The sequence below is a fragment of the Anomaloglossus baeobatrachus genome, chromosome 5, assembly GCF_048569485.1.
Source record: "Anomaloglossus baeobatrachus isolate aAnoBae1 chromosome 5, aAnoBae1.hap1, whole genome shotgun sequence".
Classification (NCBI taxonomy): Eukaryota; Metazoa; Chordata; class Amphibia; order Anura; family Aromobatidae; genus Anomaloglossus; species Anomaloglossus baeobatrachus.
Window position 1 is genome coordinate 529974923 of NC_134357.1, and position 144179 is coordinate 530119101.

At 47.4% G+C, this 144179-nt stretch overlaps 2 protein-coding genes across 2 annotated transcripts; both read left to right on the forward strand.

Annotated features, from left to right (window-relative positions):
* The first annotated feature begins 6685 nt into the window (after positions 1-6685).
* On the forward strand, positions 6686-92336 carry LOC142312160 (uncharacterized). Its single transcript, XM_075351062.1, has 8 exons — positions 6686-7410; positions 7804-7953; positions 8083-8262; positions 8345-8468; positions 8550-8647; positions 8844-8922; positions 23131-24112; positions 91154-92336. The coding sequence occupies exons 1-8, from the start codon at positions 7351-7353 to the stop codon at positions 92121-92123; spliced, it is 2643 nt and encodes an 880-aa protein (XP_075207177.1). The 5' UTR covers positions 6686-7350; the 3' UTR covers positions 92124-92336.
* LOC142312148 (gastrula zinc finger protein XlCGF53.1-like) lies at positions 61676-91090 on the forward strand. The gene is made up of 7 exons (XM_075351050.1): positions 61676-61718; positions 79421-79552; positions 79682-79861; positions 79936-80059; positions 80143-80240; positions 80437-80527; positions 90841-91090. Exons 2-7 carry the CDS (start codon positions 79481-79483, stop codon positions 90981-90983), a joined length of 708 nt encoding a protein of 235 aa, XP_075207165.1. The 5' UTR covers positions 61676-61718; positions 79421-79480; the 3' UTR covers positions 90984-91090.
* Positions 92337-144179: the final 51843 nt, after the last annotated feature.

Below are 144179 nucleotides of genomic sequence, written 5' to 3' on the forward strand. Positions count from 1 at the left end.
TGCCATGACTAAGCTAGGGCTTAGTAGCAGTTGTGGGCTGTTATTAACTTCTTATTACGCTAATTGTAATTGCCACTCCACAAGGGAAACGGGAAGAGCCGGACCCAGCGCCAGAATTGGCGCATCTTATAAATGCGCCACTTCTGGGGTGGCTGTAAGCTGCTATTGTTAGGCTGGAAAGCACCATATAACAATGGCACTTCCCACCCTAATAATAGGAGCCTCCAGTTGTCTGCTGTACCTTGGCTGGTTTTAGACAAATGGGGGGGACCCCACGTCATTTAGAAAAAATAAATAAATTAATAAATAAATAATTTAAAAATAAAAAGCATGGGATCCCCTCTACTTTTCATAACCAGCCAAGGTACAGCACACAGCTGAGGGTTGCAGCCTGCAGCTCTTGCGGTTCCTATACTGGATATGAAAAATGGGGGGACCTCCCGTCATTTTTTTACCCCCAAAAAATAAAAAGAAAACCCAGCTGGCCAAGCTAGCTAGCCCTCTATCAAGCTATTCTGTTATTTCTTTCTATCTATTCTTTCTTATCATCCCTTCTATATGTTCTTTCTATCTGGGTTTTTTTCTATCTATCCATCTATTCTAACTATCATCAATTATCCTATTCTATCATATTTTGTTTCTCCTTTAAAAAACAAATTTACAAAAATGCAGCAAAAATGCATCATCGTTACAGGCGGGGTTTTTTTTACATTTCCAGGCTCCCTGTGACAAGGTGCAGTTTTGGTTGCAGGTTGTGTGCAGAAAAAAATCTGCAGTGTGTGCATATAGCCTAACATAGTGAAGGGTGTGGTGCTCGATGGAAGGTATATTTCTCCCATCAAGTGCCTCTTCCACGCAGGGCCGGCGTCAGCACGCGGCATACCTGGGCAAATGCCGGGGCCCTGGAGAGCCGGGGGGGCCCACTCGGCCTCGTCAGTTCTGGTGCCCCTTGGCAGGGGCCCCCTCGCCTTAGTTCTGCTGCCCCCGGGCCGAGTTCCACAGTCCTCCGCAGGAATCTGCAGCGCCGTCCCTTTAAGGCGCGCAGACTTCCTGGTTTGAACTTCATCTGTGGGCGGAGCTACCGACCGGCCTGCTCAGTCCCACAGATGAAGGAGTTGCAGTGCCAGCCAGCGACCCCCAGCACAGCTCTTCTCTCCGGCGCTGTGTGGGCCCCCTCTCCGGCGCTGTGTGGGCCCCCTCTCCACCGCTGTGTGGGCCCCCTCTCCGGCGCTGTGTGGGCCCCCTCTCCGGCGCTGTGTGGGCCCCCTCTCCGGCGCTGTGTGGGCCCCCTCTCCACCGTGACCTGAGAGGTATGTGCCCTCCCCGCCCCCGATTTATGGGCCCTGGGGAGCTGTATGGGCTTCTCCCCCCTTAGGTGTATGCCCTGCCCCCCGGTGCTGTATGTGCTGGCCCCTGGAGCTGTGTGTGTGGGCCCCACAGAGCTACGTGTGTGTCTGTATGTATGTAGCAGAGCTATGTGTGTATGTATGTAGCAGAGCTATGTGTGTATGTATGTAGCAGAGCTATGTCTGTATGTATGTAGCAGAGCTATATGTGTATGTATGTAGCAGATTCATGTATGTATGTAGCAGAGCTATGTGTGTATGTATGTAGCAGATTCATGTATGTATGTAGCAGAGCTATGTGTGTATGTATGTAGCAGATTCATGTATGTATGTAGCAGAGCTATGTATGTAGCAGAGCTATGTGTGTATGTATGTAGCAGAGCTATGTGTGTATGTATGTAGCAGAGCTATGTGTGTATGTATGTAGCAGATTCATGTATGTATGTAGCAGAGCTATGTGTATGTATGTAGCAGAGCTATGTATGTAGCAGAGCTATGTGTGTATGTATGCAGCAGAGCTATGTGTGTATGTATGTAGCAGAGCTATGTGTGTATGTATGTAGCAGAGCTATGTGTGTATGTATGTAGCAGATTCATGTATGTATGTAGCAGAGCTATGTATGTAGCAGAGCTATGTATGTAGCAGAGCTATGTGTGTATGTATGTAGCTGAGCTTTGTGTGTATGTATGTAGCAGATTCATGTATGTATGTAGCAGAGCTATATGTATGTATGTAGCAGAGCTATGTATGTAGCAGAGCTATGTATGTAGCAGAGCTATGTGTGTATGTATGTAGCAGAGCTATGTGTGTATGTATGTAGCAGAGCTATGTGTGTATGTATGTAGCAGAGCTATGTGTGTATGTATGTAGCAGAGCTATGTGTGTATGTATGTAGCAGAGCTATGTGTGTATGTATGTAGCAGAGCTATGTGTGTATGTATGTAGCAGAGCTATGTGTGTATGTATGTAGCAGAGCTATGTGTGTATGTATCCAGCAGAGCTGTGTATGTATGTAGCAGAGCTATGTGTGTATGTATCCAGCAGAGCTGTGTGTATGTAGCAGAGCTATGTGTGTATGTATCCAGCAGAGCTGTGTATGTATGTAGCAGAGCTATGTGTGTATGTATGTAGCAGAGCTATGTGTGTATGTATCCAGCACAGCTGTGTGTGTCTGTATGTATGTATATAGCAGAGTTGTGTTGTGTGTGTCTGTATGCATGTATGATGTGTATCTATGTATGTCAGTGTATATGACTGTATAGATATGTCAGTTCTATATGTATTTTTGTGAGTTTGTCTTTAAATATGTATATGTATGTGTACGTATGTGTGTGTCTGCGTGTGGATGGGGCCCACCGGGACTCTTCCGCCCAGGGCCCACAAAAACCTGGAGCCGGCCCTGCTTCCACGTATGAGAAGCCGGAAAGGAGCTCAAACTTGGCCTGGACCTTCTCAGCTAGTCTGGCTTTTTGGGGCAAAGCCGGAGTTGCACAGCTGCAGCATTAGGGCAGTATAAATAGGCAGCCAGAATTTCTCACTGGGGTGTGGGTTTGGGCTGGAAAAATTAAGTAGGTTTTGTGTGAATAACCTACCTGAACGGACTGTCACACCTGGGACCTATGATGCTGTTTGACAAGCTGAACTTTTGCTTCATATATCTTTCCGAATATAAGACTGTTTTTGTTTTTCTATTTGTTACCAGTGTGAATAAAACACTGTGTTTTGGAATGATACCTCTTTACTGCATGCCTGCCATTGCCTACCAGAGCTGATTCCCTACATTTGGTTGCCTGAAGCAGGCAAACACAGTAAGGCCAGAGCAATTTTTTCATGCGCTTCTGGCTCAGTGCAATGCATGTCATGGGTAAAGGGATTATCGCAAAACCTTTCCGAGGATATTTGAGGAGATGGAGGCTGTAGTGAAAGCGCTCATTGAGGTTGCCCAGCAGCAACAGATATTTAACCAGCAACAGTAGTAGACCAACCAGCTGCTGGTACAGCACATGGCAGCGTTACAGACAGAAGGAACTCCTCAGTTGGTGTATGATGCCCGGAAATCGGTCCATTTGGCAATTCCCAAAATGGAACCATCAGACTATATCGAGACCTACCTGGCCGTGTTTGAGAGAGTGGCTGAGAGGGAGAGTTTACCCTGGGATCAATGGAAGTAAGTCAACTTATTACACACATTTTGGGTATCGTCAGTCCCTGTGAGCTAAAAGAGTCTATACGTCTGGCACCCTGCTGGATCCCAGTGATTAACATTTGTGTTGTGTTGAGGTAGAGGGCACCCCAGCTGTGGCCCTACTGGACTTGGGGAGCCTCGTGACCCTGGTGCGGCTTAACCTGGTACCACCTACCGAGTTCACCTGCCGGAAATTTGGTGTATTGTGCATTCACGGGGACTTAAGGACTATCTCACCGCACTAGTGAAGATAAACGCACCCACCGGGAAACTATACCATGAGTTGGGAGAAATTACGAAACTGCACTATGAATTGATGGTTGGCAGGAACTTCACTTAATCGTTGCCCTATGGCCAAAAGTTATGCCACCTGACGAACATGAGTCAGTGCTGGTAAGGGCCACGGAATATTCTACCAAAGGGCAAAGTGCTGCAAGATCCTTGTGGCCCCAAGAAGAAGGTGCCAGCTTTAACTTCTACTCCGGTGAAAAAGAGGGATACATCTCCCATGTAAATGATGGCAGGGAAATGGACTTGCTGCCGAACCTGACTTGTCAGACAATTTTGGTATGGCACAACTATGAGACCCTACTTAGTCCAGGGCCAGGGAAAATGTGGTAATTGTTGATGTGGAATCTCAACAACCCAGGGGAGATACTGTGCCGCCCCCGTGCCAGCATCCGGGCTGTTCGGATCCGGAGTGTGGCTCGAGGGATTCTACCGGACCCGGGGGTCGCTCGGACACTTCAAATAAAAGGGGACATATTTGTACGGGATTTGCCGTAAACAGTCTGTGAAGTGGTGAAGTGTGGCACAACCGCTGCTGTTGTGGGGGGCACTCAGGGGCGATGGGATGGCAGCTGGATGTTAACCCCTCTGTGGGTAGGGATGGATGCCCTGGGGCCCAGTGTCTCTGTGCTGAGGGTGGTGATTGCAGGGGCCGGCGCACCCGGTCAGACCGGGGAATGTTAGTTTACTCACGATTGAATGAATCACACAAGTCCAATGGTAAACCAAGGTGCTGGTGGCCGGCCGCCGCGGCCGGGTGTATTCTGGTCCCACACCCAGGCTGATGGTCTGTGTCACTTTCCTCTGCACTGTGTTTTTGGTGTGATGGTCTTCCCGGTGTGAAACACGGGAGTCCGCTCCCGGTACTTTGGTTGGGAGCCGTGCCCACTGACGCTGACCCTTGGGATCTACCGGGCCCTGGCGGATGCCCTATCCTCCTCAGTGGGTGGTTGTCTGCTTTTGGGACTTTGGTTGTGACAGGACCTATAATCCTGCCCTCAATTAATTAATTAGCTAGGCCGTTGGTTCCGGTCCTGGCTTCAGGGTCCGAATACCCCCTCTGTGCACGGTTTCCGGGTCGGTTCCCCGGTGTCGGTACCAACGGGCTCCTACCCTGTCCCAATCCACCTCGGATCTCTGGCAACCGTCTTCCCGTCTCCTGACAGACATGGACCATCGTCTGCCACCTAGCCAGTACGCCGGGGCTCCAACCCCGACACCTTTCCTTTCTGACTCCGCACCTCTACTAGTCTCACTCCTCTCCACTTGAACTACAACTTTCAACTCCAACTTCTACTTCAACTCCTGTTTTTCCTGCCCCGGGTTCTCCAGACCCCTGGGTGGGCGTTCTCCATCCGCCTGGTCCCACCCACTGGTGTGCCTGTCCTTCCCTGGGGGGGAGACTAGGGTTTTGTCGGCTGGTGTAACCCTGTGTGGGAAGGTGTTGTGCGGGGGCCTATTCTGTGTGACTACCTGGCGGCGCCAGGGCGTCACAATACCATATTTCTGCGCTTGGAAGTGACTCACAACCTTGTGTATCAAGTTAACAAAATATAAGGTAAAATGGTACAACAATTGGTGGTGCCCCAGGCTTATCGCAGGCTAGTAATAGACCTGGCTCATCAACATGTCCTTGGCAGACACTTGAGCCATAAGAAAACCGTGGGCCAAATTCTGCAGGGTTTTTACTGGCCAGGGGTCTCCAAGAAGTAAAACGGTATTGTGACTCCTGTCCAGTGTCTCAGGTGACCAGTCACCAGGCACATTTTCAAAGCACTTTGGTACCTCTGCCAATTATAGAGGTACCATTCGAAAGAGTGGACATGGATCTGGTGGGTCTGGTAAATAAGTCCGCAAGGGGTCACCAGCATATCCTAGTAGTTCTCAATTATGACACTCGGTATCCAAAGACTGTTCCTTTGTGTCATACGTTGGCTTAATTATAGCTAAAGAACTCATAGGCATTTTCTCTCGGGTGGAGGATTCCTAAAGGGATCTTAAGAGACCAGGGTACCCCCTTTATATCCAAATCATGAAGGAACTCTGCAAGTTGAGTTGTTAAATGTTAAACATTTGTGCACGTTGGTATATCATCCCCAAACAGACAGCCTAATAAAATGGTTCAACAAAACCTTAAACATAAACATGCTAAAAAGGGTTGTACCAAGGATGGGAAGGACTGGGATGTATTGCTGCCATATTTATTGTTTGCAGTGTGAGAGGTGCCTCATACATCTCGCCCCTTAAGGTATTCTATGGCAGACATCCCCAGGGGTTGTAAATCGTAGCCAAAGAGGCATGGAAGCACCAGACCAACCCCCATAACAGTGTAATAGAACACGTTGCAAAAATGCAGTGAAGAATGGATACAGTTCTGCCACTTGTACGGGAGCAGACGGAGGTGGCACAGCTGGCTCAGCTTCTGGTCTATAATCGGGCGGAGATGGATAAGAAGCTTTAACACTGGGGACCGGGTGCTGGTACTTGTGCCCACCATAGACCACAAATTCCTCGCGAGGTGGCAGTGACCCTACGAGATAATAGAGAAGATGGAGCCAGTAAACTACAGGGTACACTAATGGGGCAAAAAACCCCCCAAAAAACAGAACAGGGTTATCATGTCAATTTGCTAAAACCCTGGAAGGATAGGGGCAGCTTTGGTGGGGATAATCCACTGCCTGCATTTCCTGTGGGGAAGATTCCGTTACCTCCAGTGGTTTTGGGAGGAACCTCTGCTGTAGTAAAAATTGCGGAAACCTTCTCCCCTAAAAAGGTTTGCGGTCAGGGAGTTCATTAGTCAAAATACAAGCCCTCACAGAGGCGGTGAGATCAATGCAACAGCTAGGGGTCATTAAGGAATCCCAAAGTGAGTGGGCTAGCCAAATAGTCCTAATACCTATGCAAGATAGAATGTTACGGTTCTGTAATGACGTCCGGAAACTTAAAGAGATCCTGTCACTAGGTTTTTCCACATACACTGCTGCCACATCTAGCCACATCTAGGAAGCACTTATAGACAGAATTATACAATACTGGATACAAGACCCGATGCCGATCTGTACACCATAAAAAAAGAACTTTTATTATATTTACCTGCAGGTTGGTCCGGTCCTATTGGCGTTGCTGATCTTGATCTGGTGCCTCCTCTCTTTTGGCGATCACCATCCTCTTTCCCTGCTTTGTGTGGATGTTGTGTCCTACGTCATCCACACTGTAATCCATTGCACTCCTGCGCACGTGCATTTGTCTCTGACATGCTGAGGGCAGAGCAAAGTGCTGTAATGTACAGGCATGGGGAAAGGTCAGAGAACTGTTTGTTACCATTGTGAATAAAACACTGAGTTTTGGACTGAGAAAATGTGTGTGCCTCTATCCTGCGTCCCTGCCATTGCCTACCAGAGCGGATTCCCTACAAGCTATACGGGAATAGAAAATGAAGATGTCGTTTTCATCATGAAGTAGTTATTTCTCAAATCACGTGTAATGAATATCTCCTGCAGAATTGCTGATGCAGATTCCAGTGTCCGTAAATGACAAGAATTAGCGTTATGGAAGAGTCTATGGGTAACTTATTCAGCTGCAGAATACAAGTAAGAAACTGCTTGTGTGTGTGGTCTAAAAATATACATAGGTTTTATTAGTAGATACAAAGAAACAAAACAAAACACTGGAAATAGTAAAAAAATATTAATAATCCCCCACTACTCCTGTGCCACCACTGATGAATTACCCACCAGTCTCTGTATTTTCTGTCCAGATATTATCTCTATGGCCAATCAGTAGCTGAAACAGTAAATAAAATAGCCATTGAGTGGCACCAGCTGACTTTGTCACCAATTCAGCTAATGTTTCAGTGTATACGATTTAAGAATATGACAACTACACATTATATCTCTTCATATGTTTCTCATTATTATCTCCACCAATTGTATTATTACATTGGATTCTTAATGATGTTACATCATTATCTTCTTTCCATTCAGGTTTCTACAATATTGGATTCTCTCTGTGGAGATCTTCTATATAAGAGAGTTCTCCTGATTTATCCATCAAGGATGGATGTGAACAGGGACAAGATGGCGGAGAGAATATTACACCTCACCCTAGAGATCCTCTTCCGGCTTACTGGAGAGGTGAGAGATTCTGATGACGTCACATTACATCATTCTTATCTATGGGAATAACAGATGGACAGAACTGAAGAGGTGAGGACTCTGGAAATGTCTGTAGTGAGATTTATTAATGTGTCTCTCCATAACCAGGATTACACAGTAGTGAAGAAGACCTCTAGTGAGCGCTGTCAGGACCCTGTGTCTGAGGGATGGGGAAGACCCCTGAGCCCAATCACGGGGCCTCCACCTCATCCCCTGACACATGAGGACATCAATGACCAGAAGATCCTAGAACTCACCTACAAGATGATTGAGCTGCTGACTGGAGAGGTGACACTGCTGGGAATGCTGGGACATTATACAGTAATGCTATGAAGGGATCAGGGGATGACGGTATCATTGTATGTGTCAGGTTCCTATAAGGTGGCAGGATGTCACCATCTATTTCTCCACGGAGGAGTGGGAGTATTTAGAAGGACACAAAGATCTGTACAAGGACGTCATGATGGAGGTTGCCCAGCCCCTCTCATCACCAGGTAATAGACAGGACTAAATACACACGTCCTATAATTATGTGTATGTAAAGAATTAATTCAGTCCCTGTATGTTTCCTCCAGTTCTATCCAGTGAGAGGACAACACCAGAGAGATGTCCCCGTCCTCTTCTTCCACAGGACTGTAAACAAGAAAATCCGAATGTTCCTCAGGATCATCAGGTAGATGGAAAGAAGGTGTCATGAAATCTCCCCTATGATGTGTAGACGGCTGTGAAGGTCTTGTGTTCAGTCTTGTTTTAGCACCAGTATAATATCTGTTATACTTGTGTAATGAGAACAGTGGAGATGGCAGGATTAGAACTGATCATAGATGTGACTTCTCCATCTGTCGTTGACTTTACAATATTTCTTTCAGGCTGAAGATCTGACCCATATGACCTATGTGAGCGGTGATGAGTGGTGTAAAGAGGAGATTCCTACAGATAACTGCCCAGGTGAGTAGTGACCACTAAATGCAGACAAGTTGCAGATTCTTTTTAATCACCGGCTGTGTCTGATTTATCTGCGGTGTAGTCTGGGCACTAGTGATGAGCGAGTATGCTTGTTACTACTCAGTACTCGCACGAGTATCACTGTACTCGGGCTACTCGGCGGGGACCGAGTAATCTCGCGATACTCGTGCTGTACTCGTGGTCTTCATCCCTGCATGTTGGCGCTCATTTGAGAGCCAGCCCTCATGCAGGGATTGGCTTGCAGACCACTGCAATGCCACAGCCCTGTTAGTTGTGGAATTGCAGTGATTGGCCGGCCTGCACAGCGTGACCGAGCCTTTATACCGGCGGGTGCGCTGTGCTCTGCTCACAGCCATCCAGACAGTCAGTGCAGGGAGAGTGTTGCTGCTTCAGGGAAAGGTTTGCGGCCCTTTATAGTTATTTCCGTAGCAGGGCTGCAAACAGTGTGACCAGAAGTCCTTCTCAGGACTATTATAGTTGTATACAGGCAGGCAGGGTATAGCCAGGTCGGAGTACAGTAGCAGAGTCCTTCTCAGGACTATTGTTGCTGTATACAGGCAGGGTATAGCCAGGTCGGAATACAGGCTAGTGACCAGAAGAGTCCTTGTCAGGACAATTGTAGCAGTATACAGGCAGGCAGGCAGGGTATATAGCCATTCCTAGTGGTGACCATATACCAGCCTTTATCATATCTGGGGCTGGTGTACACAGTCTAAAACAGTCCTGATAGTGTCAGACTTCTCAGTAATTGTCGCTCCTAAAAACCTGTTAGGTTCTTAGTGCGTCCGTGCTTGCATTTAAAAACCGCACGTGTGTGCCTGTCGGTGGCAGCGTACAGGTGCACGTTTTGCACAAACTATTATATAACGCAAAAGTCTAGTGTATAATACACGTCAGTCAGCAGTGTCTGATAGTGTCAGACTTCTCAGTAATTGTCGCTCCTAAAAACCTGTTAGGATCTTAGTGCGTCCGTGCTTGCATTTAAAAACCGCACGTGTGTGCCTGTCGGTGGCAGCGTACAGGTGCACTTGTGTGCGTTTTGCACAAACTTGGATATAACGCACAAGTCTAGTGAATACATGTCAGCACAGCATTGCAAAATGCGCAAGGGCGTTGGCAACGAACAAGGAAGTGGACGTGATGGTGGTGCAGGCAGAGGCCGAGGTCGTGGGCAAGCTCTAATTTCGCCACAACAAAGGGCCACATCTACTCGCTCGCACGTCCTGTCCCAAATTCTTGGGGACCGCAGCAGTACACCGCTCTTGAACCAAGACCAGTGTCAACAGGTTGTTAGTTGGATAGCGGATAATGCTTCCAGTCAGATTGGCACCACCACAAACACTCTGTCTTCCACACGGTCAAGTGTCAGTAGCCGAGATACTGCACCGCACATTTCAGAACCTGATCCTCCTTCCTACCACCAGGCAGAGTACACGTCCTCGGACATTACTGATCCCACACTTGGACACTCGGAAGAGCTGTTCACGTTTCCATTCGCACATTCTGGCCTCTCGCCAGCTCATGTTGAAGTGGGTCATGAGGAGATCGTATGTACAGATGCCCAAATATTTGAGCAGCCACGTTCTCACGAAGTTGGCAACGTGTCTCAACAAGGGGTGGACGATGATGAGACACAATTGTCAGGAAGTCAGGAGGAGGAGCAGGGTGCGGAAGAGGAAGACGACGTGGTGAATGGTCCAGTAACTGACCCAACCTAGCAGGAGGATATGCAGAGCGAGGACAGCAGTGCACAGGGGGAGGGAGGCGTAGCATCCCAACAGGCAGTAAGAAGCAGGGTGGTGGCTCCAGGCAGAAGTCAGGCAACCGTTCCCCGGAACAACAACACGACACAAGGTGCCTGTACAAATGTTAGGTCTTCCCGAGTCTGGCAGTTTTTTAAGTTGGCTCCAGATGATTCTAAAAAGGCCATTTGCAACACCTGCCGTGCCAGCATCAGCAGGGGTACCAAAACTAGCAGCCTGACCACCACCAGCATGATCAGGCACATGTCAGCCAAGCACCCGACTTTGTGGGAAGTACAACAGAGTCGAGGAGCAGTGCTTGCTGATGTCACTGCTACGTCTTCGCTTGTTGTGCATGCGAGCCAATCCCCTGTCCATGCTGCCTGCGAACAAGCCTCCTCCGGTCCTGCACCTGCAGTTGCCTACGCAGAAATAACACCATCATCAAGCACGTCCTTGTCCCAGCGCAGCGTTCAGTTATCCATTCAGCAAACCTTTGAACGCAGGCGCAAATACACTGCCAACGCCCCACATGCCACAGTTCTAAATGCTAACATTTCGCGACTGCTTGCGCTGGAAATGTTGCCTTTTAAGATGGTGGAGACAGAAGCATTCCGCGACCTGATGGCGGCAGCTGTCCCACGTTACTCGGTCCCCAGCCGCCACTATTTCTCCCGGTGTGCCGTCCCCGCATTGCATAACCACATGTCACAAAACATCACACGTGCCCTGAACAACGCTGTTTCACCCAAAGTCCACCTAACCACAGACACGTGGACAAGTGCTTGTGGGCAAGGCCGCTACATCTCGTTGACGGCACACTGGGTTAATATTGTGGAAGCTGGGGCCCAGTCTGAGCGAGGGACGGAACACGTCCTTTCCACACCAAGGTTTGCAGGCCCTACCTCAGTCAGGGTTACACCCACACTCTACAGCTCCGGAATGTCATGCTCTTCAGCCTCCTCCTCCTGCGCATCCTCATCCACTTTACCCTCCACACCAGTCCCAAGCTGGAAGCACTGCAGCACTGCCTCGGCGAAGCGGCAACAGGCTGTGCTGAAGCTAATCTGCATAGGTGACAAACCCCACAATGCAGAAGAGGTGTGGACAGCTCTGAAACAGCAGGCAGATCACTGGCTCACACCTCTGAACCTAAAGCCAGGAAAGGTCGTGTGTGACAATGGCCGGAACCTGGTGGCGGCTTTGAGGCGAGGCGAGCTGACACATGTTCCATGCGTGGCCCATGTGCTCAACCTCGTGGTTCAGCGGTTTCTAAAGTCATACCCAGAGCTGTCTGATCTGCTGGTAAAAGTTCGCCGCCTGTCTGCACATTTTCGAAAGTCACCTACTGCTTCAGCCGGCCTTGCCGGCTTTCAGCGCCGTTTGCATCTTCCGGCTCACAGACTGGTGTGTGATGTCCCCACGCGTTGGAATTCAACTCTTCACATGTTGGTCAGGATATGTGAGCAGAAGAGGGCAGTTGTTGAGTACCTGCATCACCTAAGCCGTCGGGAAATGGGTCAAACTCCACACATAACACCTGAGGAGTGGAGATGGATGTCCGACCTATGTACCATCCTCCAAAACTTTGAGGACTCCACCAAGATGGTGAGTGGTGATGACGCCATTATTAGCGTCACCATACTGCTTCTCTGCCTTCTAAAACGGTCTCTGCTCAAAAACAAACATGATGCATTGCAGGCAGAGCGCGATGAGTTGGAGCAAGAAACAGTAGTGGGTGTGGGTGATAACACACAGCCCAGCCTCGTCTCATCACAACGTGCAGTGGAGGACTATGACGAGGAGGAGGATGAAGACATGGAGCAACTCTCCGGCCAAATTGAGGATATGACATGCACACCAGTCATATCCTCGGTTCAGCGTGGCTGGCCAGAGGACAGGGTAGATGAGGAGGAGGAGGAGGACAGCATGTTCAGTCATCGTGTTGGTCAGGATACTGAAGTACTGGCTGTTAAGAGTCTGGCGCACATGGCTGACTTTATGGTAAGCTGCCTGTCTCGTGACCCTCGCGTTAAGAACATCTTGGCCGACAATCATTACTGGTTGGTAACACTGTTAGACCCACGCTACAAGGAGAACTTTATGTCTCTTATTCCCGAGGCGGAGAGGTCAGCCAAAATGCAGCAGTTCCGGAAGGCCATAGTCACGGAAGTAGGCAAAGCATTCCCCTCACAAAACGCTAGCGGCATAGGTCAGGAATCAGTGGACAACCAAGGCGTACAGCCGAGTCCAATCCGCCAGAGGTAGGGGAACAGTCTTTAAGATGTGGGACAGTTTTCTCAGCCCCTCACGTACCACAGCCCCTGAGGTGCGGGGTAGTGCCACAAGAAATCCTAAGTTTGCCCAGATGCTCAAGGAGTACCTTGCAGATCGAACAACTGTACTCCGACATTCCTCTGTACCTTACAATTATTGGGTATCCAAGGTGGACATGTGGCATGAATTGGCTCTCTACGCCTTGGAAGTCCTGGCCTGCCCTGCCGCTAGCGTTTTGTCAGAGCGTATTTTTAGTGCCGCAGGTGGAATCTTTACAGATAAACGCACCCGCCTGTCAACTGAAAATGCTAACAGGCTGACTCTGATCAAGATGAACAAGGGTTGGATTGGGCCAGACTTCACCACACCACCAGCAAATGAGAGCGGAATTTAAAGTTTGTAACGGGAATTTGCCATGTACCTCCACTCACCCATGGGTACACACTTCTGGACTTTGGATAATCGCTGGACTGCTCCTCCTTCTCCTCATGCGCCACCATGATGACCGTTAAAATAGTTAGGCCTTTGTTTCAGGTATACCCCCAGTGGTAAATTTTTTCGCCCATTCTTTCAGAATGGACATTACAACGACAGGAGACCCGCTCCTTTGCAATGGGAACAATGTTTTGAGGCCCTCATGCACGTCTCTATCCAGGGACAATGTGGAGCCTCCCAATTTTTGGCTGCCCTGCCTAAGGGCTATACAACAATAGACCCATTTCCTTACAATGGGCACTTCAGGTTTACAGGCCCTCATGCACGTCTCTATCCAGGGACAACGTGGAGCCTCCCAATTTTTGGCTGCCCTGCCAAAGGGCTATACTACAATAGACCCACTTCCTTACAATGGGCACTTCAGGTTTACAGGCCCTCATGCACGTCTCTATCCAGGGACAACGTGGAGCCTCCCAATTTTTGGCTGCCCTGCCAAAGGGCTATACTACAATAGACCCACTTCCTTACAATGGGCACTTCAGGTTTACAGGCCCTCATGCACGTCTCTATCCAGGGACAACGTGGAGACTCCCAATTTTTGGCTGCCCTGCCAAAGGGCTATACTACAATAGACCCACTTCCTTACAATGGGCACTTCAGGTTTACAGGCCCTCATGCACGTCTCTATCCAGGGACAACGTTGAGCCTCCCAATTTTTGGCTGCCCTGCCAAAGGGCTATACTACAATAGACCCACTTCCTTACAATGGGCACTTCAGGTTTACAGGCCCTCATGCACGTCTCTATCCAGGGACAATGTGGAGCCTCCCAATTTTTGGCTGCCCTGCCAAAGGGCTATACTACAATAGACCCACTTCCTCAAAATGGGCACATTAGACTCAAGAGGCCTTCATGTACGTCTCTTCTCAGGGACATCGGAGTGCCACACAATGTTTTCACGTAAAATCTTTCATGTAATTTCCAAAAGTAACATACACCAGCTCTATCTCACTATTGGGTATGTGCCCTTAACATTTCCACCATGAAAATTCATTTTGGTGTCATTTTGGAAGGTTTTCTGGTGAGTCCGTAAAAATGGCGTAAAACGCGGACAAAATTGTTCACAGCTGTGACTTTTGAGTGATAAATGCTTCAAGGGATCTTCCCCATGCTGTTGCCATGTCATTTGAGCACTCTTCTGAGACTTTTGTGACATTTGTAGGGTTTCTACATGCTGCCGGGGGTGATTTCATAAAAATACTCGGATCTCCCATAGGATAACATTGGGCTCGGTGCTCGGGCCGAGTACACGAGTATCTTGGGATGCTCGGCCCGAGCCTCGAGCACCCGAGCTTTTTAGTACTCGCTCATCACTACTGGGCACATCTCAATCAAGCAGTCACCATTTCTTTTTCGCTCCTAATTGGGAGACCCAGACAGTGGGTGTATAGCTACTGCCTCTGGAGGCCGCACAAAGAACTACACTTAAAAGTGTAAGGCCCCTCCCCTTCTGGCTATACACCCTCCCGTAGGAGTACGGATTCCCCAGTTTTAGCTTTGTGCGCAGGAGGTCAGACACGCACGCATAGCTCCATTGTTTTTAGTCAGCAGCAGCTGCTGACTATGTCGGATGGAAGAAAAGAGGGCCCATACAGGGCTCCCAGCATGCTCCCTTCTCACCCCACTGTATGTCGGAGGTGTTTGTAAGGTTGAGGTACCCATTGCGGGTACGGCGGCAGGAGCCCACATGCTGATTCCTTCCCCATCCCTTTTTACAGGGCTCTGGGTGAAGTGGGATTTACTGGTCTCCAGGCACTGAGACCGTGCTCCATCTACAGCCCCTGGAGAAGATGCTGGATGGAGCGGAGTACATCAGGGACATGGCCCTGCTTCCTCAAGGTACTCTGTGTCCCCGTGCATTTGGCGCTCACACCGCAGCATGCTGGGTGTTGTAGTGCGCCGGGGACATCAGCGCTGCGGCGCTTGTGCCATGGCCTCATTCAGCTTCGCTGAAGCAGGCACACTTCTGGGAATCGGTCGCGCCGGCCGCTGGGACTGCGGCGCGGCTGGCACTTGTGGTGCGCCGGGGACTTCAGCGCGGGCCGCGCTTTTACGGCGGCCGCGCTGATAACTCGAGTCCCCGGCTTTTGCGGCCTGCTTCCGTTCGTTCCCGCCCCCAGACCTGCCAGTCAGGAGAGGGGCGGGACGCTGGTCAGTGCATCAGCGCCGAGGGCTGGAGTCGTTTTTACATACTCCAGCCCTCACAATCGGCACAGAGGGGACACTGTTTCCCGCACTTTTGTTTAGGAACTCCCACGGACCGCCCCTCTCCACAGACGCCGGCAGCCATTCCTGCTGACACGCTGAGCTGCAGAGGGGAGCCGGGGAGACCCAGACAAGGAATTCTGCGCCTCTTACCCGCTATTCAGCGGGCGGTAAGCAGCCCTCAGGGCTCACCCCCTCTTGTGCCAGTAGTATTCTTAGTATTTTGTTTCTACAAATACTTTGTATTGCATAGCGCTGGTCGCCCTTTGGCTATAGACTCTCTCACATTGCAGAGAGCCAGCAGCATGTCGTCCGTAAAACGCAAGGGTGCCAAGGCACAGACATTATATGCTTCCTGCACCGCATGTGGGACTTTTCTACCGGCAGGCTCCACGGACCCCCATTGTGTGCAGTGCTCGGCCCCTGCGGCGCTTGCACAGTCGGGACCTCTGCTGGACGTGACCCAGGGTGTACCACCTGTGAATGCTGTCCAGGTGACAGGAACTGAGTTTGCAGCTTTTGCTGACAGAATGTCTCTCACTATGTCACAAATTCTTGACACATTGCGAGCTAGGCCTGTACTTCAGGCCACGGACACTGTGCAATCATTGCCCCCTGGTCCCCCTCAGCTGAGTTACCTCCAAGCTCCGGGACGGGCACATACACCTCAGGGTGAAGACTCTGACTCGGACGATGGCCCCGGGCAGCCTAAGCGGGCTCGCTATGACGGGCCTTCACATTCATCTCAATGGTCAGGATCCCAGCGAGATGAATCTATGGGTGATGAGGCGGACGTAACTGATCAGGATTCTGATCCTGGGACCGCTCTCAATCTAGATACACCAGATGGTGACGCCATAGTTAATGATCTTATATTTAACATCAATAAGATGTTAAATATTTCCCCACCAGCTCCTCTTGTAGAGGAGTCAGCTTCGCAGCACGAGAGAATCCATTTCAGATACCCTAAGCGTACATTAAGCACTTTTCTGGACCACGCTGACTTTAGAGACGCAATCCAGAAACCCCACGCTTATCCTGAAAGGCGTTTTTCTAAACGGCTTAAAGATACACGCTATCCTTTTCCCCCTGAGGTGGTCAAGGGTTGGACCCAGTGTCCAAAAGTGGATCCTCCAATTTCCAGGCTTGCAGCTAGATCCTTGGTTGCAGTTGAAGATGGAGCGGCACTTAAAGATGCCACTGACAGGCAGATGGAGCTCTGGCTGAAATCCATCTATGAAGCGATTGGAGCGTCATTAGCGCCATCTTTTGCGGCCGTATGGGCACTCCAAGCTATCTCAGCCGGGCTTGCGCAAGTCGACTCAGTCACACGTGCATTTGCCCCGCAGGTAGCACCATTGACCTCGCAAATGGCGGCATTCGCGTCGTACGCGATTAATGCTGTTCTTGACGCTACAAGCCGCACGGCAGTGGCGTCAGCCAACTCCGTTGTTTTGCGTAGGGCCCTGTGGTTGAGACATTGGAAAGCAGATTCTCATTCCAAGAAGTGCTTAACCAATTTGCCTTTTTCTCGTGACCGATTGTTTGGAGAGCGTTTGGATGAAATCATCAAACACTCCAAGGGTAAGGACTCATCCTTACCGCAACACAGACAAAACAAACCCCAACAGAGGAAGGGTCAGTCTGGTTATCGGTCCTTTCGAGGACCGGGCAGGTCCCAATTCGCCTCGTCAAAAAAGACTCAAAAAGACCAGAGACGCTCAGATTCTTGGAGGTCTCAGTCACGCCCAAAAAGGACAGCCGGAGGAACCGTTGCCAAGACGGCGTCCTCCTGACTTGCAGTCTCCGATTCCCACACCCGCGGTCGGTGGGAGGCTTTCCCACTTTGGCGACATTTGGCTGTCACGCGTCAAAGACCGTTGGGTGAGGGATATTCTGTCTCACGGGTACAGGATAGAGTTCAGTTCTCGTCCGCCAACTCGTTTCTTCAGAACTTCTCCACCACCAGACCGAGCCGATGCTCTGTTGCAGGCGGTGGCCGCTCTAAAGGCGGAAGGAGTGGTGACCTCCGTCCCTCTTCAGGAACAAGGTCACGGTTTTTACTCCAATCTGTTTGTGGTCCCAAAAAAGGACGGATCGTATCGACCCGTCCTGGATCTAAAGTTGCTCAACAGACACGTAAAAGTCAGGAGGTTCCGGATGGAATCCCTACGCTCCGTCATAGCCTCAATGTCTCAAGGAGATTTTCTAGCATCAATAGATATCAAAGATGCGTATCTCCACGTGCCGATTGCACCAGAGCATCAGCGTTTCCTACGCTTCGTCATACACGACGAACACCTGCAGTTCGTAGCGTTACCTTTCGGTCTGGCAACAGCCCCCCGGGTCTTCACCAAAGTCATGGCAGCAGTAGTAGCTGTTCTGCACTCGCAGGGTCACTCGGTCATCCCGTATCTAGACGACCTGCTTATAAAGGCACCCTCTCAAGAGGCATGCCAGCACAGTCTGAAGGTGGCACTAGACACTCTCCAGAGTTTCGGGTGGATTATCAACTTTCCAAAGTCTCATCTAACCCCGACCCAATCTCTGACTTATCTTGGCATGGAGTTTCATACTCTCTCAGCGATAGTGAAGCTTCCACTGGACAAGCAGTGCTCGCTACGGACTGGAGTGCAATCTCTCCTTCAGAGCCAGTCGCACTCACTGAGGCGCCTCATGCATTTCCTAGGAAAGATGGTAGCAGCAATGGAGGCAGTCCCGTTCGCGCAGTTTCATCTGCGCCCTCTACAATGGGACATTCTACGCCAATGGGATGGGAAATCGACGTCCCTCGACAGGACTGTCTCCCTCTCTCAGATTGCCAAGGACTCTCTGCGTTGGTGGCTTCTCCCCACCTCATTGTCACAGGGAAAGTCGTTCCTTCCCCCGTCCTGGGCAGTGGTCACGACGGATGCGAGCCTATCAGGGTGGGGAGCGGTGTTTCTCCACCACAGGGCTCAGGGGACGTGGACTCAGGAAGAGTCCACCCTGCAGATCAATGTTCTGGAAATCAGAGCAATCTATCTTGCCCTGCGGGCCTTCCAACAATGGCTGGAAGGCAAGCAGATTCGGATTCAGTCGGACAATTCCACGGCGGTGGCGTACATCAACCACCAAGGGGGAACACGCAGTCGCCAAGCTTTTCAAGAAGTCCAGCGGATTTTGACGTGGGTGGAAAGCAGAGCGTCCACCATATCCGCAGTTCACATCCCAGGCGTGGAAAACTGGGAAGCAGACTTTCTCAGTCGCCAGGGCATGGACGCAGGAGAATGGTCCCTTCACCCGGACGTGTTTCAGCAGATCTGTTGCCGCTGGGGGACGCCGGACGTCGATCTGATGGCGTCACGGCACAACAACAAGGTCCCACTTTTCATGGCACGGTCTCACGATCACCGAGCACTGGCGGCAGACGCCTTGGTTCAGGATTGGTCGCAATTCCGACTCCCCTATGTGTTCCCACCTCTAGCATTGTTACCCAGAGTTCTCCGGAAAATCAGGTCCGACTGCCATCGAGCCATACTCGTCGCTCCAGATTGGCCAAGAAGGGCGTGGTACCCGGATCTGTGGCATCTCACGGTAGGCCAACCGTGGACACTACCAGACCGTCCAGATTTGCTGTCTCAAGGGCCGTTTTTCCATCTGAATTCTGCGGCCCTGAACCTGACTGTGTGGCCATTGAGTCCTGGATCCTAGCGGCCTCAGGTTTATCTCATGAAGTTGTTGCCACAATGAGACAGGCTAGAAAACCATCCTCAGCTAAGATCTATCACAGGACGTGGAAGATATTCTTAGCGTGGTGCTTGGCTCAAGGGTTTTCTCCCTGGCCATTTGCATTGCCAGTTTTTCTTTCCTTCCTGCAGTCTGGGTTGGAAAAAGGTTTGTCGCTTAGCTCTCTTAAGGGTCAAGTCTCCGCGCTATCCGTATTCTTTCAGAAGCGCTTGGCACGGCTTTCTAAAGTACGCACGTTTCTCCAAGGAGTTTGTCATATCGTTCCTCCTTACAGACGGCCATTGGAACCCTGGGATCTGAACAAGGTTCTCATTGCTCTCCAGAAGCCGCCTTTCGAGCCTTTGAAAGAGGTTTCCCTTTCTCGGCTTTCACAAAAGGTAGTTTTTCTTGTGGCGGTCACGTCTCTTCGAAGAGTGTCCGAGCTAGCGGCGTTATCTTGCAAATCTCCCTTCCTGGTGTTTCACCAAGACAAGGTAGTACTGCGTCCAATTCCAGAGTTTTCTCCCAAGGTGGTTTCTTCCTTTCATCTCAATCAGGATATCACTTTGCCATCTTTGTGTCCGCATCCAGTTCACCAATTTGAAAAGGGTTTACATCTGTTGGACCTGGTGAGAGCACTCAGGATTTACATTTCTCGCACGGCGTCTCTACGCCGTTCTGATGCGCTCTTTGTCCTAGTCGCTGGTCAGCATAAGGGATCGCAAGCTTCCAAATCCACCCTGGCGCGGTGGATCAAGGAACCAATTCTTCACACATACCGTTCTGCTGGGCTTCCGATTCCATCTGGACTGAAGGCCCATTCTACCGGAGCCGTGGGTGCGTCCTGGGCATTGCGGCATCAGGCTACGGCTCAGCAAGTGTGCCAGGCGGCTACCTGGTCGAGTCTGCACACGTTTACCAAACACTATCAAGTGCATACCTACGCTTCGGCAGATGCCAGCCTAGGTAGACAGGTCCTTCAGGCGGCGGTGGCCCACCTGTAGGAAGAGGCTGTCTGACAGCCCGTTCATGTGGTATCTTTTTACCCACCCAGGGACTGCTTTTGGACGTCCCACTGTCTGGGTCTCCCAATTAGGAGCGAAAAAGAAGAAGGGAATTTTGTTTACTTACCGTAAATTCCTTTTCTTCTAGCTCCAATTGGGAGACCCAGCACCCGCCCTATTTGTTCTTAGGGTTTCGTTTTTCGGGTGCACATGTTGTTCATGTTGTTTCTTAAGTTCTCCGATCTTGTTATCGGATTGAATTTGTTTTTGAAACTGTTATTGGCTTTCCTCCTTCTTGCTTTGGTACTAAAACTGAGGAATCCGTACTCCTACGGGAGGGTGTATAGCCAGAAGGGGAGGGGCCTTACACTTTTAAGTGTAGTTCTTTGTGCGGCCTCCAGAGGCAGTAGCTATACACCCACTGTCTGGGTCTCCCAATTGGAGCTAGAAGAAAAGGAATTTACGGTAAGTAAACAAAATTCCCTTCTTTTCTGCTAAACCAAAACTGTCCCCATTACTTTGGGCATTGGAGTTAGATCTGTTCCAGCCAGAGTTTACAGCCCGGAGAACGCACCCTACTCTCTGGAATTAGAAGATGCTGACCCTTACCTTTCCAGATCTCTATACTGCAAAGCTAAATGACAGCGTATGTAGAATGTGCTGACAAATCAGAAAATCATGCGAATATCCTTAATAGGACAATTCAACTTGACTTCTATAAAAAAAAAAATGAAATGACAAAACAATATTTTGCCTCTTAGTAACAAATGCGATTGTCACGGGCGGAGGAGGGGATGCTGCGCTCACCCACTGCTCGGGTCCGGCTACTGCTGCTGCTCGGTGGTGGCTCGAGCGGTGGGCCGGATCCCGGGGACTCGAGCGGCGTTCCTCACCCGTGAGTGAAAGGGGGTGGTTTGGGTTTAGGGATATTGTCCGTGACGCCACCCACGGTTGTGGTGAGGTTGTGACACCACCGCTGCTCTGGATGGGGATCCCGGGAGCGATGACAGGGAGCAGCTTGGATGTTGGTTCTCCCCTCCGTGGGTAGGGGGTTTGGTTGTCCCGGAGCCCGGTGAGGGGTAGGGATGGATGGCAGGCAGGTTACGGGGCCTGGTGAGGTGCAGGGTCGCGGGGGCAGCGCTGTACCGCACGACACGGTGGTACTCACTCAGCCAGTAATTCACACAGAGTCTCTGGTCAAACAAACGGCTGGATGGACGGGTCCCACAGGCGGCTGCGGTGTCTTTCCTCCCGGCAGGTTGATGGTGACTGCCTTTCCCTGCACCTGTGTAGTGTGTACGGTTCCAATGGGTTCCCACCGGTAACCCGCTCCCCAGCTTGGATGGGTGCTGAAGGAGCCCCTTTTGCCCGCAGGCTCTGGCCCTGGGAATTGTAGCCTTGGCGGTGACTGTGTTTCCCTCTATCGGTTGGACTGTTGCCTTCAATCGGGACTTGGCTGCTGGGAAACCCCGGAGGTTCCCTTCGCTAACGGATTTGACAATTTCAACGGCGACTCCTAGCCTTGTCGGGGTCTGTAAGCCCTGCTGGATGGTGCTGGCTTCTCTTTGCTCACCGGTCCGGTACCGCCGGGCCACCGCTCGCTCCTTACGGTTGGCTCCAATAGTCCTCTCCTGCAGACGGTCACCACCGTCTGCCAACCTTGCTGTACCGTCCGGGCCACACACCCGGACGCTGTCAGTCTGCTCCTTTACCACTTCGCTTCCCTAACTGATCTGAAACGAACTGCACTCTTTTCCCGCCTCCAGGACTCCTGGAGGGAGGCAACAAGGATTTGTGTTTGACTTAGGTGTGCCTGACCGGGGTGTGGGGTGTGTTGGTGTAGTACTTGTGACGTCCTGGCTTGTCCAGGGCGCCACACGATAACCGGTAACCAAAATTCACGAATTTCACAGCTGATTTGCTGCTTATGATTTATTCTTCGAATATTTAATATATTTTATGTTATTCTTAAAGTCAGGGATGATCTGACCTGTGAATAACCATAAACTGAAACATTCTCTCATGTGACGTAGATAAAAGAACATTAGCAGAATTTACCATTATTTCCAATATTTAAGCTACATCCAAGATCTGATCCCCAGAATTGAATCTCTTCTGAAAGTCGGTTAATTAAATGTTTTTATAGGGAACTAATTTTGCCTTTATAGATTTGACTTGATAATAAATATCAATGAAAGAGAAATGTTCCCCCAAAAGGAAAAGCCAGGGTGAAGACTGAATAGAACATCTTAAATGGTGAAAAATACCTTATGCCATTGTTTTGAGTTTTTTTAATTTTGATTTTATGGCTTTAATTTTAGAGTACAAATGGCTTGAGACATAATTCTCCAAATCAGTCTGATTACGGTGATACTCAAACATTGATCGATTTAATTTTTGTTTCTAATTAAGTGATGAAAAAAAATCTGAATTTTGGAAAAAAATGTTTTTTTTCTTCCTTTATGTTGCTAGTTTTCAAAACCCATGTATAGATTTGGAAACTTTTTATTTGTATCATTCTGACCTACTTAACATCTTTTGATGACTTCTTATTCCAGTATTTCTGAGGCAGAACAAAGAAGGCCGACATCATGCTCTACACGTTTCTACTCTGAGGTCTATTGTTAGATTGTCAACTGTTTTTGGCTCAGTAAATAATTTGATTTTTCTGTATAACTTGCAATTTCTATGGATATTTTAGAACTGTTATACAAATATTTTAAGGATATTTTCTTAAAAAATAATAATTTTTATTCTTAGCAGATAACTGTACAAGGAGATCAGAGGGACAACCGACATCTGCAATTTTTAAATCCAATGACCTTGATATCACACAAGATATAACTGAAGTGTATGTCACTATTCCTGATATTCCATCATCCCTTCACAGCAAAGATATATTATCTGATCCTTTTAATCAGGTCCTATCTTCCTCGCAGACTATTAAGAGAAATAAAAGCTCCAAAAGAGTAATTGAAAATCAAACTGCTCTTACAGGAAATAAGCCATTTTCAAGTGCAGAATATAGAAAATGTTTTTCCCTTAAAATACCTCTTGTTACTCATAAAAAAAATCACACAAAGGAGAAACGTTTTTCTTGTGTACAGTGTGGAAAATATTTTAACCAGAAATCAGAGCTTGTTACACATGAAAGAGTTCACACAGGGGAGAAACCATATTCATGTTCAGATTGTGGGAAATGTTTTAATCAGAAATCCACTTTAGTTACACATCAGAAAACCCACACAGGGGAGAAACCATTTTCATGCTTAGAATGTGGGAAATGTTTCGCAGAGAAATCTGGTCTTGTCATTCACCTTAGAACTCACACAGGGGAGAAGCCTTTTTCTTGTTCAGAATGTGGGAAATGTTTTGCAGGGAAATCATGTCTTGTTAGACACCAGAAAATTCACACAGGGGAGAAGCCATATTCATGTTCAGATTGTGGGAAATGTTTTAATCAGAAATGCACTTTAGTTACACATCAGAAAACCCACACAGGGGAGAAACTATTTTCATGCTCAGAATGTGGGAAATGTTTTGCAGATAAATCTGGTCTTGTTATTCACCTGAGAGCTCACACAGGGGAGAAGCCTTTTTCTTGTTCAGAATGTGGGAAATGTTTTGCAGGGAAATCATGTCTTGTTAGACACCAGAAACTTCACACAGGGGATAAGCCTTTTTCATGTTCAGAATGTAGGAAATGCTTTACACGTAAATCATTTCTTGTTGTGCATCAAAGAATTCACACACGGGAGAAGCCGGGCTCTCAGGATGGGGATTCATCTTGTTGTTCAGAGTCAGAGTTGCAAATTAAAGTTATTTAGATAAGTGCTTGTCTTAGTCAGTTTATATTGCATAGTAGCACAAGTTAGGTAATGGACAACCCCTTTAAGGCTGGTGTTTCATACACCAGTCTTCATAACCAAGGTGCAGCAATAAGGTCCTAGACAAAGCTTTTCTTGCAAAACACGTGTTGAGTGAGGCAGGATTCTGGCTACATATAGTCTCCTGGTGCAGGATTATAAACATATTGGGCATTGTATATTTTATTTTTTTCATTGTTTTTTTGATTCACTGCTGGATCGCTTTATATTTTTTTAGGGTTATATTGGTGCTTTAAAAAAAGGGGTTTTTTTAATCACTGCTACCATACAACCATATATTTCTATATACTATTCTTTCCAATTACTAAAAGTTTTATAGCTTTATATTCCATTGTGTTTTAGTTATATTTTTTGTGCCTTAAATAAGGTTGACCTCAGTGAGGTTTGTCCAAAACACACACATAATATTCATTTTCTAAAAAAAATTAAAGAATAAAAATGTAATAATTTATTGAGGATTTATGATTATATTAGGTATCCTGTCTTTTTTTTTTTTTTTGTTCCTTGCTCCATGTTCTTGTAATACATACACACATTTTAATGTGCATTGTTTTAATTACATATTAATAAAATAATGCTTGTAATTTATGGGCTTGCATTTTTTGTTTTTTTTGTGTTCTTTTTTATTTCAATAAGTTTTTATTAAGATTTTGCATAATACAGGTTATACACCGCAACAAACATGCGGACAGTTGAAAAATGTGTCCTATAACAGCAAGACAATAAAATTCAAAGTAAAGACAGATAACAGCTGAAAATTCTGCATAGCATGGTTAGGGCATACAATTTGCAACATAGGAAGCAAGGGTAGGGATGATAGGTAATAAAATAACAGGTCCACCAATCAGGACTGGAAGGACGAGAATTTGGACACCACCCAGGGGAACCAACGATTCCTTATTTTATTTTTGGTAAACAGATCTGAGGTCAGAAGAAGCTCGTATTGGTAATGTTTATTGACTTTTTGGACAATTTCCAATTTAGAGGGGATATTTATTTCTCTCCAGTGGTCTGCCAGACACGTGCTGCTATTAGAATGTGTGATACAATTGGTCTCAAATCGCCAGGGCATATATGTAAACCGATCCCCAAAACCAATAGCGGACCGCTCAAACTTCCAGCCAGGCCTGTAACTGAAGTAATGATGTTATACACTTCTTCCCAAAAAGGCCGGATGAGCGGGCAATCCCACCACACGTGCCCTAGGGAACCAACACCCGAGCAGCCCTTCCAGCAGGATTGGGGATAGGAACCCCGGAATTTGGAAATCTTCAGCGGGATGTAGTACCAGTCAAAGGGAACTTTCTTAAGCTGCTCAAGGTGATTGATACAGGAGGAATATTTCTGTAGGTCACCAGAAGCGGACCACCATTGGTCTGGGCTTGAGGAGAAAGAAAGAGCCCCTTCCCAGCTCCTCATATACGCTTGTTTAGGACCATTACCGGGGGAATGAAACACTTTCTATACTACCAAGAGGCCGTGTTTTTGAGAGGAGGAGGAACTAAAAAAACGCTGTATTGGCGAGCAAACAGCATTATGACAGGATAAGGGAAATACACATGAATTTAAAAAATGCAGAATTTGCAGATACTGGTAGAAGTTATTTCTGTGAAGGCCAAATTCATCCATTAGGACAGAGAAAGGTTTCAACTCCTGAATTAAGAGGATATCTTTCATGACCATAATACCATTCCTCACCCAATTGCCTAATGTGAGGCCATCCACATGAAGCTCCAAGGCTCTAATAGAGATACTCAAATTTAGGCAACTGATGAGTAGAGACCAGATCAGACCAGTAAGAAAATGCCACTTTCATTGTCTGCAGGGGAAGAGAGGGGGCAAAGGAACTAAGTACTCGCGCCTCCAGTATAACTCTCAAAGTCCCACGCGGGGCTAAGTATTTCTCCACAAGCACCCATTTGTGAGTACTAGAATCATCATTCCACTCCCTTAATGCCTCTAGAACCGCTGCTTTATGGTACAAATAAAAATTCAGGACCCCCAGACCACCATGTGAAAACTATAAAATAAGGTAGACATACCAACCCTAGGTTTCTTTCCTGCCCAAATAAATCTGCTCACAACTGCCTGCAGGAGAGAGAGAATCCTCTTGGGGAACCTCAAGGGAAGATGGCGGAATAAATAGATAATTTTTGGTAGGAACATCATCTTAACTATCTGAATGCGCGCCATCAAGGAAAGAGTAAATGTATCTGATTGTCTATGTCCTTTCGAATGGAATCAAGCAGAGTATTAAAATTCTGTTTGACAATATTGGAAAGTTTACAAATCCTTAGCCCTAGGTACGAAAAGACGTCCTGGGCCCAAGTATACAGGACGAGTGAGGAGATTCTATCTCTAACAGATGGTGGAACATTAACTGAGAAGAGAACCGATTTTCCTTCGTTTAGCTTGTAATATGAAATCTTAAAAAATTCAAAGAGAGCGTTTTTGATCCCTATCAATGATCTTTCACTATCAGTGCAAGAGAGTATTACATCGTCTGCATATAGACCGATATTATGTTCTACAGGGCCTATTTTAACCCCAGAGATTTCCGTTTTGAGCCTAATGGACTCCGCCAGGGGCTCCATGACTAAAGCAAAAATTATAGGAGAAAGGGGGCAACCCTGGCGGGTCCGATTAGTCAGCTCAAATCTATCAGAATAGAAGCCCGCTGCACAGACCGACTCATTTGTTTTTTTGTATAAGGCCATAATAGCATTCTTTATATTACCAGAGAAAACAAATGTGTCCCAAATGGCGTCCACATAGCCCCAGTGTACCCTGTCAAATGTTTTTTCCGCATCTAGAGACAGGAATACACCGGGGGTACCACTGGACTCAAGAAAATCCATCAACTCAATCACTCTTCTAGTGCTATCTCTAGCTTGCCTCCCTGGGACAAATCCCAGTTGGTCAGGGGAGACCAGGGCCGGCAAAACTGAGAGGAGTCTATTAGCCCAGACTTTTGCATATAACTTCACATCACAATTCAAAAGAGAGATAGGTCTGAAGTTACCAGGAGAGGTTGGAGGCTTCCCCGGCTTAGGAATAGTAGTGATTGTCGAAGCCAAGCTTTCAGATTGGATATCAGAGGAGTCCCTCCATAGTGAGAACGTTCTAACCAAAAATGGAGCCAAGATGTGCGCAAACTGTCGGTAGTAAGAATTAGAAAAACCATCTGGCCCGGGGGCAGAAAGTCTCTTAGAGGAGTTAATAACCCAAACTACTTCCTCCTCAGTAAGGGGGGCATTAAGAGCAGCCAGAGCCATGGGGGAAAGTTTGGGCAAATTTAGTTTAGCAAGGAAAGAAGAAATTTCACCCTTTGTGGGCAGGTGTGTTTTAGCATCTGACTTGAGATTATATAGTTGGGAATAGTATTCTTTAAACTCACTAGCTATATGAGTAGGGTTTAAAACTTTGGACCCGTCGTGCTTAATCAAAAAGGGAATGGCCATCCGAGCCTCCCTTTTCTTCACTCGACTTGCTAGGACCCTACCGGCTCTATCACCCAAGCTATAGAATTTGGATTTAAGTTTTTTTAGTTTTTTTTCATAGGAATACAGCATAAATGATCTCAGCTGATCTCTCAGACCTCTAATAGAGTCAAGGAAAATGTCAGATGGGTGGGCCTTGTTTGCGCTTTCCAGGAGTTGGAGTTTAGACAAAATATCATTAAATGCTTTTAACCTTTTTCTTTTCTCCATTGCTGCAATTTTGATGAGGACACCTCCAGCAAAGGCCTTATGGGCCGCCCAAACAGATTCATCTGAGACCATTTAATTATCATTAATGGCAAAAAAATCTGTTAATTGCCGAGCGATTTAATTGCTGATATCTTGGTTAGTGAGGATATATTCATTCAGTTTCCATTTGGAAGGAGACCGGGTAGGACCCTAGTCTGAAATTGTTAACATAACGGGCGCGTGGTCTGACCACGTAATGGGGCCAATGTTGATCTGGTCACAACTCAACAGTAATGAATCATCTACTAAGATATAATCTATTATACAGTCATGGCCAAAAGTTTTGAGAATTACACCAAAATTATATTTTCACATGATCTGTTGCCCTCTGATTTTTATTTGTGTTTGTCTGTGTTTACATCACATACAGAAATATAATTGCAATCATATTATGAGTACCAAAAGGTTATATTGACAGTTAGAATGAGTTAATGCAGCAAGTCAATATTTGCAATGTTGACCCTTCTTCTTCAGGACCTCAGTAATTCTCCCTGGCATGCTCTCAATCAACTTCTGGACCAAATCCTGACTGATAGCTGTCCATTCTTGCATAAGCAATGCTTGCATTTTGGCAGAATTTGTTGGTTTTTGTTTGTCCACCCATCTCTTGATGGTTGCCCACAAGTTCTCAATGGGATTAAGATCTGGGGAGTTTCCAGGCCATGGACCCAAAATCTCTATGTTTTGTTCCATGAGCCATTTAGTGATCACCTTTGCTTTATGGCAAGGTGCTCCATCATGCTGGAAAAGGCATTGTTGGGCGCCAAACTGCACTTTGGGCGCCAAACTGCACTTGGACGGTTGGGGGAAGTTGCTCTTGGAGGACATTCAGGTACCATTCTTTATTCATGGCTGTGTTTTTAGGCAAGACTGTGAGTGAGCCGATTCCCTTGGCTGAGAAGCAACCCCACACATGAATCATTTCAGGATGCTTAACAGTTGGCATGAGACAAGACTGGTGGTAGCGCTCACCTCTTCTTCTCCTAATAAGCTGTTTTCCAGATGTCCCAAACAATCGAAAAGGGGATTCATCTGAGAAAATTACTTTACCACAGTCCTCAGCAGTCCACTCCCTGTACCTTTTGCAGAATATCAGTCGGTCCCTGATGTTTTTTTCTGGAGAGAAGTGGCTTCTTTGCTGCCCTCCTTGAAACCAGGCCTTGCTCAAAGAGTCTCCGCCTCACAGTGCGTGTAGAAGCACTCATACCAGCCTGCTGCCATTGCTGAGCTAGCTTGGCACTGCTGGTAGTCCGATCCCACAGCTGAAACAGTTTTAAGATACGGTCCTGGCGTTTGCTGGTCCTTCTTGGGCGCCCTGGAGCCTTTTTGGCAATAATGGAAGCTTTCTCCTTGAAGTTCTTGATGATGCGATAGATTGTTGACTGAGGTGCAATCTTTGTAGCTGCAATACTCTTCCCTGTTAGGCCATTTTTGTGCAGAGCAATGATGGCTGCACGTGTTTCTTTAGAGATTTCCATGGTTAACTGAAGAGAAACAATGATACCAAGCACCAGCCTCCTTTTAAAGTGTCCAGTGGTGTCATTCTTACTTAATCATGACTGATTGATCGCCAGCCCTGTCCTCATCAACACCCACACCTGTGTTAATGGAACAATCACTAAAACAATGTTAGCTGCTCCTTTTAAGGCTGGAATGCAATGATGTTGAAATGTGTTTTGGGGGTTAAAGTTCATTTTCTTAGCCAATATTGACTTTGCAAGTTATTGCTGTTAAGCTGATCACTCTTTATGACATTTTGGAGTATATGCAAATTGCCATTAGAAAAACTGAAGCACTAGACATTGTAAAAATTAATATTTCTAGCATTCTCAAAACTTTTGGCCATGACTGTAGAGTAGGTGTTAAACCTTAGGGAGTGAAATGAGTAGTCTCTTTCTCCTGCATGAGCATATCGCCATATATCATGAAAACGAAACTCGGATCAGGTGACCCATTTCTTTTCTAGCCGGGGCTTGGTGGGAACAATCTAGGGATTTACACATAGGGAGATTAAAGTCTCCGCATATCACCGAGGAACCCCTTGCCACTCCCCTAAAGCTCTTCAAACATTTACGTATGAATTTTAATTGGCCCACATTGGGAGCGTACACTGGAGCAATAGTGAATTGCACATTGTTTAGTAGACAGATTAAAATGACATATCTCCCCTCAATGTCCCCCACCACCCTCTCAAGCTGGAAGGCTACAGAGCTTTTAATTAGGATTCCCACACCCGCCCTTTTGTGGACATTAGTGGCAAAAAACTGATGAGGATAATTAACATTTTTCATTCTACCATTATCCTGGGCTAATAAATGTGATTCTTGAATGCACAAAACATCACTACTCGCCTTCCTTGCCTCCTTCCAGACCCATGACTTTTTATGCAGAGAATGTAATCCCTTTACATTTAGAGACAATTCCTTTAAACCCATGGTATGTAAGGCCAAAAGTGGCTGTGATAGCCGAGAATCTGCTTCCTTTGGAGTATTAACCCTGCAGAAAGAAAAGGTATAAATAGGCAAGACCTATTAACAAATAACATGACATAACAATTAAAGAAAAATTGAGACACAGGTTGCTCCTCACATAACATGACAGAGCTACACAAGGACTGACAAGCAGTCAGAACAGTAAGAGCGAAAAAAAGACGCTCGTGGAGCAGGAACTGCAGGTGGGCTTGATGCGGCCACAAAATTTAGTAGCCAGCACCCTCTGCAGAAACAAAAAAAAAATCCAGAAAAATGGAGACCACAACCTCAAAAGGCGAAAGTTATGGGAACGTCAAGCTTTAAACCATTCAGGGTTAATTCTCCTGTTTTGGGGTGAATCTTTATCCAAGGTAGATGGCAGAGGGGGTGGAATATCCCAGTCCTAAAACACTTTCCCAAGTTGCGTAGTAGAGACGCAAACCCAAGTATTACCATCTTTACTGACAATGAGCTTGATAGGGAAACCCCAACGATATATAATGCCTTTATCCCGTAGAATCTTTGTAAAAGGGGTGAATTCTCTCCTCGCAGGAGTGCCAGCTGAGAGATCTGGGAACACTGAAAGGCGAGCAAATCTGTCTGGCAGGGAAGGTTTCTTTGTTTTATAGAAATGAATGCGGGCAATAGTATCTCTGGGAATCGAAGGGTTAAGTCCTTGAGGCTTAGGGATTCTGTGTATCCGGTCCACTAAGATATCTCTCCCTTCTGTTTCAGGCAAAACAGCTTGAATAAAGTCCTGTAACAGGGGGAGCAAATCTTTGTCATGTACTTCTTCCGGTATTCCACTTATTCTATTTTACAGAAGAAAACCCCAATATTTAAAAGGATAAACTTTATTACATAAGCTAAAAAAACACCCACAGACACAAATAATCGGTATCTCCGCTGGGTTCAACCACATATCAGGGCAATTAGATAAGTATTAATACATACATAACACTTCCTTCTACCAAAATCCCGATTCACCCAAAATGGTAGTTCCTCCCTCAATAACCATAGACTGTTTTTCAGATAAACAAGGGAACCAAAAAAAGTTCACATATGGTAGAGGACATATTTGTTATTTGTAGTTAAATAATGCTGATAATCACAATATTTCTTTTATTCAACCGTATGTATAGTCACCTGCCAATCCCATTAAGGAGCTGACCATAGAGACAAAAAATACTTTTCGTCTCAATGTCCAGCTCCAGCAGATTACCCAGTTTATGATACCTAGACCAATATTTTCACCTGATGACTCAGGTTACCTCTGAAAACCCCTATTGATTTGTCTCAATGCCTGCTATTCAAACACCATTATCACCATCAGGAACTGATTAGTGCCAGGAGAAATACAAAGGTACCTTTTCTAAACTATGCACACAATGGAATGCCTCATAGGTCACTCCCAGCAGGACAGAGACACCACATTAAATGCAATCCGTCAACTGAACTGTTAATTTAAATATAATGTACATAATGGAACGCCTAAGGTTAGGTTCGCACACTGCGTCTTTTTGACGCTGCGTTTTTGTGCGTTTTTGGCCGCTAAAAACGCACAAAAACGCACCTGCGTCGAAAAAACGCATCAAAAAACGCATGCGTTTATGCCGCGATTTGGTGCGTTTTTGGCTGCGTTTTGCTGCGTTTTTGATCTCTGTGTTTTGCTGCGTTTTTCAAATGCATTGCATGGGCGGAAAACGCAGAATAACGCAGGAAAGAACTGACATGTCCATTTTTTTTTTAACTCAAAAACGCAGGTAAAAAAAACAGATGTGTGCGGACAGCAAAAATGAAAACTCATAGACTTTGCTGGGGAAGCAAAGTCCTGCAGTTTTGAGGCCAAAAACGCACCCGAAAAACGCGCAAAAACGCCACGAAAAACGCACTGTGCGCACATAGCCTAAAAGGTCATTCCCCACAGAACAGAGACTTCACGTCGATATATGACCATCATCTGAACTGTTAATCCAAAGGTTTTCCTTTTCAGCAATCAAGGAAGCACAGAAAAAATGCCAAAGATTAAACAAGGAGTCCAACAACTAGAAAATAATCCTTGATATAAATTCTTGATAGATGAATTGATTATCGCATCTTCACTGAAAATCCAACATCAGAGACAATATTTCATCACTCTTCATGGTATCAGTCGATTTCAAGGATGTGATATATCCATATTACCATTAGCATTAGTCCATCATATATATACTGTGCTTGATTGATAGCCCAAGTCTTCAAGATACAGCTAACACCTCTTATACCTCGACGCGTTTCCCCCCTTGTACGATAGTGCCAAGGGGTTCATCAGGAGGTTTTATTAATAGGATCCATGAGTCTATGCCAACATTCAATGTGGATCCTAAACACCCCAGATAGAACATATAAGGCTGAGCAAAAGTGATACAGCAATAGTCTCCAGGCTCAGAAGTCCTTAACAATCAGGGGCAGACAAACTGCCATAATGTCCTCTGACATGGAGTTTCCAGATTAGCAGCAGATATTGTGATTATCAGCATTATTTAACTACAAATAACAAATATGTCCTCTACCATATGTGAACTTTTTTTGGATCCCTTGTTTATCTGAAAAACAGTCTATGGTTATTGAGGGAGGAACTACCATTTTGGGTGAATCGGGATTTTGGTAGAAGGAAGTGTTATGTATGTATTAATACTTATCTAATTGCCCTGATATGTGGTTGAACCCAGCGGAGATACCGATTATTTGTGTCTGTGGGTGTTTTTTTTAGCTTATGTAATAAAGTTTATCCTTTTAAATATTGGGGTTTTTTTCTTTAAAATAATTAATTGACCCCATTCATATATCTATACATGTAGAAAATATTCCACTTATTCTAACATTGTTTCTCCTGGATCTGTCCTCCAGGTCCAGCATTTTAGATGTTAACTTGCGGACTTCAGCTTTAACCTCCTCATGCTCATCTATCAGGGCTTTGTGGGACCCTGTTAACTCCTCCATTTTGTTCTCCAAATGATCTGTGCGGTTCCCTATGGCTCCAACTTCCCCCTTCAGCTCTGCCAACATACTCTTTATATCATTTTGCATAGATTTCCTGAAAGCTGCAAAGAGGGATTTCATCTCCTCCTTTGTGACAGGCTGGTTATCAGGGATTACCACTTCCACAGTGCCTGCAGTCTCCATGGAGCTTCTTCTGCTTGAGGTAGAGAAAGTAGCAGAGCGTGCAGGCGTTGCAGGCTTTGCAGCATGAGGGAAAGCAGCAGCCATCTTAGAAATCCTCTCCAGCCCGGAGCCTCTGGCAAAGAAGTCAGATATCTTTCTGTGGGATCTCCGGAGCCTGGTTTTGGACCGCCTCATCTGATCCCAGGGTGATACTAAGTGCCCGGAGGAAGATTCACCGCTGAAGGAACCGCTGGGAAGATGTGTGAGCTGCTTCACCGCCTGAAGTCGTCAGAGCTTCTGAATCATGTGACCAGCACTGCTCTGCTAGGTCACGCCCCCGTTTTTTGTGTTCTTATGATGTATTTATGCATATAAGTCCTTATATCTGGATTATCGGAAGCTGAATGAAGTCTCCAAAATCGATGCATATCCGATGCCTTGTGTTGATGGCCTAACTGCGAGGCTACGCCCAGCATGCTATATTACCACCTTTGACCTAACAAAAGGGTATTAAAGATTCCCCCTGTCCTAAGAAGCTAAGGGGAAGACGGCTTTCTCTCCACCTGACAGATGATTTCAGTATACAAGAATGCTGTTCTAGTTGCAAGGAGCTCCTGCCACCTTCCAGAGGGCTATGGACCGTGTCCTAGCTCCCCACAAGAAGTACATAGGAGCATACCTAGATGACATTGTGATTTTTAGTCCGGAGTGAGGAAGTCATCAAAGAAAGGTCCAGGTGGTGTTTGATGCTCTAAGGAAGCGGCGTTTCCCATAAACCCGAAGAAGTGTGCCCTAAGGAGGCCAAGTACATAGGCTATGTAGGTAGGGGCAAAATCAAGCCCCAAATAAACAAAGTGGACACTATCCAGAATTCCCTGAAACTTCTCTCGAAAAAGCAAGTTAGGGAGTTTCCCAGTATTGTGGGGTACTACAGATGGTTCATCCCAAACCTTGCCATGATTTCCGCACCCCTGACTGACCTTCTAAAGGTATGAAGTCGTCTATGGCCAAGTGGACTTCAGAAGCGGAGACAGCTTTTCAAGAATTAAAGCTAGCCTTCTGTAAACGACCAGTCTTGGGGGCACCTGACTTCAAGAAGGGATTCTTGTTCCAGACCAATGCCTCAAAGGTTGGATTAGGAGCTGTTTTGTTTTCTATTGTAAAGAAGGAATGCTTGGCTATTAAGTGGGCTGTTGTCACATTGAGGTATTACTTTTTAGGCCAACAGTTTAGGTTAATCTCAGACAATGCCCCTCTCAGGTGAATGAAGGAGAAGAAAGGCAAGAATGCCCAAGTCACCAGATGATTTTTAGGGCTCCAAAACTTTAACTTCCATGTTGAATATAGGTCAGGGAAGTTGCATGGCAGATGCTCTATCATGGCTCCATTGTTTATTGCGAGAAGGTGCCAAGTCCCCCCAGCTTTGGCCAGAAGTGGGGGATAGTCTATGTAAGAAGGTCACAGGGAGAGTCCAGGAAGGGAGATATGTATCATCAAGGTTGATAGCAGCAGTGATGTAAACACAGAGGCAGGCGCCAGCATGTTCAATGCTGAACGGGTTAGTAGGGTATGACAGGGCAGGATTTACAAGCAGTCAAGGAGATGGATGGGAATGACTGCTCAAATATCGCCATCCTGAGATGTAGTGTGCCTTGTAAAAATGGACATATGTAATCTCAGACTGTCTGTGTGGAAGTGTGCAGACCCTCCAGTATTTGAACTCTTGCTAGAGAGTGGAATATCCTGATCGGGCAGTTCCCCTGGTAGTATATTTGACGATCGTGTGATCTCAAAAAGAGAGCCACACGGCGGGTAACATTGAAGACAATATTAAATGTGACTCTAGAATAGAGAAAAGCATAATTGGAGTGGAGCAATTGAAAGTTTAAACAATCTTTTTTTTTTCTTGTATATATGGAAACTAGAAAAGAGAAGCGCTGATAGGGTTTTACCAGATTACACATACGGTTTAGCATATATCACAATACACTCACCGATTCAGGTTGTGAGAGGTCACAACCACCATAGATAGCATCAGATAATGGCGGCTGCAGCGGCCCCACGTGTTTGCAGATCAAAGTGGAGAAGGAGAAGGGGTTAAACCCGCGCAATCCGCCAGATAAATTCAGAGGAGATGTTGATAATTCAGAACATTCTTTTATTCCATGGGTCTACGCGTTTCAAGGTCTGTGACCTCTTCTTCAGGACCAGTAAATCAACACTATCAACATCTCCTCTGAATTTATCTGGCGGATTGCGCGGGTTTAACCCCTTCTCCTTCTCCACTTTGATCTTTTTTCTTGTATAGAAACAACATTATGAGCCAGGCAAATTTAAAATATGGAATAAAGTGAACATTGAGCCAAAAACACCATTAATCATGGTGTAACCAGATTGAGGATGAACTATTATGTGGCATATAAATGGAACATTAAAAAATGAGAAAGGCTTCATGACATGTTATATAATACAAGAAGGATTGCAGGTCATAATCATGATTGAGACGCCTTGGAGATATGGTTTTCAATTTTTTAATTCAATACGGTTCACGTTATTTGAGAAGATGGACGTGGTCCCCTCCTCTACTGGGCATTTTAAACTGTTCAATGACTTGGAATTACAAGTGAGCCACTAAGTGGCCAGTTGTGACAAAGTGGTTGTGGATTGGTAGCAGAAGGTTTTTACATCTAATGGTGTGCTTGTGTTTTGAGACGCCATCTCTTATATTTTGGGTGCTTTCGCCCACATATAAGAGGCCTCAAGGACACGTGATTAAGTAGATGACATTGGTAGAATCACAGGTAAAATAATTAATTCACCTTATAACATTTTCCTGTGTGTGGATGATGAATATTTTCTAACTTTTGAATATTATTGCACTGGTGGCAATGGTGACAGGGGTAAGTACCAAATTTGGTTATACCTAAGAATGAATTTTGAACATCAAAGGGTAAAATGTAAAAATGTGAGAATGCGGTCTGGAATCTTTTTTTAAAGTGAACGAGTACTGTATTGACATTTCTCCAGAAAACGGGTAGGATAGACTCTATGGACAAATTATTTCTAATTTCTCTGAGATGGGTGTCACAAGTGACTGCATCAGAGACTATCCTCCTGACTCTTTGAAACTGGGAAATGGGATGTAAACTGTTATAATGGAGAAGTTTACTATCAGTATCTTTCACATATAGGTCTGTGGATGTAAACACAAATTCATTTTTCACTCTGCATGTGTCCAGTAAATTAATGTGAAGTAGATAATGGTTTATGATGAAATGTAGTCCTGGCCATGCATTATTGACAGTGGAATGAAACTGCAGAAGAGACTCCATTTGGCCTGCCCATACCCAAAAAAAGTTTGTGTAATGTTTCCTCACTAACAAATGTTGCTGAAAGAGGGGGCGGGGCGATGTAGCTAACCAGAGAGGACGCATGGGAAGAGAGCTCCTATAATCCTGATCTTATCCTGGCCATTTACACCCGGTACCTGACCCATTTACTCACTGACCTGCTGCTGTGACAGGAGGCACCATCTGGAGGCTGGCGATTCCCACTGGAGCTATTCCCTGACTCCTGCACGGCGTTGCTGGACCTCCTGAGGCTGGAGAGTGTGGAGCAGCAGCCATCTTCCCTACAGCATGCATTTCCACAGTGAGCAGCAGAGCATGACACCAGAGAGCAGTGAGGAGTGACAGATTTATGGCCAGAGATGAAGACCCGGGAGTGGTGAGCACAGGGAGTTAATCCCTTAGCTGTGTAACTGGCAGTCAGTGTGCAGCACATTAAGGGGCCGGTGGCTGTGTGGGAGACTTTAACCCATAGAGTGCTGGAGGGTCTGGAGTGTGTGCCTTGCAAAACAGGCCCTGCAGATTCTTCCTGACACATGAAAACAAATAAGTGGCACATATTGAAGTCCCCACGCTGCGCTGGCCTGCATCATCCTGATAAATACACCCTGAGTGCTGTGCTGCCCTGGGACTCCCTTCATTCTTATTATCCACCATATAAGTGGCTGTTTTCCGGCTCTCTGGACATGGTGAGGAAGTGGAGACAGACATATTACTAAATATACATTATAAAGGCACAGATTCAGACGCACGGGGGCACGATAAGAGAGGGGTGCAGAATCAGCAAATCCCCACTGTATCAATATGAGTCCCCCTAAACAAAGTGGAGCTATTGACAAACTTAAGGAGTTCGCAAGGGGCTTTCAGGCAGATGCCCCTAAAGCCAAGAGAAATGCCACCCCAAAAGGTCAGGCACTATTGGATGATGGGTCAGAGGATAAAGATGATTTAACCCTGAGGAAGGTGTATGAACAGCTTCTACAAGAAATTTCTACAAGCAACAGCTCCCTCACAGGGAAAATTGAGCAGGTACATTCAGAGGTGGACCTCCTGCGTCAGGACATGCAATCCTTGAGGGCCCGAACAGCGGAAGTCGAGACGCGAGTGTCTGAACTTGAGGATCAAACTGTAACACTCAAAACAAAAATGACCACAATGGCCGGATCGGCAAATGCATGGCGCCAGAAAGCAGACGAGCTGGAGAACCGCATGCGTCAAAACAATATACGAATCATAGGACTGCCAGAGCGCTCGGAAGGTCAGTATCCGGAACAATTCCTGTAGGAGTGGCTGAAATGTAATCTCGGAGATGAGTTCTCCTCGACATTTGCGGTGGAGAGGGCGCACAGATTTCCAACGAGGCCTCCTATTCCAGGCGCGCCACCACGTCCCTTTTTAGCAAGGATGCTCAACTACAGAGATAGAGACACAGCACTCCGTCTGGCCCGACAGAAGAGCCCACTCAAGTTCAATAATGCTGCGCTCTCGATCTTTCCGGACTTTTCGGTGGACCTCCAGAAACAGAGGGCCCATTTCATGGAGGTGAAGGAGAAATTAAGGGAGCGTAACATCATCTACTCTATGCTGTACCCTGCCCGGCTCCACATAGTGCATGAAGGGTCGCCTCTGTTTTTTACACCTGCTGAGGCTGAGGACTGGCTACAAGTACACCCGAAACCTAAGGGGCAGAAGCAATGAGATTACTTTCCTAGGTGATATTTTCTGTGCCCCCTGGCGACCCTCTTCTTCCATGGTTGCTTGAAGCCCCCTTTGGAGACAGATGGGACTTCCCAGTGCCTCGAGTGATGGAGGAATTGGCCAGGAATTGGTTCTTGTGAAATGGGAGCCCTATCTTGTGCACCCTTATACCACCTATACCAGGACACTGTATTCAGTGGTGGTATCCCCATTGATGTTTGAAATGTTTTACAGGACTTATTGGAAAGGTCCTGAAGTTCGATATTGGTTCTATATGTTTACAGCTGCAATTGCATTAACTTTATTTCTTTGCAGGGACAGGCTTATTACTGTTGGAGGGTTAACCACACTTACTTGCAGGGCAGAAAGCGTCTTATACCTGGGATCCTGGTTCTATAAAAAGATGTATGTAATATGGGGTCAGAGCTAATATTTATGACCTGGAATGTCAGAGGCCTTAAATCGCCCAAAAAACGTATTAAGGTATTCTCCCAAATTAAGCAAGTCAAGGCCCAACTGGTGGTACTGGTAGAGACTCACCTCACACGGGACACAGCCAGACTAGTAAACAAGCCGTGGGTACAATGGTCGGCACATGCGTTCCACACCAGCTACTCCAGGGGTGTCTCTCTATTGGTCCATAGACATCCGTTGGGAAGTGAAGGTGGTGAGGCGTGACCCGGAGGGGCGATTTGTGTTTATATATGCGTCTATAAACTCTAGAGATTATGTGCTATTATGTATTTACAACCCCCCGCCAGCTCGCATCTCCATTCTTAAACAAGCACTGAGCTTTGCCCTCAATTATCCAGATGCGTATGTGTTATGTATGGGGGATTTTAATCTTGTGATGAATGAGGAGCAGGACAGGTTTCGGATGGATGGAGGGGAACAACATTCGGCCACACACTTGACTGATTTGCAGCAATGCGCGGAGGGAGGTGGGTGGATTGACCTTTGGCGACTCCGGCATCCTAACACCCGAGAATATACATGTCATTCTTCTACTAGACGCACGCTGTCCCGACTGGATTATATTTTTGGGTCGAGCAATATCGCAACCTGGGTGAATGACGTGGTACACGGGGTCAGGGGCATATCAGATCACAGCCCAGTGATTCTTACTATGAAGACTAACCAAGGTGTTGGTAAACCCTTTTGGAGGTTAAATCCCTTTTGGCTGAAACTAATAGATCAAAGTGATAGAAATCTGACTCAAATAGAGGATTTCCTGGAAGCCCACCCTAAACCCTGGAATATTAACTTGGTGTAGGACACTCTTAAAGCCTACCTTAGAAGGTGTTTGTCTTCAACCATAACATATCTTAAAAGATTGACTAAAACTGAGGATGATATAGTAGAGGGGACTTAGGGACTCAGAGGCTATATATATATCGGCCCCAACCGATGGAAATAGGGCGGCCTGGATGCAATCATATAGGTTATATATGCAGCACTCTGAGACCAAGTCCAAACGCAAATTGTTCTTTACCCGACAATCATATTTTGAGCTTGGAAATCAATCCAGTAAATTATTGGCATATATGGTTAGGCAACACAACACTTCAAATACAATATTGGGTATACGGAGGATGGATGGCTCAATAGCTACATCCCCTGAAGATATTTTAGAGTGCTTTTGTGAATACTATAAAACCCTATACACTTCTAGAAATCCTCATGGATTGACATATTTGTCGGATTTGGAGTTTCCCACTTTGAGTGGATCACAACGGGAGTCTCTGGAGGCGGACATCACACTGGATGAAGTGATTACTGCCATTTCGTATATGGCTAGGGGGAAATCCCCGGGTCCAGATGGCCTACCCATAGAATTCTATAGTAAATATTGTGACGTATTGGCCCCGATTCTTTTAGAGGTTTTCTCACATTTTTCAGCCAGCGACTCTCTACCTGCCTCCTTATACGAAGCACATATAGTCGTGCTGAGGAAGAAGGGTAAAGAACCACAAGACTGCGGTTCATACCATCCTATATCCCTAGTTAATGTGGATTACAAGATCTTTACCAAAATACTGGCGTCAAGGCTTAATTCAGTCATACTGAGTATAGGTCACCCAGATCAAACCAGATTTATGCCTGGGAAAAACACCTCTATAAATAAAAGAAATAGTGCAATATAGCACACTGGTCCAGGAGAGCGAGTGGGCCTTGGCCTCGCTGGACGTGGCCAAGGCATTTGACTCGGTAGAATGGCCATTTTTATTTGCCTGCCTCCAGAGATTCGCCTTTGGGCCTAAATTCAGTAACTGGATTCATATGTTGTATAGGTCCCCGACAGCCAGGATACTAGTCAATGGTGCTATGTCTACACCCTTCTCATTGAACCGGGGCACAAGGCAGGGATGCCCTCTGTCTCCAGCATTGTTTGCACTAGTTATTGAAGCTTTGGCAATTAGAATACGCTCTCATCCACAGATCACTGGAATCACTATAGCCGACCGCACAGATCAAATAGGATTGTATGCGGATGACATGGTTGTCTTCTTAGATCGAGTGCAAGAGACTCTACCGGTGGTTATAGACACTATAGACAAATTTGGGGAGATTTCGGGACTACGCATCAACTGGGATAAGTCTGCTTTGATGCCATTAATGAACAGGTCTGGAATTTCAATGGAGGGTAGGTCACCTCTGCAAGTGGTAACTAGCTTTAAATACCTGGGAATACACATACAGAAAGACCATACACTAGACCTGCAGACGACTATAACACCACTTCTGGAGCACGTTAAACTTAATTTAACTTGTGGAGCAAGCTACCTCTGTCAGTGGTTGGCAGAATAAATTTAATCAAAATGATATTACTTCCAAAGCTTAGTTATACACTACAACATAGTGCAGTATCAGTACCCAAATCCTTCTTCTCAATGTTGTACTCGCTTACTACCTCTTTCATATGGGCGAAATCCAGACCCAAACTTCGGTTATCCATTTTACAGAGATCCAAAAGACTGGGAGGGATGGCTTTGCCGGAGTTCTTCCTCTACTACCTCGCGGGACAGCTTAGGGCACTAGAGACTTGGATGCCTGGATGTCAGCTGCCAAACTCTGAGAGTCACTTGGCACACGCGGCTGGGACTGATTGTTTAGTGGGTTTTCTGGAATCAGATGGACTGAGAACACCACGGCAATTACCCCTCCTCAGGTTGGTAAGATTAGTCTGGCGACAAGCCAAGAGGGTGGTACACTTCGAAGGGGTGGTGGCGGAACTCCCATTATGGGGGAATAGCGACTCCATACTCTGAGAGATCACCCCTCGGCGCAATTCTGGGCCACTCACAGCGTCAGTGCATTAGGTGATCTTTTTGTCCCGGGAACCACAACCTTCAAGTCCTTTGAACAAGTCCAGATTGAATATAATGTTCCAAGATCACAGTTTTTTAGATACCTGCAGATTCGCACAGCGATTCAATCCCACATACAGAAAATTGGAGTGAGGAAATTGATATCATCACTTCCTATGATAGGTATTCTAAAATCACAAGGACCTCGAGGCCTCATCTCAGCTATATATACTTACCTGTTGTCGGTGGGGGTGAAGTCGGACCCCTTGCCAGCCCAGGATAGATGGAAATCTCTAATTCCCTCTCTACAGGGAGAGGAATGGGAAGAGATATTGGAATCTCCGACTGCGGTATCCCCATCAGTTAATAATAAGTTGATTCAATGCTACATTGTCCACCAGGCATACCTTACTCCAACTCAATTATCTAGTATGGGCCGTTCTCGTACATCGGAGTGCCCGAGGTGTCATCTCTCAGGGGCAAATTTCATACATATGATCTGGAACTGTCCTAATATATCTTCGTACTGGCGGGGAGTGACATCTCTGCTGACATAGATTGTGTCGATTCCTGTTTTGTGTGACCCTTTGATATGCCTGTTTGGGGTGGTGGAGGAAGAGTCCTGGGATCATTACATGACAATATTCCTCAGAGAGACATTGTTTCTGGCTAGGAAATTAATAGCTCTGAGGTGGATGGGAGATTCGAATCCAACAAGGCGGTCCTGGGTTAAACTAGTCAATGCAACCATAGTTTATGAGCGGGTGGCATATTATAATAGGGGGTGCCCGGGAAAATTTAACAAAATCTGGGGTTTGTGGAATTCTTCTCCAGACACACTTGCAAAGGTTTGAGGGAGATTATGCGGATAATGGTGGTTCCCGCTAGATGTTGGGATATGAAACACTGTCCAATGGTATATTGAGATATAATAATGCAATGTGGCTGTTGTTGTTGTTCTTTCTTTCTTCCTTTTTCTCTTCCTCTTTCTATCTTGTTTTCAAAATATGGTCATGCTGATAGAGCTGTTCTTATGCTCAATATAAAATTAGATATATATGCAAATGATAAGAAGTTTGGATAATAACATTGTTCTACGTTAAGTGCTAAAAATATTATGGACTTTATATGACTGTTCATTGTTATATTTAAATATTACTATCTATATACTGAGCTATCTTTATATGGCAAATGTCAGTTGTACCATGTTTGAAATTGTTAATAAAACGAAGTTAAAAAAAAAAAATGTTGCTGAAAGAGAGGATTGGGGTATACAATAGATTTCTCAAGGGACAACATGTAACAATTTGCATAAGAGGGGGCCACATTAGAGCCCATGGCGGAACCCATAATTTGAAGATAAAAAGTATCTTCAAAAAGAAAGACATTTTTTCATGTAAGGGGTGCTTCACACACAGCGAGCTCGCTGCCGAGATCGCTGCTGAGTCACGGTTTTTGTGACGCAGCAGTGACCTCATTAGCGATCTCGCTGTGTGTGACACTGAGCAGCGATCTGGCCCCTGCTGCGAGATCGCTGCTCGTTACACACAGCCCTGGTTCGTTTTCTTCAAAGCCGCTCTCCTGCTGTGACACACAGATCGCTGTGTGTGACAGCAAGAGAGCGACAAATGAAGCGAGCAGGGAGCAGGAGCCGGCATCTGACAGCTGAGGTAAGCTGTATCCAAGATAAACATCGGGTAACCAAGGTGGTTACCCGATATTTACCTTAGTTACCAGCATCTGCAGCTCTCACGCTGCCTGTGCTGCCGGCTCCGGCTCTCTGCACATGTAGCTGCTGTACACATCGGGTTAATTAACCCGATGTGTACAGCAGCTAGGAGAGCAAGGAGCCAGCGCTAAGCAGTGTGCGCGGCTCCCTGCTCTCTGCACATGTAGCTGCATTACACATCGGGTTAATTAACCCGATGTGTACTGTAGCTATGGTAGGAGAGCAAGGAGCCAGCGCTCAGTGTGCGCGGCTCCCTGCTCCCTGCACACACAGCTGTGCGCTGGTAACTAATGTAAACATCGGGTAACCATACCCGATGTTTACCTTAGTTACCAGTCTCCGCAGCTTCCAGACGGCAGCTCCGTGCAAGCGCAGCGTCGCTTGCACGTCGCTGCTGGCTGGGGGCTGTTCACTGGTCGCTGGTGAGATCTGCCTGTTTGACAGCTCACCAGCGACCATGTAGCGATGCAGCAGCGATCCTGACCAGGTCAGATCGCTGGTCGGATCGCTGCTGCATCGCTAAGTGTGAAGGTACCCTAAGACCACTGAGAGTAGGTCTTGATTGGAATTAATTAACAGGTTATTGACAGCATTCCTTTACTGTGGGGAATACAGGTATAGAGACTGTTAACGTCAAATATTACTAAGTATGCTTTCTGATCTTTTTGAGGTATATCCGAGATTATATTTAGGAAGGACCCTGTGTCCAATATAAATGGTTTGGTCTCTTTAGTCAGTGGTTTTAAAACTTTTTCCAGAAATATGGATAAGGGAGACAAAAAGGAACTGATGGAAGCCACAATACACATACTGGGATGCTTTTCTAGTCTCTAGTATTTTAGGCAGGATATATTTGACCAGAACAATGGGGTTCTTTTAACATAAAAAAATCTATTTTTTTTTGTCAATAGTACCAGCAGTTGCATGTCTTGTTAAAATGTCATTAATTGTGTTATCTAATCGATTACAGGGGGGTCATGAGTTATTTTTTGTAAACTGTGGTGTAATTAAGCAGGAAAGGGAAATTCGTATCCAGCACCAAGCACGAGGCTTGCATATATAATGTCTTATTCTTCCTACACCATAGTAACTAAGGATTAAGGACTCTGTCTGAAATGCGTCAAGTGTTTCTGTATTTTTATTCTTCATGTTTTAATTTTTTTTAATAAACAAGAGCTTTAATATTGGTGCTGGATATGACAATTCAAAGTTGATGGAGGAGGAGGGGGTGCAGGAACTAGCCTAGGAGGTGGAGGAAATCCTGATGGAACTATGGCCCAAAATTCTATGTGTTGGTAGCATGTGTGCTGGTCCAGGCTTCAACTCAGTTCCTGCCTCCACAGGGTTCACCCAGTGTGCCGTCAGGGTAATGTAGAGTCACTGGCCACAAGAACTTGTCTACATGTCGTGGTTAACTGGACTTTGCCAGTAACTACGTTGGTGATGGCATGGGTGATGGTATGGTACACATGCTCGTGTTAGGTGGGGACAGCATATTGGGAGAAATGGTGATGGCTAGGGACCGAATACCGAGAGTCAGCCACCACTATCAGGTTGTGGAAAACCTCAGTGTCCACAAGCCTAAATGCCAACATTTGTAGGGCAAGCAGACTGGAAATGTGGCAGTTTAGTAATTGAGCCTGTGGGAGTATGTCCAATTGCATTCCATGGCCTGTGGTAGAGACAGGTGGATGCTTCACTGGGACAAGGAAGTTGATGTGCTTGCTGATGATGTTTGAGAATGTGCAGAGACAGCTTCAGGGTGGGAGGCACCACACCTGCGTCCTGGACAGGGGACTGACCAGAACATAGCACATGGGAGGAAGCAGTGGGGTGACTTGCAGACAATGACTGTGGAACAAGGCGTTTGGCCCACTTAGTCGAGTGTTTGGATGACATGCCTGAGCATGCTGGTGGTGGTCTGGCTGGTAGTGGTCTGGCACCTATTGAGTTTGGTATGGCACAGGTTGCAAATGACCATTTTCTTGTCTTCTGCATTTTCTGTAAAAATGCACCAGACTGGGGAACACCTAACCCTTGGCCTGATATCTTGCCATGTGTGGGTGCTGTGGGAAACAGTTATAATAATATAACAACAACACAGGTCTACAAAAAACATATTTTTTGTAATCGCAGGTGACTTTATACTTTTCTGAAACATCTTTTTGTCCTGATTTCAGAAATGTATATAGTTTTTTTGTGGAACGTATAGTTTCCATGGAGAAGCATCATTATTATAAGGAATAGGAAATATACTGGCGACATTAAGAAAACAGTAATCTACATATCGGAAAAAAATGCTTCCCCTTACAAAACAGTTTTTATTGAACCAAAATAATTTCACATGCAAAATAGAAACCAAAATATGAGCAGAAATTAAAAGTGCTTGACATTAGACTATCGTTGATACGATTTTTCAGGGTTGTCCCTATATAACATGCAACAGTAATCTGCTATCACTGAGTTATTCCAAAAACCCTGGTAGCAGTGTTCTATTGCTTTAGTGCTTTGGTGAAACTGCTCGCCTTGTTCATTGCTTACATCTCCAAGATTTTAAAGGAAGAAATCTAATTGTGAATGCAAAAAGTGCATTTTCAGAGACATGCGACTCATGACACTGATATGCATTTAGCAGTACCTCAACACCTTCAACATATTCTGGAGGGGTTTTTTTTCTAAGAAGTTTTCACAGATCCACTTTAAGCTTTTCCAAGATCTCAATTCCTTATCATTTAGAGTTCCTTCAAATACATCATCTCTCATAAGCTCTCTGATCTGAGGACCAACAAATACCCCTTCCTTCAGTTTTGCTGGTGAAATGCTGGAGAATTTCTGTGAAATGTACTGGAACCCTTGTGAATTTTTCTTTGCCATGACTTTTACAAAGTTTTTAGTCAATCCCAACTTTATATGTAGTGGAGAAAGAAAGATTTCTGTTGGAGCAACTAAAGGATTATGCTGATCATTGTCTCTACCCGGAGCATAGATGTTTCTCTGTCCCCAATCACGATGAACATACTTCTCTACTGTATTTCTACTGTCCCATAAAGACAAGAAGCAACAATATTGTGTAAAACCTCTTTGCATTCCCTTTAGCAGACCAATTACTTTCAAATCTCCACAGTTTTTCCATTGATGATGCTTATATTGAATAGCATCCAAAATAACTGACAGATTTTCCTTTAGATGACATGAGTGAGCAATAGGGATTGATGGTTTTATATTTCCATTGTGAAGCAACACTGCTTTCAAACTTCTCTGGGATGAGTCAATAAACAATCGCCAATCTGCAACAAAATACTCTTGATTCAGTTCTTCAAAGAGGCCATTCACATTGTTAGAGTACATCACTGGTCCATCAACTGTGAAAAATTGTATTAAAGTGTTACTTCATCATGAAGAAGATTCTTTTGTTTCAACCTAGATGCAAGAAGTTCGGTTTTATCTTTTGACGATGAAAGGTCTCTGTTGAGATCATTTAATTCATGTTGAGTAAAGCGTTCTCATCTTGATGAGGTCTCCATGTTTTCGCCAGTAACTTCAGCTCCATAGTCTTCATATTCTACTTCATTTTCATCCAATCCACATAACGGTGGTACAGGAACTGGCAAGGTGCCATCATGTGGAACTGGCCTAATTGCAGATTCAAGTTCAGGGTAATTAATCTTATGTTTGTTCTTTGTAGAAAAGCCCTTCAGTTTGACAAAACAAAAGTAGCAGTCATCACTATGATTTGTGAGTTCTCTCCAAATCATGGAATAACAAACTAAGTAAGACAAGCAAAGAAATGAGAATAACATAGGAAAAACCATATACATTGGAAATGCAGAAATAACGTAATAACAAAAATACTTCTATCTCAGAAACTTTGTGATAGAGCAAAACTAAGCATATTTTTGGAATCAACACATCAAGGAAACATATTACCTTCGCTGATGATTTTTTTTGTGTTGACCAGTGTAATAAATCTTTATTTCTATAGCACCTACATATTCCACAGCGCTTTACAATTCAGGAAGTTCATATAAAACAAGTAACAGTTATAGAAAATAAAATTTGAGCAAAAACAAATCTGCGGATCTATCTCCCTCTGAACTGCTGTCTTCGCTCTGCATGCCACTTCACCAAGTTGGATCACTGACTTTCTTATCCACCATCTCGTTTTCCACTTCCACACTGTTCCTCCTCCTGACTTCTGGACTTCATCTGACTAGCTGACAACTGTGTCTCATCATCATCCACCTCTTCAGACAGTAATTGCTATTCCCCACTGTCACCTTCTTCTGATTGCGGCTACTCAAATATTTGGGCATCACTGCACACCATCTCCTCATTTGTCACTTGAAACATGCATGCTTAGAGGCCAGAAGAAGCCATAAATGGAAAGGTAAAAAGCTCCTTTGAGTGTCCAAGCGTGGGGTCACTTGTCTCCTTAGACTCCCCATGGTGGAAAGAAGGAGAATCACAGTGAGGATTCTGTGGTCAGAGTCTTGACTAGTCAGACTGGACCGTGTGGAAGAGAGGGTGGTGCTGGTAAACAGACTGGAAGCTTTATCTGCCATCCTGCCCACTCCTGCTAGCACTCTTGGCTTCAACAGTGGTGTATCGTGCCCCCCTGCAAAGTGAAACAGGAATCTAGGTCTAGATCATAAGTGTGTTTGCTGTGCTCCCACAGCAGGCTCAGTTTGCCTTGGCTTACGGCTACGGCCTTTGCGTGCAGCACCATCAGCTTCACCATACCACAGGCCTTGAGTATTTTAAATTATGTACTCAGCTAAGAACATTATTATTAGAGACTAAATTTAAGTTTTAGGTAACAGCAGCACAGTCTGTAAGGCTAGAATCCATGCCTACAAGCTTCTAATACACTAACCCTTCTCTAGAAGCTCACCCTACACTAAATCAGCTAAGAGTGGTATTACTGTAAAATAAAATCAATTTTTTTAGGTAGTGCAAGCAAGTTCTGTAAGGCAAAATCCTTGCCTATAGGCCTCTAATACACTAACCCTCTCCAGAAGCTCACCCTACACTAAATAGTTATAGGAATGTTAATCTTGTATTAAAATGTAAATGTCAAGCTTCCACTTGGGGGCACAGGGACCAGAGATCAGACTTCTAGGTGCAGTACAACAAAAGGCCACAAGAGCTCACTAGCACCACATCAGAAAGTCAAACAAGTCTAAAGTCAACACTGGGATGTAACATCAAACCAAGGGAGTGAGCAAGCCGTAGTCAAGTGAAAGCAAGAGGGTTGGAAGCCAGTAGATCACGTCAGGAGCCAGAGGACAGCAAAGCTGTAGTCAGAGAATGAAGGCAAGGTGGAAGGCTGGGAGATCAGGTAAGTACAGAGGATGGGTAGGAGGCCGAGACACAGAACAGAATCAGGGACAGGTAAACAGGATAAGAGGAAGGGACTAAGGGAGCGGCGGTCAGGGAGAGGTAGACTGGGTAGTGGGACAGATCAGAGTCAACCTACAGGGACCAGGACGCATGCTGCAGAGCAGTGCTATTACTGGCAGTGTTCTGGAGGTATACAGACAGTAATAAAGTGGCGAGTGTCCCGGAATGAGGCAGGCCTGAACAGACCCCTGCCACCTGACTTAACCCCGTCAGAGCCAAGCTATAGTCATGACAGTAATAGTTTGTATTCATGATAAGTAGTGTTATAGGAATTTTAGTCTTGTATAATAGCTGAATATTACAAGTAATTTTAATTCTCTGCACTCATTATTTCTGTGTATGAAGAGGCGGGGGTAAGCTATTCCCTCAGACTTTGTTTAGTTATCCTTCTTCTGCTTGAACAATATTGCAGCAGATGAAAGATTTATTAAGAGACATGTTTCAAGGTTAAGCAGCTGTTTTCTTTGACTGTGTCTATAAAAATAACAGAAGGGCAGACACTCTCACATATTGATCCTGGAAGGTGTTTTTGAGTTGTCTCCTCATATATGAGAATAAAGTCTTCAATGAGAACAGATGTCTTTGGCTTCCTTGATTGATAAATATATAAGAAATTCTCTGTCATAAATGCAGCTAAGAGCAGTATTATTAGATAACAGAATAGATTTTTTTTTGGTAGCACAAGCAAGGTCTGTAAGGCTAGAATCCCTGACTACAGGCCTATAATACAATAAGCCTTCTCTAGAAGCTCACCCTACACTAAATGCAGAATAAGAACGGTATTAGTAGAGAATCGAATACCTTACAATTAGCCTTGAAAAGGACTGTTGGTTTACTGTTGTACTAGCAGGGACTGTCACGCTGTAACACACTGCTCCAGCAGAATCTCTCCCTAAGGGTACTGTGACGGGGTGTACAGCAGAGCAAGGAGAGACAACAGGCCGAGGAACGATCCAACAGGTTTATTCACAAGAACACTGGAACAGCACACGATAAGTCCACGTAAAACAGATTCGGGGGCCCTTCCCGACAATCCTCGGACCGGATAACAAAGCAATCGTCCTTACAGTAGTCCAAAGAGTTCCACACAATCCCACGGGCTGCCACACAGGCCTAGCTCCGTCCGTGTCCACAGCCACACAGGCTGGAGCTCCTGCTCCCTTCAACTTTCAGCTCACTCTGCCTGAATCTCCCAGGTAAGCAGAGTTTACACTAGTTGGACTCTAGGCCCACCTCCCCCTACTCCCAGGGATGGAAGTGCCTCAAGAGGATATAACCTTGCATTTTAGGGGGGGATTACCTACAACAATAGAAATGTACACAGACGTAGTTCAAATAAGATAAAGAACCCAGCTTGAAATAGGAATCTGTACAGCATATACAGTGAGAGGGTAAATTACATCTTCACAATCCCTCCCCCTCCCAACTTGTGTACGTACTAGGGACCTCTACAGGTCACTGGTTAAGTACACACAGGCAGAGCGTTACTTACATGTGGCCTCATGCAGCCACGAATTGGCATCGTAGCTCTCCCACATCATTGCCCAGGAGAACAGCTGCAGGCAGACCACCCATCACCCCAACCACACATCGCCGAACCCCAAAACCAAAGCTCAGATCCACAGTGGCTGTGGGAATAGTCCTCCATTGTCCACCAGCCAGTTCAATGACAATCCCAGGTCCTCTATGGATTGCCTCAGGCCGAACCACTCGGGGATCAGCCAGTGTGAGGAAAGCACCCGAGTCACAAAATCCAACAAGTCTCTGTCCATCCAGCACAACCTCCTGCAAGTGCTTACCTCGATGAGCAGAAGTCGTCATAACTGCGGGTCGCACCCCGTAAACTCCTGGTGGTGCAACATGGGGGGCTGAGTCACTAGGCCAGTCCTCACATAGCGGTGCCACATCTTCCTCCATGGCACTGGGCTGTAAATAATTAACAATCCGATTGGGTGCAGGATCAGTCCTCATTTGAACAGCTGGGCAGGAGACTTGCCGATGCCCTGGCTGTCCACATTGATAGCATCTGAGCTGGGTCTCCCTCCATCCAAGGCGTCCTCTTGGGTAAGGGGTAGGGGAACTTGGAGGCCGACTCCCACCTGAAGGTGCTGTAGGGGTTTGAGGATGATTCCTCCATAGGCTGGCTGGGCATGAGGCCTGCAAATGCCCGGGATGCCTACAAACATAACACCTGCGCTCTGTTACTTCCTCTCCCCGGCGTATTCCAGAAAGTGCAGTGGAAGCAACTGGAGGCACATTAACACGGGTATCAACATGTGGTGGCTTAGAGGAACGGGGAACAATGGGGACAGAATAACTGGGGCCATCCGGTGTTGTGGAGCTGTTAGGCGTCTCTCCATCCTCCAACAGAACCCTCCACTGAGGCTTGATAGTGAGCACCTCATCAGCGAGAGCAGCAGCTTCCTCCACTGTCGCTGGTTTTCTCTCACGCACCCATTCCCGGATCTCAGCGGGGCACTGGGCAAAGAATTGTTCTTTTAGGATGACCTGCAGGAAGGTCTCCCAAGATAAGGCCTCCTCTGCCTCCAGCCAGCGATTACATATTTGTTTGAGTCTATGAGCATATATCTTAAAAGACACTTCCCCATCACAGGCTAAAGCACGGAACTGAGTCCTGTAAGTGTCTGGGGTCACAGCATAATGTTCTAGAATAGTCTGTTTAATATCCGCATACTCACAGTTCCACCGAGGGTCCATAGCTCTATAGGCTTCAGCAGCTCCCCCCTCTAGGAGCCCAACCAGATGCCGGACACGCTCCCTGTCCGGGACTTCCATTAATCGACACTGATGCTCAAAGTCCTGGAAGAAGCCCTCAATGTCGCCTGCAGCCTCATTAAACGGCTTAAAGTCTTTGCGGGACACCCTGGGAAGTTCCCTCATGATGGGTGCTGGGGTTACAGTCTGTCTGGAACCTCTCGCGGCTTCCACAGCGAGCTGCTTATCCAGCAATGCCATCTCCTCCATCCTGCGCTCCTTCTCTTCAGCTCCACGCATGGCCTCCCTCTTATCTTCTATGGTGGCCTCATCTCCAAGCAGTGCCATCTTTTCCTCGTACCACACAACCCATTGACTTTTTTGGGTATTCACATCCAGCTCCCGTCTTTCCTCCCTTTGCTGTGAGGATCCTTCCTCCACGTCATTTTGCGAGCAGACTCCTTCTAGCGCCTCAATCAGCTGCTCCTTGGAGAGTCCTTTGAAACGAACTCCTACTTCACGGGCCTTTGATTGCAGGCTCCCCAAAGTCCAGGTCTTGTACTCTGCAGTGCTGGTTCCTGATGTTGAGCCATTGTCCTCCATTCCTTCTGCTCTGATCCCAGCGCTGCCAACCAGTTTGTGACGGGGTGTACAGCAGAGCAAGGAGAGACAACAGGCCGAGGAACGATCCAACAGGTTTATTCACAAGAACACTGGAACAGCACACGATAAGTCCACGTAAAACAGATTCGGGGGCCCTTCCCGACAATCCTCGGACCGGATAACAAAGCAATCGTCCTTACAGTAGTCCAAAGAGTTCCACACAATCCCACGGGCTGCCACACAGGCCTAGCTCCGTCCGTGTCCACAGCCACACAGGCTGGAGCTCCTGCTCCCTTCAACTTTCAGCTCACTCTGCCTGAATCTCCCAGGTAAGCAGAGTTTACACTAGTTGGACTCTAGGCCCACCTCCCCCTACTCCCAGGGATGGAAGTGCCTCAAGAGGATATAACCTTGCATTTTAGGGGGGGATTACCTACAACAATAGAAATGTACACAGACGTAGTTCAAATAAGATAAAGAACCCAGCTTGAAATAGGAATCTGTACAGCATATACAGTGAGAGGGTAAATTACATCTTCACAGGTACGCTCACACGAGCGTTAAAAACCAATGTTAGTCAATGAGGGAGAGCAGTTGTACAGGTTTTCTCGCATCCAGATTCTAATGCGAGAAAAGTTGCAACATGCTGCGATTGTATCCTGAAAACGTCCGAGACTCACCAATACAAGTTAATGGGTGCGAGGATAAAACGGACGTCACACGGACCATCCTAGTGATGTCTGTTTTTATAGATATGTGTCACCCAGGGAAGGGGGATCTCGGTCCCAGGCAGTTGCAAACGGGAACATCACTTCAGGTGGCCGTTGCCCGGTCCCGTGCCCTGGGGACGCTTAATAAAAGGAGGGTATTTACAGGGGATAATAGAGTTAATGTTCGTGACGCCACCTGGGTTGCAGTTAAAAATGGAGAACCGCTGCTGCTCAATGTGGGTACTCCCAGGGATGGTGGTAGTGGCAGGTACGGTGGTAGGCCCTCCGCAGGTAGGGCTGTGCCTGGGAGATGTATGGTGTATAATGATGGAGACGACACCAGGTTAACTTTAACAGTCTCTACTCACATAGACCCTCGGCTTGCTGGTTCCGGTCCCAGGAGTATCAGTGCCAATGTAGTGACCCAGGTTGCTCTGTCTCCGGCACTCTCTGTAGATTGAGTTCCCGTAGCCTCGAGCATTTAGGAACCCCGACTGTCCCTTCTGGGGTACAGTCTTCTCCGTACGGCGGGCAGTGCGGAACCTGCAGGGAGGTAAGTGTCTGAACCACGATCCTAGTTTACTGCTGATGCCCCCGGATTATTATGAAGTCCATGAAGGTGTCCTCACTGTCCAGGTATTTATCAAACCGTTTGAAACTTGACATTTGACCTAGGGCCCTGTGCGTGCTCAGGTCCCAGCGGTATCTCAGTACCCGACCTGACGACCCCTCTCCTGTGCCCCCGGGGTCACCATTACACGGACCCAGCTCAGGCACGTCCTCACACCTCTCCTGTGTGCTCCTTTCTTCTCACTACTCTCTGACTGACCCCTCCCACCAGGCTGGCTATACCCAGGGACTCATTCCCATGGCGACCATCCCCTTATATGGTTAACCCTCTATGCCCAGTGTGGAGAGGAGAACTACCGTGTTTTTCCAAAAATAAGACCTCCTCCAAAAATAAGCCCTAGCAGGGATTTTCAGCATTTTCGGAGAAAGGCTTAAATATAAGCCCTCCCCCGAAAATAAGCCCTAGTCCCGGATCAATAATGAAGTGACCGTGCAGCTAAAAAAGATACAGATACTGCAGGACACTTCATTATACACAGCGGCACCCGGCAATTACACTCACCCGACACTGAGCGGCAGGTCCTGCAGTGATCACACACCCACACACATCAGCTGTCACACACACACAATCAGATCTCACACACACCAGATCTCACACACAAACATCGGATCGCACACAGTCAGATCGCACACATAATCAGATTGCACACACAAACATCGGCTCACACGCAAACAACAAATACACACACACACACACACACCGGATCGCACACACATCGGATCGCATACACACTCACCTCATCCAGTGACACCGATCTCTTCTCGCCGGGAGAATCCTGAGAGGCAGTGCGGTGCAGCGCGACGAACAGGACCTGCGGCCGGACACGTGACTTGCTCTCATTCTCTGCTGCCGTAAGTGCTGGATGTGATGTGTGTGTGTGTGTGTGTGTGTGTGTGTGTCTGCAATGGGCTGTGTGTGTGTGTGTCTGCGATCGGCTGTGTTTTTCTGCGATCGGCTGTGTGTGTCTGCATTCGGATGTGTGTATCTGTGATCGGCTGTGTGTGCCTGTGATCGGCTGTGTGTGTATCTGTGATAGGATGTGTGTATCTGATCGGCTGTGTGTGTCTGCGATCGGATGTGTATATCTGTGATGGCTGTTCGTGCTTGCGATCTGCTGTGTGTGATCTGCTGTGTATATCTGCGATCTTCTGTGTGTGTGTATCTGTGATCGGCTGTGTGTATCTGTGATCGGCTGTGTGTGTATCTGTGATCGGTTGTGTGTGCCTGCTATCTGCTGTGTGTGATCTGCTGTGTATATCTGCGATCTGCTGTGTGTGTATCTGTGATCGGCTGTGTGTGGATCTGTGATCGGCTGTGTGTATCTGTGATTGGCTGTGTGTGCCTGCGATCGGCTGTGTGTATCTGTGATTGGCTGTGTGTGATCTGCTGTGTATATCTGTGATCTGCTGTGTGTCTGTGTGTGATCTGCTGTGTAAATCTGTGATCTGCTGTGTGTCTGTGTGTGATCTGCTGTGTGTGTCTGGAATCTTCTGTGTGTGTCAGCGTGTCAGCTAGCAGCAGGGTAGGACGGCGTGCAGCACCGACCGGAGATCACAGGAGGACCTTGGAACCACGCAGACGTCCTGGTCTGGTGAGTATGAGTCTCCTGGGAAGTGGGGGGTCTGCTTTTTGGGGGGGGGGGTAAACTTACCCCCAACCGTGTTTCTCCAAGAATAAGACCTCCTCCAAAAATAAGCCCTAGTGCTTTTTTGGGGGGCAAAAAAATATAAGACAGTGTCTTATTTTTGGAAAAACACGGTAGGATTGTAGATGTGTGTTGGTGGAATTCGCACTGCTACTCCAAGTCCCAGGGGTAGGTCCTGCATCCCCTAGCCTAGAGGATGCAGTTTCTTGTAGTGCCCTGAGGTTCTCAGGGGTGCTACAGATACAATTCTATCATGTAGCACAGAACACTGTAAATGACTAATAGCGGATGAGAAAAAAACAGATTGAACACTGACAGCACACAGATGACAAGTGAGAAAAAATTGTCCTACTCCCCTGGACGAGAATGGGACCGTTTTCTCATACGTTCGTGTGAGTCCAGCCTAAGCCCTACACTATTTTCTGGTGGAGTGCAGCAAACATGGCATCTCTGGGTCTTATATAAACGCAATGATGCTATGCGGTCGACAATCACAGTTATATCATGATTGGTAGGCAATCCCTGCACGTTTACTAGCTGATAAAAAGCTCGAACATGGCGTCTGAGGAGCAAAATACTCGATCGAGTGCCGAGCACATTCACCCATCACTGGTGTCATCTTTAACTTTATGCCTTTTAGAAATGATTTCATCTTCAACTTGCTTAACTGTTCACAATAACAGTAAAATAGACTAGGGGTGCCAAAACCTTTGCATTCCACTGTATACTGTAAGTGATCATTCCTCTGTAATCTGCTCATATTCCATGAATGATACCTAAGGCTATGTGCGCACTAGACCGTTTTTCCCGCGGATTTACCCGCGGATTTGCCCCGGAAATTTCTTGAGAAATGTCTGCAATCTTTGTGCAGACATTTCCCATGAAATTCAATGAGAAAAAAAAATAGCTGTGCGCACTGTGCGGATTTTTCTCAAGAAAATTTCTTGAGAAAATTTTCTCGAGAAACTTTCTTGAGAAAATGTGCATGTCCATTAATTTCCGCAGGTACCGGGGGTATTCCGGGGGTATTCCGCAGGTAGCAATGATGTGCGGTATACCACCGGAATAGCCGCGATTTACCTGCGGTAATGCCCATCGCTGCCTGCGGTTTTGCAGGAAGCGATGTCATTATGCCAGGAAGAGGAGCAGAGGAAACACACGTCACACTCCCTGGACGCCGCACAGAAGCACTTCCGTGCGACCTCCAGGTGTCTGTGCAGTGTGTGTCCTGCTCCGGCCTCGCGGCTGCCTGCACTGCAGGGTGTCAGTGTCTGCCCGCAGTGTCAGCAGCCTGTCACGCGGCAGCGCAGGCAGACACTGACATCCTGCAGTGCTGGGAGCCGCAGGGATGACGATCGCTGCTGTCAGGAGGTGAGATCATTACCTGCTGTGACGATCTCCTGCCTCCTGACGTCACCGCGGTCACTGCTGTCTATGCCCGTCTCGCGAGCGGCCCGAGACTGTCACTAGCGGTGACGTCACGGGCTCTCGCGATAAGTCAGTGACAGCGCTGACGTCAGCAGTACAGGAGATGATCACAGAAGGTAATGATCTCATCTATGCTCCTGATGGCAGCGCTCGTCATCCCCTGCAGTGACCTGAGCTGACCTATTGATGTTAGCTCAGGTCACTGCATTGCTCTCCCAGCCAATGGGGAACATTCTGTTTTTCATTGACTGGGACAGCGACTATGGTATGGATCGCCGTGCCCCCCCCCCCCTTATTGGATTACGCCGGACGTGGAATTGATTGTGCTCTTTTCAATAAATTGGTTAAAGAGGGAATGTTTTGGGGAGTGTTTTTTCAAATAAAACTTTTTTTGTTGTCTATTTTTTAATTATTACTGACTGGGTTGGTGATGTCGGGTATCTGATAGACGCCTGACCTCACCAACCCCAGGGCTTGATGCCAGGTGACATTACACATCTGGCATCAACCCCATATATTACCCCGTTTGCCAACGCACCAGGGCGCGGGATGAGCTGGGGCAAAGCGCCAGGATTGGCGCGTCTAATGGATGCACCACTTCTGGGGCGGCTGCGGCCTGCTATTTTTAGGCTGGGGAGTGTCCAATAACAGTGGACCTCCCTAGTCTGAGAATATCAGACCCCAGCTGTCCGCTTTACCTTGGCTGGTGATCCAATATGGGGGGGACCCCACGTTTTTTGTTTTAAATTATTTATATAATTTAAAATAACAGCGTGGGGTGCCCACTGTTTTGGATTATCAGCCAAGGTGAAGCTGCCAGCGGTGGTCTGCAGGCTGCAGCCGTCTGCTTTACCCTAGCTGGCTACAAAAAATGGGGGGACCTCACGTCATTTTTTTTTAATTATTTATTTATTTTATGGCTAAATACAAGGCTAAGCACCCTTTAGGCTACTTTCACACATCCGGCTTGAGCTCTGCGGCTCAATCCGGCTGTGCAAGCTATGCAACGGATGCGGTGAAAACACCGCATCCTTTGCATAGGTTTTTCCTTTGCGGCCAGTCCGTTTTTTGCCGCTTGCGGCATGCTACTGAGCATGCGCAGTGGCAAAAACCGCATGCGGCGGCCGGATGCGGTTATTGCCGCATCGCGCCGCATCCGGCCGCCATAGGCATGTATTGAAAAATGTGCCGCATCGGCCGAATGCGGCGCGATGCGGTTTTTTTTTGCCGCACGAAAAAACGTGCCAGGCAACGTTCCATCCGGCCGCCGCATCGGCTACATCTGCCGCATGCGGCAAAAAACAGACGGAACGCAAGGCCATGCGGCACAATGCGGCACTAATTAAAGTCTATGCAGGAAAATCGCAACCGGCAGCAAAAAAAACCGGTTGCGATTTTCATGCAAAGTGCCGGATTGTGCCGCATAGCAAAAACCGGAGGTGTGAAAGTAGCCTAAGTGCCACATGAAAGTCACTAAAGGGTGCCAGCTTAGAAAATGCAGGGAGGTGGAACATTATATAGGTTTTTCTCATCTATCCATCTATCCATCTATCTATCTATCTATCTATCCCTCTATCTATCTATCCCTCTATCTATCTATCCCTCTATCTATCTATCTATCTATCTATCCATCTATCCCTCTATCTATCTATTCATCTATCTATCTATCTATCCCTCTATCTATCCCTCTATCTATCCATCTATCGATCTATCTATCTATCTATCTATCTATCTATCTATCTATCTATCTATCCATCTATCCCTCTATCTATCTATCTATCTATCTATCTATCTATCTATCTATCTATCTATCTATCTATCCCTCTATCTATCTATTCATCTATCTATCTATCTATCTATTCATCTATCTATCCCTCTATCTATCTATCTATTCATCTATCCATCTTTCCCTCTATCCATTATCTGTCTATCGATTATCTTTATTATTTATTGCAGGGACAAACCTGCGGTAAATCCGCGGTAAATCCGCGGCAAATTCGCGGCAAATTCGCGGCAAATCCGCGGCAAATCCGCGGCAAAAACGCATGCGGATTTGGTGCGGATTTTTTCCGCAGGTCCGGAAATCTTTCACTGGCAGAAGTTTCTCAAGAAATTTTCTTGAGAAACTTCACATTTCTAGTGCGCACATAGCCTAAGAGTGCAAGCTCCTGAGCCAAAACCTAGTGGGGGTAGTCTGGGGGGATTATTCCCTAGTGGGAGATGAACATTGCGGCCTGTAATTGTGTTGGATAGAGCAGGCGGTCTTGTAGTGGTCACCCCTAGCCCCAGTGAGGACGTGACACACATCACACACACGGCTCCACTCCGTACACGTTGTTCACATGCAGCTCTGCTGTGTACACACGCTGCTTCGTTTATGCTATACATACGTGGCTCCGCATGTGGCGAACACACGTGGCTCCGCTTCGCACGAATTACATACACGCGGTTCCACTTGCGTCCTGCGTACACATCACCGCACTCATCTTACACACACGGCTCCGCTCCATACACCTCATACACACACGGCTCCGCTCCGTACACCTCGTACACACACGGCTCCGCTCCGTACGCCTCGTACACACACGGCTCCGCTCCGTACGCCTCGTACACACACGGCTCTGCTCCGTACACCTCATACACACACGGCTCCGCTCCGTACGCCTCGTACACACACGGCTCTGCTCCGTACACCTCGTACACACACGGCTCTGCTCCGTACACCTCGTACACACATCTCGTACACACACGACTCCGCTCCCTACACCTCGTACACACACGGCTCTGCTCCGTACACCTCGTACACACACGGCTCCGCTCCGTACACCTCGTACACACACCTCGTACACACACGACTCCGCTCCCTACACCTCGTACACACGCGGCTCTGCTCCGTACACTTCGTACACACACGGCTCTGCTCCATACACCTCGTACACACACGGCTCTGCTCCGTACACCTCGTACACACACGGCTCCGCTCCGTACACCTCGTACACACATGGCTCTGCTCCGTACACCTCGTACACACACGGCTCCGCTCCGTACACCTCGTACACACACGGCTCTGCTCCGTACACCTCGTACACACACGGCTCCACTCCGTACATCTCATACACACACGGCTCTGCTCCGTACACACACGGCTCCGCTCCTTACACCTCGTACACACACGACTCCGCTCCCTACACCTCGTACACACACGGCTCTGCTCCGTACACCTCGTACACACACGGCTCTGCTCCGTACACCTCGTACACACACGGCTCTGCTCCGTACACCTCGTACACACACGGCTCTGCTCCGTACACCTCGTACACACACGGCTCTGCTCCTTACACCTCGTACACACACGGCTCTGCTCTGTACAGCTCGTACACACACGGCTCTGCTCCGTACACCTCGTACACACACCTCGTACACACACCTCGTACACACACGGCTCCGCTCCTTACACCTCGTACACACACGACTCCGCTCCCTACACCTCGTACACACGCGGCTCTGCTCCGTACACTTCGTACACACACGGCTCTGCTCCGTACACTTCGTACACACACGGCTCTGCTCCGTACACCTCGTACACACACGGCTCCGCTCCGTACACCTCGTACACACACGGCTCCGCTCCGTACACCTCGTACACACAGCTCCGCTCCGTACACCTCGTACACACACGGCTCCGCTCCGTACACCTCGTACACACACGGCTCCGCTCCGTACACCTCGTACACACACGGCTCTGCTCCGTACACCTCGTACACACACGGCTCTGCTCCGTACACCTCGTACACACACGGCTCTGCTCCGTACACCTCGTACACACACGGCTCCACTCCGTACATCTCATACACACACGGCTCCGCTCCGTACACACACGGCTCCGCTCCTTACACCTCGTACACACACGACTCCGCTCCCTACACCTCGTACACACACGGCTCTGCTCCGTACACCTCGTACACACACGGCTCTGCTCCGTACACCTCGTACACACGCGGCTCTGCTCCGTACACCTCGTACACACGCGGCTCTGCTCCGTACACCTCGTACATACACGGCTCTGCTCCGTACACCTCGTACACACGCGGCTCCGCTCCGTACACCTCGTACACACGCGGCTCCGCTCCGTACACCTCGTACACACACGGCTCCGCTCCGTACACCTCGTACACACACGGCTCCGCTCCGTACACCTCGTACACACACGGCTCTGCTCCGTACACCTCGTACACACACGGCTCTGCTCCGTACACCTCGTACACACACGGCTCTGCTCCGTACACCTCGTACACACACGGCTCTGCTCCGTACACCTCGTACACACACGGCTCTGCTCCGTACACCTCGTACACACACGGCTCTGCTCCGTACACCTCGTACACACACGGCTCCACTCCGTACATCTCATACACACACGGCTCTGCTCCGTACACACACGGCTCCGCTCCTTACACCTCGTACACACACGACTCCGCTCCCTACACCTCGTACACACACGGCTCTGCTCCGTACACCTCGTACACACACGGCTCTGCTCCGTACACCTCGTACACACACGGCTCTGCTCCGTACACCTCGTACACACACGGCTCTGCTCCGTACACCTCGTACACACGCGGCTCTGCTCCGTACACCTCGTACACACGCGGCTCCGTACACCTCGTACACACACGGCTCTGCTACATCCACACTGTAAACCCCTCCTGACCCCACACATAAACTTCCCCTCATCCAGCCCCATGACATCCAGCACAGCAGAGTCCTGCATACACTGAGGAGCTGATCATGTGACCCCTGACTCCTCCCCTCCATGTGACATCATCACAGGTCCTGTAAGCACAGAGCAGCCAAACCTCTAGTGTGCGGCTCTGCAGGAGGAGGTATGTGGAGATTCCCCATTACTGGGCTCAGGCTCTCTGGGGGAATTAGCTCCATTGTCCTGGTGTGTGTGGCGTCTGCTGCACATGCTGGGACCTGGGCTGGGCCAGGGGGTTCTTGCCCAGTAGGGTTCCGGGTTGAGGAGGAGTGATCCCGTGCCTTGGGCACTTTAGAAATGGCAGCTATTAAGAATACTGTGCGGTTGGAGGTGGTGGAGGATGACCGGACGAGTATTGGGCTGGAGTACATTGGCAGGAAGGTGGTGATGGGGCTGGCCGGAGTGGACCTAGACAAGGTGTTTTGCATCCAGGAATTTGCGAAGGCCGGTAGATTTGACATCTCCTTTTACACAGAGGAGGACTGCCTGAACTTTTACCAGCTGCTGAGAGAGAACCAGGTGCACGAGTTTCTGCAGTTTATCCTGGTTAAACCACTTTTTTCTAATGTGGAGAGGCCCATCACCGTCCATATGTACAACCCTTTTGTAGACATAGCCATGATTAGAGCGTTTTTGGCCAGATATTGCTCATCTGTTAAAGGAGGCATTAAGCAGAAAAACATGTTTGGGGTGTTTAATGGGAACATAAAATTCTGGGTGCGTTTTAAACAAGATCCAGACAACATTGGTGGAATAATGCACCCTCCTGGGAATTTTTCCATTGGGGGAGATAGAGGCTATCTCTTCTATCCTGGGCAGCCTTCTTTTTGCAGGAAATGCTTCAAATATGGACATGTGGCTGATAACTGCGAGGCAGGTGTAGCCTGCAGGAATTGCAAACAAGTGGGGCATGAAGCCTCGGAGTGTCCCTTTTCCCCTATGTGTGACATCTGTGGTGCAGGAGATCACACTTGTAGGTCTTGCCCTGGCTTGCATCGCCAGTCATTTTTGGAGAGATCTCAGTTTGTGAGGCGCAGAGACAGGGATAAGGCTGTGAAGCAAACCCCAGCTCTGGAGAATGTGGCTGTTAACCCCCAGGTGTCTGAGGTGCCAGCTGTGTCTGTAATGGGGGCTGTGGTAGATGATCTTCCCAAGATTGAGAAGCAAGCCATGTTGGTGGACATTGACCTTCCCCAGGTGGAAGCCCTATTGGGGGTGGCAGAGCCCTCTGTGTGTGCAGAGCCATTGGGTGTGGTGCCAGAAACTCCTAGTGTGCCACTGCCTGCTTCTTCTGTGGATCTCACGCCTGCAGAGCTGATTGAGGAGTTTCTGAGCCCTGAGCCTGTTTCTCCCTTGAGCCCTAGTATGTATACATTTTCTGTGTCTCCAGAGGAGAAGGAGGAAGCCAGGATGCCCAGGGCAGAGAGCAGTGCTATTTTCAAGAAGGTGCTGGACAAAAATAAAATGTCTCATAAATCTGTGAAGAGGTTAAGGAGTAATCTATTGGCAAGGGTTCATGTGCCTCCAATAGAAACACATAATCCTTATGCTATATTGTCTCCTGACTTGGGGGACGAGTTGCAATCTGAGGCGCTTTCTGCAGTTAATCCTATATCTCCCAGTGTGGGTTTTTTGGAGGACGGCAAGGTGGCTCTCTTGGAGGATATGCTTGAAGATCCGTCGTAATGTGAATGCTCTGCACCTGCTTGAATGTGGTTTCTTATTCCCCTCTTTGGTTCCCATAAACCTATACCTCTATGGTGTTACAACTAAGGATCCTATCACAAAATGTGCGTATGTTTACATCTTTGCCTAGGCGCGCAGTGGTATTGGATTTTTTGGCCTCAAAGGGCAGTGATATTGTCTGTGTACAAGAGTGTGGATTAAAGAAATTTCCCAAGAAAAGTGAGTGGAAATATGGAGACTCTATCTGGTCTTTTTCTACTTTGAATAGGAATGATGGCATTGGGGTGTTGATACAAAATAAGGACATTTCTGTCAAGGAATACACCGTGATTGAAGAAGGCAGATGTGTGCTGGTTTCTTTGTGTTACCATGGATGGGACTTCAGGCTCATATGCATTTACGCAAATGTGGACAAACATGACCGTCTTTTGTTATTTCAGAAGTTAATTTCATTTTTACACGGTAAAGTTCCTGTTTTTGTGGTAGGAGATTTTAATTGTGTATTTTCCAAATCAGCAAGAGCAAGTGCCTGTGAAAACAAGGTGGATGCAACAGGTATTTTGTGGAATAAGATAATGAAAGATTTTTCCTTAAAGGATGCAGTGACTACTAAACCGGGACCATTTACTTATCATGCCGCGGATGGTCGCACGGACTCCCGGCTGGATTATTTTTTCCTTTCAGATGCAATTTACTGTACTAATTATGTCCAAGAGAGAGTGTGTTTTTCTGATCATGAATGTTTGATGGGAGTGTTTGAGGTGGATGAATTTTCTTATGGAAGGGGTAGGTGGAGAATGAATGTGAGTGTGCTAGGGGATGAAAGGGTTACAAGAATGTTTGCTATGAGGTTTGCTGGATGGGTGAGGCAGAAAAATGATTTTGGTGATATTTTGCAATGGTGGGAATGGGTTAAATGTAGGATACGCGGTTTCTTTCGGAAAGTTGGTTGCACCAGGGCTAAACAGAGAAGATTGGCCTTTACCCGCTTTAATAGACGGATTGCTTTTCTGCGTAGGTGTAAATCGTTTGGTATGTGTGTGGAGAAAGAGTTGCAGGGAGCGCAGAAAGAGGTGAATGACTGGATAACTGAGAAAGGTCGAGAGATTGTGTTCCGCTCTCGAGTGAAAATCAAAGAGCAGAATGAGAAATGTACTCGATTTTTCTTTAAGAAAATGTGTGGAGGGAAGAAAGATATGAGAATTTTGCTGAATGAGGAAGGTGAAGAAGTGCGTGGAGAAGGTGTGATAAAAGAAGTGGCAAGATTTTATGGAGAATTGTATGATGTGAAGGAATGTGAGATGGGGAGGGAGAATGAGTTTCTGCAGGTGGTGAAGAACTTTGTGGATGAGGATGCAGGGCTTAGGTTGCTGGATGATATTACTATGGGGGAACTCCATGATGCGATAAGCAAATCACCTAAGAACAAGTCCCCAGGGCATGACGGGATACCATGTGACTTTTACGTCAAGTTTTGGGATATTGTGGGTAAAGAATTCTTGGAGGTGGTGAAATTCTTATTCACAGGGAAGGAGATGCCGGACTCTATGAAGAGAGGATTGGTGGTTTTACTTTATAAAAAGGGGGATAAGAGGAGTTTGGTGAATTGGAGACCTATAACTTTATTGAATGCAGATTATAAAATCTATGCAAAAATTCTGGCAAGTAGAATGAAGGAGGTGATTGCTTCAGTGATAGGTGAGGAACAGGTCTGTGCGGTGCCTAAGCGTAGGATACATGACAATGTGTGCCTGGTGAGAGATGTGATTGAGGACTGTAAGAATAGGAAGAAAAGTATAATTGTGTGTGCATTGGATTTTGAGAAAGCGTTCGATCGAGTGGCCCATTTGTTTTTGTTTAGTGTGTTGATTAGAATGGGTTTTCCTGAGCGTTTGGTTGGATTGATTGCGTGTTTGTATGAAGGTGCTCAGAGTGTGGTGCAGGTGAATGGTTTTTTCACGGAACCTTTCAGGATTTTGTCTGGTGTTAGACAAGGTTGTCCACTTTCTCCTATTTTATTTATTTGTGTGTTAGAACCTCTGTTACAATTGATTAGGCAAGATAAGGTTGTGAAAGGGTTTTTGGTTCCAGGTAGTGATGGTAAGGTCGTGAAGGCTGTGGGCTACATGGATGATGTGTGTGTGTTGTGTGACTCTGAGTGTGATTTGCAAAGGGTGAAATTGTTGGTGAAATTATTTTGTATTGCGTCTGGTTTTAAAATTAATTGGGGGAAAAGTAAAATTAAGGTTCTTTTTAGTCCTCATGAGGTGAGGGATGTGGATATGGAATGTGTGACTGAGGGTATTGAGGTGTTGGGTGTTAGTTTGGATGAGGAATTGAAAGGTGAGAAAAGTTGGGATGTAATGAGTGGTAAGATAGCGAGGAAATTGGATTTTTGGAGGCTGCGTGAATTATCCTTCACAGGGAAAATATTGGTCATCAAAAGTGTAATATTGCCTATGATTATGTATTTGGCGTTGGTGTTTCCTCCGCCGTGTGTCTTTTTTAGGCGTATAAATAGATTATTGTTTATATTTCTATGGGGTAGTAACATAGAGAAAGCTAAAAGAGAGATTCTTTTGAAAAGTAGAAGGAATGGGGGTTTGGGTTTCCCTAACCTGGAGGTTTATATTGGGTTAAATTGCATTAGGTTTTTAATAACTTTATTTGCTAAGGAAACTAAAGCTGCTAGTATGGCCAGATATTTGGCCGGCACTATGGCCAATCGACTACAATGGTCTTTTCAGGACAATAGTAAGCCAATTGCTTTTCTGTGTCCGCTGTGGTATTTGAGGGTGGAAGCCTTTATCAAAAAATTTCATCTGGAGAAAATGTCTATGTTGAGCTTTCTTAACAAGAAGGTTTTGACTAAGAGAATGTGTATGAATGATATGCTGTGCATGATTGTAGGGTTGAAGTCCGCAGAAGCGGAAGATGTCTGGCAAAAATTGGAGCGTTGTGACTTGTCTAATAAACAGAAGGATTTTGTGTGGATGTCTTTGCATGGGGTGCTGCCGGTGAGGAGCGTGCAGAAAAGAAAGGGGTTGGCTGTGTCTGAACGGTGTCCAAGAGAGCGGTGTGGAAGTGATGAGGAGGTGGGTCATGTGTTGTGGTCATGTAACTTTGCTAAGGATGTATGGAATAAGATGAGTGGGTTATGTATGGAATTGACTGGGATACAGTGTCTGATTTATAAGATTATTATGTTTGGGTTATGTAAATTAAATAGGACGGAGGATAGATTGTTGTGGATATTTTTGGCTTGTGTGAAGGAAGTGCTCTGGAATTGTAGAAATCTGTATGTGTATAAGGAGGAGGTGATTGAGGTGACTGATTGCGTCAGTATGATCTTAGAGAAATTGCATTTCTATTATAAGTATGATTTGGAGAGAGGACTGGATGCAGAGGGGATGTGGAAGTTTTTGAAGTGGAAACAGATATTTGTGTGATTTGTATATTTGGATTTCATGGTTATAAGTTTGTAACAGTTATGGTTTTTCTTTTGTGATGACACTGAATTACAGGAAAACCTTATATGATGATTAAGACATGACCATATGCTGTCTTCCTATGGGAGCACAGGGCTATGGTGGACACTCTATCTTAACCTGAAAGGTTTTATAAAAAAAAAAAAAAAAAAAAAATTACTGGGCTCAGGCTCTCTGGGGGAATTAGCTCCATTGTCCTGGTGTGTGTGGCGTCTGCTGCACATGCTGGGACCTGGGCTGGGCCAGGGGGTTCTTGCCCAGTAGGGTTCCGGGTTGAGGAGGAGTGATCCCGTGCCTTGGGCACTTTAGAAATGGCAGCTATTAAGAATACTGTGCGGTTGGAGGTGGTGGAGGATGACAGGACGGATATTGGGCTGGAGTACATTGTCAGGAATGTGGTGATGGGGCTGGCCGGAGTGGACCTAGACAAGGTGTTTTGCATCCAGGAATTTGCGAAGGCCGGTAGATTTGACATCTCCTTTTACACGGAGGAGGACTGCCTCAACTTTTACCAGCTGCTGAGAGAGAACCAGGCGCACGAGTTTCTGCAGTCTATCCTGGTGAAACCACTTTTTTCTAATGTGGAGAGGCCCATCACCGTCCATATGTACAACCCTTTTGTAGAAATAGCCATGATTAGAGCGTTTTTGGCCAGATATTGCTCATCTGTTAAAGGAGGCATTAAGCAGAAAAATAGGTTTGGGGTGTTTAATGGGAACATAAAATTCTGGGTGCGTTTTAAACAAGATCCGGAGAACATTGGTGGAATAATGCACCCTCCTGGGAATTTTTCCATTGGGGGAGATAGAGGCTATCTCTTCTATCCTGGGCAGCCTTCTTTTTGCAGGAAATGCTTCAAATATGGACATGTGGCTGATAACTGCGAGGCAGGTGTAGCCTGCAGGAATTGCAAACAAGTGGGGCATGAAGCCTCGGAGTGTCCCTTTTCCCCTATGTGTGATATCTGTGGTGCAGGAGATCACACTTGTAGGTCTTGCCCTGGCTTGCATCGCCAGTCATTTTTGGAGAGATCTCAGTTTGTGAGGCGCAGAGACAAGGATAAGGCTGTGAAGCAAACCCCAGCTCTGGAGAATGTCGCTGTTAACCCCCAGGTGTCTGAGGTGCCAGCTGTGTCTGTAATGGGGGCTGTGGTAGTTGATCTTCCCAAGATAGAGAAGCAAGCCATGTTGGTGGACATTGACCTTCCCAAGGTGGACGCCCTATTGGGGGTGGCAGAGCCCTCTGTGTGTGCAGAGCCATTGGGTGTGGTGCCAGAAACTCCTAGTGTGCCACTGCCTGCTTCTTCTGTGGATCTCACGCCTGCAGAGCTGATTGAGGAGTTTCTGAGCCCTGAGCCTGTTTCTCCCTTGAGCCCTAGTATGTATACTTTTTCTGTGTCTCCAGAGGAGAAGGAGGAAGCCAGGATGCCCAGGGCAGAGAGCAGTGCTATTTTTAAGAAGGTGCTGGACAAAAATAAAATGTCTCATAAATCTGTGAAGAGGTTAAGGAGTAATCTATTGGCAAGGGTTCATGCGCCTCCTATAGAAACACATAATCCTTATGCTATATTGTCTCCTGACTTGGGGGACGAGTTGCAATCTGAGGCGCTTTCTGCAGTTAATCCTATATCTCCCAGTGTGGGTTTTTTGGAGGACGGCAAGGTGGCTCTCCTGGAGGATATGCTTGAAGATCCGTCGTAATGTGAATGCTCTGCACCTGCTTGAATGCGGTTTCTTATTCCCCTCTTTGGTTCCCATAAACCTATACCTCTATGGTGTTACAACTAAGGATCCTATCACAAAATGTGCGTATGTTTACCTCTTTGCCTAGGCGCACAGTGGTATTGGATTTTTTGGCCTCAAAGGGCAGTGATATTGTCTGTGTACAAGAGTGTGGATTAAAGAAACTTCCCAAGAAAAGTGAGTGGAAATATGGAGACTCTATCTGGTCTTTTTCTGCTTTGAATAGGAATGATGGCATTGAGGTGTTGATACAAAATAAGGACATTTCTGTCAAGGAATACACCGTGATTGAAGAAGGAAGATGTGTGCTGGTTTCTTTGTGCTATCATGGATGGGACTTCAGGCTCATATGCATTTACGCAAATGTGGACAAACATGACCGTCTTTTGTTATTTCAGAAGTTAATTTCGTTTTTACACGGTAAAGTTCCTGTTTTTGTGGTAGGAGATTTTAATTGTGTATTTTCCAAATCTGCAAGAGCAAGTGCCTGTGAAAACAAGGTGGATGCAACAGGTATTTTGTGGAATAAGATAATGAAAGATTTTTCCTTAAAGGATGCAGTGACTACTAAACCGGGACCCTTTACTTATCATGCCGCGGATGGTCGCACGGACTCCCGGCTGGATTATTTTTTCCTTTCAGATGAAATTTACTGTACTAACTATGTCCAAGAGAGAGTGTGTTTTTCTGATCATGAATGTTTGATGGGAGTGTTTGAGGTGGATGAGTTTTCTTATGGAAGGGGTAGGTGGAGAATGAATGTGAGTGTGCTAGGGGATAAAAGGGTTACAAGAATGTTTGCTATGAGGTTTGCTGGATGGGTGAGGCAGAAAAATGATTTTGGTGATATTTTGCAATGGTGTGAATGGGTTAAATGTAGGATACGCGGTTTCTTTCGGAAAGTTGGTTGCACCAGGGCTAAACAGAGAAGATTGGCCTTTACCCGCTTTAATAGACGCATTGCTTTTCTGCGTAGGTGTAAATCGTTTGGTATGTGTGTGGAGAAAGAGTTGCAGGGAGCGCAGAAAGAGGTGAATGACTGGATAACTGAGAAAGGTCGAGAGATTGTGTTCCGCTCTCGAGTGAAAATCAAAGAGCAGAATGAGAAATGTACTCGATTTTTCTTTAAGAAAATGTGTGGAGGGAAGAAAGATATGAGAATTTTGCTGAATGAGGAAGGTGAAGAAGTGCGTGGAGAAGGTGTGATAAAAGAAGTGGCAAGATTTTATAGAGAGTTGTATGATGTGAAGGAATGTGAGATGGGGAGGGAGAATGAGTTTCTGCAGGTGGTGAAGAACTTTGTGGATGAGGATGAAGGGCTTAGGTTGCTGGATGATATTACTATGGGGGAACTCCATGATGTGATAAGCAAATCACCTAAGAACAAGTTCCCATGGCATGACGGGATACCGTGTGACTTTTATGTCAAGTTCTGGGACGTTGTGGGTAAAGAATTCTTGGAGGTGGTGAAATTCTTATTCACAGGGAAGGAGATGCCGGACTCTATGAAGAGAGGATTGGTGGTTTTACTTTATAAAAAGGGGGATAAGAGGAGTTTGGTGAATTGGAGACCCATAACTTTATTGAATGCAGATTATAAAATCTATGCAAAAATTCTGGCAAGTAGAATGAAGGAGGTGGTTGCTTCAGTGATAGGTGAGGAACAGGTCTGTGCGGTGCCCAAGCGTAGGATACATGACAATGTGTGCCTGGTGAGAGATGTGATTGAGGACTGTAAGAATAGGAAGAAAAGTATAATTGTGTGTGCATTGGATTTTGAGAAAGCGTTCGATCGAGTGGCCCATTTGTTTTTGTTTGGTGTGTTGATTAGAATGGGTTTTCCTGAGCGTTTGGTTGGATTGATTGCGTGTTTGTATGAAGGTGCTCAGAGTGTGGTGCAGGTGAATGGTTTTTTCACAGAACCTTTCAGGATTTTGTCTGGTGTTAGACAAGGTTGTCCACTTTCTCCTATTTTATTTATTTGTGTGTTAGAACCTCTGTTACAATTGATTAGGCAAGATAAGGTGGTGAAAGGGTTTTTGGTTCCAGGTAGTGATGGTAAGGTCGTGAAGGCTGTGGGCTACATGGATGATGTGTGTGTGTGTTGTGTGACTCTGAGTGTGATTTGCAAAGGGTGAAATTGTTGGTGAAATTATTTTGTATTGCGTCTGGTTTCAAAATTAATTGGGGGAAAAGTAAAATTAAGGTTCTTTTTAGTCCTCAGGAGGTGAGGGATGTGGATATGGAATGTGTGAATGAGGGTATTGAGGTGCTGGGTGTTAGTTTGGATGAGGAATTGAAAGGTGAGAAAAGTTGGGATGTAATGAGTGGTAAGATAGCGAGGAAATTGGATTTTTGGAGGCTGCGTGAATTATACTTCACAGGGAAAATATTGGTCATTAAAAGTGTAATATTGCCTATGATTATGTATTTGGCGTTGGTGTTTCCTCCGCCGTGTCTTTTTTAGGCGTATAAATAGATTATTGTTTATATTTCTATGGGGTAGTAACATAGAGAAAGCTAAAAGAGAGATTCTCTTGAAAAGTAGAAGGAATGGGGGTTTGGGTTTCCCTAACCTGGAGGTTTATATTGGGTTAAATTGCATTAGGTTTTTAATAACTTTATTTGCTAAGGAAACTAAAGCTGCTAGTATGGCCAGATATTTGGCCGGCACTATGGCCAATCGACTACAATGGTCTTTTCAGGACAATAGTAAGCCAATTGCCTTTCTGTGTCCGCTGTGGTATTTGAGGGTGGAAGCCTTTATCAAAAAATTTCATCTGGAGAAAATGTCTATGTTGAGCTTTCTTAACAAGAGGGTTTTGACTAAGAGAATGTGTATGAATGATATGATGTGCGTGATTGCAGGGTTAAAGTCCGCAGAAGCGGAAGATGTCTGGCAAAAATTGGAGCGTTGTGACTTGTCTAATAAACAGAAGGATTTTGTGTGGATGTCTTTGCATGGGGTGCTGCCGGTGAGGAGCGTGCAGAAAAGAAAGGGGTTGGCTGTGTCTGAACGGTGTCCAAGAGAGCGGTGTGGAAGTGATGAGGAGGTGGGTCATGTGTTGTGGTCATGTAACTTTGCTAAGGATGTCTGGAATAAGATGAGTGGGCTATGTATGGAATTGACTGGGATACAGTGTCTGATTTATAAGATTATTATGTTTGGGTTATGTAAATTAAATAGGACGGAGGATAGATTGTTGTGGATATTTGTGGCTTGTGTGAAGGAAGTGCTCTGGAATTGTAGAAATCTGTATGTGTATAAGGAGGAGGTGATTGAGGTGACTGATTGCGTCAGTATGATCTTAGAGAAATTGCATTTCTATTATAAGTATGATTTGGAGAGAGGACTGGATGCAGAGGGGATGTGGAAGTTTTTGAAGTGGAAACAGATATTTGTGTGATTTGTGTATTTGGATTTCATGGTTATAAGTTTGTAACAGTTATGGTTTTTCTTTTGTGATGACACTGAATTAAAGGAAAACCTTATATGATGATTAACCTCATAACGACGGCCGTACGACTTAAAGCGGCGGCAAAACAGGGTACTTATTCTGTTCCGCCGCTTTAAAGCGGTGGCCCGAAAAAACCCTGTAGCGCCCCCCAGCGACCGAAAATCTCGGGGGTTTCAGCTACCGGGGGTAGCTGAGACCCCCCAGATTATGAATCGGGGTGTTTTTTTTTGGACCCCGACCATGTGATCGCCGGTATACACCGTATACCGACGAACACATGAAAAAAAAAGAAATGGCCGGTAAAACTGATTTCTTTTTCATCTGACATGATCAAACATGTCAGATGAGAAAGAAATCTAACCCCCTAGTGCCCCCAAAGCCCCCGGTACCGGAGAGTCCCCCCACCCCCACCCCTACCCCCACCGGACATCCAAAATGGCGCCGAAGCGCACAGAAAACTGCCGCCGGCGCCGGCTCTGCAGTCATTTCCCTCCGATCTGAAATGATCAAACATTTCAGATCGGAGGGAAATGTCCTCCCCCTGACCCCTCCTCCGGTCCACCGGAGCCCTCTGGTCACCGGAGCCCCCTCCGGTTCTCCAGAGCCACCACCCCCCTCCCCCCTCCGGAGCGTGGAAGATGGCGGCGCATAGCGCGCGGCCGCCTTCATTCTGCTCTTTCTGCCGCATGTGACACGTCACATGCGGCAGAAAGGTGTCCCCAGGTCCCACTAGGTCACCCCCCCCCCCCCCCCCCCCCCAAGCCCCCGGTTATACGTTACCTGTCTGCCGCTCCGGGCCCGCGATCGCCGCCTCCTTCTTCAATGCTGGCGGCGCATGCGCAGACAGCGGCTGTCAGCTGGATCCCTGCAAGCAGGGATCCTGCTGACGTCGCTGATGCACAGGCTCCACTGTGGACCGGGGGAGGGTGAGTGCAGTGATCTGCAGCCACACTCCTCACATGGAGAGGCTGCTGTTCCAGAAAATGGGGGGTACGTTCTGTGAGCGTGCCCCTCATATTCTGGAATGAGGTTACTGCAGGTCACTCTGCCCTAGGTTGGACCGGGGCAGTGTGAGTGCAGTATTCTCAGATTACTGCACCCACACTGCTCATGGAGAGCTTGCTCTTCCAGAAAATGGGGGATACGTTCCCTGAACGTGCCCCCCATATTCTAGAAGATCCAGAGTCGGCGCGGGACCTCCAAAATGGATTACAGCAACCGGAATTTCTTTATTTTCAATAAATTGGTAAAAGAGGAATGTTTCGGGGAGTGTTTTTTCAAATAAATTTTTTTTTTGTCTTTTTTTTTTCTATTACTTACTGGGTTAGTGATGTCGGGTATCTGTTCAGATGCCGTGACATCACTAACCCCAGGGCTTGATGCCAGGTGACATTACAGCTGGTATCAACCCCATATATTACCCCGTCTGCCACCGCACCAGGGCGCGGGATGAGCTGGGGCGAAGCGCCAGGATTGGCGCATCTAATGGATGCGCCACTTCTGGGGCGGCTGCGGCCTGCTATTTTTAGGCTGGGAAGAGTCCAATAACCATGGCTCTTCCCACCCTGAGAATACCAGACCCCAGCTGTCCGCTTCACCTTGGCTGGTGATCTAATTTGGGGGGGACCCCACGTTTTTTTTTTTTATTTAAAAAAAAACGCCTGGGGAGCCCTCCAAATTGATCACCAGCCAAGGTGAAGCTGTCAGCTGTGGTTTGCAGGCTACAGCTGTCTGCTTTACCCTAGCTGGCTATCAAAAATAGGGGGGACCCCACGTCGTTTATTTTAATTATTAATTTTTTGGGGGGCTAAATACAAGGCTAGGCACCCTTTAGTGCCACATGAAAGGCACTAAAGGGCGCCAGCTTAGAATATGCAGGGGAATGGGACGTTATATTTGTTTGACATCTATCCATTCATCCATTGTAGCATTTTACGCTGTGTGCCCACAATCAGGGTTTGCAGCGTTTTGGGCGCAGAGTGTTTTCCCTGTGTCCATAATGCTGCGTTGTGCAGTAGAAGCACAGTGGAAGGATTTTTAGAAATCCCATGCCCAATGTGCTTCTTTTCTCCGCAGCATAAACCGACCTGTGGCGCAGCTTCCCGAGCCTCAGCATGTCAATTTATGCTGCGGAGATGAGTGTTCTCTGCAGGTAGCATAGAGCTCCACAGCGGCCTGAACCCAAATCGTGGGCATGGGCAGCTGCGTTCTCCCGTGGACAACACTCACATCTCTGCAGGAAGGCTGACACTGTGTACTAGATGCCGTGTCGCTGGATCATGGCCACAGAGCCTAACAGTGAGACATTTGTTGCTACAGCAACATTTTTGTGAAGTACCTGTGGATTCAAAATGCTTACTATACTCCTGAATAAAATCCAGTTTCCAAAATGGGGTCACTTGTGGGGGTTTTCTGATGTATAGGTACCCAAGGGGCCCTGCTAATGTGACATGGTGCGCGCAATTTATTTCAACTTTTCCAGAATTCAAATGGTGCTCCCTCCATTCCAAGCCCTCCCATTTATCCAAACAGAGGTTTTTGGCCACATGTGGGGTATCCCTGTGCTCATAAGACATTGGATAACAACCTGTGGGGTCCACGGTTTGTTGTTGTCTCTTGAAAAAGTGAGAAATTTGATGCTAAAGCAACAGTTTTGTGAAAAAAATGAAAATTTTCAATATGGCAACCTAAGCTTATCAAATTCTGTGAAGTACTCGTGGATTCAAACTGCTCACTATACACCTTGATAAAAGCCTTGAGGTGTCTTGTTTCCAGAATGAAGTCACTTGTGGGGGACCGCCACTGTTTAGGCACCTCAGGGGCTCTCCAAATGCAACCTGGCGTCCGCTATTGATTCCAGCCAATTTTGCAGTCAAATGGCACTCCTTCCCTTCCGAGCCCTGCCATGCGCCCAAACAGTTGATTTCCACCACATATAAGGTATCGCCAAACTCAGGAGAAATTGCACAATAAATGTTATGCTGAATTTTTTCCTTTTACTCTTGTAAAAAAAAAAAGCTACCTGGTTGAAATAACAATTTTGTGGTAAAATTTTATTTTTTTTTTCATGGCTCAACGTTATAAAATTCTGTGAAGCACCTGAGGGTTCAGGGTACTCACCAAACATCTAGATAAATTCCTTGAGGGGCCTAGTTTCCAAAATGGGGCCACTTGTGCGGGGTTTCTGCTGTTTAGGTACCTTAGGGGACCTCCAAATGCGACATGGTGCCCACAATCTTTTTCAGCCAAATTTCCTTTCTAAAATTCAAATATTGCTCCTTTCGTTCCAAGCCCTCCCATTTGTCCAAACAAAGGTTTCAGACCACATGTGAGGTATCACCGCGCTCATAAAAAAGTGGTTAACAAACCTTGAGGTCAAATTTTTGGAATTACCTCTTGAAAAAGTGAGAAAATTGATGCTAAAGCAACATTTTTGAGAAAATTATTAAAATTTTCAATATGACAACGTAACGTTAACAAAATCTGTGAAGTACCTGTGGATCTAAAATGCTCACTATACCCCTAGATAGAAGCCTTGAGGGGTCTAGTTTCCAAAATGGTGTCACTTGTGAGGGGTTTCTTCTGTTTAGGTACCTTAGCGGACCTGTGAATGCAACATGGTGCCTGCAATCTATTTCAGCCAAATTTGCTTTCCAAAATTCAAATATTGCTCCTTCTGTTCCGAGCCCTCCCATTTGTCCAAACAGAGGTTTCTGACCACATGTGGGGTATCGGCGCGCTCATAAGAAAGTGGGGAACAAGTTTTGAGGTCCATTTTGTTGTGTTATTTCTTCTAAAAGTGAATAAATTTGGGTTAGAGCAACATTTTTAGGTAAAATTTAATTTTTGCTTTTTTTCATTCCACATTGCTTTTGTTCATGTGAAGCACCTGAAGGGTTAATAAACTTCTTGAATGTGGTTTTGAGTACTTTGGGGGGTGCAGTTTTTATAATGGTGTCACTTTTGGGTATTTTCTGTCATCTAGGCCTATTGAAGTCACTTCAAATGTGATGTGGTCCCTAAAAAACTGGTTTTGTAAATTTTGATGTAAAAATGAGAAATTGCTGATGAACTTTGAACCCCTCTAACTTCCTAACAAAAAAAAATTTTGTTTCCAAAATTGTGCTGATGTAAAGTAGACATGTGGGAAATGTTATTTATTAACTATTTTGTGTCACAGAAATCTCTGGTTTAACGGTATAAAAATTCAAAAGTTGAAAATTGCTAAATTTTCAAAATTTTTGCCAATATTCAATTTTTTTCATAAATAAACACAAAAAATATTGTCCTAAATTTGGTACTAACATGAAGTCCAATATGTGACGAAAAAACAATCTCAGAATCACCGGGATCCGTTGAAGCGTTCTAGAGTTATAACCTCATGAAGTGACACTGGTCAGAATTGCAAAATTTGGTCTGGTCATTAAGGTGAAAATTAGCTCCGTCACTAAAGGGTTAAGACATGACCATATGCTGTCTTCCTATGGGAGCACAGGGCTATGGTGGACACTCTATCTTAACCTGAAAGGTTTTATAAAAAAAAAAAAAAAAATTACTGGGTGTAGGCCATATTAACCCCTTTAGTGCTGAGACTATTTTGGTGTTTGTTGTCGGTAATTTCTTGGAATCGGAAGGTTTTGTGCCTTTTCCTCTGATTCTGTGGAAACATAAGAATCTGCCGCCTCTGTGAGATGAGGAGACGCTGTATATATGGGATGTGATCGGCATTACCGCTGTATGGAGACGCTGTATATATGGGATGTGACCGGCATTACCGCTGTATGGATACGCTGTATATATGGGATGGGATCGGCATTACCGCTGTATGGAGACGCTGTATATATGGGATGTGACCGGCATTACCGCTGTATGGAGACGCTGTATATATGGGATGTGATCGGCATTACCGCTGTATGGAGACGCTGTATATATGGGATGTGATCGGCATTACCGCTGTATGGAGACGCTGTATATATGGGATGTGATCGGCATTACTGCTGTATGGAGACGCTGTATATATGGGATGTGATCGGCATTACCGCTGTATGGAGACGCTGTATATATGGGATGTGATCGGCATTACCGCTGTATGGAGACGCTGTATATATGGGATGTGATCGGCATTACTGCTGTATGGAGACGCTGTATATATGGGATGTGATCGGCATTACTGCTGTATGGAGACGCTGTATATATGGGATGTGATCGGCATTACTGCTGTATGGAGACACTGTATATATGGGATGCGATCGGCATTACCGCTGTATGGAGACGCTGTATATATGGGATGTGATCGGCATTACCGCTGTATGGAGACGCTGTATATATGGGATGTGATCGGCATTACTGCTGTATGGAGACGCTGTATATATGGGATGTGATCGGCATTACTGCTGTATGGTGACACTGATATTAATGCGGCTCCTCAGCGGCCTAGACCTGCACAAGTGGCACCACTGTTCAATGCAGTCTGTCCTTTTCAGGCCCTAGAAAGGAGACAACTTCAAGGGAATCTACAAGATAATATTACACGCTACAGCAAGAGTTTGTGCAGGAAAAAGATAAAACCAAATTATTATTATCCGTCCAATATTTGTAGCAAGAAAATATCAACAAATGTTTGTGTGACGTGAGTGCAGCGCCAGCTCTCTGCTTCCATCTATCACATCTCCTAAATGGGAAAGGGGGGCGGAGGTAGAAGTGAGAAACACCAGCGCCACACTCTGATCACAATTATTTTAGGACAATCATAGAAGCTGTGGAGCGGTGCTGGTGTGGGAACAGAGAGCTGGGCGCTGCACTCACCTCTACTGCAGTGTCCACCATGGATCTTGAACATCTTCAGAGGGTGTTGATACAAGAAACTTTAGTAAAAATGAGCCACAAAACCACTTAAACCAATTAGCAGAATATGGAAATACCAGATCAGGCCCACCCAGCAGTTTGTTCATATATACTCTTCTAGATTATACTTGTTATAGGGTTTTATGAAGAGTGATTGAATTTTTATTCCCCCTTAGCATGTTAGCATGGCCCTGTGAGACAAGCATTCAGACACACTGTCACACAGGGTGGGGGCACGGTCTGACCACAACCAATCACAGACACCGGGACTGCTGGTGGGCGGGGGAAGCAGTGAATATGTATGAGGTTAATAGGCGGACCTGGAAGAAGTATTATAATCACGTGAATACTGGTAAGTATAATGTGCCTGTTCCAATCCTCCTGGTCTTTTCTACCACCATTTTTAAAGCACATGATTCGGGTCCCCATAGACTTTTATATGGGGTTTTGGATCGACATCCGGGCAGATATTAGGTCAGGTTATATGCACCTTGTCCACCTTTATCCTGTATGTATTAGGGTACTGTCTCACTAAACGACGTACCAGCGATTCCGACCACGATATGACCTGGTCAGGATCGCTGGTGCGTCGCTACATGGTCGCTGGTGAGCTGTCAATCAGGCAGATCTCACCAGCGACCAGTGACCAGCCACCAGCGACGCGTGGAAGCGATGCTGCGCTTGGTAACCAAGGTAAATATCGGGTAACTAAGCAAAATGCTTTGCTTGGTTACCCGATATTTACCTTGGTTACCAGCGCACACCGCTTAGCGCTGGCTCCCTGCACTCGTAGCCAGGGTACACATTGGGTTAATAAGCAAGGCACTTCGCTTATTTACCCGATGTGTACTCTGGCTACGTGTGCAGGGAGCCAGCACTGGCAGCCTGAGAGCGGCGTACGCTAGTAACCAAGGTAAATATCGGGTAACCAAGCAAAGGGCTTTGCTTGGTTACCCGATGTGTACCTTGGTTACCAGCGTCGGCAGCTTCCAGACGCCGCCCCCCTGCACATTCAGATCGTTGCTCTCTTGATGTCAAACACAGCGATGTGTGCTTCACAGCAGGAGAGCAACGTCCAAAAAATGAACCAGCACTGTGTGTAACGAGCAGCGATTTAACAGCAGGGGCCAGGTTGCTGCTCAGGGTCGCACACAGCGAGATCGCTAATGAGGTCACTGATGCGTCACAAAAACCGTGACTCAGCAGCGATCTCGCTAGCGATCTCGCTATGTGAGAAGTACCCCTTAGTCATGCCATTATCATTTAAGTAGGTTTATGTAGGATTTTCTTTGTAGATATTTTACACCCTTTACTGTTTGGAATCCTTGTAAGTTCTATTGGTCTTAAAACCCGGTTTAATTACTTTCTGCTCGCTTTTGCATGGGCTATATAGGGGTGGGTGAGGTTGTATTTATTCTTTGAGTGATTGCTGTTATTCTATACTGAGCGCTTTGTTGTTTCTTTGCTTAAATGGGACAAACTGACTTTGTCCCATTTAAGTACAACATCTACACATTATGTCTCCTCATGTTTCCCCCATTATCTCCGGTGATTGAATTATTATATGGAGTTCTTTATGATGTTGGTTTTTCTGATCTTCCCAATCAGGTCCCTACAATATCTGATCTTCTCACTGTAGATCTTCTATGTAAGATTGACTTATCAAGGATGGAAAGGGACAAGATGGCGGAGAGGATATTACACCTCACTCTAGAGATCCTCTTCCGGCTTACTGGAGAGGTGAGAGATTCTGATGACATCACATTGCATCATTGTTATCTATGGGAATAACAGATGGACAGAACTGGAGAGGTGAGGACTCTGGAAATGTCTGTAGTGAGATTTATTAATGTGTCTCTCCATATCCAGGATTACACAGTAGTGAAGAAGACCTCTAGTGAGCGCTGTCAGGCCCCTGTGTCTGAGGGATGGGGAAGACCCCTGAGCCCAATCACGGGGCCTCCACCTCACCTTCTGATACATGAGGACATCAATGACCAGAAGATCCTAGAACTCACCTACAAGATGATTGAGCTGCTGACTGGAGAGGTGACACTGCTGGGACATTATACAGTACCGCTATGAAGGGATCGGGGGGATGACGGTATCATTGTATGTGTCAGGTTCCTATAAGGTGTCAGGATGTTACCGTCTATTTCTCCATGGAGGAGTGGGAGTATTTAGAAGGACACAAAGATCTATACAAGGATGTCATGATGGAGGATCCCCAGCCCCTCACATCACCAGGTAATAGACAGGACTAAATACACACGGCCTATAATTATCTGGATGTAAAGAATGAATTCAGTCCCTGTATGTGTTTCCTTTAGTTCTGTCGAGTAAGAGGAAAACACCAGAGAGATGTCCCCATCCTCTTCTACCACAGGACTGTAAACAAGAAGATCCCGATGTTCCTCAGGATCATCAGGTAGATGGAGAGAAGGTGCCATGAAATCCCCCTATGATGTGTAGATGGCTGTGAAGGTCTTGTGCTCAGTCTTGTTTTATCCTCCAGTATTATATGTTTTATACTTGTGTAATGAGAGCGGTGGAGATGGCCGGATTAGAGCTGATGATAGATGTGACTTCTCCATCTGTCTGTGACTTTTACAATACTTTTTCAGGGTAAAGATGTGACCCATATTAATACTACAGAGACATATATGAGGGGAGATGAGAGGTGTAAAGAGGAGATTCCTACAGAGAATGACCCAGGTGAGTAGTAACCACTGAATGCAGAGAAGTCACAGATTCTTCGCAGTCACCGGCTGTGTCTGGTTTATCTGTGGTGTACATATCACAATCATGCGGTCATCATTCTCCTTCTAAACCAAAACTGTCCCCATTACTTTGGGCATTGAAAGTCCTTCTGTTGGAGTGAGGTCTGTTCTGTCCAGAGCTTACAGCCCAGAGAACACTCCCTACTCTCTGGAATTAGAAGATGCTGACCTTTACCTTCCCAGATCTCTCAACTACAAAGCCAAACGACAGGGTACTTAGAATGTGCTAATGTGCTTCCCCCACGCCTGTAGCAGCTGGGCTGCTCGGATCCAGACCAGCTGTGTGGCTTGAGGGATCCTCCAGGCGGACACGCCAAATGAAAAGGGGGATGTAGTTGTACGGGCTTGGCCGTATTCAGTTCGTGACGCCACCCACGGTGTATGGTGAAGTTTGACACCAACGCTGCTTTTGCGGGACACCTGGGGGAGATGTAGTGGTAGCTGGATGTTAACCCCTCCGTGGGTAGGGATGGTTGCCCCCGGACCCAGTGTCTGTGTGCAGGTTATGGCGATGGCAGGGGCGTGCACGCCCGGACGTACCAGGGGGTGTTTGGTTACTCACAATTAAATGAATCACACGAGTCTTTTGGTAAACCAAGGTGCTGGTGGCCGGCCACCACGGCCGGTTGTACTCTGGTCCCCCACCCGGGCTGGTGGTCGCCGTCTTTTCCTCTGCACTAGTTCTGTTGTTTGTTTGGACTTCCCGGTATGGAACACGGGAGTCCGCTCCCGGCTTTTTGTGTACCTGAGGAGCCGAGCCCGCTGACGCTGACCCGTGGGATCTATGGGCCCTGGCGGTTGCCCTATCCCTCTCTGTGGGTGGTTGTCTTCTTTTGGGACTTTGGTTGGGACAGGACCTCAATCGGTTGATTAGCTAGGCCGTTTGTTCCGGTCCTAGCTTCAGGGTCAGAGTACCCCCTCTGTGCACGGTTTCCGGGTTGGGTCTCTGGTGTCGGTAGCGGCGGGCTCCAACCCTGTCCCAGTCCACCTCGGATATCCGGATGCCGTCTTCCCGTTGCCTGCCAACGGTGACCACCGTCTGCCACCTAGCCAAGGTACCAGGGCTCCACCCCTGGCACCGTTCAACTTGAGCTTCTCCTCCGCTGGAGCTACACCTAGCCCCAGCCTAACTCCTTTCAACTCCACTCCACTCAGAACTCAAACTCCAACTGTTTGTTTTCCCGCTTCGGGCTGTCTAGACCCCTAGGTGGGCGTTCCCTAACCACCTGGTCCCGCCCACTGGTGTGCCTGTCTTGCCCTGAGGGGGGTGACTAGGGTTTCAGGTCTGCTGTATGTAACCCTGTGAGGGAAGGTGTTATGCGGGGGCCTAATTTGTGACTACCTGGTTTTGCCAGGGCGTCACACTAACAACTTAGAATGTCATGTGAAAAAAATATATAAACCGTATGGTGGGCCTTTTTTTATGGTGAGACCCCAGTCCATGTCCTTTTTTATTTATATTCTCATACATACACAGTAACACAAGAAATATTATACAATACAAAATCCTTTTTCTTTTTCTATTTAATTGCATCCCCAACACCCACCAATTTATAACAGGGAGAAAAGAGAAAACTCTTCAATCAATAATTCTTGTCCGTATTTCCAAAACTCTTTCCTTATACTTATCTTAGCGATTTAACCTATTTGGATGTTTAACTTGGCCTAACCTGTTGTTTGACAAATATATTTTTAGAAGTTATCCAGTCCTTAAAGGGAAGGTGCCACAATTCTAAATTTGTATTAATAATTACTGATTATAGAATCAATTATTTTTAATACAAAATTTAATTCATTATTTGTTTTTTATTTAATTCTATTTTTACTCAAACCCTGTGCATAGAGAGAGTCAGATGCTGACTAATATCTCCTGCATTGTGGCTGCTTCCTACAGTGATCTGTACATGCCTCCTGGGCTGTCCAGATCACATCTTTAGGAGATCAGCGCCATCTCTGTGGAGCCCAAGGCGTATGCTGTAGGCTCAATTTTGCCCCTGAGCACGGCAGAGAGTGTGACGCCCTGGCCTATCAGGTCGTCACAGGGTATCGTGCAATCTTCCCTTCTGCACGGTATCCGCATCCTCCTTGGTTACGGGTCCCTGACCTTTGGTGTTGCTAAGAACAAGCCAATCGAAATCCTAGAAACACTCTGCACCACAACCACCAGAGACACCAATGGGTAGCCTGAAGGGAATAGGGCCGCCCACTTGGGGGGTTGGTTAGGGAGGGGTAGGAGTGTCAGGAGACAGTTGAGTGGTGACTCTCATGAGGAGAGGTCACAAGTCAGTTGGAGGAGATCAGGAGCTGGGCTCCTTGCTAACACTAGGTGGCAGACGTTGGTCTGGGCCTCGTAGGAGCTGGAACCCCGGTCGCAGGGGATCGTGACAAGGGGCACGGAACTGCTAAGGAGGGCAGTCGGCGGCCTTGTGCCATCTCCGGGCAGGGGCCAGGGCACGACTGGGTACGTGGACCCTAGGCCGGGAAGTAGCTTCAAGCGTCCTGGTAATTCACCCGACGAGGACAGAGCCTTCAAGATCCGTTTTCCACCCGCACCAAAATCGGGGTACTAGCACAACGAGGGGGATAGGACTTTCCCAATATAGAGTCCAGAAAATCCCAAGCGTGAACCCTGAGAGCGAGCTCACTCCGTTAGCCATACGGGTGAGCGGGACCCGACTAGTTCTTTACTACAGGGGCCAGCCAGTAAAGAAGGTGCCAAGGGAAAGGTCACAGGCTAACAAGCAACACCATCAGGCATGGGATCCAGGCGTGCTCCCCCCCAGCGGTGCTCAGAATTTCAGTTTACAAGTTGTCGGTGTCAGCGTTATTGGACTGAGTGAGTACGTACGCAGTGACCCTTTCCTCCCCAACGGCATCCCCTCACCACCATCACCGAGCCCCGGGGCATTCCCCTACCCACGGAGGGGTTAAACACCTGGCTGCCATCCCATCGCCACCAGGCGCTCCCAACAGCAGCGGTGGTACTCCACCTTACCACACACCGTGGGTGGCGTGACGAACTCTAAACACACAACCCCCTTGTAAATACCCCCTTTTATTTCGAGTGGCCGCACGACCCCTCCCGGGTCCGGAGACCCCTCGAGCCACTCCGGATCCGAGCAGTCTTGGCTGCTGACGCTGGGGCGGTACAAGAGCAGTGATCTGCAGCCTGAGCCTAGTATTGTACTAATGAGGCTGCGATCACCGCTCCCCGCTGGACGTACTCGCATCAGCCTTCCACTCCTGGCAGCTCCTTCTGTAAGCACTCTGTGCTCAGCGCGAGCAGTGCGTTGACAGGAGGAGCTAATGGGATCAAAGGTGGCAAAATACTATGGTGGCACAGTATTATGGTGGCACAGTAATATAGTTGCACAGTAATAATATATCCGATCTCACGCATAAAGCCAGGGATGGTGCAACCTTTAAACCATAAGGGAACAACCAGAAAGTTGGCAAGTGTCATGAGGTTTTTTTTCTCTCCTAGAAAAAAAACACACACTTCCATAGCACTCACATGACATCCGGATGCTAGGTGAGGGGAAAAAATGCATGACACTCGCTAACTTACCTGGGTGATTTCATATACGCAGGTGTGAGCAAACCCTAAAGAGAAATATTCTATCATTTGACATTGAGACGAAAATGAGTAGAATTCACAACTATTTCTTGTAGTTTAACTCTTTAAGGACATATGACGTACCAGCACATTATATGCTGGCTCACTAATTTTGATGAACGCTCACACAGAGCCCACATCTTTTGTCAGATGATGGCTGTGTTATTCAGCCACCATCTGCCTATAACAGCTGCAGATGGGGCGGTGTTCCGTCTATGACTGTTAACCTGCTATATTCCACTTTAAACTCTGACAGCGGCATTTAACACGTGTTGACAGTAGAGCGTGTCATTCCACTCGCCCATAGGGTTGTCCTGACAGCAGGGAGTCTGATGAACATCCCTGTGCCAGCCAATTCGATACTCCTGTGAATGCCAAGCTGTAGCTGGCGTTCATAGATCGTGATTTTCACTATACATAGTAGTGCTTATGCACTGCTATGCATAGTATAAACAATCAGATGACAGCAGGTTAAAGTCCCCAAAAGAACTAACAAATACAGTTAAAAGTAAAAAAAAAGTTTTTAAAAAATATATAAAAGTACAAATTTTCAAATTATCCCCCCCCCTTTTTGCTTTAAGAAACCAAAACACAGATTTTGCATCACTGCTTTCGCAAAAGTCCAATCTTTTAAAATATAGAATAAATTCAAGTGGCAAATGGCGTAACGAGAAAAAACAAAATGAACACGCCAGAATTTACAGGGTTTTTAGCCGCCACAACATTGCAATAAAATTAAATAAGAGGCGACCAGAATTTAATCTCTTCTGAAAGTTGATTAATCGAATGTTTTTTAGGGAAATAATTCTGCCTTTATAGATTTGACAAGAAATAATCCATGAAAGTGAAATGTTCCCCCAAAACGAAAAGTTGGGGTGAAGACTGAATAGAACGTCTTACTGCAAATAGGGAAAAATCCGAGTTCTCTAATCCTCCTTGTATGAAGAGTCCCTCTTTAGTGCCAGTAATAATTCCCTTTTTATCCAATGTTCGGCACAGGGTAATTGTAAGAAATGCGGGAGATTAGTATTATCCACAGTGAGTATATGGGGGCCGGGCAGCCCACCCACAGGAGCTTTTCTAAATGCTTCTCAAAATGTAGTTAGCAAAGAAAGAAGAAAAATTATTATTTAAAAGGTAGGATATTTTACCTTCAAGAGCCAGAAATATATTTTCTGTAAGAATTCTACAAATGTCCATTATATAACAACTTGTACTGGAGCCGCCATTGTGGAGTCTGAGAGGCAAGAAAATAAACATCTCCCCTTATTACAAGAGGAAATGAAGGTAACCCTTTAAAGGGGTTATCCGAATTATTTTACAATTTTTTATTTTTTTTTATTTCACTATTGGGCTGTATTGGGGCAGGTAAGTAGATAGTAAGTAACTACCTACCTGCCGTCAGCCCCTCTACCCCGGCTCAGAGCGGTCATGTGACCACTCCCGCCGGGATTTTGCTGCTTCCTGTGACGACAGGGGCAGGAGCTTATGCTCGCCTTGTAGACTGGCATCACAGCCGATGTCATGTAGCTGCCCTGCTAGGCAGGTACAGTGCGCCGGAGTCCCCGCCCCTCCCCCCCAGACCCTCTCCAGATTCTGTACTCTTCCCGCAACCTCCCAGCCACTGCTTTGAGGCCTGTGAGCTGAGGGGAGGGGCCTGGTGGCGGCTGCCCACAGTGTCACCGCCAGCACCGGGCCCCCTGCTCAGGATCACAAGTTCAAATGTATCGGCATCACAAATGCCGATACAGTTGAAATCACAGATGAGAGGCAGCGCTGCGCTGATTCTCATCATTGTGTCGCTGTCTGTGCTCTCTGGCAGTTCAGTACAGCAGTGACGTCACTACTGTGCTGATATGGCCAGAGCACAGACAGTGCGCGAACGAGGAGCAGCGACGGGGACCGAGGAAAGGTGAGGATGTAATCCCTACACAGTGGGTGCTAATGGGCTGCAGAGCGATGTGTATGTGTGGAGGGGTGGTGTTAGGGCGGTGGGTTGTTGGGTGGAGAACAATGTGTGTGTGTGGCGCCCCTGAAGCTTAAGTCGCCACAGAGTACTGCACCTAAAATTGGGTGTAATGCTAAACCCGGTTCCTGAAGAGGTCAGTCCCTGTTTCACCACATCACAAACTCAAATACACACCAAGTTGCCCTGTTCCCACTGGGGACTGGGCTAGAGTCGGGTAATAAAGGGGTCGCCGACAGTGAGATATTTACAGGATGCCCTCAACAGGGGCCCCAGTCCCACTAACTTAGGACATGGGAGGGGGGAGGTGAAGCCAGCAGGGGGAGTCAGGAGCCAACACAACAGTTAGAGGAGTTCTCCAGCAGGAGACCAGCGGAGCAGTCGCATCTACAGGTGCTCCGGCGGTGGGAAGGAGGAGAAGTTCACAACGGTTGCCGCAGGGAGAGGGTTCTCTGCTCCCCACGGAACCGTTGCCACATAGGACGGCAGGACCCTAGGGAAGATCATACTTCACATTAGTTTTCTAGAATCTGCCAGGACGGGGAAAGTTTCAAGCTTCCCTGCCCACACAGCGCCTGACAGCACAGTGCCATATAGAATCCGGGGCCTCTCTTCAAGCCGGCCCACATCGGAACCGTGGCATTTGCATATAGGAACAAGAGTCCACTCGTAGCTTCAAGCCAGGGATTCACAGACAGGCGTTACAAGGAGAAATCCACCGAACACCAAACCGAACTGATCTCTAAAGGCATTCGGGTTCGACAGAGCCCATCATAGCAAGTGACCGGTATTACCTGGGTGAGCGACATCGTACAAAAGTGAGTAAACAACCTGGAACTGTAGCTATAGACTGATTCTTTATTACCCGTACTGCCACTCTCTGACGCCATTACTATTCCCCCTCATCATCCTCCCCGGGGCCCGCTCTACCTGTGGAGAAGGATACCATCCCTTGCTGCTACTACCATCTCCCCGGAGGACTGCGACAGCCATTCTCTGGCCACATACCACAGGTGTAGTCACGACAAACACCTCACTACTACCCCCATCATCCTTCCCCAGCCATCTTTTGTACACCTTGGGGCAACGGAGCCGGGCTAGGCCGCCCGTGACCACAACAGTCGATGGCCTGGCGACGAGTAGGGTAAATGCACCTGCCCCGTGGGACTCTACAGCTCTGTGTGTGTGTGTGTGTGTGTGTGTGTGTGTGTGTGTGTGTGTGTGTGTGTGTGTGTGTGTGTGTGTGTGTGTGTGTGTGTGTTGCAGAACCCTATATATATGGTGGGGTCTGCAGAGCCCTATGTGGGGCTCTTATTTCTTTTTTTTTTTTTTTTTTTTTTTTTTTAAACTCGTTTTATTGAAAGTTAGGTAAATCATTACATTAGAGAATAAATCAGCAAATTGTACAGTATGACAAAGTACATGTAAACTGGTTGGTCATCAGGACAATAAAGCAACAACCATCAAGTCAGCGTCTATTACTTTCAGCATATTCGTGGTACATCAAACATAGCAAAGGTGTCAGCTCGCGAGACATATCCATCTTAAGGCAAAAAGCCCATATTGTCAAGGAGAGTGCAACCCAGGTTTCAGGGAACTCGTAGTATCCCTGATATAGTGTATCATGAATCACATGTGTCTCCTCGCCGCCTACCGGGGCACTACTGGCTATTATTGCGATAATACCGATTGTAGGTTATCAGCCAGAGAACCAGGTGAGCCACCAGTCAAGGGCGAACTCATCCATCTACCCCAAATTTTGTCAAATTTAGTTAAAGAGCCTCTTGTCTTATAAACAAATTGTTCTGACGGAATTATAGCATTTACCAATGCAATCCAAGAGGCTCTAGTTGGGGGATGATTGCTCATCCAATTTAGTATAATGCTCTTCCGGGCCAGAAAAAGGACCTTTTTTATTAATAGATTCTCATCTTGGGACCAGGAGTGTACATCTACCACCCCAAATAGACACAGGATTTGGCACATAGTAACCGCTTTTTGAAGTATGGCGGAAAGAGTCATTACAATCTCACTCCAATAGGAGAGAATGACTCAGCAGTCCCATATCATGTGCCAAAAATCAGCACCGTCTCTCCCGCATCTCGGACAGCCCATCCCCACCGAATTATTCGCCTTTTTCATTTTGTTCAGTCTCTGGGGAGTGATATAACTCTGGTGTATTATATATAACTGAATCAGTCTATTATTAACTGCAGGAGAGACCAACGTGTGGGATTCGACAATGTCGTCCCACGCTACATCAATCTCAGGGATCCTGGCACTCCACCTCTCACGGACAGAAAGAGGACTATTCATGGCCTTGGCCCGAATGAGGGAGGAGTATAGTTTGGAAATAAGACCACCAGGGCCCTGTGATCTAATAATTCCAATGACTGGGAAGGAAGAGAATCTAACCCCACGGCCAGAGAACTGAGCTCGAAAGGCGTGCCTAATCTGGAGATACTGAAACCCATGAGATTCCGGCAAATCGAATTCTGTCCGCAGTTGTGCAAAGGGGCGGAGTTCACCATCCCGGACCAGTGATCCCAGGCAGATTATTCCGCGATTCCTCCATTCACCAAACCCCGGCAACCCACAAAAGTGTGGAAGGTCCAAATTATCCCATATGGGCGTCTCAGTTGGTACATCATGAAATTCGAGTACGGCTTTAGCCTCTTTCCAGATCCTGGCCCCCAATTTGTGCATCGGGAGGACACGACCCTCAGGGGCCCTCCTGTGATCCGTCAGTAACGGCCACAGGAGATCCACACCTGTGAATTCTGCCAGGAGTCCCTCCGGAGAACCCCCAACCCCGGGGAGTGTCCATTGACCCAAATATTTCAACTGTCCGGCCAGGTAGTAAATATAAAGATCAGGAAGGGCCATGCCCCCCATATCCTTGGGTCTTTGTAATTTGGCCAATTGGACCCTTGATCTGGACGTGCCCCAGACAAAGGTAATCATTAAAGATTCCAGGGACCGAAAGAAAGAGCGGGGGATCTGTACAAATACATGCTGAGTAATATAGAGACACTTTGGTTGCACTATCATTTTAAGGAGGTTAATCCTTCCCGCCACTGATAGCGGGAGTTGCCTCCATCTATTAAATTTCTCCCCGAGGCTCTTATTTCTAATGCTGTAGTAATGAGAGGTCATTGCTGGAGCAGTATCCTGACAGCCAATGAGTGTGCTGAGGGCGGGCAGAAGGCGGATCTAGGCAGTGACGCCGGGCGGTGCCAGATCTGACTGTGAGGTTGGCATAGGAAGATCTCATGTTTGGCTGAGCTGCATGTAAACAAATTGTGTGCAGAGAATAAAGGGATAATTCAAGAGAAGCAAAAGTTAGAAAACAAAAAAAAAAATGTAGTGGTGTTTTATATGACAATACAGCACAGATTAGGCTATGTTCACACTTCCGTTGTTTTGCATCAGTCACAATCCGTCGCCTTGAGGAATTACGGTATCCTGCAAAATATTTTGCAGGAATCAGTTTTTTTCCCCCATAGACTTGTATTAGCGACGGATTGTGACTGATGACCCTGCGTTACATCCATCGCGTGACGATCAGTTCTTTGCTGACTGACCGTCAGGCGGTAGGAACGCAGCATGTAACGTTTTTTATGTACAGCGGATAGTTTTTTTACTGTGAGCATGTGCACAGTAAAAAACCATGATGGACTGTAAATTCAGTTCCAACGGCAAGAACGATCAGCAGGCTTTTGAGAGCGATCAGCTGATCGTTCACAAAAGCCGGCCACCGGTTAAACAGTAAAAACAAAAAAAAAATGGATTCATTTTTTTGCAGCATCAGTCACATCAATTGTGCCACTATCTGCAACGCATCTGTTACATCAGTCACACAACTGATTGTGACAGATGCAAAACAATAGATATGTGAACATAGCCTTAGCTTAAAAAAAATTGGAGTTTGTTGGACAAATCCTTTAAGGATCAGAGTATATTTCATTTTTGCACGTTTGATTTTTTCTTTGTGTTTTTTCCAAGAGATATAACTGGTTTGTTTTTGGGGGGTTTTCTGACAACATAGATGCTTGGGGTTTTTTTTGTGGGACAAGTTGTACTTTTGAATGACACAATTTCTTTTACATATAATGTACCATACAAAAGAAAAAAAAAGTGGGACAAAACGGTGAAAAAAATGCATATCTGCCATTGGTTTATGAGTTTTGCTTTTACAACGTTCTTTTTGAGGTAAAACAATGGCTGGAGACCTAATTGCACACATCAGTCCGAATACAGCGATACTAAACTTCTAAACTTTGTTCTTTTTTTTTTCTATTTAAATGAAGAAACAAAATTCGGAATATTGTAAACAAAAAATAAAGAGCATTTTCCTTTTTGTGCTGCCATTTTCCAACACTTCATTACCTATCAGGTACTTTTTTTTTTATTGGTATCTTTCTGACCTACATAATAAATTTTTGTAGCTGCTTATTTCAGTTTTTGGGAGGCAGAACAAACAGGGCCGACATCATACTCTACACCTTCCTGCTCTGAGGTCTGTTGTTACATTGTCAACTGTTTTTGTCTCAGTAAATAATTTAACTTTTCTATATAACTTTTATAATGTCTTTGCATATTTTAGAAATGTTATACAAATATATTTTTAAACAATATTTTATTCAAATATAATTTTTATTCTTAGCAGATGACTGTACCAGAAGATTAGAGGGACAACTCATATCTGCAATTTTTAAATCAGATGATCTTGATATCACACAAGATATAACTGAAGTGAATGCCATTACTCCAGATATCCCATCTTCCTTTCACAGCGAAGATCTATGATTTGATCCTTTTAAACAGGTCCTAACTTCTGATTCCTCACACGTTATTAAAAGAGATAAAAATCACGAAAGAGAAATTACAAATAAATCTGCTCTTAAATCAAAGAAGCCATTTTCAAGTGCAGAATCTAAAAAATGTTTGCCCTTCAAAATGTCTGTTACAAATAAAAAAACTCACACAAGAAAGAAAAGATTTTCTTGTGTACAGTGTAGGAAATATTTTGCCTTGAAATCAGAGCTTGTTAGACATGAGAGCGTTCACACAGGGGAGAAACCATATTCCTGTTCAGAATGTGGAAAATGTTATACCAGAAAATCATATCTTGTTAGACATCATATAACTCACACTGGGGAGAAACTGTTTTCATGTTTAGAATGTGGGAAATGTTTTAAGCAAAAATCAACTTTAGTTGACCATCAGAAAATTCACACAGGGGAGAAGCGTTTTTCCTGTTCAGAATGTGAGAAATGTTTTGCACAGAAATCACATCTTGTTACACACCAGAGAATTCACACAGGAGAGAAGCCATTTTCATGTTCAGAATGTAAAAAATGTTTTGCAGATAATTCAAGTTTTCTTAGACATCAGAAACTTCACTCAGGAGAAAAGCCCTTTTTATGTTCAATATGTGGGAAATGTTTTATTCGGAACACCGAATTAGTTGTCCATCAGAGAACTCACACAGGGGAGAAACCCTTTTCATGTTCAGAATGTGGGAAGTGTTTTAATGCAAAATCATCTTTACTTGTCCATCAGAGAACTCACACAGGGGAGAAACCCTTTTCATGTTCAGAATGTGGGAAATGTTTTGCAAGGAAATCAGGTCTTGTTATACACCAGAGAATTCATACAGGGGAGAAGCCATTTTCATGTTCAGAATGTGGGAAATGTTTTGCAAGGAAATCAGGTCTTGTTATACACCAGAGAATTCATACAGGGGAGAAGCTATTTTCATGTTCAGAATGTGGGAAATGTTTTGCAAGGAAATCACATTTTCTTACACATCAGAGAATTCACACAGGGGAGAAGCCATATTCATGTTTAGAATGTGGGAAATGTTTTAATCAGAAAAAAAGTTTAGTTGTCCATCAGAGAACTCACATAGGGGAAAAACCATATACTTTTACCAACTGTATATAAAATATATAACAGAGAGCGTCAAAGTAAAAACAAATGAGTAAATGTGAAAGTAAAACCAATTTCTAACTTGCATTAAAAACAATATAACTTTACCGTAAATATCACATTGCTTTAGATTTATAGATTCACTATATGGATAAGAGTATTGCAACCAATAATAATACAATAAAAATACTTAACGTTTCCTCCGCCTTTTTTTTTTTTTTTTTTAATTTTTATAACAGCTAATCTCAGTCGTCTGTCATTCATTAGAGTTTCTTTATATCCACAATCTCCATGAGTAAACGTCTTTAGTTTATGTATATTATAATAATAAAGATGTTCATGTTATATGTTACTATTTACTAGAGATGAGCGAACCTCTAGAGGCTTGAGTTCGGCTCGGTTCGTCGAACGGAGGCCGCGTTCGAGTTCGGTTCGACGAACCTCTCGAACCCCATAGAAAACAATGGGAGACAATCACAAACACATAAAAACACCTAGAAAACATCTTCAAAGGTGTCCAAAAGGTGACAAACAACTCACAAGACAACACAAACACATGGGAAAGTGACAAGGACAAATACTCATGCGAAAACAAAATAGCTGGACGAGGAAAAAGAGGAGGAGACACTGATATGTGAGTATATGCAAGTGAGCATCGATGCCATTACTATGCAACTTGAGCCTTGCTCATTTTAGGCTTCCAATCTGGATAAATTGCCTGAGCTCGCCACTTACGCCTTGGGGATCTTGTCGTGTCCCGCAGCCAGCGTTCTCTCGGAACGTGTCCTCAGTGCTGCTGGGTGTGTGCTGTCAGATAAGCCATGGAATCAATGGTGCTCTATAAATAAACAATAATAATAATAATAATAATAATAATAATAAGCACACGCGTCTCGCATCTGTCCACTGACAATGTGGACAGACTAACGTTCATCAAGATGAGGAAGTCATGGCTCACAGAGGACTTTTCTTCCCCTGTGTCATCCAGGGGAGGCGAAAGGCAGGTGTATTTTTGAAAGTGCTTCATGCAAAGCATCTTTTTCCTTTGGAAAATGGGGTCAACTGATGCCAGGCAAGTGGGGTGTGTGTGGCCCAATTTGTGGAAACGAGGGAGACTGTGGTTGGAGTCCCCTCGCTGTCTTTTACATGATTTTCGAAGGGCATGACATGGCTGAGAGGTTTACTTTCAGCATCTGCAAACGGTTGGGTATAGAAATGCTGCCTTTCCAACTTTTTGAACAGAGGATTTGCGAGACCTTATGCCCATCGCAGTGCCCCAAGAGCCGATGCCCAGTCGCCACTGCTTCTCCAAGAAAGGTGTGCCCGCGATACACCAGCATGTCGCACCAAACATCAACGCTTCTTTGAGAAACTCTGTGTGACAGGGTGCATTTCACTACAGATACTTTTTCCAGAAAGCATGGACAGGGGCGTTACATGTTGCTGACTGTGCACTGGGTTACTATGGGGAGAGATGGAGAAGGGTCTGCTGTACAAGTCTTGCCGTCCCCACGAGTTGTGTGTCAATCGTTTCTCTGTATGTAGAAGTTTCTTCACTGCTTCTGCCTCCTCAACCTCGTCTGGGTCCTACACCTCCGCTCAAACCCTGTGTGGTGATGCTACCCTCGTTGTAACTGCGCACAAGGAATCCCACACACCTCCTTACTATGCTGGTAGCAGAGCTCAACAGCATCAGGCGGTCGACTCTTTTCTTTGAAATGTCTGTGAATTGTGAGTCACACTGCTGAGGAGTTGTGGACGGTAAGCTCTGGAGAGTGAGACCAAGTTTCATCAATGGTTGTCTCCACTCAACCAGCAGCCAGGGAAGGCCGGGTGCGACGATGCAAACCTGGGTGCGGCCCTTCGCCGTGACAATGTGACACACGTGCCTTGTGTGGCTCACGTGTTGAACCTGTTTGTCCAGCATTTTTCAAACCACTATCCCGGCCTACATCTTCTGCAGCGAGCACGGTGTAACGCCTGTCTAGATCCACTCACTCAGACGGGCTGTAAAGGATACAAATAAGAAAGCCGCGGAGACACCATCACGTGTTTCTCAACGCTGCCAGGAAACTAGCCAGGTCTTTCACCGGGAAGGAACAACCAAGGGAAGGGCAGTCTCCAGTCAAGAAGACCACCTATACCAAACATGGTATCCATCCACAGACAGCCGTTTCGGGGTATTTGCCCCTCATCAGTGTGGAGTAGGTATCTAGCTAGTGGGGGCAATGCCTAGTAAAAGACTACTTAAGCAAGCATTGTTGACCTTAGGGAGATCAACATATCCACTGCGGAGACACCATCACGTGTTTCTCAACGCAGTGATTCCCCCGTTGGGGGCGTTGCTCTAGAATCACTGCGTTGAGAAACACGTGATGGTGTCTCCGCAGTGGATATGTTGATCTCCCTAAGGTCAACAATGCTTGCTTAAGTAGTCTTTTACTAGGCATTGCCCCCACTAGCCAGATTCCTACTCCACACTGATGAGGGGCAAATACCCCGAAATGGCTGTCTGTGGATGGATACCATGTTTGGTATAGGTGGTCTTCTTGACTGGAGACTGCCCTTCCCGTGGTTGTTCCTTCCCGGTGAAAGAACTGGCTAGTTCCCTGGCAGCGTTGAGAAACACGTGATGGTGTCTCCGCGGCTTTCTTATTTGCATACTTCCCAAGGGGGCGTTGCTCTAGAATCACTGCATTGAGAAACACGTGATGGTGTCTCCGCAGTGGATATGTTGATCTCCCTAAGGTCAACAATGCTTGCTTAAGTGGGCTGTAAAGGATAGGCTAGAGGGAAGCCACTCACCAAGCAGGACCCCCAGAACCCTGAAACCCTTTAACCCCTATACAGGGATTTTGAATTACACAGGGCCCAAGGTGATCAATACCTGTGGAAGGCTGCAGTTCCAGAGAGTAGTAGTCAGGAAGGGTCAAAACATTAATTGAGGAAGAGGAACAGAATGGGACGGCCAGGACTTAATCATAAAACAAGCAGAGGTGAAATGCGGATTGGCCAACGAGGTACATAAACAGCAGGCAGGAAAAGTAGTCCGGAAACAAGCACACAAAATCACAAATCAGAACTGGGGGTTACAGTAACCAGAGGTTCAGAGCTATTTTTGGCAGTGGTCAGCAGACAGCATGGGCCTAAAAAAGGGTGTGGTGTCTAGGGTTTGGTGTCTTCCCATTGATTGTAGCTGAATGATGGTACTTCATCTGTGAGACACCCACCACCTACATTCAGCCACTGGTTCTGCATATCTGAAGGTAACGCAGCGCAGTGGGTGAGCATAACCTGCGTCCACCTGCACCGCTGGCATCGACTCCTCTCCCATCATCAGCACTATGCACGAAAGGAAGACATTATCACCTGGCGACCGGACTACAAATTGGAGCGGACTCCGGTGGTGACTTAACAGCCGTGTGCGACAATGATGAAAACCTGGCTGCGGCCCGTTCGTCAGGGCAATGTGACACATGTGCCTTGTATGGCTCACGTGTTGAACCTGATTCTCCAGCAATTTTTAAACCACCATCCCGGCCTATATGGCCTTGTGCAGCGGGCACGCTCGCTATGTGCTCACTTCCACCGTTCACACCCAGCAGCTGAACAACTTTCATCGCTCCAGAAGTCTGTCGGTCTGGCAGTTCAACGCCTGAAAAGCGATGTGCCGACACGCAGGAATTTGAATCTGCACATGTTGCAGCGTCTTCGGCAGCACTGCCGAGCCCTGCTGCAATACATTATGACGTATACCCTGCACTAACTTGATACAGAGGTGGTGTAGATCACGCTGCTGGAGTGGTGTCAGATCAAGGACCTATGCACCCTTCTTCACAGTTTTAAAATGTCGATGAAGATGTTTAGCACTGGCAATGCCATTCTCAGCGTGACAATTCCGGTCATCCAGATGCTGGAGCACACTGTAAACATTATTCGGAGTCAGGTGATGGGACAAGAAAAAGGGGAGGAAGTACAGGAGGATTCCTATGCGGAAGGGATAAGAAGATCTCCAAGGTCCAGGTGGTCAGTGGCACCTAGGCAGCAGGCATGGTACGGTGGGGGACAGGGATTAACAAGGGCGCATAGTATCAGCAAAACTGTTGAGGAAGGTGCAGGAGCCCATGAAAAAAATGGAGGACGAACTGGCGATGGGCATGGAAGACTCAGCAGGTGAGTGAGAGCTTGCTCACATTTCAGTTGTGCGAGGTTGGGGGGAGAGGGCAGAGGAAGGAGGCATGATTCTCACCTCTCCGCCACCAACACACCAAGGACTTGGTCTTCCTGGATGCACAAGACACATGAGCGCCTTCTTGCTGCACTACCTACTACATGACCCTCGGATTTTCCGAATTCGAAATAATGCTGACTACTGGGTTGCCACACTGTTAGATCCCCGATACTAGACAAAATTTTGCGAAATAAGTCCTGCCATAGAAAGGGACGCACGTCTGCAGGAGTATCAGCAGAAGGTGGAATGCAATCTTAGATCTGCTTTTCCACTAAACAACTGCTGCACAGAGTGAATCTCAACGCTTTGTCATGGATAGGAGGAAATGGTCTTTTACTTGTCCACATCTGAGGGACCAAGGGTTGGCTGCTGTGCTGAGACGGCGTTGAGTACGGTGTCCCTGCAGAGTTGCAATTTTGGTCATATACAAAATGAGTTGAAAAAGGACAGATGCTGGTGGAAAGGGGAACAGGTGTGTTGGAAAGGGGAAAAAAGTTTGTGTCCGTGGGTTTGGTGGTTAAGCAACAGTAACATTTGTTGAAGAAACACTATCTGTTACGGTGGGACTGGCAGATTTGGATAAGGTGGTATATACTATGTTACCGCTATATAAAAAAATTAAGAAGAAAAGAAAGTGAAAGGTATATATCCCCATTGCCAGTCGGTGTCCACCGTGCTCCCAGATGGAAAAGGAGAGGTTGGCAACTGGAAGGTTAGGTGGAGGATACAGAGCTGGGTGGCTCTGAAACTAATAGTAGCCTGAACCGAGTTAGACGACACTCGGATCTGGAGAATGGGATCCCTGTTAGCGTCACAGGGTCCACACACCCACTCAGCCCAGGAAGTCTCTGTTAACAACACAGGGGCCATTGGGTACGCTGTCCGTGTGCGTAGGGGCCACACCTGTGGACAGCAGGCGCATCAGCAGCAGCAGGCCTGTTAATGCCACTGTGCTGCACTAGCAGGACAGGAGCTGGTCTTAACCGTTCTGCATTACCAACTGTGGTGGCGGCCTGCATCGACGCTCTATCCCTGACTACCTCTGGCCTAAATCCGCAATGGGTTCAACACATGGAGGTGTGCTCTTTCTGAGCATAATAGAAGACTTCGCACCTCCTTGTTGGCTCCAGCCCCTTTTATAACCTGGGTCCGCCACAACCCAGGGTGGACCACAATGCAACTCCTGGAGACAAAAGCAGAGTGACACGTCATGAGTGGCATAACTACCGTCCTATTCGGAACCACCACTTCAATGATGACCTCATGGCAGCCACGACCCAAACACCTCACCAGTCAGTGTCTGACCAACAATAATGAGGTGACAAGTCATAGGGGCGGGCCTCTGCAAGCTAGTTCAGAGTGTCCTGGCCACATCGTCAGGACACCCGATGCCCTGTGGTCTATATGAGCCCCCCACATCAGGGACAGGGCCAAAGTTCATTACCGGACCTAGCCTCTGATGCAGTAAGTGCCTGAGCATGCTCAGTAGCATGAAATACAGTCTCAGAAAAAAGACTATCAGCCTCAGCATGCTGTCTATGCACAACACAGGACTTAGACATGGCACGGAGTGCAAGTACCTGTGCAAAGAGGGTTTTTGCACTAACTGTGGGAGTATGTGCTGTAGCCAGAAATGAGGACTTAGCCTCAGGAATGGCACAGTCAGGCTGAGCATACTCATTAGGCGAAGCACTGGAGTTAGGCTGCGGCTGGAGTAAATCAGCACAGGCATGCGCACTAGCCGCCTCTCCATACTTAGACATGGAGGTGAAAGCAGCCAGCTGGACAACTGGAGGCACAGCCTTAAATGGCAGCTGATGCCTGGGCGCAACTGGAAACGTAGCACACTGCTTGCGTTTATGGCGGCACCGATTTGTAACAACAAATAAAAGCCACAATAACAGGTGTACTTCTTCCCATGGATAATCTGATATCATCCCTTTTTTTTAACGGACACGACCATCGCTAACAAATGTAGATGAGGCACCAAAACAGCAGCTGCTTCAATGTATCTCAAGTGCTCCATAAAGTGGCCTCTCCTCCACCTCAAGTTCAATATCCCAAATACTCCATTCCTCTGTGGTGTCAACCCAATCGCACTTGCTTCCTAACAGCTCTCAAGTTTCCACCAGCCCTGCTGAGTATGGGGTAACAGAGATGGTTGAGTCTGCAGAGCTGTTCAGTCACAGTATAGCCTGGGAATCAGAGGTCTGCTCCAAAGCTGCAGTGAGTACAGACAAAGAAGTTATTATTATTATTATTCTTTATTTAAAGAGCACCATTGATTGCATGGTGCTGTACATAAGAAGGGGGTTACATACAGAATACATATACAAGTAACAATAGACAGACAGGTACAGAGGGAAGAGGGCCCATCCCTTGCGGGATTACATTGTAAAGTATTTTGGGGAGGAGACAGTAGGTGTGGTGTACGTTGGGCGGCAGCTACGCACGGTGGTGGTGTCATTGAAGGTTATAGTTATTTTTGAACAGATGAGTTTACAGGTTCCATTTGAAACTTGCGGGTGTATCAGATAATCGGACATGTTGCGGCAGCGAGTTCCAGGAGACAGGGGAAATTATCTGCACAGATAGCCAGAAGCTTTGTGAGTCTGATCCAGGCCCCGAAGAAGAAGGTGCTGAGCATAATGTACACCCTCATTTCCAAACTGTAAATCCTCCTGGTGGAGACAATGGGGAACATGATGAGGAGACTCAGATACCTGATTGGAACGACAACTTTACTATTCGTTCAGGGCAGGAAGAGGTTGTCTCGGAGGACTCAGGATGAGGGGAATGAAAACACAGGGTATGATGAGTTTGGAGACCCCACTTATTGTCAAACCAAAGTCACCCAGTCGATGAGGTCAGCAGAGGAGGTGGAAGAGGATGCTACTGACGACGAGGTTACGTTGCGTCTTCCTGGACAGAGACAAAATACCGGAAGCACGTCAACAACTGAATCCTCGGCCACAACTCTGCCTCTGAGCATAAGTCATGTTGGCTCTGCAAGTCGCATGGGCTATAAGCCTTGCCTAGCCTGGGACTTTTGTGACATCGCAAAGGATCAGCCAAGTTATGAAATCTGTAAGATTTGACAACAATCTCTAAGTAGAAGGCAAAAACTCACACCTTTTGAGTACTTCCTCCATGAAGTGTCACATGGATATGAATTGATAGCGTGAACGTGTATTGCTCAGCTTTAGCCACTGTCAAAGCAACATGCCTATTTGCCGTTCATTGCATGCATTGTTGCAGACTACACACAAGGGGCTGCTGTTTTTTTTGGACATGCCTTTGTTTGGTCACTATAGCAATAGCAAATTGGTCTTCGGCTGTGGACTTGGAGATGCTGTCTATGAACAGAAGTAAAAGCTAAAGGAGTGTGTTACAGCAAGGAGCCACCGCGGAAACACTTTGTTCAATTGTGTGTGGAGTTATGTTGGAGTTTGGTGAGGAGCACCATAACGCCAGTGAGCAGCATCCTGTGCTACAGACCAACATTCTTCCGATGCTGTCTATACTGTTTACCGTGAGAGGAGCGTAAAGTCTGTATTTCTGGCAACTGGACATCACAGTAACCGGGTACGGTAGGCTGTGCCCAGACAGTAACGCGTGCACGCAACACTTTGTGTTATTAGCAAAACACATATCTGTTCTGGGTAGGCCGACTATATAGACAATAAGACTTGCTGCCTCTGCACTGTCAAATTGTCACTTACAGTTTAAATCACAGAGGGACAGCGACACAAATTTGCATTGACTGTTGCTTTACAAGATTTCCATGACTGTGTTGCAGAGCTGTGTGGTTTGCATTCACACTAGTATCTTCTGCCTTATCTATTAGGCTTCAGCTAACAAGGGTTGTCAGGGAGGGTAGTGGGTTTGTCTATGTTTAGGTACATAACTTGGAAGGTCTTGTGATGCGCCACTGATAAGTCATGTTCACACACACACACACACACACACACACACACAATTACTGCTGCGAAGCTGAGGGATTACCAGGTAGAAGGCAACTGAATAGATTGTTCTATTCTTTCAATTTTATACATGGTTCTTATTATTTGTTTTGGGAAAGTTCAACAATCATTTTTCAACCCAACTGCCTAGAGTCCTTTTCCTGTTGCGTAGTTTTGCTGCATACTGTGGAGCCCACCCTGTACATGACTTAAAATGAAGCATAAGTCGCAATGGGAATTTCACTGTGCTACAATGCGGCCTAGCGGGGCTGTGCAACCACCGCCTGCCCCATCAAGTGCATCTGCGTGCTCTGCATCCACTGTGACTGTGAGGACAGCAGTCACACATACTTTTTCACACTGAACTTCCACCCCTTTACCCGCAACCAGGAGTGTGATTACCAGGTCGTCAGTTGGTTTGGAAGTGGAAACAGATTGTATTGCTGAGCTCTGTCACACATCAAGAGAACCACCATTGGATGAAGGCAACATTATATACACGCCTGCACCTTCGTCACAGATTGGCTGGACTACCTGCAGTTAATAATTGCGTACTAGAAATGGGAAGTAGTGTAGAATGCACATGTGTTGTACCTTGCTTGACAGCAAAGGAACAGTAAGGTATTATCCCAGACAATTGTAGTATGCCCTTAAAGTGTCAGCACTTTTGTAAATTAAAATTGCGTAGCAGAAATGGAGGAGTGTAGAATGCACATGTGGTGTACCTTGCTTGGCAGCAAAGGAACAATAACTTAGTATTCAAGACACTTTTAGGATGGCAGAAAAAGTGTCAGCTCTTTGGACAAATAAAATAGCGTGGCAAATTGTGCAGGAGGGTAGATTGCAGAGGTGGTGGAACTTGCTTGGTACCAGTGGGACACTAATTTAGTATAGCAGACACTGTTTGGATGCCACTAAGTTTCAGCACTGTTTGCTATAAAAATAGCGTAGCAAAATGTGCAGGAGGCTAGCACACAGAGGTGGTGGAACTTGCTTGGCACCAGTGGGACACTAATTTAGTACAGCAGACACTGTTTGGGTGCCACTAGGTTTCAGCACTGTTCGCTATAAAAATAGCGTAGAAAATGTGCAGGAGGCTAGCATGCAGAGGTGGTGGAACTTGCTTGGCACCAGTGGGACACAAATTTAGTATATTCAAATAAAGCCACAGCCACACCATGATTTACCAGATATACCCATGAAACATAAGGAGAACCATATTGCTCATAAGGGACTGGATTGGGACTGAAGACAAGTCGCAATAATGATAATGATACAAGGAGAAACCACACGACCAAGGTCCAATGTGCAAAAGTGATAATCTTTATTAATACAGGGGCAGGTGCGGAGCGGCACGAAACAAGTGAGGGCATGGGCCATCAATCACTGACAAAATCGTATCAACAAGTGTCAAAACATATCAGAAGCTGACAAGCTGGTAACATATCCATACATAGATAGTAATTACAAAACAGTAGAATGTATATATGTGAACTCAGAATGTCAGTAATTCCCCAGGCGAGATGTGTCACTATATGGCAAGGGGCAAAGCCACAACCGTATGCCAATATGTCCTTGAATCACAGCTAGATTGCATGCTGAAAAATCAATACTCAGCCAGTGTCATATACATGACAATTGCTTTGCTGCACAATAACTGCTGTGCTGCATAGAGATTCAAATGACCCAGATCCCAACCATTGTGTAGGATGAATAACCAGTGGCATACATTACCTGGAGGAATGTATGTATTGTATATATAGAAACTCAGATGTCAGCAACTCCCCAGGCAAAATATGGCACTAGTAACAGGAGGCAAAGCTACAGCCTTATGCCAGTCTGTCCTTGAACCACAGTGAATTTAAATGGTATTGAGACTATGTTATATACATAACAATTGCCGTGCTACACAACAACTGCTGTGCTGCACAAAGGTTCAAAGGACCCTAATCCCAACCATTCTATGGGATAAATGACTGGTGGCACATATTACCTGGAGAAGTGTAGAGGTCAGCGAGAGGTCCGTGTCCTTCTCAACGGCCGTTTCGGCTATAGAGCCTTCGTCAGGGGGCATGGACAAGTGACGGGAAGTGAGGTTTAAAAGCAGGCGTCAGCCAATCAGCACCGGTTGGCATGATCGTGACGCATGCAGAATCCAGGGTAACGTGGGACGCATCACGCTAGTCGCGCCACCTCCCGCCCAACAGTTCCGGTCACATGGCCACCGCGTGTGCGCATCACGCGGCCGCCACGTGAGCGGACGTCACACGGGGAAGAAAAGCAGCGCGACAGCGTCCACTGCTCCCGGAACGCATGCGCACCATCATCAAAACGCACAGGCTGACAGGCAGGATTGCACGGATAATATCATATGGATGGGAAATCGGGGAAAGAAAGAGGAATATTAGAGTGGCCAATAGAGATGAGCGAACCGGCCGTGGTTCGGCTCGAATTGCCGGTCATTAACGGAGATCACCGTTGCCATAGCAACGCAGTTAGCGGTGACGTCACCGCTAACCGCGGCTCCGGGAATTACATGATCGGAGCACCGTTGCTATGGTAACGCGTCTGTCAGCGTTACCGCTGTTACCGCTAACAGCCAGCAGCACTGATCACTCACGGAGTGAAGGCTGCACGCTGCTTCCCGTGCAGCCTTCACGGAGTGATTTCTGCACGGGAAGCAGTGTCTTCCCCCATGCAGCAGTGATGGAGCAGAGCTGCATTTGTTGAACGAGAAAGACAGAAGACCATGGATCGTGGAGGGCTGACAGGGGGTAATAAAGATGGAGTCTCTAATGTGTCTGTGTATTTATTTCTATTAAAGTACTTTTTCTCTGTGTGGTGTCTTTTTTTTAACCCTTTATTGGAGATTCTTAATGGCCGGGTCAAACGTGCCTGACATTAAGAGTCTCTGGCTTAATACTAGCTAGTAAAACAAAGCTAGTATTAACTCATTATTACCCAACAAGCCACCCGGCTTCAGGGCTGTTGGAAGAGTTGGATACAGCGCCAAATGATGGCGCTTCTATGAAAGCGCCATTTTCTGGGGTGGCTGCGGACTGCAATTCGCAGCAGAGGCGCCCAGAAACCTCGGGCTAACCTGTGCTGCAGATTCCAATCCCCAGCTGCCTAGTTGTACCTGGCTGGACACAAAAATGGGGCGAAGGCCACGACATTTGTTTTTTAATTATTTCATGAAATAAGTGAAATAATTAAAAAAAACGGGCTTCCCTATATTTTTGGTTCCCAGCCGGGTACAAATAGGCAACTGGGGTTTGGAGGCAACCCGTGGCTGCCTGCTGTACCTGGCTAGCATACAAAAATATGGCGAAGCCCACGTCATTTTTTTGGTGGGCAAAAAACTTCTGCATACAGTCCTGGATGGAGTATGCTGAGCATTGTAGTTCTGCAGCTGCTGTCTGCTCTTCTCCATACAGACAGACAGCAGCTGCAGAACTACAAGGCTCAGCATACTCCATCCAGGACTGTATGCAGAAGTTTTTTGCCCCCTGAAAAAATTATGTGGGCTTCGCCATATTTTTGTATGCTAGCCAGGTACAGCAGGCAGGTACGGCTGCCCCCAACCCCCAGTTGCCTATTTGTACCCGGCTGGGAACCAAAAATAAAGGGAAGCCCTTTTTTTATTATTTCATGAATTTCATGAAATAATTAGAAAACAAATGACGTAGGCTTCGCCCCATTTTTGTGTACAGCCAGGTACAACTAGGCAGCTGGGGATTGGAATCCGCAGCACAGGTTGGCCTGAGCTTTCTGGGACCCACTGCTGCGAATTGCAGTCTGCAGCCGCCTCAGAAAATGGCACTTTCATAGAAGCGCCATCTTCTGGCGCTGTATCCAACTCTTCCAGCACCTGCCTGCTATACCTGGCTAGCATACAAAAATATGGCGAAGCTCACGTCCTTTTTTTGTAGTTTTTTGGCAAAAAAAAATAAAAAATGCTTCCCTGGATTTTCCATTGCCAGTGAAGGTAACACCAAGTAGTGGGGGTTAGCAGCCAGTAGCTGCTTGGATTACCCTTAGCTAGCAATACAAAAAATACAGCGGGCGCCCATATATATTTTTTTTAATTATTTAAATAACTAAAAACAAAATGGGCTTCCCTGTATTTTGATTGCTGGACATCACAGTGCTGTAAAAATAAATCTTTAAAAAAAATGACGTAGCGCTCCGCGGTATTTTTGATTCTCAGCGCAGATAAAGCAGACAGCTATGGGTTGCCACCCCCATCTGCCTGTCGTTACCTTGGTTGGCAATCAAAATACAGGGAAGCCCATTAATTTTTTCTATTTAAAAAACAGTTAAAAAAAAAATGACGTTGGGTCCCCCCATTTTTGATAGCCAGCTAGGGTAAAGCAGACGGCTGTAGCCTGAAAACCACAGCTGGCAGCTTTACCGTGGTTGGGGATCCAATGTGGAGGTCCCCCCAGGCTCTTTTTTTATAATTATTTTATAAATATTAATAATTACACAAAAAAAGTAGGGTCCCCCCCAAATTGGATCACCAGCCAAGGTAAAGAGGACAGCTGTGGTCTGGTATTCTCAGGGTGGGAAGGTCCATAGTTATTGGGCCTTCACAGCCTAAAAATAGCAGGCCGCAGGCACCCCAGACGTGGCGCATCCACTAGATGCGCCAATCCTGGCGCTTCACCCCAGCTCATCCCGTGCCCTGGTGCAGTGGCAAACGGGGTAATAAATCGGGTTGATACTAGCTGTAAAGTCACCTGAGATCAAGCCCAGCAGTTTGTGATGTCATGGCATCTATTAGATACCACACATCATAAACTGTCAGTACTAACAAAAAAAAATCGACAAAAGAAATTTATTTGAAAAAACAGTCCCCAAAACATTTCCTCTTTCACCAATTTATTGTAAGAAAAAAAATAAAGGGGTCCCACGACGTCTCTGGACCGTCTAGAATATGGGGGGGAGACACTCAGGGAACGTATCCCCCATTTTCTAGGAGTGCAGACCCTTCATGTGAGGAGTGTGGGTGCAATGAATCTGCACTCACTCTCCCCGGGTCCACAGCAGCAGAGTCCATGTCGTAATGGTTGCTACCAAAGCTGCAATGCCCTGCTCATGAGGTAAGGGCATGCCTAATCAGGAGAACTATTCTACATTTCCAAATATTGGTATTTGCTGATATTATTGCTATTCCACCTACTATATATTAAGGATAGGATCTTGGAGATGGAATACCCCTTTAAGTCCAGTTATCCAGCTGAATGAATACTTAACAACAGAGCTCGCTATCTGGATGTGTTTTCTTGTGGCGTATAATGGACTCTCATGTTTGGTAGTCGTTCAGCAGGGAAACTATAAAAGCAAATCCCTCCATTTGGAAATGTAGTATATAGCTCTCCTGATCAATTATGTTCCTTACCTCATGAGCAGGGCATTGCAGTAATAATAATAATTTATTCATTTATATAGCGTTATTAATTCCATAGCGCTGTATGTCTTTGGAGTGTGGGAGGAAACCAGAGTACCCGGTGGAAATACACGCAAACACGGGGAGAACATACAAACTCCTTGCAGATGGTGTCCTTGGTGAGAATTGAACCCAGGACCTCAGCGCTGCAAGACTGCAGTGCTAACCACTGAGCCACCGTGCCGCCCATTTAGCTTACAGATGCATAACCACCACTCACTGTGTCTGAACACAGGAAGCTGAGCTGACAGCCGCTCTGTGCATGCGGCAGCGTCTATTGTGAAGGAGAGGGCCGTGGGGGGATCAACGCTGCACAGGTACCGTGGGACACCGGGGAACACCGGTGGGGTTATAGGGGGTGACCTGGCAGGGCCTGGGGAGGAGTTTTCTGTCGCATGTGTCATGGCACATGCGACAGAAATCAGAGGAGTAGGGTGAATGCGGCCGGCGCGCTGCTGTGTGCGCGGCCATCTTGGATTTCTGGGAGGGCATCAGGGGGGACACTTTGGCGACACCGGGGGACCGGGGAGGAGATTTATCATGTTTGTTCATGCCAAATGGGAGATAAATAATTTTTTACGGGCGCTGTCATTTACTGTAACGTGATCATCGGTGTACGGTGTATACCTGTGATCACGTGAGCGGGGACCGGAAAAACCGTCCTGAATCATGATCTCCAGGGTCTCAGCTAGCCCTGAAACCCCGGAGATTTTCTGACGCTGGGGGGCGTTATTCACTTATTTCTGCCTGCTGTTTATAAACGGCAGATCAGAATAAGTCCGTTTTTTTTCACGGGTGCATCCGTGTGGCATCCGTTTCCGTTCCGTAGACGGTCCGTATGTCATCTGTTTGTCATCTGTGTGCCTTCCGTTTTTTTGTGTACTGCAAAAAAACTGATGGAGGGAAAATACATAAATTTACCCAGGATCCATAGCTTCATCCTACATGAGGCGGTCACATGTTCACTCCAGTGCCATTTTCTACTGCTTTTCACAGCGTAGAGCGCTCTGGTGATTTTCTTGTGCTTGTGCACTTCATATCAGTCTTTTCTGTCATTATAATGGCAGAAAGACACATAATGTCCCACTCTCCTGCATTTTGTAATTTTGCACCCTTTGGTGCCTTTCATGTGGCACTAAGGGGTACTTAGCTTTGTATTTAGCCAAAAAAATGAAAAAAAAAAATGACGTAGGGTTCCCCCTATTTTTGTAGCCAGCTAGGGTAAAGCAGACGGCTGCAGCCTGCAGACCACAGCTGGCAGCCTCACCTTGGCTGGTAATCCAAAACTGAGGGCACCCCACGCTGTTATTTTAAATTAAATAAATAATTTTAAAAAAAAAACACTTAGGGGTCCCCCCAAAATTGGATCACCAGCCAAGGTAATGCAGACAGCTTGGGTCTGATATTCTCAGACTATGGAGGTCCATGGTTATTGGACTCTCCCCAGCCTAAAAATAGCAGGCCGCAGCCGCCCCAGAAGTGGCGCATCCATTAGATGTGCCAATCCTGGTGCTTCGCAACAGCTCATCCCGTGCCCTGGTGCGGTGGCAAACGGGGTAATATATGGGGTTAATACCAGATGTGTAATGTCACCTGGCATCAAGCCCTGGGGTTGGTGAGGTCAGGCGTCTATCAGATACCCGACATCACCAACCCAGTCAGTAATAAAAAAAAATAGACGACAAACACATTTTTATTTGAAAAAACACTCCCCAATACATTCCCTCTTTAACCAATTTATTAGAAAGAAAAACAAATCCAGGTCTGGTGTAATCCAAGGGGTTGCCATGACGATCCACACTGTCCCAGTCAACGAAGAGCAGGATGTTCCCCATTGGCTGGGAGAGCAGTGCAGTGACCTGAGCTAACATCAATGGGTCAGCCCAGGTCACTGCAGGGGATGACAAGTGCTGCTGTCAGCGAGGTACATTACATGGGCTGATCTCCTGCACTGCTGACAGCACCTGTCACTGAGTTCAATGACCGCCGCCTTCACAGCCAAGTATCGCGAGCGGCCCGTGACGTCACCGCTAGTCAGTCTCGGGTCGAAAGCGAGAGAAGGTGATGTGACAAGCGGCGGCCATGGAGGACAGTGACAGCGCTGAGGTCGGGACTTCATCACCGCAGGTAAGCCGAGCGGGACCATGTGTGCAGAGTGCAGGTGGGCGGAGCCATGTGTGCTGGCGGCGGAGTGCGAAGTGGGTGGCGCTGAGGACGTCAGTGTCGTGGACTGCTTGGCTGGGGACAGGTGAGTGTGAGTGTGTGTGTGTGTGTGTGTGTACATGCCGCGTGCAGGAGGGGGCGGAGTGAGCTGAGCGGGGAAGTGTGGGCTTCCTGCACGTAACTAGGATAAACATCGGGTTACTAACCAAAGCGCTTTGCTTGGATACCCGATGTTTATCTTGGTTACCAGCTTCTGGCAGGCTACCAGCGATGGCTCCTGCACACTGTAGCTGTAAAAAGCCCTGCTTTTTGCTGCTAGAACCGTTCTCGAACGTATCTAGAACTATCGAGCTTTAGCAAAAAGCTCGAGTTCTAGTTCGATCTAGAACAGCCCCCAAAATCACTCGAGCCGCGAACTGGAGAACCTCGAACCGCGAACCGCGCTCAACTTTAGTGGCCAATAATTATCGTATATGCAGATATAAACTGATGCATAATCGTACATATAAAATATCAGAGAATATTAAATATTTTATGAAGTATTTGGCAGCGTATCATTTATTTTACATATAAACAACATTACATAAAAAAGTCCAATACATTTCTACATGTACGATTTATACAAATATTAATTGCATCATAAGTACAATATTGTTCACACTCAATATCCAACAGACCAGTTGGCATGTATGTGTCATTATAGCCAAATGTATAAAAGATATACAGTGCTATTACAAATTATTGATATATCGTTATTCTTCCTTCTTAGTATGATCCTCTTTCCCATGTAGGCACATAACATCTTCGGGTCATGCAGAACACTCCAATCTCTACCATCCATATCAAATCCTGGGAATAGGAAGAAGACGCCAAAGATAAATCAAATTAAGAATAGAAAACAACCAAGAAAAAACCTCCCTCATATTTAAAAGAGGACCACGGCCATCACAAAAATGAGGCATAGGAAATATTCTCATTCAACCCCATAGGTTGAAGGGTTTTTAGCGTCCAAATCCATCTGGTCTCCATCCTGGCCAATCTTTGACTGATCTTTCCCCCACGAATATTGGAGTCAAGATGGTCAATGCCCCTGACCCGTAACAATGTCGGATCAGATTGATGGTATTGTCTGAAATGACGTGGAATGGTTTTAAGTGATAAAGTATCAAGACAGTTAGCCGCTGCGACTATCCCGTTCACATGCTCTCGAATGCGCACTTTAAATTGCCTGGTCGTCAAGCCAACATAAATTTTGGGGCAGGGGCAGGTGGCATAGTAAATGACCGCCGTCGTGGTACAGGTAATAAATTTCTTGATAGAGAAGGTGTGTTCCCCCATGGAGTCAGTGAATGTATCCGTCCTGTCCACATTTGGACAGGCCACACAGTGACCACATGGTGTACAGCCAATGCGAGGGGCCACGGAGCCAAAGGGAGATGGCTGAGCATCTCCCTCATAGTGGCTAGCAACAAGATGGTCACGGAGATTTTTTGATCTCCGGATACTCAACATTGGCCTCTCGGGGATCATCTGAGCCAGGATCGGATCGGCCTGCAGAACTGGCCAAAACTTCTGCAGGCACGATCTCATGGCTGAAAATTGGCCATGATAGTCTGTAACAAACCTCAGAATATCCCGCGATTGGGGTCTCTTAGGGGCATACAACAAAGAGTGACGGGTAGAATGTCTCGCCCTGTTGTAGGCTCTCTTGATACATCGCTTACTGTAACCTCTCGCATAAAATCTATTTTTGAGGTCCAGAGCTCTCTCTTCAAAGTCAAGATCAGTGGAACAGATTCTGCGAAGACGCAGGAACTGGCCCACAGGGATAGACCGGATCATATGGCCAGGATATGACGAAGATGCATGTAACAGCATGTTCCCTGCAGTGTTCTTACGGAAAATATCCATTTGGATGGTATTTTGGGGGTCTCTTTTGACGATAACGTCAATAAAGTCGATGGACCGAGCATGGTGAGTATGGGTAATATGAATATTTAAATCATTAGAATTCAGGACCTTCATAAAGTCATGGAGCTCCGTCTCCGTACCCTGCCAGATCAAAAAGATGTCATCGATGTTCCGTGTCCAAAGGGGGACACGGCCCATCGATGGCAGCCGATCCGACAGGAAGAGGTCCCTCTCCCACAGCCCCAGGAACAGGTTGGCATATGAGGGGACAAAAGAAGCCCCCATCGCTGTTCCCTGGAGCTGCAGGTAGAAGGACCCCTTGAAGACAAAGAAATTGTGAGTTAAAGTGAACTCCAATAACTCCATGATGAGGGCCACCATGTCCGATGATAAATTGGACATCTCTAGAAAAAATCGGGTGGCCCGAAGTCCATCACAATGTTTGATGCTGGTGTAGAGGGATTCTACATCACCCCGTCACCAGCATAGTATCATCACCAATATTCAGTCCGTCGACCTTCCTGAGGAAATCGCCAGTGTCCTTAGTGAAAGATGGCAATCCCTCGACAAGTGGCTGGAGTTTGGTGCCAATCCAGTGATTTCCATGCTCTAGAAAGTTCCCTCTGCCAGAAACAATTGGTCTCCCTGGAGGAAGATTCACATCCTTATGTATTTTAGGCAGGAGGTACAGTGTAGGAATCACTGGCTCAGATACCTGGAGGGCAGAAGCCAGCTCTTGGGTGATAACATTGCTATCTAGTGCAGTTTTTAGGATCCTATGAAGCAGGGTGGTAAAAGCAGACAGGGGATTAAAGGTCAGCCTTTTATAGCAGACCTTATCACGTAACTGCCTGAATGCTTCCTTTTCATAAAGATCCTTTGCCATATAGTAATTAACCCGATGTGTACTGTAGCTAGGAGAGCAGGGAGCCAGCGCTAAGCAGTGTGCGCGGCTCCCTGCTCTCTGCACATGTAGCGACGTTATGATCGCTGCTGCGTCGCTGTGTTTGACAGCTAAGCAGCGATCATAACAGCGACTTACAAGGTCGCTGTTACGTCACAGAAAATGGTGACGTAACAGAGACGTCGCTGTCGCTATGTGTGAACCCAGCCTAAGGTTGTGGCTTTGCCCCTTGCCATATAGTGACACATCTCGCCTGGGGAATTACTGACATTCTGAGTTCACATATATACATTCTACTGTTTTCTAATTACTACCTATGTATGGATATGTTACCAGCTTGTCAGCTTCTGATATGTTTTAACACTTGTTCATACGATTTAGTCAGTGATTGATGGCCCATGCCCTCACTTGTTTCGTGCCGCTCCGCACCTGCCCCTGTATTAATAAAGATGATCACTTTTGCACATTGGACCTTGGTCGTGTGGTTTCTCCTTGTATCACAAATTTAGTATAGCAGACACTGTTTGGATGCCACTAAGTTTCACCACTGTTTTCTATAAAAATAGCGTAGCAAAATGTGCAGGAGACTAGCACACAGAGGTGGTGGAACTTGCTTGGCACCAGTGGGACACTAATTTAGTATAGCAGACACTGTTTGGAAGCCACTAAGTGTCAGCACTGTTTGCTATAAAAATAGCGTAGCAAAATGTGCAGGAGGCTAGCATGCAGAGGTGGTGGAACTTGCTTGGCACCAGTGGGACACTAATTTAGTATAGCAGACACTGTTTGGATTCCACTAAGTTTCAGCAGTGTTTGCTATAAAAATAGCGTGGCCAATGGGGGCAGGTGGGTACAGTGGCCGGGTTCTGTGGGTACCAGGACAGTAAAGGAAGCTTCACTTTCTATCCCTCCTAATGATGAAATGCAGCAAGGAATTCCCTGAGCTGAGGTACACAAACGCTGTTATCTAAAGCTGTATACAGCGTTTCCACGGACTTGCCTGTCAACTATGGCTCTGAGCGCCTGGAAATCAGCCCTGAAAAGGGCTGAAAAAACTGCAGTCCCTAATCTGTACAACGCTGTGTGTATAGCGTACACAGCAGGAGCGGCGGCAGGAGCGGTGATTGTCACCCACATGCACAAAGCAGATAATGGCGGCGTGAGGGAAAATGGACGTATTTATAAGGCAAGGACATGTGACATTCACAGCTGTGTGTGTGTCTGTGATTGGCTGACATCCTGGCCCGCACCACTGCACGCGCGCTTAGGAAAAAAAAAAATGGCAATCGGCATTCTCTCAGCAGCACAGATCTAAACCGCGTCCCCCCCACACACTATACGCTGAAATTTGATAATAGTTCGAGTCACAGTGACTCACACTATTACGGTGAAAAGCCAGCTAGTAAATAGATAGGCTTTTTGCTGATCGAACCGTTCTCGAACGTAACTCGATCTATCGAGCTTTTAGCAAAAAGTTCGAGTTCGATCTCGAGCACCCCCCAAAATCACTCAAACATGAAATTGGCGAACCTCGAACATTGCTCATCTCTACTATTTACATCTACGATTCATTCCTTCTTGTAGTAACATCTGTTGTGATCCATTGTTTTAAATATTTCCCCGCTAAGTATAGGTTTATCACTACCATTGGGACCTGATTCCCTTTTCTATGTCCTAATACTCATATTATTGGTTTCTGAGGAAGTAATAGCACGAAACGTACATCAAGGGGCTCCGACAGCAGACAAAGTACAGTAATTGTATATTATTCATGTTAACTCTTTATTGTCTATAGTCTCCTACTTCAGCAGCCTGGTGGATATTATGAATGGAACTTTCCTGTATTTATCTGCTATATAGTTTCAGCAACTCCTGCTGCTTGGGTGTGATTGTTTCACACACACACATTGCACTTTAGAGCTATGAAAATATAAGGGAATCTTTGTGACTGTGATATATTAGGTTGTTTTCATAGTGAGATAACAGTCAGATCTATGATGGGAGTTGATTTATTGTGGACATGCTTACTTTGCAAACCATATGGTAAATCATTGAATATTTAAAGTGCACTCCTTCACATATAGATTTTTCATGTGGTTTGCAAATCTATATATATAATTGCCTTATTCTGTCTGTCTGTCTGTCTGTCTGTCATAGTATCATAGTATCATAGTTTTTAAGGTTGAAGGGAGACTCTAAGTCCATCTAGTTCAACCCGTAGCCTAACATGTTGATCCAGAGGAAGGCAAAAAAACCCCAATGTGGCAAACAAGTTCCAATGGGGAAAAAATTTCCTTCCTGACTCCACATCCGGCAATCAGACTAGTTCCCTGGATCAACACCCTGTCATAAAATCTAATATACATAACTGGTAATATTAAATTTTTCAAGAAAGGCATCCAGGCTCTGCTTAAATGTTAGTACTGAATCACTCATTACAACATCATGCGGCAGAGAGTTCTATAGTCTCACTGCTCGTACAGTAAAGAATCCTCGTCTGTGATTATGATTAAACCTTCTTTCCTCAAGACGTAGCGGATGCCCCCGTGTTCCAGTCGCAGGCCTAGGTGTAAAAAGATCTTTGGAAAGGTCTCTGTACTGTCCCCTCATATATTTATACATTGTGATTAGATCCCCCCTAAGCCTTCGTTTTTCCAAACTAAATAACCCCAAGTTTAATAACCTGTCTTGGTATTGCAGCCCACCCATTCCTCTAATAATCTTGGTCGCTCTTCTCTGCACCCTCTCCAGTTCAGCTATGTCCTTCTTATATATCGGTGACCAGAATTGTACACAGTATTCTAAGTGCGGTCGCACTAGTGACTTGTACAGAGGTAGAAGTATATTTTTTTCATGAACACTTATACCTCTTTTAATACATTCCATTATTTTATTAGCCCTGGCAGCAGCTGCCTGACACTGTCCACTAAAGTGAAGTTTACCATCCACCCATACACCCAAGTCTTTTTCTGTGTCTGTTTTACCCAGTGTTCTACAATTAAGTACATAATCATAAATGTTATTTCCTCTACCCAAGTGCATGACCTTACATTTATCTACATTAAACTTCAATTTCCACTTCTCAGCCCAATCCTCCAATTTACATAAATCTCCCTGTAATATAAAATTATCCTCCTCTGTATTGATTACCCTGCAGAGTTTAGTATCATCTGCAAATATTGAAATTCTACTCCACATGCCCCCAACAAGGTCATTTATAAATATGTTGAAAAGAAGCGGGCCCAATACTGACCCCTGTGGTACCCCACTATGAACTGAGACCCAGTCCGAGTACGTACCATTAATAACCACCCTTTGTTTCCTATCACTGAGCCAGTTTTTAACCCAGTTACACATATTTTCCCCTATCCCCATTATTCTCATTTTATGTACCAACCTTTTGTGTGGCACCGTATCAAAAGCTTTTGAAAGTCCATATACACAACATCCACTGCATTTCCCTGGTCCAGGCTTGAACTTACCTCTTCATAGAAGCTGATCAAATTAGTTTGTCTGTCATGCTCCAAAATTGTGTCCTTACGGTGACACAAAGCTGATTGGCCGCTGGGCTCGTCATGGCCCCGCCCCCCCACACGGATTGGCCGCTCGCCCAGGCTGCGCCCCCACACGGATTGGCCAGCCGCTCGCCCAGGCTCCGCCCCCCCCACAGATTGGCCTCTCGCCCCGGCACCCTGCAGGCATTGGCAACTCGGCCACGCCACGCCCCGCCCCCCTCACGCAATGCACGCTAGCTCTGGCCCCGCCCCCCGCGCATTCCCCGAACTGACACGGTCACGGAGCCACGACTCCCAGGTGAGTACTGTACTCCCCCCCCCGGAGCCCACATCAGCGTACGCCGACAACCCAGCCGACACTTACCCTCACATTGCTGGCCTTGCCGCCGTATGCTGGTGTGGGCTCCCGTGCGAGCGGGGGACGGGATACGTTGGTAACCATGCTAGCATAGTTACCAGCTGGTAACCATGCTAGCATAGTTACCAGCGCATCAAGGTCCTGCAGCGGCGGAACATCCACACGCACACACATAACAGCACACACACACACATACACACACATCAGATCACACTCACTCTCACACACACCTCACACATACCTCACACACACATCACATCGCATCCACACACTCCCAGCATCCGGCGATATCGCTTGCTTCTCGGCCTCGATACTGTGCTGTTGTGACCTTCCAGGACCTGACGGAGGATCACATGGCCAGAAGCATGTGGTATCTCCGGATGTTGTAAGTGTGAGTGTTGGGGGAGACCTCCCGGTCTCTCAGGGTCACGGAGGTGGATTTCAAATCAGAACTGCGCAGATGTATATGAAATCAGGAAAATGACCACACAGAGAAACGTGTCTCTATTTGGGAGAAGTGGATGCCTTCTGCCAGTGTATTCAAAAGCATAACATTTTATACAGCTTTTTGGACAGTCCTGTAAAACAACATTCCTTTAAGGCATTCAGGTGTGTCTGGGAAGAGAGGAAAGTCTATTCAAGAATATTGCTTAATCATGAGTCTAACCGGTTTTCCAAGACTGGAAGAAGACATTGAAGAATGTCACTTTACTTATTTATGAGACTGCAAACTCATTACTTAGCCCTAAGCATAGTTGGTTTACGTTTACAATCCTTGCAACATTTCATTCAGGTATATGTAAAAAGCAATACATAAAACATAGAAAATACAGATTAATCTTATTATAATATAATATCATACTGGACAAACGATTCATAGCCTAGGCCTTCACAGTCCCCCCTTAATAAGATTATCTGTCTACTTACTCCGTGAGGGCTACTCAGAGACTACAGTGTCTTATAGATATGGTATATAGGTGCGTGCTATCACGCTCTTTCCTAGCATCTTCACCTCAGTTCCCACAGAGGGGATCCGGGCCCCATGGTGCCCTTCTATAACAACCTGCTAAGTTTGACTTTGGGTTGTTGAGCTTTGATGGTAACCATTGTGTCAGATTTGGAGGGGGCTACTGGTGTATGTAATACTGAAGAGAAGGTTGCCATGGCTATAGCCTCGTTTGTTCCCTTATTACAAATCTTCTTACAGCAAGGCAAAATACAGTAAACAATAATTATAGCAAAAAACAACACTAGAAGGGTTATAATCCCTATATGAATTAGTATCCCTTTCAGAGAGGTCATCCAACTAAACCAGTCACCCCAAGGATTGGTTACCCCTGAATTTTCTTTCAATTCTTTAGATAGGGAATTTAATTGTTTCAGGGCCTGGGTAACCTTACCATTTGGGCCTGTTTCATCTGGGACATAAGTACAACAGGCCTCTCCTATCATTGCACAGACACCTCCTTTTTCTGCTAATAACATATCCAGAGCCATCCGATTCTGGTTGGCCAGCAGAGTAGTCTGACCCAACTGAGTAGCTAACCCAGTTAAGGAGTTCCTGAAGTAATTAACAAATCTCTGTTGATTATAATAGAGATAATTGATCCATGCAACATTTTTATTCACAGTAATAATGGGAAGTAAGGACTTAAATCCTGCTGCTACTTCATCTCTGGCCTTATTCTCATCTGGGACCCCCCTTGGGACTCCAATTACATCAATATATACATGGGGGTCTTCCAATAGGTCATTGTTTGACACAGTTCTACGGGGCCTGGTTCTACCTTGGATACTTGTTCTTATCTGCTCAAAGGTAACTCCATGATTTACAGGGCTTATTAGGATCGGCATTAACACTTTCATTAGGGCACATTATCCTGACCAAGGAAGTTTGAGTCTAGATCTTATCTTGAGGTTAGCACATAACAAAACAACATTTGCTACACGTTGTCTGTGGTCTTTTCCAGATGTTAAATGAGAAGGAGGATACTTGGTTGGTGCTAGTCCTGTCCAGGGCCGACTCGTGAACCTTGGTGATCTGCTCTTGATAAAGATCCAAAGCGTGATGAGGCTTCATGTGAACAGTTTGAGGCGTTGACTCAGAGAAGCCTTCTGAGATAATGGGTGGAATGGCAGCCACTCTCTGCTTCAGTTGTTTTAGGTCCATTGGTTTCTGAGGCGAAGACGTTAACTCGCGTGTCACTGCCAGTGCTCAGCAGACTAGGCCGGGGAGACATCAGCCTGGTGGGATGGGCTCTCCCAAAACTTTTCCCAGGATTAGAGGGTTAACAGCTGGCATTTTGTATTAAGGCAAATCAACGAATATATTTATATATGTGTTAGAAGAAAACAAAAGCATTCATAAATATGTATATTAGGCTACATCGACTAAACTACGTATAGGGGTCTGTGAAATGGCTGAATTAAGTATTTCAGGTTACTCAATTCTTATGGTGCCAGTCCCCCCTAAAGACTTATTTCTGCCATTTCCGAATACTAAGGGTACTGTGTTCCCTTAGGAAGAGAGGGAAAGAGATCTGTTGGGAAAACCTGCCTGACTGAACGTTGAGGCATGGGCGGAGAGGAGAAAGGGTTTTCTTTACCGGTTTGAGACTAAAGACTCCTAGACGAGTCCTCACCCTTTGTAGTTGGACTTTCCCATGTCTCAAGGTTCTCTAAGTCCTCTCTTCTACGTATTTTGGCAATGATGGTCTGACACTGTACAGGTCTTTTAAAAAGGATAAATACAAGCAAGACGCTCAGTGTAGCTTCGGTGGGCCGACCCTTCTGCAATGCGACGTGTGAATCCATGTTGCCCTGCCGTCGTGCTTATTGACATGTCTGTAGCTGGATGGCTCATTCTCGCTTGTCCTTTTAGGATCAATCAGTCCCCTGACTGAAGACCACGTGCTCCTGACACTGATTTAAAATCTGGAATTGGAGAATACACCTGTTTATCACACTATTTAGTCAATCATATAAAAAAATTGTACATGCCTGAGATAAACCAAAAAATATCTTACAAATAGACCTGTTTATCACGAAAAGAAGTTTCCACCTTTCTATAAAAATATACGCTTTCTTTACTTCTGTAAACCCATTTTTTACATACCACCTCCATCATGTGCTTTTCAGCAATAACGTCGCTTTCTGCACTGGAATGCCTCTGACCAAACCTGGAAAGAAATTTACACAACACGCACAAACTCACATAAACCTACTCATGGTAGATGTATATGACTAATCTGCAATCACCGGAACAGTAGAGCGGATGAGGGGAGTGTTTCTACGAGGTCTTTTTAGTTTCTCTACTTTGTATTAAGCACAGGTCTTACAAGACTTGGTGTGTCTGGCCACCTGGGTACTGAGCACTGGTGCCGCCCATATCTTGTCCACCACCACACTTATAATGATCTTTGTCACATGTGTTCATGGGTTACCATTATTGAGTAGAGCACTCATGGCAGAGAAAGCTTACCGCCCTTTATCCACAGACCTTCCTCAGTCAGCTGGCTCCCTGCGTCTCACACTCCGTTCCTTGCTGAATCACTTGTTTCTGTAGGGATTTAAAAACACAAGTAGTGACCAATGTCACGGACGTGACAGGAGCCACCAAGGTACTGGTCTGCATTGGTAAAGGACTCTCAACTCTAGGCCCATTCACTGCTTCTTTGCTGTCTGCACCTGTGCGAGAGCCTCCACCTGGGCTCATATGCACTCTACGGTCTTTATAGGGTTTTCACGTCACACTAGAAAAGATCTGCTGCCTATAGCCACATTTGACTATCTTACCCCTTTCCGCTCTACAAACCACAGCAATCGCAAATCTTCATCTCGTTCTCCTATTCCGATGGGAGAGGAGTGGTTCGATTTTTATTACCTCATGTTGTGTAACCTCAGCATATCCAGTGCAAAATCAACCAGCATCTTGGTATCTAGATCCATCTACGAAAAAACTCAAAATCTGCATTAGCAATGGGCTCATCTGAGACATGTTCAAAATCTGACAATTCTTGTTACAGCAGAGCAATCATGAGATATATGTCTGTCTGCTGTATCCTCCATTACAGATAAAAATATAAAGAAAACTTAATAGACAAACTCAATTGATTAACAAATTAAAAACTTAAAAATAGGTCTTTCCCCCCTTTTTGAATCCATTATCCAAAGCATAATTAGATTCAAAAAGTGTGTGTCACCGGAGCTCTACATTTAAGCACAAAAGTCACATTGTATAGATCATACCTAACCGGGAACACCATAAATATGTTATGTGTAGCCTTATAATGGAAAACGATTTCAATGACTTTTCAACCTTTGCTTGAAACACAGAAATCTGCATTACAATCTTTCTATAAAAAGAAAACAGATTATTCAATACATTATATATCAAACACAGAATGCCATAAATCATCCACCGTAAACCAAATTAGTATAATTATTAATAAATTAGATTATTAATAAAGATTATAATAATTAACTAATTGTACACAGCCTGACCTCTATGCTCCAATATCTGCCAATAAATCTAAACATGTCCACAATTCAATTTATTCTGTTTAGATAGAATCAGTAAAATAAAACACTATTGTCAATTACTTTTTCCAATATAATTTACAATGCATTGCTAAAGTAGAGAAAAGTCTCCTTTTTTTATAGCAAACAATAGGACTAACCCCCCTTTAAGTTGAAACTTTAGTTCTTTGACCCACAAACTGGAAATACCTGTATTTTGGGTCCACACCCTGAAGCCAAAAGCAAACAGGGCTTGTCTTCCCCTTGTTGGGTTAAAAATCTATCTACTCCTTTATTTATTTCTTTTTAACAAAAAAAACAAAACATGCAACTCTCAAAATTCACCCATCCCATCCCATCCACAACTGGAATACATCCTTTTTCATTTTTTCTTCTTATCTTCCATCATATCTGTTTCAAAGGTACGTTTATTTAAGTTGTTTTTTTTTTTTCCTCTTAGTTTATTGCTTACTAATTAATAAGGCTATGTGCCCACGCTGCGGATTTCGCGCGTATTTTGCCGCGGATTTCCTGAAAATCTGCAGCAGCGGCACTTCCAAGCCATTTTAATGGCATTTTGGAAATGCTGTGTCCATGCTGCGGATTATTCCGCGGCGGATTTGCCGCGAAAGTCGCGGATTTTCATGCAGAAAAATCCGCAGGTACATTCTACCGTGGACACATAGCCTAAGGCATTCCCCCTATGACTGTGCTTACTCAATCCAACCTACACACTGGATATATCTTAAATGTCTTCCACTGCCATCTCCAGCACAACCACTCATTCATTCATTCATTCATTCATATTAAATCTTTCAGTATTATAAACTTTTACTAACAGCTTTAATTTAATATTTTCAATATAGCAATGGATGTTAACATTTTGATCCCTGAGGCTCACATTGCAAATACTCATTAAATCCAATTTCCTACTAACCTGACACTCTCTTTATGACTGACCCAAGTCCCAAATATTACTTTATATATATTTAACCATGATCTTAGTCTAATTATAGAAAAAAACACCTTATTTTCTGTCTGAGTATGTAGTAGTCCACCCAATCTGTTGTTTAAACATTTACACATTACATGGTCTTCTTCACACATCCCCCTCTCACTTCTTTTGTAATAACCATGCCTCGACCACCATGTGCTTCATCCACCATTTTTAGATCTGACCTAAAATAGCACATGGTTTATCATAGTATTGCGGCCTATAGTCTCCACATCCACAACAAAGTTCACTCTCATCCGGATTTTTCCAGTGACAGCTAGAACAGGCCCATACCACACCATCGCCATTTTTGGTCGCTCACAAGGTACATTTTTATTATATACATAACTCAAAATTCTGTCTTTCTTTTCCCTTTCCCCTTCTACCCAATTCTCTCTATATAGACACTATATAGACTTTTAGAAACCCTTCCCCATGCATTGTTTTTCAAAACACCTTTTTTTTTTTTTTTTAGTGTACTAATCTAGCAAAGTTCTCTGCAACAATATACATTGCTGGGGAATTTTGAGACCTTACAATAGATAACACAGTTTGTATATACTGTACACTAATATCCATGAAAGAAAGGAAAATCAAAATATTAATGAAATACTGGCAGTCTGTATCTCAAGAAATCTAATTCTCCATAATACACGTCTCTGTTGGATCTATTTTTTCTAAATGGATATAATACCTTCCAACATTATTGGGGTAAGTCTTTATGAATTTTTAGATTAGCTAACACGGTGCAAAAATATGTATTTACCTGCCCCTATTCTATTTTAAGATATAATGCTGCCACACTTTTACAACACCAATTGTTCAAAATTTTCACTTATTTGTACAATAAGGGGTCGACACTTCAGGGACTCAAAGTAACAAATTTTGTACTTGTAAACTCTCTATTCTCACCAGGCTGTCCAACATATTCCTCTGATTCTTCCTGAATCGTCTGACCACCTTGTAAAACCATTTGCTGGGCAACTTCCCCCAGCATGATGTAAATTTGAATTAGGTGGGTTAACATACACCCCTGTCTCCTGCACCTTCTTCTTCTATTTCAACCTATCCTTCTGACTGCAACATCTGCGCTACACTTTACCAAACACCTGTGCATCTTCCCACAATCCTTTATCTTTCAACTTCACTTTCTTTCCCTTCAGCGCCGCATTCCATGTGACGGCTATAGCCATCCGCTCCTAGGCAAACCTAACACCTTAGAAATCTCTGAGGCATGGCACACAACTTTCTTTCCTCTCTGTCTGTCACTAGTTCTATAACATTCTGCAAACCTTCTCAACTTTCTTTTTCTCCACCTAAGCATTGTTGCTGTCTTGACGGCAGTTGGATTACACTAATTCAAGACTATATGGTGAAAAAACAAAAAGCCAGCACCAAATGTGCACTACAGCACTAAACATTCCAAACTGTACTTATTATAAAAAATTTTTTGAGATTTTTGGCAAAAAATTGCAATTTCTTGAGCTGCTTCGCCACGTCACGGCAAATCTCATTTGAAGCAGTCCTACACTAAAATATTTTTATAAAATGTGCCATACGGCCTCACATATGAATAGTAGAACTGCTCTTAGCAGCACTCACCTGGTCTATTTCAATCCCGTACCCATGACTGAGTCATGGCTGTGGGCGGGACAGGTCCAAGCAAATGCTGCATGAAGTAAATAGCCTGTGGACAAAGCCTGATGACTTAATGTGAACAGTCACCAACCGCCAAAATCCAGACAGATGGAATACATCCCAAATTGGGGTGCATAGCAAGGTGGAGGTCAACCACCGACCAATTCAATGAAGAAAAAACAAAAAGCCAGCACCAAATGTGCACTACAGCACTAAACATTCCAAACTGTACTTATTATAAAAAATTTTTTGAGATTTTTGGCAAAAAATTGCAATTTCTTGAGCTGCTTCGCCACGTCACGGCAAATCTCATTTGAAGCAGTCCTACACTAAAATATTTTTATAAAATGTGCCATACGGCCTCACATATGAATAGTAGAACTGCTCTTAGCAGCACTCACCTGGTCTATTTCAATCCCGTACCCATGACTGAGTCATGGCTGTGGGCGGGACAGGTCCAAGCAAATGCTGCATGAAGTAAATAGCCTGTGGACAAAGCCTGATGGTGCACGCTACAGTCCGGCCGGCACTGGGGCGTTCCACCCTTACTCTAGCTCCCTCAGCTAAGTAAAAACAAAGGTGTCCCGTGAAAGGAGGAGGACGTACAAAAATGTCACATACAAGAATGTCCCGCCCTCCGGACTTGGTCAGCTGTACCAATTTATTGTCCTAATCCCTATCTTCGATCACGGGTATCCCCCCCGTATCCTCAAACTACGGATCGGGTCAGTCTATCCAGCTATATCCAACTGCTGCCGTCTTACTCCCTACAATCCATCCTCCGGATCCCTTGTGACAATTGAAATCCACACCACAGGGTAGGATTCGAGCTACTGGGCCCCCAGCGGGCATCACCACCGAGTCACTATCGGTTACCTTTAACTCCGATGGGGACACAAGGCCTGTCACCCCCTCCTCTCCAAAAACAACCTTGTCGGCAGTGAATACACAATATGTAACACTTACCGGGGCTGTTGGTTGATCAGGCCTGTTGGAGCGGAGGGAGGTCCTGGTCCGTGACGTCCAAGGTATCGGGGTGTCCAGGTATCGGGGTGCTCCTTATGGGGGCCCCACGATTTGGGCGCCAAACTGTTGGGGGAGACCTCCCGGTCTCTCAGGGTCATGGAGGTGGATTTCAAATCAGAACTGCGCAGATGTATATGAATCAGGAAAATGACCACACAGAGAAACGTGTCTCTATTTGGGAGAAGTGGATGCCTTCTGCCAGTGTATTCAAAAGCATAACATTTTATACAGCTTTTTGGACAGTCCTGTAAAACAACATTCCTTTAAGGCATTCAGGTGTGTCTGGGAAGAGAGGAAAGTCTATTCAAGAATATTGCTTAATCATGAGTCTAACCGGTTTTCCAAGACTGGAAGAAGACATTGAAGAATGTCACTTTACTTATTTATGAGACTGCAAACTCATTACTTAGCCCTAAGCATAGTTGGTTTACGTTTACAATCCTTGCAACATTTCATTCAGGTATATGTAAAAAGCAATACATAAAACATAGAAAATACAGATTAATCTTATTATAATATAATATCATACTGGACAAACGATTCATAGCCTAGGCCTTCACATGAGCGCGTATGTGCGATATCGTCAGTGTCTGTGTGTGTGAGTGTATGCGATCGGGTGTGTGTGAGTGTATGTGATCGGGTGTGTGTGAGTGTATGCGATCGGGTGTGTGTGAGTGTATGCGATCGGGTGTATGAGTGTCGGCAGAGGAGCACGGCGTGCTGGAGGAGGCTGGAAGCAGAGAGGCTGATCTTGGGGAAGGCTGGGAGGGGGAGGCTGATGCTGGGGGAGACTGGGAGGGGAAGGCTGATGCTGAGGGAGGCTGGGAGGGGGAGGCTGGGAGGAAGGAGGCTGGGAGGAGAGAGGCTGATCCTGGGGAAGGCTGGGAAGGGGAGGCTGATGCTGAGGGAGGCTGGAAGGAGAGAGGCTGATGCTGGGGGAGGCTGGAAGGAGAGAGGCTGATGCTGGGGGAGGCTGGGAGGAGAGAGGCTGATGCTGGGGAAGGCTGATGCTGAGGGAGGCTGAGAGGGGAAAGCTGATGCTGGGGAAGGCTGGGAGGACGGAGGCTGGGAGGAGAGAGGCTGATCCTGGGGAAGGCTGGGAGGGGGAGGCTGATGCTGGGGGAGGCTGGAAGGAGAGAGGCTGATGCTGGGGGAGGCTGGAAGGAGAGAGGCTGATGCTGGGGGAGGCTGGGAGGAGAGAGGCTGGGAGGAGAGAGGCTGATGCTGGGGAAGGCTGGGAGGAGAGAGGCTGATGCTGGGGACAGAGAGGAGAGGCTGATGCTGGGAGGAGAGAGGCTGATGCTGGGATGAGAGAGGCTGATGCTGGGAGGAGAGAGGCTGATGCTGGGGGAGGCTGGGAGGGGGAGGCTGATGCTGGGGGAGGCTGTGATGAGGGAGGCTGGGAGGAGAGAGGCTGATGCTGGGGGAGGCTGATGCTGGGGGAGGCTGGAAGGAGAGAGGCTGATGCTGGGGGAGGCTGATGCTTGGGGAGGCTGGCAGAGGGAGGCTGATGCTGAGGGAGGCTGGGAGGAGGGAGGCTGGGAGGGGTAGGCTGAGAGAAGAGAGGCTGATGCTGGGGGAGGCTGATGCTGGGGGAGGTTGGGAGGAGAGAGGCTGATGCTGGGGGAGGGTGGGAGGAGGGAGGCTGGGAGGAGAGAGGCTGATGCTGGAAAAGGCTGGGAGGAAAGAGGCTGATGCTGGGGACAGATAGGAGAGGCTGATGCTGGGAGGAGAGAGGCTGATGCTGGGAGGAGAGAGGCTGATGCTGGGAGGAGAGAGGCTGATGGTGGGAGGAGAGAGGCTGATGCTGGGAGGAGAGAGGCTGATGCTGGGGGCAGAGAAGCTGATGCTGGGGGCAGAGAGGCTGATGCTGGTGCAGCATGGGGGATGGAGCACGATGGGGGGGTGCGCAGCATCGAGGATGGAGCACGATGGGGGGGTGCGTAGCATCGGGGATGTAGCACGATGGGGAGTGCGCAGCATGGGGGATGTAGCATGATGGGGGGTGCGCAGCATGGCGGATGGAGCACGTTTGGGAGTGCGCAGCATGGGGGATGTAGCACGATGGGGTGCGCAGCATGGGGGATGTAGCACGATGGGGAGTGCGCAGCATGGGGGATGTAGCACGATGGGGAGTGCGCAGCATGGGGGATGTAGCACGATGGGGGGTGCGCAGCATGGGGGATGTAGCACGATGGGGAGTGCGCAGCATGAGGGATGTAGCACGATGGGGAGTGTGCAGCATGGGGGATGTAGCACGATGGGGAGTGCGCAGCATGGGGGATGTAGCACGATGGGGAGTGTGCAGCATGGGGGATGTAGCAGGATGGGGAGTGCGCAGCATGGGGGATGTAGCACGATGGGGAGTGCGCAGCATGGGGGATGTAGCACGATGGGGAGGTGCGGGGGATGTAGCACGATGGGGAGTGCGCAGCATGGGGGATGTAGCACAATGGGGAGTGCGCAGCATGGCGGATGGAGCACGATGGCGGGGTGCGCAGCATGGGGGATGTAGCACGATGGGGAGTGCGCAGCATGGGGGATGTAGCACGATGGGGGATGTTGCACGATGGGGGGTGCGCAGCATGGGGGATGTAGCACGACGGGGAGTGCGCAGCATGGGGGATGTAGCACGATGGGGAGTGTGCAGCATGGGGGATGTAGCACGATGGGGAGTGCGCAGCATGGGGGATGTAGCACGATGGGGAGTGCGCAGCATGGCGGATGTAGCACGATGGGGAGTGCGCAGCATGGCGGATGGAGCACGATGGCGGGTGCACAGCATGGGGGATGTAGCACGATGGGGAGTGCGCAGCATGGGGGATGTAGCACGATGGGGGATGTAGCACGATGGGGGGTGCGCAGCATGGGGGATGTAGCACGATGGGGAGTGCGCAGCATGGGGGATGTAGCACGATGGGGAGTGCGCAGCATGGGGGATGTAGCACGATGGGGGGTGCGCAGCATGGGGGATGTAGCACGATGGGGGGTGCGCAGCATGGGGGATGGAGCATGATGGGGAGTGCGCAGCATGGAGGATGGAGCACGATTGGGAGTGCGCAGCATGGAGGATGGAGCACGATGGGGAGTGCTCAGCATGGGGGATGGAGCACGATGGGGGGTGCGCAGCATGGGGGATGGAGCACGATGGGGAATGCGCAGCATAGGGGATGGGGCATGATGGGGGGTGCGCAGCATGGGGGATGGAGCACGATGGGAGGTGCACACCTCCCCCCAACACACACACACACACACACACACAGGGAACCACAAACACCGCCATACACAGACACCCACACACACAGACAACGCTGCACACACACAACACCCAACACACAAACACCGCGGCATACATAAATATACGCACATACCGCACAACACACACATTGCACAAAACATACCTCCCCCCAAAACACACCACACCCACACAAACCGCGCAACACACACACACACAACGCGACAGACACACAGCGCTCCACAAACAACGCAACACACATACAACACCGCTCTCACCCCCCGCCACACCCAGACAACACCCAGAACATGTACAGCGCCCTACACAAACACTTGGTAACTACACACAACAACATCTATATATATATATATCTATATCTATAACAAAAATCATACATGAACTACACAATTCGTAAATTCTAGAATACCCGATGCGTAGAATCGGGCCACCTTCTAGTCTTTAATAATCCTTGTGTATAATATCTTGAAACACATAAATAGCTCCAGATGGTTAAAGTGAATTTTCTGGTTAGAATTCATGTTCCTCGGCGAAGTGCTTGATAGCCTCGTTCTGGAAAAAAACTTTTCCCCCTACCCTTCAAGATCTGGAACTACGGATACAGACTGCACAGACAAAAACAAAGAACCATTGCATCCAAATAAAGGCCCGTCCTAATGAAATAAAGACAGACACCATTTTGTTGACAGATATCGGTCACAGCTTTACTGATATATTATTATTTTACAAACTTTTCCAAACTCATTAAAACTTGTAAAACATATTTTATAAACTTTTTCCAAACTCTTTAGAACTTGTAAAACATAACTTGACTCCAGGTGAGAAGGGACACTCTACCACAGGACCAAGGACTTCCGCTCTCTCACCAGAATGCTGTTGACACATGCTGCTGTGACTTCACTGTACAAACATTTAGAAACTGTTACCAAAAAAGAAAAACAAGTAAAAAACAAGCATTAACAATAGGGAGGGAGGGAGGGAGAGCTGCTCCGGATCCTTGGATACCAGGGGAAGAGGCCGGACACCGGCCCAGACCCCAATATATAGGTAGAAATTACACCCTATAGGTGGGATTGGGAATTCGGGAGGGGCCAGGACGGAGTCCCCTCCCAAACACAGGAAGAGCAGGGCCTGGACGGGAGAGGGGGCTGGACAAAAACAGCATTGGGGTTAACCCCTTGCTGCACAGTCTGGGGCAGTTTCATTATGCACTACACTGCCCACCAGACTGCACAGACAAAAACAAAGAACCATTGCATCCAAATAAAGGCCCGTCCTAATGAAATAAAGACAGACACCATTTTGTTGGCAGATATCGGTCACAGCTTTACTGATATATTATTATTTTACAAACTTTTCCAAACTCATTAAAACTTGTAAAACATATTTTATAAACTTTTTCCAAACTCTTTAGAACTTGTAAAACATAACTTGACTCCAGGTGAGAAGGGACACTCTACCACAGGACCAAGGACTTCCGCTCTCTCACCAGAATGCTGTTGACACATGCCAAGGAGGAGACCAGTCTCAAACTGAACTCCGACCCCCACCATTTGGAAAAAAGGCTTGCTCCAGGCCGCCCTGGATCATAGATAAAATTGTGTCCAGACCGATATCTGCCAAGAGCACACCATCTTGAAGCATTAACCTTCGGTTGTCACCTTCCAACTAAAATCATCGGAGCAGACAACTGCCTGCTGATTGCAACTACCTCCAACAAGACCTGAGCCATCTCAGGCCTCGAACCCAACCACTAAGCAGTTCAACAGAGTAGAATCCAAGATTGCGACTGTTACCAGCTTTCTGAACAGCCCAAAACACGTAGAAATTGCCAACAATCCAAAAACCTTTTTTTTTTTTTTTTTTTTTATAGCAATGCCGAACCTTTAAAGAAATTAAAGTAAATGTGCTATAAAATTGGTTACTTCCTGCAATAAATCGTGCGATGCATATCTGACAAAAAAAGCCTAGCATCCTGGCTCCACCCACCATGCAGCATCATTCCCGGGCCCACCATGCAGCATCATTCCCGGGCACCGTCTACTACCCTGCTGCACTGCCAGCAGGCGGGCACCTCCCCTCCTACAGGCTCTGCCCCTCCTGCAGGCTCCGTTATGAGGCCTACACAGGAAGCGGAGGTTTCCAGTGTGCTGGCCACAGCTGCAGATCGCCCTGCTCAGTCTCTCCTGACCGATGAAAGCTTCCTGCAGCAGGGCTATACCATTACACAGAGTGACAGCTCACCAATCACCACTGAGCCACACACAACATCCTCATTAACAGCCCCTTCTCACACTGCCCTTAATAAACATTATACAGTGCCCCCTACACTCCCATGCATGACCCCCAGCAATGCTCAGCACACCACTAATCATATAATCCCCCCTAACTCTCCCCAATCATTACACATCCCAATGTTAACTAGTGAAAACCACTTAGTTACGGCCCATGACCAACCCTGCGAACCGATTAGTACACGTTTTAACGTCCCCTCAGTCGCCCCCCAACGCACCGCATAACCACAGCAGGCGTAGGCATAGGCGCTGCAGGTCCTCCCCATCCTCCTCCGACGAGTCCCGACGCCGTTCCCCACGTCCCTCTAAAAGGCGATCCGCACATTACCACCGGAGACGCAGCTCCCATAGGAGCCACCACAGATCGCGGTCCTCTAGATGGCATTCCCCATCATCATCACAATGGTCCGACGCATCCGAGAGTCCCAATAGACAAGCCCACAATAGACAAGGCTCACGACAAGCTGCATCCATGGCTGCCAGCCAGGCAGACCAGTCATCTCCCAGGGCGTCCGGCGAAATTTACCAGACTAACGTCCACGCAGGAGCCGGAGTCCCTCCATCACCAGGAGCCGCTCCTCCAGCCATCATCCAAATGGAAGTCGGAGTCCATCCATCACCTGGAGTCGCTCCTCCTTCCGTCAGCCAAGTGGGAGACGGAGTCCATCCATCACGTGGAGTCGCTCCTCCTGCATCATACAGCGGTGAGTTCTCCGAGGCCAATGCTCTCAACAATGTACATAATATCGGGCATAACTCAGTGGGGAACGAGCTAGTATCAACCATTAAGGCATTAATTGAACAACTGACGCGCTCTAGTGCTTCACCTGAAGATAAAGCTACACCGCAGCTAGCGAGCCTTCACAAGGACGCGTTCTTCTGCGGTATTAGCCCCCTAGGTGCACACATAGATCAGGAGACAAGACAAAAAAAATTTGGAATAATGACTATATTGACATATGGTCCCTATTATCCCCCGACCAACTGACAATAGACAAAGAAAGGAGGACAAACGACCGTTCATACGACAGAAATAGACCGGAAATAGCGCCGACGATGAATAATTGGCTACAGGCTTTCGCAGTCTTAGGCTGTATTGTGGGCCAGAAGCATCCGGAACGCTGCTCGGAGCTATATATATATCAGGACCTGATATATAACTCATACAAGGCCCATGGCGGATCGGCCTGGCGGCGGTATGACGAGGGGTTCCGGAGGCGGCTGGCCCTGCAACCCAGCCTAGGCTGGGGAGTTAAAGCGAAAGATGTGTGGTTACGACTGATGCTGTCACAGAAGCAGCCTCCCTTTTCATCTACGACCACTAATTACCCCACAGCCCAACATTCAGTGGTCGTACGAAAAAACGGGCCCTGCTGGCTATTTAACGAGGGAAATTGCCGTTTCCACGCGTCGTGCAGATACAGACACGACTGCTCTGCTTGTGGAGGAGGACACCCAGCAGCAAGGTGACCCGTCCAGGAAACAGGGCGCCTACAAGGCAGAACCCAGGTGAGCGTAACCGCAATGGCCCCCTGGTTAAACCTCTACCCTAATAAAGAAGCTGCAAGGCAACTGCACTCCGGCTTTACACACGGTTTCATTATCCCCTTCAAACTTAGTATAACGCCAACCCTGGCGAATAACCTAAAATCCGCTCGTAAATTTCCCGACATCTTACGCCAAAAAATCTGAAATGAGGTTAACCTAGGCCGAATGGCGGGCCCCTTTTAAACAATTCCTTTTCAAAATATCAGGATATCTCCATTAGGCATTATTCCAAAAAAGGAACCCGGAAAATATCGGGTAATCCATCATCTGTCCCACCCAAAAGGCGCTTCGGTTAACGACGGAATCCCCCCAGAAGAAGCATCGGTAACATACGCGTCTTTTGACAAAGCAGTAGAATTAGTGTGCGCAGCAGGGCCCGGTGCCCTGCTAGCAAAATCCGACATAGAGGCGGCATTCCGCCTGTTACCCGTGCATCCCAACTGCTTCCACCTGCTAGGTTGCAAGGTGAATGAACACTATTATTACGATATGTGTCTGCCAATGGGATGTTCCATTTCATGTCACTACTTTGAGCTGTTCAGTTCGTTCCTGGATTGGGTAGTTCGTTACGAAACAGGCAGCAATTCCCTGATCCATTACCTCGACGATTTTTTTATTCGTCGGCCCCGTGAAGTCGAAACTCTGCTCCCTCCTCCTCACAAAATTTAAATTTATAGCTCAGCGCTTCGGCGTACCTCTATCACCCGAAAAAACAGTCGGCCCCTGTAACGTCTTACCTTTCCTCGGCATCCAGATAGACACTAACGCAATGGTTTTTTTGCCTGCCAGCAGAAAAAATTCAGAAAACACTGCATATGCTGCAGGGTTTCTGCGAGGCGAAAAAGGTTACCCTCCAGCGGATGCAGTCCTTGCTGGGTCTGCTGACATTCGCCAGCCGCGTAATGTCGGTCGGCAGGGCCTTCTCTCGGCGATTATCGTTAGCAACAAAGGGCATTTCCCAGCCAGGCCATAGAATCAGGCTCACTCGCTCCCTGAAGGCAGATTTACTAGTCTGGAAGACATTCCTTCAATCCTTCAATGGCCATACCTGCGTCATGGCTAAAGAGACGTCAAGCACGGACCTAGGGCTCACTGTAGGAGGATGTAATTAAAAGAGTTTTGTGGCAATTTACAAGAACCAGTGGTGTACCGGCAGCTGGCCGGATCTGTGGGCCACATCAAGTTGGGGGAGTGATCCAGCCCTGCTATAAATTTTCACAATAGTATTGTCCATAGAGTTATGAGGTCATCAACTGGAAAACTCAAAGATTCGATTTCCAACAAAATATCCGATAACAGCGAAGAGCTTAAATCACATGTCATCTGCGTCGCTGCCCTTACTGGCTCTGTTATGCAGGCTTGCACTTCTATGCCTGAGACACAACATCTGGTGCCGAGCTCAACTAACAGCGGACATAGACGATAACCTTGTTAACTCTCTGTTATGTTCCGATTGGCAGGCATTCACAGACCATCTCCCAAAGGCGCATCCAGAGGGTATCCCGTGTCCTCCATCCCTATGGGACACTGTAGCCAATCACTGATGCCTTTAATCCGTGCCTCCGTTACACCGGCTACTTGGCAGGTCTATGGTAAGGCTTGGGAGGAGTGGCGTTCACTAATCCAGGGTAGACCCGTTCATAACTGCGACTGCGCAAGAACCGAAGTGACGACGGAACTTTTGCTTCGGCTCTAAGAACAAGGGGCGTCGGGTACGTCAGCACAAAGGCATTTATCAGGGATAGCCTTCTTTTTTCAGCTAGCAGGGTGGGTAGACGTGACTAAGTTCTTTTTCATTAAACAAGCCATTAAAGGCTGGAAAAGGCTTCAACCGAGTCAGGAATGTCGTCGCCTCATGTCATTGAAATTGCTACGTGACATGATTACAATAGCCCCCTCAGTATGCAAGTCTCAATACGAGGCGACCCTCATATCTGCAGGCTTCGCTATAGTTTTTTTTTGGCACGCTGCGCATTGGTGAATTATTACCACGCTCAAAAACAGCATCCGAAGACGGGTTACTCAACGAGGATTTAGTCATTTGCAGCAAAGCCCTGCGCATTCACGTGCGTAAATCCAAATGCGACCCCACCGGGAGGGGCACGTGGGTCCTGGTTAACTCAACAGACGGCCCAGTATGCCCGCTAAAAATAGTCAAACACTACGCGCTGATAAGACACGCAAGCAGATTTTTTCTTTCCCATACGGACGGGTCCCCTCTTACCAAGTATAAATTTCAAGCAATGTTTCATCAGTGCTTAGCGAAAGCTAGGGAGAATCCAAAGGAATACAGGGCGCATTCTTTCCGAATCGGGGCAGCCACTGAGGCAGCTAGGGCAGGAGTAACGGAGGCTGAAGTCCAGAGAATGGGTCGCTGGAAGTCCGCTTGCTTTGCCAGATATATAAGACCGGATTTGCTGAAATAACACGTTTATCTATTACAGGCGACTGCAGACCCGCAGTCTGGGTAGTTGGTCATTCTTATATTTACTGGGCAGCTAAAAGAGCCATGATTCAACCAAGAGGAAGAACCTGGGCTTCAATGTCGCGGGCGGGGAGGAGGGTGTCAGCACACTACGCTCACCCCTTCTGCTCGGGTCCGGCGGCTGCTGCTCAGTGGTGGCTCGAGCGGTGGGCCGGATCCCGGGGGTTTCTCGAGCGACACTCCTCGCCCGTGAGTGAAAGGGGATTGTTGGGTGTGGGGATGATTATTGTCCGTGACGCCACCCACGGTTGTGGTGATTTTACCACCGCTGCTCTATACGGGGCTCCCGGGGATGGTGATGCGGAACAGCCAGGTGTTGTGTTGCCCCTCCGTGGGTAGGGGTTGGTGATCCCGGGGCCCGGTGATGGTTTGGGAGATGCAGGGCCTGGTGGGTGCAGGGACGCGGGGGCAGCGCTGTGCCTTGCGGCACGGAGGTACTCACTCAGCCAGTAAACACGACACAGTTCTCGGTAAACAAACGGCTGGTTGGACGGGTCCCTCAGACGGTCCACGGTGCTGCGGTTCCCTGTAGTTAGCGGTGACGGTCTCTTCCCTGCACCTTTGAAATGTCTGTTTGGTAGCGATGGGTTCCCACAGGTTACCCGCTCCCCGACTGCAATCTGTGCCGGAGGAGCTCCACACTTTGCCCGCAGGCGCCGGCCCTGGGAAACTGGTGCCTTGGCGGTGGCGGTGTTTCCCCGTTGTGGTTGGACCTTTGCCGTCAATCAGGACTTGCTTGTTGGGGGATCTAAGTCCCCTTCACTAATGGATTCGGCAACTTATGGCGACTCCTAGCCTTGCCGGGGTCCGAGAGGCCCCTGCCCTGGTGCTGACTGCCCTTTGTATACTGCTCCAGACCCCCGGGCACACAGCCTCCGTGGTCCTTCCAGCAACCTCCAGACAGTCCCACTGCAGACCTTCACCACCGTCTGCTGACCTTGCTGACTCCGTCTGGGCACACAGCCACAGACCAACTTCAGGCTTTCTGTCACTTCCACTGCTGTTTCACTTCACTCTAGCTCCCTCCTGAGCTACACTCTGTTCACCTCCTACTCCTTCCACTTCCTCCTCCAAACTCTATCTCTCCTAAACTGCCTGGTACTTCCTGCCTCCAGAGCTGTGAACTCCTTGGTGGGCGGACACCAACCGCCTGGCTCCACCCCCTGGTGTGAATCATCAGCCTCTGGAGGAAGGCAACAAGGATTTGTGGGTTAGCTGGTGTACCTACAGGGAATGTGGGGTGCGTGTGGTGTTGTGACCTGTGTCCCCTGGCTTGCCCAGGGCGACACATTCCCCCTTAGCAAAACGCAGACCGTCCTCGGGCTGCCCGTCCAACACCGGTTTTATTTTCCTTTTTGTTTTCTGTAAAAGTAAAAGGGTATAACATGATAAACAGTAAATTATGTACATTTTTAATAATAACTCTTCCCAAGACGGGAGGCACATTTTCTTTAACGTTGCAAACGGTTTACGGTTACGGTTTCCGCTCTCTCCCACCCAAGCAACCTGGCCCTGATGCTGCCCCTAAAACCCAGGCAGCACCCCTTGACCCACAGTCCAGCACAAGTCACCTGATCTGTCCTTCCCTCCAGAGGGTAGCCACCGGTTCCTTTGGTGGCTGGGCCCCAGCCTGCTCTGCTGAGGGCCCTCCCTCCAACCTGCCTCTCCGGAGGCGGCATCGCGGAAACGGTAACGGCAAACAACATATTTACAAGCCACTAACGTTTGTGGTTGCCCTGCAAGTTCACGGGCTTGTCCATGGATAGTCCTCCATGCAAAACTTTTAAACGGTCCCCACAGGGACAACGGTGCCGGCTCCTGCCAGTTGCAAATCACGGTAATCAGGTTAAACTTCGTTAATTATTACTTTTCATCATTAGCTGAACTTTTCAAACTTCAAACAAACAAACAACCACTCTTTACATTCCCGGACCCCTTTTATTCACAGCACGGTCTCCCTGTACCTAAGTGGGGGTCTACCTAGGTTGGAACGGGTGGACCTTCGGGGCCCGGTATCAGTGGTGCTAGACAGTGGGGTAGGGGGAACAATCGGTTTCTCCCCCATGCTACAGTGTGGGGCAGGTGGAGGTGCAGGGGAGCTGGGTACAGGTTCATCCCTGGGCACTGGCACTGGTTCTGGCTCACGGTTAACCACTTCCACTACTTCTTCATCCACGGGTTGTGGGAACAGTATCACTGGAAGGATCACCGCGCCGTTCTGTGTAGGCCAGTTTGCTGGGAAGTCACCCATTACAGTGTGGATTACCTCTGCTGCCTTCTCTGCTGGTGGAGGAACTGGTACTTCAGCCTCTGCCTTGAACGCTGGGGGGCACCTTTTTAGATGGTCCCGGGAAACTGTGGCCAGGGTACCCCCTTGGTCACGACTCATCTGGTAGGCCTTCCCATCTCCCCATTCTGTGGGTTGTATGACGTAAGGGACTTGCTCCCACTGATCATCCAGCTTGTGGGCCTTCCTTTTCCGTTTCAGCACTACATCTCCTGGCTGGAAAGGACCCGCGGACGCCTTCTGATTGAACCGGTGCTCCTGCTGTTCTCGACTTCGACTGAGGTTTTTCTCCACATACTCCTGGATTTGCCGGTATTGTGCTCTCCTCCGACTTTCCCACTCCGCCGTCGAAGGGAGTGCTTCTGGGGCCTCCAACCCCATCTCCAGATCCACTGGCAGGCGGCCAGGCCGAGCCCTCATCAGGTACGCTGGGGTGCACTTCGTCGAGCTAGACGGGATATTATTGTACATGTCGACTAAGTCGGGTAACTTTTCCGGCCACAGGTTCCGCTCTTCCAGCGGTAGTGTCTTGAGGAGCCCCAGGACCAAGTGATTCATTTTCTCGCACATGCCGTTGGTTTGGGCGTGGTACGGAGTGGTCCGGATTTTCTTGCAGCCGTACAACTGGCAGAATTCGTGGAACACCTCTGCTTCAAAGGCCGGGCCTTGGTCAGTCAGCACCTTTTCGGGGTACCCATGGGGTCGGCAAAAATAAGCCTGGAACGCTCGAGCAGCAGTTCGACCAGTCAGGTCCTTAACGGGGACTACCACCATAAATCTTGAGTAGTGGTCTACAATGGTCAATGCGTAGGTGTACCCACTTCGGCTAGGGGTGAGCTTGACATGGTCTAGAGCGACCAGCTCCAGCGGCTGATGGGTGACTATTGGATGCAAGGGTGCCCTCTGGCTAGTCTCGTCCTTTCTCCTCAGCGTACAAGGACCGCACTCTCGGCACCAGGCTTCCACCGATTCACGCATCCCACTCCAATAAAACCGCTCCCTCAACAGCATCTCCAGCTTCTTCCACCCGAAGTGGCCAGCACCATCATGGTATGCCCGCAGGACAGTAGCGACATCAGCTTGAGGAACGACCAACTGGCATATTTTCTCATGGGTCTTCGGGTTGATCAGCTCACGGTACAGCCTCCCTTGGTGTAGATAAAGCCGTTTCCGTTCTTTCCACAAGCGTTGGGCTTCGGCTGGAGCGGCAGGGTCTATTCCCAAAGCACCTTGTTCCACCAGAGTCTTGACAAGGCGAACAGCTGGCGCTTGGTCCTGAGCTTTCTGCCACTCTTGACTGGGCCGTGGGTCCAGATCCACCCGTTGCTGATGTACTTGTATCCTCTCAGTAGGCGGCTGGTGAAACGCAGGCAACTCGATCTCCTCGAGGTCGTCATCCTCGCACCCCTCTTCTGACAAATGGGGCATTCGGGAGAGCGCATCCGCATTTATGTTGACACGACCGGCTCGGTACTTTATGGTGAAATCATAGTTCGCTAGCCGGGCTACCCACCGCTGCTCCAGCGCGCCCAACTTGGCCGTGTTCAGGTGAGTCAGCGGATTGTTGTCCGTAAATGCGGTGAATGTTGCTGCCGCCAAGTAGTGGCGGAACCGCTCCGTGATAGCCCATACCAACGCCAATAGCTCGAGCTTGAAGGAGCTGTAGTTCTCAGGGTTCCTTTCGGTCGGCCGGAGTTTTCGGCTAGCATAGGCAATCACCTTCTCCTTTCCATCCTGGACCTGGGATAGGACCGCTCCTAGCCCCACGTTACTGGCGTCCGTGTGGAGGATAAACGGGCGCCCATAATCAGGGTACGCCAGGACCTCTTCTCCGGTCAAAGCCGCCTTCAACTGACAAAAGGACTCCTCATGCTTGTCCTCCCACGACAGTGGGGCTCCGATGGGTCTACCACCTTTGGTCTGTCCCACGAGGAGGTCCTGCATGGGGGCAGCCATCTTCGTGTACCCCTTTATAAAGCGCCGGTAGTACCCCACCAGACCCAGAAACTGCCTTACTTCCCTCACTGTAGTTGGTCTCGGCCAGCTCTGGATGGCAGTGATCTTCTCAGGGTCGGGGGCGACACCGTCCGCACTCACCACATGCCCTAGGTACTGCACCCTGGGTTTCAGCAGGTGACATTTAGAGGGCTTCAATTTCATCCCGTACTTGGCAAGGGACGCGAACACCTCGGCCAGGTGCTCCAGATGGGCCTCATACGTCTGGGAATAAACAATCACATCATCCAAGTACAACAGGACGGTCTCGAAGTTTAAATGTCCCAGACAGCACTCCATCAGCCGTTGGAAGGTTCCAGGGGCATTGCACAGCCCAAACGGCATGCTATTGAATTCGCAGAGCCCCATCGGGGTGGTGAAGGCAGTCTTCTCCCGGTCCTCTGGGGCCACGGCCACTTGCCAGTATCCGCTGGTGAGATCAAGGGTCGAGAAGTAGTTTGCAGTTCTCAGTGCAGCCAAAGACTCTTCAATACGAGGCAGTGGGTAGGCATCTTTATGGGTTATCTGGTTGATCTTCCGGTAGTCCACACACATCCGCATGGTACCATCCTTCTTCTTGACCAGTACCAACGGAGCGGCCCAGGGACTACAACTGTCCCGAATAACCCCTGCCTCCTTCATATTCCTCAACATATGTTTGGCACAGTGGTAATGTGCAGGGGGAATAGGTCTATACCTCTCTTTGATAGGGGGATGTTCACCGGTGGGAATGTGGTGTTGGACCCCCTTGATCTGCCCAAAGTCTAGGGGGTGCTTACTGAAAACCTGTTCGTACTCCTGCACTACCCTGTATACCCCTGCCCTGTGATGTGTAGGGGTATCATCAGTGCCTACATGTAGCTGTTGGTGCCACTCCTTTGTCTCCCGCTGGGGTGGGGAAGTGCTGGTGGTAGGTGGGAGTGTGGATGGACTGGCTTCATGGATGGTGTGAGGGTCCAGGGTGAGCAGCTTAGCAATGGTGGCATACCGGGGAAGCCTGACTTCTTCCTCTCCACAGTTCAACAGCCTCACAGGCACTCTCCCTCTCTTCACATCCACCACCCCTCGGGCGGCCATTACAGTGGGCCAGTGCTCGGAAGGCATGGGCTCCATCATCGCAGGGTAGTCACGCCCCTGAGGCCCTACTGCTGCCCTACACCAGATCATCATCTCACTCCTAGGGGGCACAGTCAATGGAGCAACATCCATCACTCTCACTCCACCAATCTCCCCTCCTGTCGAGCTTACATGCTGGCGGTACATCAGGGGGCGGATCTCACGCTGCACAGCCCTCTGCCGGCTCCCTGCCGCTGTGGCGGCTAGCTGTTGCAATAGGGTCAACACATCAGCCATGCAGTGTTCCATCACATTGGTTCCCAGCACTATTTTCGGGTTATGATCACTGGGCTCATTCATGATCACAATCATACCCTGGTGTTGCAGTTCAGCTTGCCCCACTGTCATAGCCACTTGTTTATACCCCACCTGGGTCAATGGAAGTCCATTAGCGGCAATCAACGTTATACTATTGTCTGGGGGCGCCAGCTCGTCTATGGCCCAATACCGCTGGTACAACGTGTACGGTATGGTAGTTACCTGTGATCCAGCGTCCAAGAGAGCCATCACTGGTATGCCGTCCACAGCCACGGGGATGATGGGGCGGGCCCCGATATATCGGTCTCGCCAGTCCGGGGGGCCACGATGTTCTACTCCTGAGGATTGGCCCGGGGCCCCAGGGGTTGCTCGTTTAACGGGCACTGTCGGAAGTAATGGCCCGGCTTACGGCACTTGTAGCAGATTGGAGGTCTGCTCCGCGGGTTGTTAGCACTTTTCCGCTGCATCCAGGGAACATCCTCGGGACTGTCAGCAAGCTGTATCTGTGCTGGAGGCTGAGATCTGGTCAGAGGTTGTAGTGCAGCAAGGATTTTGGCAAGGTCTCCATCCATGCGACGGACCTGGGCTGCCAGTTCTTCTACTGTGCTGCTCGGGGCTGCAGGTATTGGAGAGGTTGGTTTGGCTGAGGCCGCCACAACGGGAGCTGTCTCGACGGGCCACGGGGCGGATTCCAGAACTTCGGCAGCTGGGGGCTGTAGGGCTTTAATGGCCCGCTCCTTTAACACAGCAAAGTCCACATCAGGGTGTTCCAGGGCCCACAGCCGGAGTTGTTTACGATCCTCAGGGGACCTCATCCCCTGCGCAAATTGCTCCACTAACATCTTGTTGCTATCCGCCTCATTAATAGGGTTCACCCGCTTCAGCGTGCGGAGGGCGGTCTGCAGACGTAGAGCATAGTCCCGAATGCTATCTCCAGCTCGTTGCCGGCACTGATAAAACTGCATCCTCAGCTCAGCTTCAGTCCGGGTCTCGAAAGCAGTCTGTAGCTTCTCAAAGATGGTGGCTACAGAGAGCCGGTCCCCCTCGGCCCAGGTCTCCGCTTCCTGCTCCACCGCACCGGTTAACTGGCCTAGCACTATCGCTGCACGTTGCTTATCAGTCAGGGGGTACAGCTCTAGCAACGGGTTAAGCTTTTTCCGGAAGGCCTGGAGGGCATCCGGTTTCCCTTCATACTGCGGTAGCCAGGCAGCTCCGGGCGCATAGGGCAAGGCAAACGGCATGACCTGAGCAAGCGCGGGGGCCGCGGCACCTCCCGCCGGTACGGCCGGGACCTGAGCAGGCCCATTCCCATCCGCGGGTGCCGCTGCGGCTGCGACCACCGCTCCTCCAGCGGCTCCGTCGGGCGCAGACATCTTAGTTCCGTCCCCCTTAGCTCTTTCCGGCCCCTCCTCTCTCGGGGCGGGGTTTTGGCCTTCGCGCCTCTACTACTCGAGAAGACGCTCGAGCGGGAACTTTTCGCGCCAAAGATGGCGGCTTCTGAAATTTTCCTGCCGGATACCTCCGGCGGTAACAAGGCGCACCTCTACCAGACGGCAGAGCGGTAAGATCCTGTTCGTGACGCCAAGTTGTCGTGGGCGGGGAGGAGGGTGTCAGCACACTACGCTCACCCCTTCTGCTCGGGTCCGGCGGCTGCTGCTCAGTGGTGGCTCGAGCGGTGGGCCGGATCCCGGGGGTTTCTCGAGCGACACTCCTCGCCCGTGAGTGAAAGGGGATTGTTGGGTGTGGGGATGATTATTGTCCGTGACGCCACCCACGGTTGTGGTGATTTTACCACCGCTGCTCTATACGGGGCTCCCGGGGATGGTGATGCGGAACAGCCAGGTGTTGTGTTGCCCCTCCGTGGGTAGGGGTTGGTGATCCCGGGGCCCGGTGATGGTTTGGGAGATGCAGGGCCTGGTGGGTGCAGGGACGCGGGGGCAGCGCTGTGCCTTGCGGCACGGAGGTACTCACTCAGCCAGTAAACACGACACAGTTCTCGGTAAACAAACGGCTGGTTGGACGGGTCCCTCAGACGGTACACGGTGCTGCGGTTCCCTGTAGTTAGCGGTGACGGTCTCTTCCCTGCACCTTTGAAATGTCTGTTTGGTAGCGATGGGTTCCCACAGGTTACCCGCTCCCCGACTGCAATCTGTGCCGGAGGAGCTCCACACTTTGCCCGCAGGCGCCGGCCCTGGGAAACTGGTGCCTTGGCGGTGGCGGTGTTTCCCCGTTGTGGTTGGACCTTTGCCGTCAATCAGGACTTGCTTGTTGGGGGATCTAAGTCCCCTTCACTAATGGATTCGGCAACTTATGGCGACTCCTAGCCTTGCCGGGGTCCGAGAGGCCCCTGCCCTGGTGCTGACTGCCCTTTGTATACTGCTCCAGACCCCCGGGCACACAGCCTCCGTGGTCCTTCCAGCAACCTCCAGACAGTCCCACTGCAGACCTTCACCACCGTCTGCTGACCTTGCTGACTCCGTCTGGGCACACAGCCACAGACCAACTTCAGGCTTTCTGTCACTTCCACTGCTGTTTCACTTCACTCTAGCTCCCTCCTGAGCTACACTCTGTTCACCTCCTACTCCTTCCACTTCCTCCTCCAAACTCTATCTCTCCTAAACTGCCTGGTACTTCCTGACTCCAGAGCTGTGAACTCCTTGGTGGGCGGACACCAACCGCCTGGCTCCACCCTCTGGTGTGAATCATCAGCCTCTGGAGGAAGGCAACAAGGATTTGTGGGTTAGCTGGTGTACCTACAGGGAATGTGGGGTGCGTGTGGTGTTGTGACCTGTGTCCCCTGGCTTGCCCAGGGCGACACATCAACAACGTAGAGATCAACTGGAGAGGCATCAGAGGGCTAAGATGGTAACAGATTTTCCCGGAGATGGTCGACATCTCCAGGACGGCCATGGGGCCATTGGTATTGGTTATACATGCTGGTGGCAATGATTTGGGGAAACGCAGTATGGCCCAATTACTAACCGTGATGAAGACGGATATCGAACGTTTTACCTACCTCTTCCCGGATATAGTATGGGTGTGGTCAGAGATAGTACCACGAGTTGTTTGGCATGGAGCAATATATGCAAAAGCCATAGAGCGGTCAAGGAGAAAGGTTAATGCGAGAATGGCAAAATTTGTGAGAGGAAGATGTGGTATCGTGGTGCGTCACCAGCAGTTGGAAGGCGATAACCCTGCACTGTTGAGAGGAGACGGAGTGCACCTTACGGACATTGGTCAAGACATTTTGTTGTCCGGAATACAGGACGGAGTGGATCAGACCCTCAAGGTGAAGGGTGGGGTCGGAGTCCTGTGTTGGCGGTACAAATGATCCTCCGTGGCGGAAAAGGTCGTAACCGCTCGTTGGCTGTTGGCCGGTCGGTCACAGACAAGGTTGCGGCGACGAGCCCGTAATGACATGGAAGGCCTCTTCTCTACCCATGAATATAATAAACTGTGACCGACCTGTTTTCACCCCATCTAGGCCTGTTCGTGTTTTCATTTGGGGACTGGCGGGAAGAGGGGAAGGCACCGCTTCAGACATGCGGGTCTCCACAGTCTGGCAGGCACGGTACTGCTTAAGGAATGTGCCTCTGACTGTGGAGCCCACCTGACCAATCCTAAAGGAGACCATGGTCGTGCCCATATCCCCTCTTTCCACCATTCCCTAGGTGAGCCACTAATTGGGATGCCCAGCTGACCAACGGGATCACAGGGGAAAGGGGGGTCCAGCCACACCTACAGGGGTTAAATTCAGTGCCCGGGGTCAGTGATTTCCTCTTTCCCTCTGGCTGCCCCACTCGAAGCTTTTGTCCCACCATCCCTCCCTTATATTTTCAACATCTTCTTATTATTTGTATCGTTTTCTTACCAGAATAACTGCATGTTAAATGAATCGAGATGTAACCCTTGTATTTGAAATTACGTCACAGCGAAAAAGGTGGAGAGGGGCCAAGGTCGTAACCGCTCGCTGGCTGTTGGCCGGTCGGTCGCAGACAAGGTTGCGGCCACGAGCCCGTAATGACATGGAAGGCCTCTTCTCTACCCATGAATTTAATAAACTGTGACCGACCTGTTTTCACCCCATCTAGGCCTGTTCGTGTTTTCATTTGGGGACTGTCGGGAAAAGGGGAAGGCAACGCTTCAGACATGCGGGTCTCCACAGTCCTGTGACTGCTACATTAAAAAGTTTCCACTTAACTCCGAACGTTCCCCTCTGACTTAATTTCTTTTTAACCCCAGGATGCCGGATGGTATGCAGGGCACCATGACCAAAGTGTGGTTTGACAAGAAGCTTTTTTGCTATGCTGACATAGTGGAGTCGCACTCCAAAGTTCTTCTCCCCTTTGCTACTATATCCACTAGATTTAATCTCCCTGCCAACTCCCAATATCGGTACCTACAGGTTTGACACCTGATGTACTCCCTTTTTTCCTCCCTAGAAGTTTCTACCCATACACTTTTTGAAAGATTATGCAGAGCCGGGGTTTCTACTAAGGGCCTTATCTCAGATATATATCGTAATCTAGTTACCCCCTATCCAGACGAACGGCCTAATCACGCATATATGGGTAAATGGGAGGATTTCCTGGGTGAGACTGTAGTGGGTGAACATCCCCCCCTACAAAGAGAGGTAGTTAACCGGAGTTGTTATTAATAAAAGTGTTTTATTTGTATTGTGTTAGGGCACCCCCTAGTGGCCGGGTGGGACGGCTGGCGCCACAGGGAAAGGAGGAGCCGGCAGAAACCAGAAGGGGGGAGTGTGTGTGCATGTGTGGGAGAGAGGTTGTTGGATCCGGGACGTGAGAGAGAGAAGATCAAGGGGCAGAGTGTGGGGGCTGAATCAAGAGGGGACGCCGGAGAGAACGGGAGTGTACGGAACCTCAGAGAGTGAAGCAACCGGTGTGGGTCCGGTGTGTGTGTAACCGCCAGTGGGAGCCCGGCGAAGCGGAGTAACCAGGGCACATCCCCACGTGAGGGTACGTCAGGGCAGGTTGTCCCCCAGCCCAGGAAGTGTTTTTTTGTCTGCAACAGCTGGATTGAGACTGCGTGTGTAAATAAAGATGACTTTTGTTTTCACTACGTCCTGCCTGAAGACTGTTTGTTCAACGGCCAACGATGACATCACCACACTCTGCCCCACCAAGTCAGCTCCCGACCTTGAAGTAGTGATGGAGCCAGGGGTAAGCCTTAAATCAACAAAGGCCACGACTACAAGGCCGGAGGCGCCCCTGGCACCTCATTACATGTGGCGTAGTCGGCAGAATGCGAATTCTCTGCCAGGGACCCAAGAAGCCGGAGATCAAGTGGTGCCTAGGGCACAGGATCCGGACTATGAGAGAAGATTTCCAGTCCCATGGTGGGAAGAAGAAGCCGTGCCTGCAGCGTTGGACCGGGCACAAGATGGCGGCAAGATGGCCGTTGTCTGTGAAGATACAGAAAGCGCGCGAAAAGTTGGCGCCAAAAGATGAGCCTGGGGCTGGCCTGTGCCGAAAAAGAAGTTCGGAGTACTCCGCCCAAAGAGGGGAGGTGCCGGTCCCAGGGCACGAACAAAGACGTGTACAGTGGGCGGTGTTGTAAGAAGAAAGAAGTGCCGCCGCGGAGGGGTCGATTTGTGGTGTGAGACCGAGGGTGGAGCATCCTCAAGAGCGGGAAAAGTAAGCCCGCCTTCACTTCCTCTAGTCTCGCCACTGACCCTGACGCCCTTACTGAGGACTTGCGCTGAAGAAAACATGGAGAATCTGGACGAGAACCGCAAGAAGCAGATGGTGTCCGCGGAGGGATTCCCTGCCTACTTGCCGGCTGTACCCGGAGGACCGGGACGAGCCACAAGGGTGACTTGGCTCACGACGTGGGACGCGGAGACCGGTGCGACCACAACAGAGGTCAGGGCGACCTACGCCGCCCAAATACCGTCAGGGAGCCGGATGCTGGGAGCCCCATATCCCTGCCCAGAGAGACCCCCGCCAGCCGCGGTGGAGTCTGAAACGCCTAGTCAAACTCGGGCTCCGGCGGAAATATACGCCCAGAAACTGGAGAGAGACGACTGGGGTTTCTATTGGGATCCGGTGCTGCCGTCTCCCCTACCGACCCGAAGAGCCCCGTCACCTGAGCCGGACCCAGTGCAAGAGCGGCTGCTGGCTGAAACCGTCGCTCGGGAGAT

Bases quoted from the DNA above. Each gene is read 5' to 3' on its own strand.
- LOC142312160 (XM_075351062.1), top strand. From the start codon at position 7,351: ATGACAAGAATTAGCGTTATGGAAGAGTCTATGGGTAACTTATTCAGC. The intron at 7,411-7,803 runs GTAAGAAACTGC...CTTTCCATTCAG, and splicing joins TATTCAGCTGCAGAATACAA to GTTTCTACAATATTGGATTC. The intron at 8,469-8,549 runs GTAATAGACAGG...TGTTTCCTCCAG, and splicing joins CCAGCCCCTCTCATCACCAG to TTCTATCCAGTGAGAGGACA.
- LOC142312148 (XM_075351050.1), top strand. From the start codon at position 79,481: ATGGAAAGGGACAAGATGGCGGAGAGGATATTACACCTCACTCTAGAG. The intron at 79,553-79,681 runs GTGAGAGATTCT...CTCCATATCCAG, and splicing joins TCTTCCGGCTTACTGGAGAG to GATTACACAGTAGTGAAGAA. The intron at 80,528-90,840 runs GTGAGTAGTAAC...TTTTATTCTTAG, and splicing joins TCCTACAGAGAATGACCCAG to CAGATGACTGTACCAGAAGA.